Genomic DNA, 144179 nt, shown 5'->3' with positions numbered 1-144179 from the left:
CACAGAATTCATACAAAGCCAGAGATCTTGGGGTAGGTTCACAGACTGGGGGTGGCCATCCATCATCCTATAGTTCCACAGCAGCTAGGCTGTGGACCCCAAGATGGTGACCATGCACCTGCAAATCACCAGCTCTGGGGGAGAATGTCCAGAGCTCGGCAGGCGCCAGAGCCGGGGGCCCAGTGAGCAGCAGGGTCCACAGCAGCTCCTCAGCTAGAGGGCTGCTGATGAAGAAAAAGAAAAAAAAAACACTCTATAATTCTGTGATCCTTCACGGCCCTTTGCCTTTGCGTGGTTCTGCCCCTTTCCTTTTAATTGCTGCGTCCCTGTGGGGATCCCCTAGAGTCTAAGCTCATTCCCGCTGATGTCTCCTGTCCACAGAGTTCATACAAAGCCACAGCTCCTGGCGTGGGTTCACGGACTATAGAAGGGAGCTTCCCAGGGAACCGCTACACCCTATGGTTCCACAGCGCCTAAGCTGTGGGTCCCAAGATGGCAACCGCATGCCCACTCACAGCCGGCGCTGTGGGAGAATGTCCAGAGCTCGGCAGGCGCCAGAGCTGGGGGCTCAGCAAGGACCAAAGCCCACGGCAGCTCCCCGGCTAGAGGGCCACAGAAGGAAAATAAAATAAAATCTATAATTTCGCGATCATGGTCCCTCGCCTTAGCGCAGTTCCACACCTTTCCCTTTAAGCATTGTGTCACCGCAGAAAACCCCGAGAGTCTAAGCTCTTTCCCGCTTATGTCACCTGTCCTCAGAGCTCCACGTCTTCTGCAGTGATTCTGCACCGACTTCAGTCAGATCCCTGATTGAGTGGGTGTGGAGGTCAGTGGGGAGAAGAAGCCGCTTTGCTGTGAGGCTGAACCCGCCTCATTCATTGGTGAGGCAGGTACAGCCATCCGGCACTCTGCTGTCTATTTTCTGTCCCACACTATCCAAATTATCTCTGTCTGATTTCCCAAACGCCTGTTTTTTCTTGTTCTCTGTGTCTCACGGTGATTCTCCATGGGTTCACACGCCATTCTTGCTGGGGAGTGATCCTCTAGCATAGTGGCAGGTTGAGATCCATGCCTTCCTCTCTGGGAGCATGAATCCAGGTCACCTCCACTCTGCCATCTTCCCCCTTCCTAATGATTTCTTTTTGGGGCTACTTTTCTCTGTGATCTTTCATGTTTCCTGTGTTCTTTCTCTAGTTCTTTCTAATCAGGCTATTTGGTCAAGCACTGGGAGTACTAGCACTGGTGTGTGTCCCTCTCTACAAGTCCCCAAGGGACATTTCTTGACAGTGCTAGGAATAGACATGTTGGTCTTGTATTTCCTTGGAGGTATCTTAGCAAGTTGGATTACTTCTGACCTGTTGTCTTTACCTCTTGCCAATGGAAATTATTTGAGTTTGGTCCCCCAGCTTCAGCTCTCAGGTGGTGGATGGCACTTCTGTGTATGACTCCACTTCCTCTAATAGCTTGACATGAAGGGCATTGTGTTAAGCTTCATGTTTCCCTCTCTGGTTTTGGTTGTAGTTTGCTTGGAGGAGTAAGTTATCGAGGTAATCTGATGCCTCTGTCTTAATCTCTGGTCCCTTGCATGGGGGAGTACCAATGCTCTAATCTTTAGGATTGGTTTTGCCACTTCTGAGGGCTACTTGGACCCTAGTCCCCATTAAGTTGTCACTAAGAGTAAGACAGATGGCAGCTTATGCCTGCAAAACTGGATGTGTATGCTTCTATGATTATTTGATCTGCCTCTATGGGATCTATTAATAGGTTATTGAGAGCTCTTTCACCATGATTGGGAGGCTGTTCCTGATGGGATGTGTCAATTGGGGTAGTTGATGTGGTCGCTGGCCAGGATTTTCATTTCCTGTTCGCAAACCCCACTGTTGGCAGCTGCCCAGGTGCTGAAAGCAAACCTTAGAGTAATGTTAATAGATGACTGAAGCCGGTACAGAGGGCCAAATCAAGGGGTGTCAATTATTGTTCAGTGCCAAGGTCCTGTAAATTCATACCAGTTGCACAGGGAAAGCTGCTTTTTTGAGTTCTTCCCACCTCCAAGGGTGGAGCCCGCCATGCCTGGCACAAAAGTCACTGGGCTAGTGGAGGGGTGTTGCCTGAGACCACCAAGCACCCCAGCATGTGGGGATCCCATAAATGATGTCTTTACACCACTGGGGATGTAGCAGTGGGGGGAAGCTCTCAAGATTTGCCCACTGACACAGACCTGGCTAGTTGAATCAACAGGTCGCAGATCCATGCCACCTGCACAGAGAAAGCAGCTATTCTGTTTCTCCCCACTTCCAAGGGTAGAACCTGCTGCACTCAGGGTGAGTTCCGACGCTAGGGTGGAGTACTCCCCCAAACCATGGCTCATGATGGTGTCTCCGGTTTGTGGACCCCAAAAGTATTGCCTCACCACCCACAAGAGCTAGAGCTGAGGGTAACCTCTGAGGATTTCACAGATGCAAGTTTAGCAGGCTAAATCAACAGGATGGACACTATCCCTTGGGCATCACAATTCCACAATCTCATGATTGTCCAGCAAAGTGTCTTTCTCTTTCTGCTCTTCCCTGAGTCCACCTAATCATCAGCAGTTTCCAGGGGCAGAGCCTCCTTTTCATGGCTCATTTTCTTTGTTCTAGCCCTGCTGACCACCAGAGGTGAGGTGGCTGTACGAAACTCCCTTGTGCAGTTGTGGGAAGTGATCACTTAGACCATTTCCTCCACTACCAAGTGCAGGCCTAGCACAGAGCTCTCAGGAGTTCAAACTGTTTCCTGATATTGTTGCCTCTCCATAGAGCCCACCATCCCATGCCACAACTTTCCACTGACTTCAGTTGTGTCCTTGTCTGAGTGGATGTGGAGGTCAGTGGAGGATCCAGGTGTTCTCCCATGGGTCAGATCCTACTGCACTCACTGGCCAGTTGAGCATGGCTTTCCCCTGCTCTATTCTCTACTGTTTAGGTCACACTTTCCAAGACTGTGCAATAGTATCTCCTATTCACTTATTTTTCCACAGCATTGTATGTTCCACACTGTTTCTCTGCACTGTCACAAGGCTGCTCTTTGGTGGTGGGGGAAGTGATTGACTCATATGTCGTCATCAAGTTCTTCATCTCCCTCTCTGGAAGGAGAGACCTAGGAGGTGACTTCTAATCTGCCATTGCAATCCTCTTTAATTTATCAACATCACTTTTCACAGATTTAGAAAAAATAATTATACACTTTGTATGGAATCAGAGAAGACACCATATAGCAAAACCAACTTTAAGCAATAAAAACAAAATGGGAGGTATTAATTTGCCAGACTCAAACTATGCTACAAGGCTGTGGCTCTTAAAACTGCCTGGTATTGGCACAAGGGCAGGGACACAGACCAGTGTAACAGAACAGAAAATCCAAATATAAAACCATCCTTATATAGCCATCTAATCTTTGACAAAATAGACAAAAACATACTCTGGGGAAAAGAACCTCTATTCAATAAATGGCGCTGGGAAAACTGGATCGCCACATGTAGAAGAGTGAAACATCACCCACAGATTTCACCTCTCACAAAAATTAAATCACAGTGGATAACAGATTTAAACCTTAAATGGGAAACGATTAGAATTCTAGAAGAAAATATAGGAAAGACACTTACAGACATTGGTCTAGGCAAAGAATTTACGAAGAAAACACCTAAGGCAATTACAGCAACAATGAAAATAAACAAATGGGACCTGATTAAATTAAAAAGCTTCTGTACAGCCAAAGAAACAGTCACAAAATTAAACAGACAGCCTACCAAATGGGAAAAAATTTTCGCATACTACACATAAGATAAAGGACTGATAACAAGAATACTTTTTTTTTTAAAAATTTCAGCTCTTCATGGGGGTACAAAAGCTCAGGTTATATGCATTGTCAATGTCCCGCCCATCCCCCTGAATCAGGGCCTCAAGCGTCTGGCACTCACCATGTAGTGATACCTCCATCCCTTCCCCCCCCCCACCTCCCCGAGTCAGAAACTTTAAGCATGACCACTCCCCAGACGGTGTGCAATGCACTCAACATGTAGGCATACACCAAACCCCTTCCCCCACCCCGTCTCAGTCTGATATACAATTGGTATTGTTCCCTAATGTGCATTAAGGTGATATCAGGGAAACCAATTATCTGGTGAGTACATGTGATGCTTGTTTTTCCATTCCTTGGATACTTAATATAATGGGTTCCAACACTATCCAGGAGAACCAAAGAGATGTCGTATCACCGTTATTTCTTATAGCTGAGTAAGACTCCATGGTATACATATACCACAGTTTACTAATCCATTCGTGAATTGATGGGCACTAGGGTTGTTTCCACATCTTTGCAATTGTGACTTGTGCTGCTATAAACATTCAGGTACAGGGGTCTTCTTATAGAAAGGACTTTTGTTCTTCTGGGTATATGCCCAATAATGGAATTGCTGGATCACATGGTAGGTCTACTTGAATCTGTTTCAGGTATCTCCATAATCCTTTCCACAGGGGTTGCACTTGTTTAGAGTTCCACCAGCAGTATATGAGTGTTCCTGTCTCTCTGCACCCATGCCAACACGTGTTGTTTTGGGATTTTTTGATAAAGGCCATTCTCACCAGAGTTAAGTAGTATCTCATTGTGGTTTTGATTTGCATTTCCCTGATGATTAGACATGTTGAGCATTTTTTCATATGTTTGTTAGCCATTCTTATATCTTCTTTTAAAAAATTTCTATTCATGTCATTTGCCCACTGTTTGATAGGATTGCTTGATTTTTTCGTGCTGATTTTTCTGAGTTCTAAATAGATTCTTATTATCAGTCTTTTATCTGATGCGTAGTATGTGAAAATTTTTTCCCATTTTGTAGGCTGTCTGTTTATTTTTGTGACTGTTTCTTTGGCTGTGCAGAAGCTCTTTAATTTAATCAGGTCCCATTCGTTTATTTTTATTGTTGCTGTGATTTCCTTAGGGGTTTTCCTCTTAAATTCTTTGCCTAGACCAATGTCTATAAGAGTCTTTCCCACATTTTCTTCTAGAATTCTAATCGTTTCCCATTTAAGGTTTATTTATTTATTTTTTTTTTCTTGAGACAGAGTCTCACTTAGTTGCCCGGGCTAGAGTGAGTGCCGTGGCATCAGCCTAGCTCACAGCAACCTCAGACTCCTGGGCTTAAGCGATCCTACTGCCTCAGCCTCCCGAGTAGCTGGGACTACAGGCATGAGCCACCATGCCCGGCTAATTTTTTTTGTATATATATTTTTAGTTGGCCAGATAATTTCTTTCTATTTTTAGTAGAGACGGGGTCTCACTCTTGCTCAGGCTGGTCTCGAACTCCTGACCTCGAGCGATCCACCCGCCTCGGCCTCCCAGAGCTAGGATTACAGGCGTGAGCCACCGCGCCCGGCCCCATTTAAGGTTTAAATCTATTATCCACCATGATTTGATTTTTGTGAGAGGTGAAATCTGTGGGTCCTGTTTCAGTCTTCTACATGTGGCTATCCAATTTTCCCAGCACCATTTATTGAATAGAGATTCTTGTCCCCAGAGAATGTTTTTGTCTATTTGTCAAAGATTAGATGGCTATATGAGAATGGTTTTATATTTGGGTTTTCTGTTCTGTTCCACTGGTCTGTGTCCCTGCCCTTGTGCCAATACCAGGAAGTTTTAAGAACCACAGCCTTGTAGTATAGTTTGAAGTCTGGCAAATTCATACCTCCCATTTTGTTTTTATTGCTTAAAATTGCTTTTGCTATACGAGGTTTTCTCTGATTCCATACGAAGTGTATAATTATTTTTTCTCAATCTGTGAAAAATGATGTTAGTAATTTAATTGGAATTGCATGGAATCTATAAATTACTTTGGGTAGTATAAACATTTTAACAATGTTGATACTTCCAATCTACGAGCTTGGCATGGTTTTCCACCTATTTACGTGTTGTGCAACTTCCTTCCTTAATGTTTCATAGTTCTCTCTATAGAGGTCCTTTACCTCTTTAGTTAAATATATGCCTAGATATTTCATTTTCTTTGTTGCTATTTTGAAGGGTATTGAGTCCTTAATTTGGTTCTCTGATTGAATGTTATTGTCATGTATGAATGCCTCTGATTTGTGTGTATTGATTTCGTAATCCGAGACTTTACTGAATTCATTAATTAATTCCAGGATTCTCTTGGTTGAGTCCTTGGAGTTTTCCAGATATAACATCATATCATCAGTGAAGAGTGAGAGTTTGATCTCTTCTGTCCCTATCAAGAAATGAAATTGAAAAACCAATAAAAAACCTTCCCAAAAAGAAAAGCCCTGGTCCACATGGGTTTACACTCGAATTTTACCACACATACAAAGATGAACTGGTGCCCATCCTACATAAACTATTCTCCAGTACCGAGAAGGATGGAATTCTCCCCAACACATTTTACCAAGCCAATATAATATTGATACCAAAACCAGGAAAGGATGCAACAAAAAATGAATACTACAGACCAACTTCTCTCATGAACATAGATGCAAAAATTCTCAATAGAATCCTAGCAAATTGTATCCAAGCACTTATTAAAGAAATAATTCATCAGGACCAAGTAGCCTTCATCCCAGAGATGCAGGGGTGGTTCAACATACGAAAATCTATAAATGTAATTCACCACATAAATAGAAGCAAAAATAAAGACCATATGATCCTCTCAATAGATGCACAAAAAGCGTTTGACAAAATTCAACAGCCTTTTATGATAAGAACGCTTAACAAAATAGGCATAAATGGGACCTACCTACAAATGATACAAGCCACATATGACAAACCGACAGCCAACATCATATTGAATGGGGAAAAATTGAAAGCATTCCCACTCAGAACTGGAACCAGATAAGGCTGCCCACTGTCCCCATTACTTTTCAACATAGTATTGGAAGTCCTTGCAAAAGCTATCAGGCAAGAGAGCAGAATCAAGAATCTATTTAGAATTCAGGAAAATCAGGAAGAAAAAAATCAACCAACCCTATCGAAATGTGGGCAAATGACATGAATAGAAATTTTTCCAAAGAAGATATAAAAATGGCTAAGAAACATATGAAAAAATGCTCAACATCCCTAATCATCAGGGAAATTAAATCAAAACCACAATGAGATACCACTTAACTCTGGTGAGAATGGCCTTTATATCTCCCTGTAGAGTTCTTTTATGTCCTCAGTTAAACACATTCCTAGGTATTTTACTTTCTGTGTTGCTATTATGAAGGGTACTGAGTCTTTGATTTTGTTCTCAGTTTGACTGTTGTTTGTGTATAGGAATGCTATTGATTGGTGTACATTTATTTTGTAACCTGAGACTTTGCTGAATTTATTTATCCATTCCAATAGTCTCATGGCAGAATCTTTTGGGTTTTCTAGATATAAGATCATATCGTCAACAAAAGAAGATAGTTTGACCTCTTCTACTCCCATTTGGATGTTCTTGATTTCTTTCTCTTGTCTGATTGCTCTAGCTAGGACGTACAGCACACCATTAAACAGAATCAGTGATAAAGGGCAACCTTGTCTGGTTCTAGTTCTAAGTGGTGAAGCTTTTAATTTTTCTCCATTCAGTATGATGTTGGCTATGGGTTTGTCATTATGGCTTCCCTCATAATAAGATAAGTCCCCATCTATGCCTATTCTGTTAAGTGTTCTTATCATAAAAGGGTGTTGAATTTTGTCAAATGCTTTTTCTGCATCTATTGAGAGGATCATATGGTTTGTTTTTTTTTTTTTTTGCTTCTATTTCTGTGGTGAATTACACTTATAGATTTGTGTATATTGAACCATCCCTGCTCTCTGGGATGAAGCACACTTGGTTGTGATAAATTATTTTTTTTTTGATAAGTACCTCAATTTGGTTTGCTAGGATTTTGTGGATAATTTTTGTAATTATATTCATAAGAGATATTGGTCTGAAGTTTTCTTTTCTTGTTTCTTCCTTTCCTGGTTTTGGTATCAGTGTTATGTTGGCTTCATAAAATGTTTTGGGGAGCATTTCTTCCTTCTCAAGTTTGTGGAATGATTTCTGTAGGTTAGGCACCAGTTCTTTGTAGGTCTGGGAAAATTCGGGTGTGAAACCATCTGGTGTGGGACGTTTCTTTTTAGGAAGGTTTTTTTAATTGCTGCTTCAATTTCAGTACTTGATATTGTTCTGTTCAGGAATTCTATTTCTTCCTGGTTAAGCCTAGAGAGGCTGTGTGTTTCTAAGAATTTGCTCATTTCCTCCACATTTTGCAGTTTATGGGCGTGGAGGATTTTACACTATTCATAGATGATATTTTGTATTTCCATGGCATCACTTTTAATTTCTCCTTTCTCATTTCTGATGGAGCTTACTAGAGTTTTTTTTTTTTTTCTTTTTTTACCCAAGTCAAGACGGATTATTCAGCCTTGGCAGTTTTAAAAAGCAGAAAGAACAGAGTAATATAAGAAATGTGAAATGACTTTACAGACTCTAAGTAGCTTAAAATTTTCTACAATGTATACAGATTAAAACATCACACTGTACCATCACGTTTATACACAAATATTATTTTTTGAAAACATGAATATTTAAGTAAATACATTAAAACCTTTCATGTAACAATTTAAGTGAGCAAAATAAATTATTTAAATTGTAAAAGAGAGAAAAATGAGGAAAATTGCCACACACAAAAGAATAATATTTTTTATTTCACCTTATCATGATGGGAGTATAAAAGTTAGGCCACATACACTGCCCATGTCCCGTCCATCCCCCCGAGACAGAACTTGAAGCATGTCCGTTCCTCAGAGAGTGCACATTGCACTCATTATGTACTTGTAACCCCATGCCCTCCCCCCTTCCCTAACCCCCCTAGTGAGAACACTCAAGGGAGACCATTCCTCAGATGGTGCACAACACACTCATCAAGTAGGTATACACGCATCCCCTCTCCCCACCCCCACCTCAGTCTGAAACCCAATTGATGTTATTCCCAATTGTGCACTTAGGTGATGATCAGGGAAACGTATTTGCTGCTGAGTATATCTGGTGCTTATTTCTCCATTCTTGGGATACTTCACTTAATAGAACGGGTTCCAACTCTATCAAAGAGAACAAAAGGGAATCCATATCACTGTTATTTCTTACAGCTGAGTAATATTCCATGGTATACATATACCACAATTTACTAATCCACTCAAGAATTGATGGGCATTTGAGTTGTTTGCACATCTTTGCAATCGTGAATTGTGCTGCTATAAACATTCGGGTACAGGTGTCTTTGTTATAGAATGACTTAGAATGACTTTTCTTCTTCAGGGTAGATGCCAATAATGGAATTGCTGGATCGAATGGTAGGTCTACTTGAATCTGTTTAAGGTATCTCCATAATGCTTTCCACAGGGGTTGCACTACTTTGCAGTCTGGCCAGCAGTGTATGAGTGTTGCTGTCTCTCTGCATCCACGCCAACATTTATAATTTTGGGACTTTTTCATAAAGGCCATTTTCACTGGAGTTAAGTGATATCTCATTGTGGTTTTGATTTGCATTTCCCTGATAATTAGGGATGTTGAGCATTTTTTCATATGTTTGTTAGCCATTCTTCTGTCTTCTTTCGAAAAATTTCTATTCATGTCATTTGCCCACTTTTTGATAGGGATGTTTGATTTTTTCTTACTAATTTTCTTGAGTTCTAAATAGATCCTTGTTATCAGTCCTTTATCTGCGGTGTAGTATGCAAAATCTTTCCCATTCTGTAGGTTGACTGTTTATTCTCATGACTGTTTCATTGGCTGTACAGAAGCTTTTAAATTTGATCAGGTCCCATTCATTTATTTTTGATGTTGCTGTGATTGCCTTAGGGATATTCTTCATATATTCTTTGCCTAGGCCAATGTCTGTAAGAGTCTTTCCTACATTCTCTCCTAGAATTCTAATAGTTTCCCACTTAAGGTTTAAGTCTGTTATCCATTGTGATTCGATTTTTGTGAGAGGTGAAACCTGTAGGTCCTGTTTCAGTCTTCTACATATGGCTATCCAATTTTTGCAGCACCATTTATTGAATAAGGATTTTTTTCCCCAGAGTATGATTTTGTCTGTTTTGGCAAAGATTAGATGGCTATATGAGGATGGTTTTATATTTGGATTTTCTATTCTGCCCGACTGATCTGTGTCCCTGCACTTGTGCCAATACCAGGCAGTTTTAATAATCACAGCCTTGTAATATAGTTTCAAGTCTGGCAGATTAATACCTCCAATTTTTTTTTCATTGTTTAAGATTGCTTTTGCTAAATGGGGTCTTCTCTGCTTCCATACAAAGCGTAAAATTATTCTTTCTATATCTGTGAAAAATGATGTTGATAATTTAATAGGGATCGCATTGAATCTGTAGATCACTTTGGGCAGTATAGACATTTTAACAATGTTGATTCTTCCAATCCATGAGCATGGTATGGTTTTTCTCATATATGGCTTGTATCATTTTTAGATAGGCCTCATCTACGCCTTTTTTGTTAAGCATTCTTATCATAAAAGGATGTTGAATTTTGTCAAATGGTTTTTCTGCATCTATTGAGAGGATCATATGATCTTTATTTTTGCTTCTATTAATGTGGTGAATTACATTTATAATTTGCATATGTTAAATCATCCCTGCATCTCTGGGATGAAGCCCACTTGGTCGTGATGGATTATTTTTTTGATAAGCACTTGGATTCAATTTGCTAGGATTTTATTGAGAATTTTTGCATCTATATTCATAAGGAATATTGGTCTGTAGTTTTCTTTTTTTGTTGCATCCTTTCCTGGTTTTGGTACCAAAATTATGTTGGCTTGGTAAAATGTGTTGTGGAGAATCCCATCCTTCTCGTTATTGGAGAATAGTTTATTTAGGATGGACACCAGTTCTTTGTAGGTATGGTAAAATTCAGGTGTGAACCCATCTAGTCCAGGGCTTTTTTGGGGGGAAGGTTTTTTATTTTGTTTTGATTTCAGATCTAGATATCGGTCTATTCAGGAATTCTATTTCTTCCTGGTTGAGTCTGGGAAGGCTGTGTGTTTCTAAAAATTTTTCCATTTCCTCCTCATTTTCCAATTTGTGTGCATAAAGATTTTTGTAATATTCGTAGATGATATAATGTATTTCTGTGGCATCAGTTGTGATTTCTCCTTTTATGTTCCTGTCGAGGTTATTAGAGATTTTTTTCTGCTCTTGATTATTCTAGCCAGAGGTGTGTCTATTTTGTTTATCTTTTCAAAGAACAAACTTTTTGTTTTATTAATTTCCCTTATGGTTTTTTTATAGTTCTTTTCATTTAGTTCTGATTTGATCTTAATAATGTCTGACTTTCTGCTGGGTTTGGGGCCGGTCTGTTCTTCTTTCTACAGCTCTTTGAGTCTATACATTAAGTTGTTTATTTGCAAGTTTTCTATCTTTTTTATATAGGCATTTATAGAAATGAATTTTCCTCTCACAACTGCTTTAGCTGTGGCCCACAGATTTTGACAACTTTTTTCTTTTTTTTTTTTTTTGAGACAGAGTGTCACTTTGTTGCCCAAGCTAGAGTGAGTGCCGTGGCATCAGCCTAGCTCACAGCAACCTCAGACTCCTGGGCTTAAGCTATCCTACTGCCTCAGCCTCCCTAGTAGCTGGGACTACAGGCATGAGCCACCATGCCCGGCTAATTTTTTTGTATAAATATTTTTTAGTTGGCCAGATAATTTCTTTCTATTTTTAGTAGAGACGGGGTCTCACTCTTGCTCAGGCTGGTCTCGAACTCCTGACCTTGAGCGATCCACCCCCCTCGGCCTCCCAGAGCTAGGATTAGAGGCGTGAGCCACCACACCCGGCTGACAACTTTTTTCTTGTTTGTCATTTAATTCAAAGAATCTTTGGATTTCTGTCTTGATTTTTTCATTTATAAAATAATCATTCAGGAGAAGGTTGTTTAAATTCCATGACTTTGAGTAGGAGTTAGAATTCGTGTTAGGGTTAATTTCTACCTTTATTCCTCTGTGATCTGATGCATGGTATAATTTCTATTTTTTTAAATTTTTTAAGACATGCTTTATGTTCTAGGATATGGTCAATCTTAAAGTATGTCCCATGAGCTGATGAGAAGAATGTATATTCAGTGGATTTTGGGTAGAATGTCCTGTAGATGTCAGTCAGGCCCATTTGCTCGAAACTCTATTTAACTCCATTATTTCTTTGTGTATTTTTTATTTGGAGGATCTGTCCTGTACTGTCAGTGGTGTGTTAAAATCTCCGACTACTAAACTGTTGTTATCTATCGTCTGCTTCAGGTGAAGTAGTGTTTGCTTTATGAATCTGAGCGCACCTAATTTGGGTGCATATATATTAAGTATAGGTATATCTTCTTGTAGAATTGTGCCTTTCACCAGTATATAGTAATCATCTTTGTCTTTTATTACTTTTGTTTGTTTAAAAACTAAGTTATTACAAATTAAAAGTGCCACGCCAGCTTTCCTTCGAGTAACATTTGTTTGAAATATTGACATCCACCCTTTTATTTTCAGTCTAAATGCATCTTTACTGGTTAGATGAGTTTCCTGAAGACAGCAGTTACTTGGTTTGTGTTTGTTTATGCATTGGGCCAGTCTACATCTGTTGAGTGGGGAATGCAAGGCATTCACATTTATTGAGAGAACTGATAAGTTGGACAGAGTTCTGTTCATCTTGTTGGGTAGAACTTCATTGCTATGTTTTCTCTCTTGAGGAATTGTGGTAGGTGGGATTTGATCTTTCGCTCTTGAGTAGTTTAACATTTGTGGGTCTTTCTTGTGCTGGTCTATGTGTAACTCTGTTTTGAGTACTTCTTGGATGGCTGGTCTTGTCTTGGTGAATTCCCTATGTCCTTGTTTATCTGTGAATGTCTTAATTTCTCCTTCATGTAGAATACTTAGCTTAGCTGGGTACAAGATTCTAGGCTGGGCATTATTCTGTTTCAGAAGAGTGAGAATGGGGCCCCAACTTCTTCTTGCTTGTAAGGTTTCAGCTGAGAAATCTGGCGTAATTCTAATGGGCCTTCCTTTGTACGTTACTTGTTTCTTTTTCCTTACAGCTCGAAGAAGGGTCTCTTTAGTGGATATTTTGGTCAGTCTGATGACTATGTGACGTGGTGTTTTCCTATTTGCTATGAATCTCCCAGGGGTTCTTTGAGCTTCTTGAACCTGTATATAGAGAGTGTTAGCAAAGCCTGGGAAATTTTTCCCTATTATGTCTTCAAATACCTTATCCAATCATTGCTTATTATCTTCTTCAACCTCAGGAATGCCCATAACTCTCTTGTTAGGCTTCTTCACATGAGCCCACATTTCTTGTAGACTCTGATCTTTCTCTTATTTCTTTGCTCTATCTCTGTGACTGACTTATTTAATTGGAAAGTGTTATCTTCAATCTCTGAGATTCTTTCTTCTGTTTGATCTACCCTGTGCTTGAGAATTTTCACTGTGTTTTGTAGCTCCCTGAATAAATTGTTCATTTCCAAGAGTTCAGTTTGATTTTTCTTCAATATTTCAGTTTCTTTGGTGAATTTTTCTTCCAAATCCTGGATTTTTGTGTGTGTGTGGTTTCTTTGTGTTGGTTATCCATTTTTCTTGTATTTTATTCAGCTTGTTTATAAACCATAATTGAAATTCTTCCTGTGATATGTTGGTATTTTGAATCTGGTTTGTGTTAATTGATAGAGGGCTTGTATTCCTCTTTGAGGGCGAGATTTCTGTTTGATTCTTTATACTCCCCATGTTCCTTTGCTGAGCCTTTCTCATGTTTATCAATCATTAGATCTCTTCTTATAGCTTTAGTCTGGATAGTAGCACACCTTGTACTTTGTTCTTAGGCTGTGAAGGAATTTAGGTATGTTGCTTCCTTTGTCAGTAGGGGAAGGCTGTTTTGTATTGTTTAGAGTTTTTTCTACATCAGTTGGTGGGCTGCTCCTGATGGGTCCAACCCCAGAGGATTGGTTTGACCTAAGACCGGTTTGATGAGTTAAATCACTATGTTGTGAACTTTCAGTTAGTAGCCAAGATTCACACTAGTTTTAGGCAAAAATTCTCTCTCTCTTTTTTTGTGGGGTGGGCTCTTCCTCTGGAGGGAAGATTTCTGCCTCTTTCTGCAGGAAAGACACTGGCTAGGGGGAGAAGGCAGTGTCCTCGCTTGCCCAGTGCCCCAGCTGCTGCAGCTCTCTCGGGCAAAGGTCTGTCCTGCCCCGATGTCTCCAAGGTCCAGGCTCCACACTCTCATGACTGGGGATGCACTCAGTGTTCACACGAGGGTGGGGCTCCTAGAGAGGGTCCACGGACTAGGGGTGGGAGCCGCCCAGGGAGCTTCCTGGTACCCTATGACTCTGCAGTGCCTAGGCTGTAGATCCCAAGATGGCGACTGCCTGCCCACAGATTGCCAGCACTGGGGGTAAATGTTCAGGGTCTGGCAGGCACCAGAGCCAGCACCTGGCAAGCTAAGGAGCCCACAGTAGCTCCCTGGCTAGAGAGCCACTGAAAGAAAGCTGTAATTTGGTGTCTCCTTGCTGCCTTTTGCCTTAGTGCCAATCCGTCCCTCTCCCCCCAAGTGCCTTCCCAGCACAGAGCCCCTAGAGTCCAAGCTGTTTCCCATTAATGTCTCCTGTCCAGAGTTCATACAAAGCCAGAGCTCTTAGCATGGGTTCACGGACTTGGGGAGGGAGCCCCCCAGGAAGCCACCCGGGACCCTATAACTCTGCAATGGCTAGGCTGTGGACCCCAAGATGGCGACTGCCCACCTACAGATAGCTGGCACTGTGGGTGAATGTTCAGGGTCTGGCAGGCACCAGAGCCAGGGACCTGCGAGCTCAGGAACCCACAGTAGCTCCCCGGCTAGAGGGCTGCCAAAAGAAAGCTGTAATTCAACATCTCCTTGCTGCCTTTCATCTTAGTGCTGATCCATCTCTCCCCTGCCATGCGCCATCCTGGCGTAGAACTCCTGCAGTCCAAGCCATTTCCAGTTAATGTCTCCTCTCCACAGAGCCCCATGTCTCCCGTGGTGATTCTGTACTGACTTCAGGCAGATCCCTAATTGAGTGTGTATGGAGGTCAGTGGGGAAAACAAGCCACTTTCCTGTGGGGCTGAACCCACCTAACTCACTGGTGAGGTGGGTACAGCTGTCCTGCACTACGCTTTCTGTTGTTCATCCCTCACTCTCAAGATTTTTGTGATCTTATTTCCCATTCCCTTCAGTCTTTACTTGCTCTCTGTGTCCCATGCTGATTCTTTGTGAACTCACACTGTTGTACATGTGGGGAAGCAATCCTCTAGAATTGTGGGAGGCCAAGATTCATGGCTTCCTCTCCAGGAGCACGAATCCAAGAGGTCACCTCTACTCCCCACCACAAGATCAGCTAGAGTTTTTTCTTTTATGCTTCTCATTAATCTAGCAAGAGGCATGTCAATTTTGTTTATTTTTTCAAAGAACCAACTTTTTGTTTTATTCATCCACAGAGTTTTTTATTATCAATTTCATTTAGTTCTGCTCTGATATCTGTTATTTCTTTTCTTCTGCTGGGTTTCAGATAAGTTTGCTCATCCTTCTCCATTTCTTTGAGATGAGTCATTAGATTTTTTACTTGTTATGTTTCTGTCTTTTGGGTGTAGGCATTTATGGACATAAATTTTCCTCTCAGAACTGTTTTAGCTATGTCCCACAGATTTTTATAACTTGTATCTCCTTTGTTATTTAGTTCAAAGATTCTCTTGGTTTCCAAACTGATACCCATATGAGGAAGAGTGAAACATGATCTGTACCTTTCACTTCTCACAAAAATCAACTCATGGTGGATAACCAACTTAAACCTAAGGTGCAAAACTCTAATAATTCTAGATGAAAATATTGGAAAAAGTCTTATAGACATTGGGCTAGGCAAAGAATTTATGAAGATGATTCCAAAGGCAATCATAGCAACATAAATGGGACCTGATCAAATTAAAAAGCTTCTGCACAGGCAAGGACACTATCATGAGAGCAAATGGACAACCTAAAGAATGGGAGAAAACATTTCAATGTTACACATCACATGAAGAGCTGATAACTCGAATCTGTACAGAACTCCAGAAAATCAGCAAGAAAAGAATCAAAACAGCCCTATCAAAACGTGGGCAAGGGATATGAACAGAAATTTTTCAAAAGAAGATAGAATAATGGCTAACAAATATATGAAAAAATGCTCCACATCTCTAATCATCAGGGAAATGCAAATCAAAAACAACAATGAGATATCACTTACCTCCAGTGGAAATGGCCTTTTTCAAAAATTTCCAAAACAGTAAATATTGGCATGGATGTGGAGAAACAGGAACATTCCTACACTGCTGGTGTGACTGCAAACTAGTGCAACCTCTATGAAAGGAAATATGGAGAAACCTCAAAGAGCTACAAGTAAAACTATCATTTGATCCAGTAACCCGATTACTCAGCCTTTACCCAAAAGAACAAAAGACATTCTATAAAAAGAACATCTGCACTAGAATGTATATAGCAGCACAATTCACAATTCCAAAGATGTAGAGACAACCCAATGGCCCATCAATACATGAGTGGATTAATAAAATGTGGCATACGTGTACCATAGAGTTCTATTCATCCACAAAAAACAATGATGATAAAGGAACTCTTCTATTTTGGGGGTAGAGCTGGAACTCATACTACTAAGTGAATTATCCCAAGTGTGGAAAAACAAGCACCACATGTACTCACCATCAAATTGGTATTAACTGATCACAACTTAAGTGCATTTATAATAATAACATTCATCGGGTGTCAGGCAGATGGGAGGGGGAAAAGGGGATGGGTACATACACACCTAAATGGGTGTGAGGTCCCCCGTCTGGGGGATGGACACACTTGAAGCTCAAGTGGGGCATAAACAATACACATAACCTCAACATTTTTAAGCCTGTAATACGCTGAAATTAAAAAAGTTTTAAAAATGAAACAAAGAAAAAGAAAGAAAGAATGAAAAAGAAAGAAATGAAGAATTATCTTATTTAAGGTAAATGTATGGACAAATGTAAAATTTCTGTTATTGTAATTACACTTTAGTTTTCTGCATGATGTTAGTAATACAATAAAAATTATTATTTTAAAAGCTATATGTCCTCTAGGCTGCACTGACATCAGGCCCCAAAGCCCTGTCCCAAAGAACCCAGCACTATCACCAGGTTCTCCAGCTCCATCCCTGAGATTTCAGAACTGCTTCAAGGCCCCATGGTCCCACCACAGAGTGCCCTCCCAAGGCTACCTCACTGCCAACAGCCCAGTGCTCCTTGTTCTGAGGCTCTGTAGATCATCAGTCCACAAAGACCCACTTCCAAAGTTCCCACCATCCACCTAATGACAAGCACCATCCTGTTCAAACACTCTATCAGGGACCCCTTAACCCTAAGCTTCCATTGCACCTTGACCTGATTGGAGTGAATGTCTGCAGCCTAGAGACTCATGACTACTGCCTAGATAGCCTTAACCAGCTACCACTGTTCACATTCATGGGGAGACAGAGGCAGAGCAATCCACTGCAATGCCAACCTCTCTAGGTTCTCATCCAGTCCCCAATCTGAACTTCCAACAGTGTCAAGAGGAACAACCCACCATTCTGCACAATAATTATCTGGCACTAGCTTGGACTGTAACAATCACAGAGGAACAAGATAATACAGAACAGCTGCATCACAGGCTCTCATTGTATCTGCCGCCACCCCTCACTGCTTCAACCTTCCAGAGTAGGTCAAAATAGTACTACCTGGAGACCTCTCCTTCTTCTCACTAAGTAGGAAAGTTTTCAGCACAGAAGAACAACAATGCTACAAACCTATCTATCCTCGGCTAAGAGAAGAGCTTTCATATGAGGAAAAACAGCAAAAGAACTCTGAGAACATGAAAAAAACAAGCTAGTTTGACACTACAATGACTCCAACCAAAAGAAAATTATAAAAATCTTAGATATGGAATTCAGAATATGGATGGCAAATGAGATGAATGGAATTCAATGGAAAGTTGAAAACCAGTGGAAAGAAAAAAAATCAGAATGTTAATGAAAAAAAGTCAATAAATATATAGACAACATAAGAAAGGATAAAGAAAGGAAACCATTCCCACTCAGAACCAGAATCAGACAAGTTTGCCCACTATCTCCACTTGTATTCAACATAGTGCTGGAAGTCCTCGCGAGAGCAATTAGACAACAGAGGGGTATTAAGGGCATCCAAATGGAAACAGATAAGATCAAACTCTCACTCTTTGCCAATGATATGATATTATATCTAGAAAACCCCAAGGAATCAAACAAGAGACTTCTACAATTGATAAATTAATCCAGTTAAGTCTCAGGATACAAAATCAATACACAAAAATCACACACATTCATATATGCCAATAAAAGTCAAGCCAAATTTCAAATAAAAAATGCAATACCTTTTACAATAGCCTCAAAGAAAACTAAATATCTACAAATATATTTAATGAAAGATGTGAGAGACATATGCAGGGAAAACTATGAGACACTAAGAAAAGAAATTATAGAAGATGTAAACAGATGGAAAAATCTACCTTGCTCATGGATTGGTAGAATCAATGCCATTAAAATGATACTACCTAAAGTGATCTACAGAATTAATGCAATCTCTATTAAAGTACCATCATCATTCTTTATACATCTAGAAAAAATAATTCTAATCTTTGTATGGAACAAGAGAAGACCTTGTATAACCAAAGCTTTTTTTCCATGTCTTAAAGCAATCTTAAGTAAAAAGAACAAACTGGGAGGTATCAGTCTACCAGACTTCAAGTTGTACTACAAGGCTATGATAACTAAAACAGCATGGTAGTGGCACAAGAATAGGGACATAGACCTTTGGAGCAGGAAGGAGAATCTGGAGATGAACCCATCTGCATATGGTATCTAATCTTTGACAACGCAGACACAAATATACACTGGGTAAAAGAATCTCTTTTCAAAAATGGTGCTGGGAAAACTGGATACTTACATGCAGAAGATTGAAACTGGATCTCCACCTCACACCTCTCACAAAAATCAAGTCAAAATGGATAGCAGACTTAAACCTAAGGCATGAAACCTTAAGAATTCTAGAAGCAGATGTTGGGAAGACCCTTTCTGACATCAGCCTAGGCAAAGAATTTTTGAAGAAGACCCCAAAGCAATCACCACAGAAACAAAAATAAATAAATTGTATCTGATCAAATTAAAAATCTTTTGCACAGCCAAAGAAACTATCATTAGAGAAATAGCCTACAGAATGGGAGAAAATATTTTCTCTCTACTCATCCGATAAAGGGCTGATAAAAATAATCCATGTAGAACTTTAAAAAAATCAACAAGAAAAAAACAAACAATCCCATCAATAAATTGGCAAAGAAAATGAACAGAAACTTTTCAAAAGAAGACAGTATAATGGTCAGAAAACATGTAAAAAATTGCCCAACATCTCTAATTATTAGAAAAATACAAATCAAAACCACAATGAGATATCACCTAACCCCAGTGAGATTGGCCTCTATCAAAAAATATCCCAAAACAACAAATGTTGTCAAGGATGTAGAGAGATGGAAAGACTCTTACACTGTTGGTGGGACTGTAAATTAGTACAACTTCTGTGGAAAAGAATTTGGAGATATCTCAAAGAGCTGGGAGTGGAAATACCTTTTGATCCAGCAATAGCACTGTTGGGCATCTACCCAAATGAACAAAAGACATTCTATATAAAGACATCTACACCCAAATATTTGTGGCAGCACAATTCATTATGGCAAGGATGTGGAAACTACCCAAGTGCCCATCAATTCATGAGTGGATTACTAACATTTGGTATATGTATACAATGAAAGGTTATTCCATTATAAGAAATGACAAAGATCTAGCACTTCTTATATTTTCCTGAATAGGGCTTGAGTCCATTATCCACAGTGAAGTATCACAAGATCAGAAGAATAGCATACATATATACTCGCCATGAAATTGGTACTAACTGATCAACACTGTGGTGCTCACATTGTAGTAATGTTCTCCAGGGATTAGGAAGTTGGGGGAACAAACTCACAACTAAGGGTCACAAACATGGTGAGCATTGTAGAGGGGAAGGACATGCCTCTAAACCTCACTTGGGTGAGGAAAAGACATAAAATGTAACCAGAAGATATTTGCACTTCAGTGTTTGTTGCAGCATTATTCACAATGGCTAAAATGTGGAATCAGCTTAAGTGTTTATCAAGGAACAAATGGATAAAAAAGATGTGGTGTACGTATACAATTAGAATATTATTTAGCCATAAAAAGAAGGAAATTTTGTCATTTGCAGAAACATGGATAGATCCTGAGGACATTATTTTAAGTGAAATAAACTAGGCACAAAAAGACAAGTATTGCATTTTCACACTCATATATGGGACCCAAAATAAAAATTGATCTCAAGGAGGTAGTGAACAGAATGGTGGCTACTAGAGATTGGTAAGTGTGGTGGGAAGGGATAATTAAGAGATGTTGGTGAAAGGTAATTCTGTTAAATAGAATGAAAAAGTTCTAGTGTTCAGTAGTGCAACAGGGCAACTATAGTTATTGATAATTTATTACATTTCAGAATAGCTTGAAGTTTTCAAATGTTCCCAACATAAAGCAATGATAAATGTCTCAGGTGAATCATGTCCCAATTACCCTGATTTGATCATTATATGTTATAAGCTTGTATCAAAATATAAAATATTGCACTAATATGTGCAATTGTTATGTATCAATAAAAATAAAATAAATAAGAAAGAATATAATAGCACTTAAAGAAATGATAAAGTCATTTGGTCAATTTCAAAACAGCCTAAATCTTCAGAAATAGGCTAAACCAACCAGAAGAAACAATCTCAGAGCTTGAAGATAAGACTCTTGAATAAACTCAGTCAAAGATATAGAAAAAAAGATAAAAACGAATGAACAATCACTCAGAAAAATATGGGACAATGTGAATTGAACCAATATGCAAATTATAAGTATCCCTGAGGGAGAAGAAAGAGCTAAATGAATGAAAAAGCTATTTGAGAAAATTATAAATGTAAACTTTCCTTGCATCACCAGAAATTCAGATATTTGGATACAAGATGGTTATCAAATGCCAGGAAGATTCATAGCAAACAGGACATCTCCAAGACACATAGTAATCAACTTGGCCAAAATGAAAATGAAGAAGAAAATTCTACAGGCAGCAAGATGAAAGCAACGCCTAACCTACAAAGGAAAATCCATCAGGCTAACATCAAACTACTCAGTGGAGACCTTAAAAGCCAGAAGGGATTGGGGCACAGTTTTAGTCTTTATAAACAGAACAACTGTCTGACAAGAATTTTGTGTCCTGCAAAACTAAGTTTCATATGTTATGGAAAAATAGACTTTTCCAGGCAAGCTTTGAGCTTTAAATTTTGTGTGGTTTTTACACCAGTTTCTATTGTGCTGTTCCATGTTGCTCAAAGCTAATATAAAACAATAGCACAAAAGGGGGAAAAAAACAATATGTCATGCAACAGCATGAGCAGAAGAGTATCCCATGTGTCAATACTAACACTAATGTGAATAGTCTTAATGATCCACTTAAAAGGCATGGTCTGACTGAATTGATGAAAAAACACAGTCCTACTATATGCTGCCTCCAAGAAACACTTCTAACTGACAAGGACTCAAATAGACTCAAGGTAAATGAATGGAAAGAATATTTTATGCAAATGGAAACCAAAAGCAAGCTGGTGTAGCCATTCTCACATCAGATAAAATCAACTTTAAATCACCAATGGTAAAAAAAAAAAAAAAAAAGGAAAGTAAAAAAATGCAGCCTGCCAAGTCACCACTGCCAAAGAAAGAAGTAAAAAGCGCAGGCAGCTGCCTACACATAGATCACTAGTACCTGAAGCAGCATTGTGAATTCATGGAGAAACAATGTGAGACACTCAGGATTGGGAACAAAGGTGACAAGGTGGAACATATGACAGGATCAGAGAACACAATAGTAACAATAGGAGAATAGAGCATGGAAGTGCTGTCCTCACCCTGCTGGCACAGTGGGTACTTAAGAGTAGGACAGCTCCTACCACCCCATAGACCTTCTACCTGCTCAAATAAGGATCTGTCTGGAGTCTGGGCAAAGCCATTGCACTAGACAACAGGTGGTATGGGGATCAGGCAACAACTAAAGCCACCCTGAATTCTTGATTGCATCACACCAAGTCTACACTGAGCTGGGGTGAAGAGGACTGACTTGTGGCTTCCTTCAGCCATACCGTAAAACTTGAAGACAGGGACTTTGCCCCTAGAGCACAGCAGGACCTGGCCATAAGAACTGACCAGGGAGCAGAAGACTCAGAACTGAGAGGTTTTCGATGATCATTCAGCAACTCTTAGGTGGGCCAGGGAGAGCTATGATCTCTGCACATCTGACATGGCATCCATGGGATTCGTGTGCTTAAGAAGCAGCCTGTGGATTGCATTGCCCTGAATTTGCCTTCCAGGGCCCAGTCGCCTCCTGTCTTCCTGGCCCTGACCCCACTCTTGAAGCTGGTTCAGTCTTCCATCTGCATTCTGGTTCAGGGGCCCTGCTCAGAGGCTTTGCTTCCAGTTTCACCCCAGTTCTGACTCAGAGGATCTTATGCTGGGGCACATTAAGTCCTTTCTGAGAGGTCTTCGACAAACACTTAGGAAGGTCCTTGGTGGGATATAGAGATAGTACTCACTATCAAATTTGTTTCACTGATCAACATCTAACAACACATATAGGAATAACATTATTCCAGTGTTGAGCAGACAGGGGGATGGGTGTATACATACATAATGACTGTGATGCTCATCATCTGGAGGATGGACATTCTTGAAGCTCTGCCTTGGAGGGGTGAGGCAAGGGTGATATACATAACCTAAACTTTTGTAGCCCTGTAATATGCTGAAATAAAAGAATCTGGAGAATTCTATGGTTGCTGCACCACTGGAACAAAATTCAGCCTGCTAACTTAGCATTAGTGGGACACTGGCCCTGGAGCAGCCTGCTGCTTGCTCATTCTGGCTCTCACCTCTAGGCCCCAACTGCCTACTGCCTGCTTGTCTCTGACTCCACTCTACAGGTCAAATCAACCTGCAAACTATACAACCCCACTTTTGGGTCAGAGGCCCTGCTCAAAGTTCTGGGCATGGCTCCTCTCAACTCCCAGCCCTGAGACTCTCACACTGGAGCCAGAGGCTCTGCCCATGTGACTCCAGAACTCCTGCCAGGACCAAGACACCGTCCCCAAATATCCAGTGGTACACCTGGATCTCAAGATCCCACCCAGAGTTTCCATCAACAAAGCATGGCTGTAAGAGTTGTTCCAAAGTCCAATGTCTCTGCAGAGGCAACCCATTCCCCTAGTCTTAAGCCACCAGCACACTGTGAACCACTTTGAGCAAATGCCCACAACCTGGGAACCCACTTTGGATAAGAACTGTAGCTGCTGTTACCTCTGTGGGGAGACCCTGGGTAGAACAATCCCCAGAATGCTAGCTTCAGTGATGAGTGTGTTGCCTAGCTCCCAACTTGAATATTCTAAAAATATCTGGAGAGTTCCCAGCAAGAAGCAGGAGTCTTCCAAACCAATTAAACCAGAATTCAGAAAAGAGAGATCAAATGGAAAAAACAGCAAAAGACCCCAGACAACATGAATAATGAAAACAGATCAACACACCCAAGGAATCAGAAAAGAGTTACGGCAGTGAATGCCAACTACAAGGGAAACCTTTATAAGACATAAATTGAAATCAGAATATGAATGACAAATAAAGTAAATGGAATTGAACAAAAAGTTGAAAACCAACAGAAAGCTCAAAAAATATTTCAGAAAATTAGTGAAAAAGTCACTAAAGAGCTTGAAAAATTAGGAAGGATAAAATAGAACTTAAAGAAAGTAAAGAGTCCTTCAAGGATTTTCAAAACACAACAGAAAGCATCAGCAACAGATTAAACAAAGGAGAAGGAAGAATCCCAGGGATCAAAGAGCCTTTCTCAAACTAACCCAATCATTAAAGAAAAAGAGAAGAGAATAACTGCTGAGAGTAGAAAAAGATGGTGGAGTGGAGGCAACCTTCTGGATTCCTGCTCCCAGAGTGGAAGGCATAAATCTTGACCTGCTACACATAAGTGGATCACTCCCCTGCAAGAACAGCATTGTGAATCCATGGAGAATCAGCATGAGACACAAAAGGCAAAAAAAAAGAAAAAGTGAATGGGAGATAAGAGCACAAAAATCTGGAGAGTGCAAGACAAACAATGGAGTACAGCATGGATGGCTGTGCCCGCTTCACCAGCGAGTGAGGTGGGATCAGTCCCACAAGAGAACATCTTGCTTCCCCACTGGCCTCCACACACACTCAGAAGGGATCTTCCTGAAGTAGGTGCAAAATCACTGTGAGAGATGTGGGGCTCTGTGGAGAGGAGACATTAGTGGGAAGCATCTTGAACTCCCAAGCTCTGTGCCAGGACTGCACTTGGCAGGGGAGTAACTGCTCTGGGCTACTGCTGGAGGCAGTTAGGAGATAGGTAAATTGCCTCTACCACTCACCGGGTCCAGGTTGATGGAGGTGAAAACTAATCAGGGGACTCTAACCTGGAACCGCTGGGGGCTATTAGGTCTGTTCAGCATGAATCAGAGAGAGAGAGAGAGAGAGCTCCTGCTGAACAGCCATGAGACTTTGGGAAGGAAACCTAAAAGAGACAAGGGGCCATCCTGATTACACAACACCCTGATCTAGCACCTGCCAAAACCTGAACAATCACCCCCAATGCTGATGATCTGCAGGAGAGTAGTCACCATTTTGGGGGCCCACACCTAGCCACTGCAGTGCGATAGGGTACTGGGCAGCTCCCCTCCCCCACCCCGTGGACTCTTGCTACGAGCTCTGCCGTTACGTGACCTATGGCCAAGAGTCCCATTTTGATGTGTGAACTCTGAGTGCTCCCCCTGTGGTGAGAGATCAGTGCACAGGCCTTGCAGGCATTGGGGTAGAGCAGACCATTGTATGCAGATCTGCAGCTGCTGCGGTGCTGGGCGAAGAGCACCACCCCCTCCCCCTAGCCAGCATGTTTCACATGAAAACTGGTAGACACCACCTCAGGAGAGGGAGAGACAAGAAAAAGCCACTTTCTCTCTGCAACCGGTGTGAATCTTGGCTGCAGATCAAAAGTCCTCAGTGCAGTGACTTACTCCTCAAACCAGGTTTAGCTCAAATCAATACTCTGGGGCTGGACCCATGAAGAGCAGCCCCCCAATTCTGGTAGAAGAACCCTGAACAACACAAAAGTGGCTCCCCCTAGTGACAAAGGAACCAATACACCTAGGTTGTTATGAAGCCTAGGAACAGAACACAAGGTGTATTACTTTCCACACAAAAGCTGAAAGGAAGGAAGCAATCATTAAGGCAGATGGGAAGGACTCAGAGAAAGAACTCTGGAATTAAAAAAAAAAAAAAAACGCACACACACAACCCCAAAGAGGAACACCAGCTCTCTAGCAACAGACATTAAAACAATTCAGAACACTAAAATGTCACAAGAAGAATTTCAAACATGGATTGTGGAAAGCCTCAAGAACAGGGTAGATCAAACAGAAGAAAGAATCCCAGAGATCTAAGATAACACCTTCCAATTAATTAAATCGGTCACTGAGATAGAGCAAAGAACTAAGAGAAAAGACCAGAGTCTGCAAGAAATGTGGGTGCATGTGAAGAAGCCTAACAAGAGAGTTATGGGCATTCCTGAGGGTGAAGAAGATAAATGAAAGGGTTGGATAAGCTGTTTGAAGATATAATTGAAGAAATTTACCCAGTCCTTGCTAAAACACTAGATATACTGGTTCAAGAACCTCAAAGAACCCCTGGGGATTCAATGCAAATACGAAGACACCACATCATGTAGTCATCAAACTGACCAAAATATCCACTAAGAGGCCCTTCTTCAACCTGTAAGGAGAAAGAAACAAGTAACATACAAAGAAAAGTCCATCCAATTAACACAACATTTCTCAACTGAAACCTTATAAGCAAGAAGAGACTGGGGCAGAATTCTCATTCTTCCAAAACAGAATAATGCCCAGCCTAGAAGAAGTACCCAGCTAAGCTAAGTTTTTTATATAAAGGAGAAATTAAGACATTCTCAGATTAAAAAAAAAAAAAAACTGAAGGAATTCACCAAGACAAAGCCAGCCCTCCAAGAAGTACTCAAAACAGAGTTGCACATGTACCAGCACAAGAAAGACCCATGAATGTAAAGCTACTCAAGAGCTAATGATCAAAGGCCAGATACTGCAATGGCTCAGGAGAGAAAACATAGCAATGAAGTTCTACCCAACAGGATGAACAGAAATCTGCCCTACCTATCAGTTCTCTCAATAAATGTGAATGGCTTGAATTCCCCACTAATGAGACATACACTGGCCCAATCAATAAAAAAAATACAAGCCAAAAATCTCTTGTTTTCAGGAAAACCATCTAACCTGAAAGGATGCATTTAGACTGAAAACAAAAGGGTGGAAATCAATGTGTCAAGCAAACAGAAGCCAAAAGAAGGTGGGTGTGGTGGTTTTAATCTCAGATAACTTAGTTTTTAAACCAACAAAAGTAATGAAAGAGGCTGGGTGCGGTGACTCACGCCTCTAATCCTAGCACTCTGGGAGGCCAAGGCGGGTGGATTGCTTGAGCTCAGGAGTTTGAGACCAACCTGAGCAAGAGTGAGACCCCATCTCTACTAAAAATAGAAAGAAATTATCTGGCCAACAAAAAAATATATATAGAAAAAATTAGCCAGGCATGGTGGCGCATACCTGCAGTCCCAGCTACTCGGGAGGCTGAGGTAGTAGGATCGCTTAAGCCCAGGAGTTTGAGGTTGCTGTGAGCTAGGCTGATGCCACGGCACTCATTCTAGCCCAGGCAACAAAAAAAAAAAAAAAAAAGTAATGAAAGAGAAATATGATCACTATATACTGGTGAAGGGTATAGTTCAACTAGAAGACATAATTATACTTAATATATATGAACCCAACTTAGGTGCACTCAGATTCATAAGGCAAACCCTTCTCATCTAACCCAAATGATAAACAGCAACACTATAATAGCAGAAGACTTTAACACCCCACTGACAACACAGGACAGATGCTCCAAACAGAAAATAAACAAAGAAATAATGGACTTAAACAGAGTGCTAGAACAAATGGACCTGACTGACATTTATAGGACATTATATCCAAAATCCACTGAATATAGATTCTTCTCATCAGCTCAAGGACATTCTTTAAGATAAGCCATATCCTAGGACACAAAGTATGACTTAAAAAATTTAAAAAATAGAAATTATACCACACATGTTCTCAAATTACAACAGAATAAAAGTAGAAATTAACCCTAACAGAAATTCTCATTCCTACTCAAAATCATGGAAGCTAAACAACCTTCTCCTGAATGATTATTTCATAAATGAAGAAATCAAGATGGAAATCAAAAGATTCTTTGAACTAAGTGACAAAGGAGACACAAGTTATCAAAATCTGTGGGACACAGCTAAACCAGTCCTGAGAGCAAAATTTATTTTCATAAATGCCTATAAAAGGGCAGAAAATTTATAAATAGACAGGCTAATCAATACAGTCAAAGAGCTGGAGAAAGAAGAACAGGCTAACCCCAAACCCAGCAGAAGGGGAGAAATTAATGAGATCAAATCGGAACCAAATGAAGTGGACAACAGGAAAACTCTATGGGTGATTAATAAAACAAAAAGTTGGTAGTTTGAAAAGACAAAACACTGCCACACCTTTGGCTAGACTAACGAAGAGCAGAAAAGAAAAATCTCTAATAACCTCCATCAAAAACATTAAGGAGAAATTACAGGTGATGCCCCAGAGATACAAGATTTTATCTATGAATTCTACAAAAAACTTTATGCACACAAACTGGAAAATGTGGAGGAAATGAACAAATTCCTAAAAACATACAACCTCCCTAGGCTCAACTAGGAAAAAATACAATTCCTGAACAGACCAATATCAAGAACTTAAATCAAAACAGCAATAAAAAACGTTCCCAAAAAGGAAAACCCCAGACCAGATGCTTTCACACCTGTACTATACCACACCTACAAAGAAAAACTGATGCCTATCCTACAAAAGTTATTCCATAACATGAAGAATTATGGAATCTTCCTGAACACATTTTAAGAAGCCAACATTTCTCTGATACCAAAACCAAGATGCAGGGAGTTAGCTATGCTCCCTGCAAAGAGGTTTTTTTCTTTCTTCAGATCAGGTCTCTAAGTTGACCATGCCAGTTTGCAGGGAGTTAGCTACACTCCACACAAAGAGGTTTTTTCTTCCAATCAGGTCTCTCAGGCACGGGTCATTACAAAGGATGAAAAAATAGTAGGAAATGGAAATAACAATAATAAAATAATGATAATAATACACAGAGCCAAAGATATAGTTTATAAAGTAAAGGTTTATGAAAATAGATAAAAGGAGGGTATGCGAATGGATATATTTCTTCCTGCCAAAAATATATCAAAGAATGAAACTCCACACAGGTATTATATAGGGTAGGTGCAGGCTCCTGTTGCCGAGGGCAACAGGATTTACATACTAACAGGCAGTTTGCTTTAGGGTCAAAGTCTTCTAAAAGGCTACTACAGATCCTTTAATTAACTCTAACTAGGGGAACAATGAGTTATAAAATCTTCTTGGGGCAAACTTCTAAGTTTTATGATAAGGCTATTACTTTAGCAAAAAACAGAGACATCTTGGCTACAGTGATTGTGTTCTTGGAGACAGAGATGATTTCAGAAGTCAACATGGGCTGTGCTTTGTGTTAATTACTTTAACTGCATGGTTCCATCTGGGCCCGGCTTGGCCATTAGCATATTTCTCTGATCGGCTCTCATCTCCAGGGGTCTTTGTCAGCTCCGGCAACCCATGGCTCTAGGAAGAGCCCTGTCTTGTCTTTCAAAACAGGTGAGAACCATAGGCCCAATTTACAGCTGTCTCTTTGAAGTGCAGCTATTACTGACCAACAAGATGCCCTCCTGAGACGAGGCAGCTTTTGAACTAACACATTTCTTTCTTCTTTAAAGCAAAGCCTTATTTGACTTCTGAAATCAAATCTTATTTCCAGAAATACAGGGGGCATTTCTGTAACTCAGTATTCTTAGGCTCAACACCAAGAAAGGATGCAACAACAGCAACAAAAAACTACAGACAAATATTCCCTATGAAAATAGATGCAAAAATTCTCAATAAAATCCTAGCAAATCGAATCCAGGCACTTATCAAGAAAATATTCTATCACAACGAAGTGCACTTCAACCCAGAGATGCAGGAATGGTTCAACATATGAAAATATACAAATGTGATTCACCTCATAAATAGAAACAAAAACAAAGACCATATGATCCTCTCAATAGATGCAGAAAAAGCATGTTGCAAAACTCAACACTCTTTTATGATAAGAACACTTAACAAAATAGTCAAAGACGGGATCTACCTAAAAACGATACAAGCCATATATGACAAACCCACAGCCAACATCATACTGAATGGGGAAAAATTGAAACCATTCCCACTCAGAACTGGAACCAGACAAGGCTGCCCACTGTCCCCGTTACTGTTCAACAAGGAATTGGAAGTCCTTGCAAGAGCTATCAGGCAAGAGAGCAGAATCAAGGGAGTCCAAATAGGGAAAGAAGAGATCAAACTCTCACTCTTTGCTGATGATATGATGTTATATCTGGAAAACCCCAAGTATTCAACCAATAGACTCCTGGAATTGATCAATGAATTCAGTAAAGTCTCAGGACACAAAATCAATACACACAAATCAGAAGCATTCATATATGCCAATAACAGTCAAATGGAGAACCAAATTAAGGACTCAATATCCTTCAAAATAGCAACAAAGAAAATAAAATACCTAGGAATATATTTAACTAAGGAGCTAAAGGACCTCTATAGGGAGAACTACGAAACACTGAGGAAGAAAATTGCAGAGCGTGTAAGTAGGTGGAAAAACCATACCATGCTCATGGATCAGAAGAATCAACATTGTTAAAATGTCTATACTAACAAAAGTGATCTATAGATTCAATGCAATCCCTATTAAATTACAAACATCATTTTTCACAGATTTAGAAAAATAATTTTATGCTTTGTATGGAACTAGAGGAGACGCCACTTAGCAAAAGCAATTTTCAGCAATAAAAAATGGGAGGTATTAATCTGCCAGACTTGAAACTATACTACAAGGCTGTGGTTATGAAAACTGCTTGATATTGGCACAAGTGCAGGGACACAGACCAGTGGAACAGAACAGAAAATCCAACTATACAACTGTTCATACAGCCATCTAATCTTTGACAAAGCAGATAAAAACATACCCAGGGGAAAAGAATCCTTACTCAATAAACGGTGCTGGGAAAACTGGATAGCCACATGTAAAAGACTGAATCAGGACCCACAGCTTTCACCTCTCACAAAAATCAAATCACAGTGGATAACAGACTTAAACCTTAGGTGAGAAACTATTAGAATCTAGAACAGAATGTAGGAAAGACTCTTAAAGACATTGGCCTAGGCAAAGAATTTATGAAGAAGACCCCTAAGGCAATCACAGCAACAAGAAAAATAAATAAATGGGACCTGATCAAATTAAAAAGCTTCTGCACAGCCAAAGAAACTGTCATGAGAGTAAACAGAAAACCTACAGAATGAGGAAAATTTTCCTCATACTACAAATCAGATAAAGAAGTCATAATAAGAATCTATATAGAACTCAGGAAAATCAGTAAGAAAAAAAATCAAACAACCCTATCAAAAAGTGGGCAAAGGACATGAATAGAAATTTTTCAAAAGAAGACAGAAGAATGGCAACCAACATATGAAAAAATGCTCAACATCTCTAATCATCAGGGAAATGTAAATCAAAACCACAATGAGATATCATTTAACTCCAATGAGAATGACCTTTATCATAAAGTCCCAAAATAATAAATGTTGGCATGGGTACGGAGAGACAGGAACACTCATACACTGCTGGTGGGACTGCAAACTAGTGCAACCCCTGTGGAAAGCAATATGGAGATACCTTAAACAGATTCAAGTAGACCTACCATTTGATCCAGCAATCCCATTATGGGCATCTACCCAGAAGAACAAAAGTCATTCTATAAAAAAGACACCTGCACTGGAAAGTTTATAGCAGCACAATTCACAATTGCAAAGATGTGGAAACAACCCAAATGCCCATCAGCTGATGAGTGGATTAGTAAAATGTGGTATATGTATACCATGGAGTATTATTCAGCTATAAGAAATAACGGTGATATACAATCTCTTTTGTTCTCCTGGAGAGAGTTGGAACCCACTCTATTAAGTGAAATATCCCAAGAATAGAAAAACAAGCACCACATGTACTCACCAGCAAATTGGTTTCCCTGATCATCACCTAAGTGCACATTTGGGAATAACACCAATTGGGTATCAGAGAAAGGTGGGGGATGGGAGAAGGGGATAAGTGTATACCTACATGATGAGTGCGATGCGCACTGTCTGGGGAATGCACACGCTTGAAGCTCTGACTCAGGGGCATGGGAGGCATGGGCAATATGTATAACCTGAATTTTTGTACTCCCATAATAAGCTAAAATTTAAAAAAAAAACTACTTTTGCATTTAAGTAAAAACAGATAAGGCTTTGATTTGTGTACCAATGAAATAAGTTTTAAAGTGATAATGGGCTCTAGATCAGCAGTTCCCAACCTTTTTGGCACCAGGAATGGGTTTCATGGAGGCCAATTTTTCCACTGATGGGTGGGTAATTGGAGGCGGAGCTGAGGTAGTTATGTGAGCCATGGGGAGTGGCTCTAAATACAGATGAAGTTTCACTTGCTCAATTGCCCACCGTTCACCTGCTGCTACATGGCTCTCCCCTACTTCCTAAGTTTCATAGAAGACAATTTTTCCATGGAAGGGGCAAAGGGGAGCAGTATGGGGAGGCAGAGCTCTGCGGCCCAGTTCCTAACAGGCCACACACCAGTACCAGTCCGTGGCCTGGGGGTTGGGGACTTGGATACCACAGCTCTAGAGTATGATCATTGAAGCAGTATGGAGTGGATTTTTTTAGAAACTAGGCCAGTGGGTCAGCTGGGCTACAATTCCAGTCGTGGGTGGACTCCTGCCCATACCTGGGCTCCACGGCAGAGATGACTGACCTCTGGGCTCAAGCCTGGGCATCTGCATGTTGATATACTTCTCTTGTGCAGAGTTGAAAACTGCCACATGTACCTGTCATGGTGCTAAAGCATTTAATTTTTTTTATATTGTACTCTCTTGTGATAAAGGCAAAAGGAAAGACCAGACACACACATCCGCCCAGTTAGGGCATTTTGATGTGTTCTCACGGTTATGGTATCGTGTCGTCAGCTGGTTTGTACTGGCAGTGCACAGAATTTGGATTTTTCAAAAATGTTTTGTGGCAATTGAAAAACTAAACTCCTAGGAATAGCATTGAGAGGACAACATTATTCTTTGTTAATAATAGTGCCTGCCTCCCAGCATGAGGTGGTTACTGAGGAGTAAATGAGCAAACGTACTCATTGCTGAGAATGGTGCCTGGAGTGTGGTGAGTTGGAGCTATCCTTTACAAGCCAGAGAAAAAGGAACTTTGTAGAACATTTTCTTGGGTCACAGAAGGCTTTTTGTCACCTTGTGCTCTTGGGTTTTACGTTATTAAAACTTCACATTCATGAATTTTATTCTTCTAATCCAGTCTTTATCAGAGACAAACTGAACTTCAAGATAGAAGTGAATCTTCAAATATGGACAAGCTTCCTTTTAAGGATAATGAGGAATTTGAATCTTTTGAATGTAAGTTCAACTATAAGTACTAGTTTTTATAAGTTGAAAACGTAGAAAGCTTAGTTTTGGTGAAACATACCCATTGGTATAAAAAGCAAAGCAGTTACAAATTGGGACATTTTTATTTTGTGACATGACTATAAATACAGATATATCACCTCATTTTTCTATTGTGAAGATTTTCAGGGGTGTATCTGAGTTCCCTCTTTAACAATTTCAGTTATTGAACTAATAATAATTTTAGATTAATAATTTCAGAGTTAGAGCTAAGCCCATAAATGAATTCTTAATTTATCAGATTTAAAATAAGTGATCTTCCTTAATTTATTTTTTTCCTTTTTATGGAACACAAAGATGTTATTTTTGTTTAAATTCTACTGAATCTGTTGATTGCCTCAGATTTAGAAAACTGTTCTTAGTGAAAGGATGAGGTGAAAGAATATTAAGAGTCCAGACACTGTGGCTTAGCCTTAGCCTGAGTCACTTTGTAGCCCACTTTATAAGAATAGAATAGGGATGGAGAGCTGATCATCTCTAAGGCTCTTTCCAGCTTGAAAACTCTGCATGTTCTTTTTATAACCTATTGTTTAGCCTTGTAAACTTCATCTCCAGATCTGAAACTGTGATATTTTGAACAGTTAAATGAGAGGGCCTAGTAAACTTTGTGAAGTGTTTTAAACTTGTCAGTTAAATCATTGATATTTAAATAGAATTCACACAATTATCAGCAAACCAAATGAATTCTTCCCTGTCACTGGATTGGTTTTCCTGTTGAGTAATGAATACAATTTTGTTAACAGATTTAATTCTTTCAAGTATAAGAAAGTTCACTTTGAGGGCCAGGCACAGTGGCTCATGCCTGTAATCCTAGCACTTTGGGAGGCCGAGGCGGGAGGATTGCTTGAAGCCAGGAGTCTGAGACCAGCATGAGCAAGTGTGAGACCCCATCTCTACAAAAAAAAAAAAATAAGCCGGACGTGGTGGCGCATGCCTGCAGTACCACCTACATGGGAGGCTGAGGCAGGAGGATCACTTGAGCCCAGGAGTTTGAGGTTGCTGTGAGCTGTGATGAGGCCACTACACTCTAGCCCCGGGCAAAAGAGCAAGACCCTATCTCAGGGAGAGAGGGAAAAAAATAAAAACACTTGAGAAGCGAATCTGTTGGCACGGGGTTATGTTGTGAGCATCTTAGAATCCTGTGAAGGAAGGGTGTGCCCAGCTGCTTTGGCTGCAGTCCCCGTGCTCTACCGTCATCACCCCCACCCTGCCCTGCCCTCCTCTTGCTGTTATTATTGAGGCCTCACGGGACAATTGTTTGTGCCCGTGCAGATCCAGGGAATGTGCCAAGGCAGTTTGAAGTGGCTGGGCTTCATCCTGCTGGTGATATGCCTCATGTGGACGCTGCCGCAGCTGCTGTGCCCACCAGACCCATCTCGGATCACAGCCCCAGTAAGTCTGTCTTTTTGTTAACTAACGGTCAGCATGGCCACATACCGAACACCCGTCTGCGTGCTCTGTAAATTATTTCATGAATCATTAGAGGACTTTCTGTAGGTGTGGATTTTTCAAAGTCTTGGGTTTGGGGTGTTATCATTGTTAATGACATTTCTGAAGTGACTCCCAATACGAACATGTACAGACAGTACTGAGGAGACGACTGTGAAGGAACGGCTTCTCGTTTAGTCTTCCCGGGCCAGTTGCTTTTTAAAAAATTTTTTCTTTAACTGTTCAGAGTCTGGCAGAGAAATTATGCTTTTCCCTAAGACTCTTCTGCAAAAGCCATTCCATGAGAGCCTTGTCATCTTGGGAAATCATGGTTAAAAATTGAAATAATGAATAACTCCCATTATATATCTTTAATGTGATTGTAATATTTTAATACTATTTCTTTTTCGAACTACTTGCTTTTTTTTTTTTTTTGGTCCCCCTGCCTCCACCTACATGCTTCCTTTATGTCTTAAATTAGGACAGAAAAACCTTGTATTTCAATCTTCGGAAAAGCTGACAACGTTGTTAACTTATCACTGGAGGAAAACTGGTCCTCAGACTTTTCTTGTCTGGCCACTTTCTCTTTCCTCCAGATCAGCCACTTCCCCCGCTGGGGGCGGAGGGAGAGGGGAGAGAGCTCTGGGGAGATTTGTGCTTCCTTGCAGGGTTCGGCCCATGGCCAGGTACTTTTCTTCTTGGACCAAAGTGTTTCATCCTCAAATTTGAAAGGCAATGTCTCAAGTAAAGCTATCTCTTAGTCCCTCCCAACATTAGGGAAACATCCCCAAAACACATCCAGAGTCTCTTGTTAGCAATTTCTTGGTTTAAGTCATGGTACTCAGGAATATGAAAAATTACTGAAGTAAGCAAGAGGTTTTTGAGAGGGTTGATTTTGCGGATTCCAGAGTAAATCTGCTTTGGAAAGTGCTCACTGAGTGAGACTTAATCTAGAGCCTTCTCTCTGCTGGATACTTTCCTAGGGGCTGAGCATATAGCAGTGAACTAAGCCTCTACCTTCCTGGAGCTTCTAGAGGGGGAGTCACATGTTTAGCAAGCTCTCCCAGCTGGGAGGTGCTACGACAGCTGAGTAGGAGCTGTGGCTGCAGGTCAACAGTATCTGATAGGCAGCCATTTGGCACAGACCTGAGTGAATCAGGGAATAAAAACAACAGGATAGGATAAGGGAAATCAACTCAGTACCCAGGTGTTCTGTCTCTGAGATGGAATGTAGATTATAATAATGGCTTTTCAAATAATTATTAAGCGACATGGTTAATATTTTGGTTATTGAGAAATTCTCTTATATTCATCATTTCACCTGTTCATCTGGGCAGAGAGGAAAATGGAAAAAGGCTGAAACTTAGTGTCTCTGAGGTGCTCAGTGGACATGCTTCTTTTCTTTGCTGTCATGTCCAAAGGTTTCGGTATGCCACCCTGCAGCTACAAAATACACCTTACCAGAGAAGTAGCTCTTTTTCTTTTTTTTAAATTGGCACCTAAACAACACTCCTATTTTGAGATTGCTATTTTAGATAAGAAAACAATGTTATTTAGGAGTAACCCTTCTTTTGCAAGGAGGAAGTTGCATTTCTGCCTGTGGAAGTGATTAACTGCCTCCTCTGGTATTTTAATTTCATGAGAGAGAGAGAGAGAGAGAGAGAGAGAGAGAGAGAGAAAAGACTGTGTTACTTCTCTCCTATTAGTAAAACTAACTCAGTTCCTCCTGATGCCTTTAGAACAGCGCACAACAAAAAGGTTCAAAGTCCTCTTGTGAAACTGTGAATTTTTCTGCTTATTAGCATTGCTTGAGTAAAAAAAGAAAAATGTAGGTTATGGGTCAGAGCTAGAAGAGAAAGGTCAACATAATTGTCTGTGGGATTGAGATTTAATTAAACCTTTGAGGTATAGGAACCTGTACCAAAAGCTAGAGGAAACAGTCAAGTAATTAAAACATAGGCCTTGCCCGGAAGGAATAGAAGTGGAAGAAACAGGTACATGTGGTTTCTGATAAAGCAAGTAAGGTGCTAGAGTAGTTGTCACTTCAGGAATAAGGAGGAACTCACAGAGGACATGGCATTTCAGTTGGGTCTCGAATAGCATTTTGGGGCCCTGTGGGAGGAAGGGAGTACCGCAGGCTGAGAAGACAATGAAGGCAAAGACACAGAGCAAGGACAGTAAAGTTGTGGTTGGGTCCCAGTGGGTGGCTTGGTACAGATAGAGTATTTCCAGCATGAAGTTAGTGGTGATGTAGGAAATCAATGTGGAAAGAAAAGGGCAGATTGTCAGAGCCCAGAGCAGAGACCTTGCACAGCAAATCCACATCTTCCCCTCAGGGAATGCCTGGTGCCAATGAGGACAGGTTGCTGGAAGGCAGAGATTGAGGGCAGGGAGGGCCTTGCCTTGGATAGTCTGTAGTCCAGGGAGATGGTGAGAAGGACCCTTGCTGCAACTGCAGGAGCGCAGCGCAAACCTGCAAGCCACGGTGACAAGTGCAGGAGCATAGAAACAGCATGTCAAGGCCCGAACCATCGCTGCGGGGATGAGGGTGGGCCATGGGGTTTCCAGGCGCTTATGGCAGGGAACTGCCAGCAATGTGGATGTGAGGCTAGGGGGAGAGAGCAGGAGTACAGGAAAAGATGTGGGAAGGATCTGTCTGTATAGAGGCCGCCATCAGCCCGAAGGAAGTGGGGAATGAATGAATGGCCAGATAGCTGGAGCGACCAGGGGAGGGCGGTAGCATGCGTCTGTTCAGGGTGAGAGAGACGTGAGCATTTTTATGGGAGTAAAAAAGTTCTGAAACTGCTGTGTACAGAAATAGGACTGACAGCTCAGTTAGGGTCCTAAGGATGGGGAAGGGATCGTAATCAGAGGGAGGGACAGAAATACAGGGTTTTCCTTGGTGAGGAGGGAAGAGGAGAGGGGTGAAGAGGAAGAGAAAATATGACATGGAGTCAGCCGTGGTAAGGATGACTTGTGTTCGTCTCAGTCAAGTGAAAGGTGGGGTGTGGTGCAAGGAGTGGGGTCGGGGCTTGCAGTCAATGGAAATGGAACAGCGACGTGAAGCAGGTCGATGGAGTCATCCCAAAACCGAGCAGGGTCTTGGGTGTTGGCAAGGGCTCCTGCAAACTGGTCATGCCTTCGTTTGAACAATCTGATGCTGGAAGCTACTCACTCTTTGTTTTCTGTCTTATTAGGTGTAGATCAGAAACAAATTGAAGAACAAAAGGAAGAAGATAAAATATGGGAACAGCAAGTAAAAGAGCGAAGGCAGAGAGAAGAAAGAAGGCAGATTGACCAACAAGAAGTTTTAGAAAGGGAACGAAGAGAACTGGAAAAACTGGATCAGGAAAGGGTAATGCGTACAACTCAACTCTGTACTAGTTTCTCCATCATACACCGGAAGTACCTTGAGCTCAGGGAGGGGAGTCAGCAGTGTCTGAAGTCGGAGGAGTGACAAGTGACTTAAAAGGCATCCTTGTCCTCCTTGTCTTCCACGAAGTGAGAAAGGCTGCATAGAATGTATACCTTATGAGTTTCACAGTAAAGGATAGTTTTTGAAACCACTATTCATGTATTCTTATATGAGCCTTAAAATAAGCCCATAAAGGAGGTAGACTGTACTATGCTTTCCTGCAGAACTTTGCTTTGGTAACGGGGTTTAAAGAGGCAGCTCCCAATGTCAGCTAGCTGGGACGACTAGAAAAACCTAAGGGGGCAGGGGGTGGCAGCCAAGTTCACTGTTGCTTCTAGGGGCACAAAATGGCCTTTCTCCTTCTAATTCTCTTCTTGCTTTCTGTGTCCTGATTCAGGTCCTAGACAGATGGATTACTCTGCCCACTTAACAGTACTGCTAAGGGTTGCTTAAATTAATCTTCCATATGAACGTTCCTTGGACTCCTGGTTAATTTGGGTCTAAAGCACAGGACACTCTAGGCAAATTAATCCCTTCCTTCATTGAAATAACATGTCTGTCTCCCTTTGGTAGCAGTGACTTCAATTTTAAACACACACACATGCACGCGTGCTGTCCAGTTACTTTCCGGACAGCGCTCATATATATAGTTCTCTGGAATGCAGGCTCTACTTAAAGGATCAAGATTATATTGTGCATTTCATAAATACTTTAAAGTTTTAAAAATGTATTTGTGTTTTTCCTATTTTGGTGCCCATCTATTTTATAGAGAATGATTGAAGAATCATTGAAGATTGAAATGGAAAAAGAAATAAGTATTCAAGAAACAAAAGACACATCTGTTCCCGAGGAGGGCACTTTAGAGAAATACATGAAAATCATCCAGCAGGGGCAAGACCAGGAGTTGGCAGATGAGGTGCTGATGCCACGGACAGGGCAGTCTGTGGGTGGGGACACCCAAGGCTTTTGTGGGTTTTTTTTAACATCTCGGGACAGGAGTCTGTCTTCTCCACTAAGGACAAAGAGGTTAAAAGCATACAAAATCCAAAGTTCAAATGGAACCTCAAGTCTTTTAAATACATTATGCTCCTGACAAAATGTCATACTTTTTGCTTAGGTGAAAGACTTAAGAGATTTTGATTTGTCAAAGTTTATAAAGGTTGGGATTCTTGTTCTTACTGTTTTAAGAACAAGAAATAATATCTCAGTACTAATGCATTTATTATGATAGATCTTTTATTAAGTCTGAAGTATTATAGGTATTGAAAATGCATGCTATATAGTTTTATTTTGATTTGCTTGCTAAATTTCATGTTTAAAAGTCATTCTTTTTTAGACTCTTAAATAACATATATTTCAAAAACAGTTCTTAGAGAAACCAAGGTGTTTCATAAAATTAATGTATGTCTAATTTCAAATTTCTTCTTTCACCCCTTTGTATAAGGGCTCAAAACAGATGGTTGGAGAAGGCTCCCTAGTGGACACGCTGCCACCTAGTGAAAAAGGAGAAAGGTATGGTTTCTCTGAACACTGTGTTATATATGTGCACCATTACTGCTCATTTTGTCAGCCAAGGGAGACGGTCAGGTATTTTAGGTTGCCTGTAAGAAATTGCTGAATCAGTCAAAATGACTGACTTAAAAAAAAAAAATCACTTGTTTTTGAACTTGTGAAATTGGTCCTGATACAAATTGTAAACAAGGGCAGAAACCCCACAGGGAAGGAGTGAGAACAGTATGAAGATCCCAAAAAAACTTGACGTGAATTTTTAAATTTTTTATATTTTTAATTTTTGTCTTCCCTAATTTAGTTCCACACACTTATCTCCTGAAGGCCCAGAAGAGTCGTGGTAATTGTTTGCCGTGCGGATTCTTACGTACAATGAGAAGTCACACAACATTGAGTCCTTTCTAAGTATTTCTCTGAAATCAGACAAAATTCTCAATAAAAAGTTTGTGTAATCCAATTTGATTTTTCTGTAATTATATTTGGTACTGTAGTATATGAACCAAGAATAATCTTAGTCAAGTGAAACCCCTTCTCTAGCCATAGAATTTCTCATTCATTACACGAAAATGAACTGGGGTTTTTTTCCTTCTTTATTTTTGTCTTAAATTTTTAAGTGAGTATAACCTCTCTTATCAGTCAACTACAGGCCCAGATTTTGGAGGTTTAAGCTGTGTTCCTCCCTCTCTAGAGTTGGGCTACCACCTGTAAAATAGGAAGCCATCTTCTCTAATGCTCTCTTGTTTTCTCTCTGAACTTATTTTCCATTCTAGGCACCAGAAATAGTACGATAATCACTTCTGGTCTTTACTTTTGACATCTGCTATGGTTTGAATGTGTATGTCCCTCCCAAATTCATGTTAGAACTTAAACCCCAGGGTGATAGTATTAAGAGGTGGGGCCTTTAGGAGGTGATTAAGTCATGGGGGTGGAGCCCTCATGAATGGGATTACCAACTTTATAAAAAGGCTCATGGGAACTAGCCAGGCCCTTTTTTGCCTTTCCACCATTTGAGGACACAGCAACAAGGCAACATTTTGGAAGCAGACACCAACCTGCCAGCACCTTGAACTTGTCAGCCTCCAGAACTGTAAGAAACACATTTCTGTTCTGTATAAATTACCCACTCTAAGGTATTTTGTTATAGCAGCAGGAACAGACTGAGAGAACATCTTTATTGTAGAATCTTTGGTCCTCAGTGAATGGACTTAAAGTGTTTGTTGATTTGAAAATGAATAGGCCCCTCCCCTATAAGTTTGACTTCATTTTCATCTCAAAAGTCAAATTTTACAAGGTATAATTGGAAAAATCTCTCCTGTCTAGAGGGTCCTATGTTTTGTGGCAGGATTATGGTCGATAATTAAGATATTGCTTGTGATCTAACCATTATTTAGTTTACTCAGTTGACTCATGTGACTTAATTGCACAAAAAGCTATTTAAACAAGATACTAAGTAGTGTGACAAATAGCACACTAATTGGGCTCCTGATTGTTCTCCTGCCATGAGTGAATGAAGGTTGGTGATCCAGAGTCAGCTCCACATTTAGAAATGTCAGTGTGTCAATAATGACAAAGGCTAGTCCTAAGAAAGGTCAGATGTAGAAAATCCAAATGTATAATCATGTTGACAGATAAGTAGTTTAAATAGATTATAAAATGAAATCCTAAGTAACAAATTTAGTTCTGCTCTAGAGAATAACTGTTAGAACTAGATTTTTTTTTTAGTATTCCTGAATAAATCTTTCAATAGACTGTTATGCCTTGCGTTTAAAAAACAGCAAACGGTACCTGGACCCTTATTAAGGCTCCCCATTGTTTCTGCTTTGTCCAAGCTTAAGCCTTGTGTTAATCCCATAGGTCGACGGCTTTATTTGTTGAAGCTAGTCAGAAAAATTCTTTTCAGAGAACTGTATAAAGTGCTAGTGGCACTTTATGTCAAATACAGCCCTGTTTGTTATAATATTTTCTCAAATTGCTCTCGCTGAAAGATTTTTGTCAGAAATAAGTAGCAGTCTCACAGACTTGATGTCCATACAAATGTGAAATCTTGATTATGCATATTATTTAAAATTGACACCGTACTGAGGACAAAGAAAGATAGGATTTATGTATGGTAAAAAAGGCAAGTGAATGAAGCTATAATTTTATTTAATTACTCTTAGTACATCCACAACTATTTCTACCTAAATAGATATTTAAAATAAACATACACAGGTATTAACTATTATCTACAAATATTTATTGTAACACTTGAATAGAACTACAGGAAGCCCTTGGCACTGATAGAAAATATTGATTCACTGTTAGGTTACAAAAATTTATACATAGCAAAATTTAATGCTCTTTACATAAAAAATATTAGACTACTTAAACAAAACTTTTGAAAATTCCTGGTAATAGCTACCAGAATTAGAAAAGTAAAATTAGGCTTTAGACACTGCCTTTTCTAGAACACTGGACTCTGACAGCACCTCCACTGCTGGAAGGAATAGTTAAGTCTGTCATGCAACAGGAAAACAAAACACTAAGCTATTTCAGAACAACTGTTCTACACAGACGAGAGCTTCTCCCAATTAAAAAAAGAAATCCAAATAGGCATTTTTAGGCATTAACCAAAAAAAAAAAAAAAATCCAAGTGAAATATACTTGCTGTTCAATTTTAACAGCATCTTGATAAAGGTATGTTTCCTTTCTTTTGAATACATTTCTGCACATGTATATGTTTTAAAATCCAGGAAACAGCCAAACCACAAGTTAACTCTTAACATGAATATACATAGTTAACCCTATAGTAAGCAGCCCCTTTGAAAAGCACTGATGCACCCAACAGTTATATGGATCATTTATTTCATAAAGAACAACACAAAGTTTACCATCACTAATACCCAGTACCTATAGTCACTTAATGTTCTGGAACACAATGATGTAGAAGGCAAGTTTCTTTTGAAAATGGCTTAAACTCAAGCAGTTTTCTTGCTGAACATCAAACTTTATTAGTCCAGGAAACAGACTTAGATAAGAAAAAATGAAATAAATACCAACCCTAATTTAAATTACCTAAGTATTCAAGTCTATAAAAGTAGGAGGCTAGAGGTCTGTGGTCAGCTTGTAATTAGATTTTAGATAGTTGGTATGAAACTGTAAACTCACTATCCAGACCACTTAAATGGTTTAGAATGGTGGTCATTTTAATAAGGTAACACTTCCTAATTAAGAAAAACATGGAACAAATTCTGTGAAGGATTGTTGGGTCTGTGGTTATAAATTCTTAGAAATTTAAAGCAAATACTCATTAAGGCAGAGCCGACATTTCCCAAGAATGATAACAACTGGATCAGTATCATTTTGTTAAAATGAAATCTGTGATAATTTGATTCTTGAAAGCTCATCAATGAGTCAGAATCCAGCTTCTTCAGTAGTAGGGTAAGCAGAATTGCTATAGCTCATTTTAGCATTATTGAAAAATTTCTGATTGGCTCAGGAAATTAATGGGTCCTGGACTTGGGGCAGAGCTAATTTAAAAAGTCAGTTGTAAGAATCACATTACCTTTGAGCCAAAGTTTAATAAATGTCAGCTTCCAGAAATAGAACGTCACACCAATTCCATTTTATTTCCTCCATAGATAACATTTGAGGACACATGTCATATGTGAGTTTATGGTCACATCCTTTGTCCCTATGAAAAAGTAAGAAGTATTCCACTGCTTTTCGTGATAAAATTGCTCTAGCAGTAAGTGTGAACGTGCCACAAATTTCAAAAGAATAAACAATCATTTTGTCAAAGTGTTGCCTTTTAAAATGGCTAACATGAAACCTCCAATATTTGTTCTAAAGAAAAAAGATTTACCCACTGGAAGGTTTTCCTAGCGATACATCCCAGCAGCTTGAAACAGTGAAGTGTTTACATGTCTACGTTAGTTTGTTTGGTGGGATACACATCTGTACTGCAGAGCAGCTGTCTGATGATTTGTCAGAGCTGTGAATGCGTCGGCCGAAACACTCTGGCAAACATTTATGTGTAAGAATTGAGTTGTTCTTTTGACCGAGACTGGATATCTTGCAGTTCCTGTTCCTCCTTTGCTTTGATATCTTGGTAAGCCTGCATTTTGCTCGCATCCTTTAAGTAAGCCCAGTTAGAAGACAGTATCATGAGGAAGTGGATCTGGAAGAGAAGGGTGAGCATGATGGCTAGTGAGCATGTGAGAAGGCAAAGCGAGGTGCTAGTCAGATTAGACAGACTTGACTTTAAAGGGGGCGGGGTTATTCTGTATTAATACTTGTTCTGCTAGCAGAGCTATCAGATACTGAAAGCATACTCTAATTGGTTTCGCATTAAAAGGCTGAAGAAAAGTTAGTATACAATGAACTGGAAAAAAATGGCCAAAGGTATTGTTAAGAAAAAGCAAAAATGAAATATAAGAGGGTGCTTTTTTACCATTCTGATAGTAATTTTAAAGACTAATGCAGGGCAGAAACACACGTATTTGTTTTAAGTGTATCGCAAAGATCTTTTCTACCTGTGGATAAAAATCAATTCCCCCAAAGGCCTAGAAGTGTGAATAATGTTTATTTTGAGTAATTAAAAAACTACATATTTAACATGGAAAAAATTAAATGAATGTCAAAACCAAAATTAAGAACTATAGGCAAAGCATGCAGTCTCTGTGTTAACAAACTCTTAGTAGAGAAACTACATTTTTCATTTTGTAAATACCAGTATTTCATTTCACAAAAAGTAAAAATCCTTATTATCATTCTTTACAGTTGATGTGGCAAACATTTCTTTCCTGTTTATTTTCCTCATTTCTCCTGCAAAGTAAATCTACATCTCAAGTTCTTATAGTTCATACTTCCTTCTCAACATATTTGAGACCTTCAGATCCAGCCTAGTTTCTCTTCCTGTTAAAATCTTATGTGCAGTTTGAGAACTAGCTATGAGGAAACAGTTATTACTCAACAAAACACAACAATTTAAAGTTACCAGTTTTGTGGGCTCTACAGGAATGATTGTGTTTGCAAAAAAAAAAAAAAAAAAAACTCACATGTAAATTCTTTTTATCAGAGAAAACAACTGGGTGACTTTTTTCTTCAAAGCCAAATTTTTTCTGGCTTATTTGAGGGGCATTTGGTAGTTTTACCATGTGATCAGAAAAAAAATGTTTTAAATCAAATTTAGAACATATTTGTAACATTTTCCAGAAAGGATCTGACAAAACAAAATCCAGATTAAACTGGTTCTCTTCCATTTCATCAACACTTGTTTTTGTTTTCATCATTAAAATTAGTTATCAAACAAATAGTGGGAAATGTGGGTATTCCAAAGTGTTAATACTTCATTTAGAGATACTGCTCAAAGTTTAAGTTCAAGAAAATTATTTTTCAAAGGATGCTCACCAATGTCAGTAAATAACTGAATCCTTTTCAAAATGTGGAAATAGCCAGATCTCATTATTTTGTAATTCATGTACAGTAAGTCATCTTATTAATCTACCATGCAAAATGAGTTTACTACATAAAGCTATTTACAAGTTACTGTAACAGAACTGCAGAAACCTAGACTCTGCTTTAGTCTGGAGTGTCAGTGATATTTCACGCTACAGATCATAGCTCTCTAAAGCTCCTTATTGGCCTTATGCAATTTAGAATTTAGTGCAGCAATCTTCCCGACTCTTAAACTTCAAAACCGCATAGTTATATGTAGTAGCCATCATGTAGATCAGCTGGTGGAAGAGAACAAAACAGGACAGTAAGATACAGGCAGTGAGGCCGATGCCATGACACTTCTAAACTTAGGTGGGCATGGTGCCCGCGCTCCTAGCCTAAGGTGCTTCTTTTTCCCCCCTTATAATCACAACAGAAGATTTTCATATCTGGCACACACAAACGTTTTCTCATAGTCCTTTGAAAAAAGGTACTGAGGGCAGAACAAAGGACTTGGACATGTTTTAAGAACAACAGGGAGCTGGGTCAGCAGCATGAGAGGGATGAAGCTAAATGCTCATTTCCCCTTCACCTTCCCCAGCTGCCTCTCAGCAGCAGTTAGTCCTTGTCCTGCGTCTATTGCTCAGCCAGGAGCACAGGTCACCACCGTGACTCCCCGGGTTTCTTTCATGGGCTGGTAATGGGAAGGAATGACTTAACGGGTAAACTGGGAATGACTCCTTTTTCGAGCAGCTGAGATTTTCCCCTTGCTCTACCAATCTTAGTTGGTTTTCTTCAAAGCATAAACCAAACCCTCCAAAAATCACATATATACATATATATATATACACACACACACACACACACACACACACACACACACACACAAGTGTGTATCGATGTTTGTCATTCACAGATTCCATTTTTGAGAATTTGCCTAATTGCTAAAATGTATTTGTAATCCCCAAATTGATATTTGAGGTACCTTCAGTTATTAGGGAACGCGCACAAAGCGGTGAAAGAGCTGTCACCCAGTGCACACATTCCCAACCGAGGTCGAACGTGACGACACTCCACTACCTTGTTTCCGCTCGCAGACTGTAAACAGGTGTCCTTCTCAAAGTATATTTAGGGCCAAGTTTTTCACATTTTTATGATTTTTATCGGTGATTCTGCTGCTTAAAGTGGTTCCCAAACGTAGTGCTGCAGTACCATCTAGTGTCCCTAACACAGGAAGGCTTCGATGTGCCTTACTAGAGAAAATGTGTTACAATAAGCTCTGTTCAGGTATGAGTGATAGTGCTGTTGTCCGTAATTCAGTATTAATGAATCAACTGTATATGAAATAAGGTGTCTTTACACAGAAACACACGTAAAACAAGGTTATATATTGGTAGGCTGATGAAAATGATGTGACCAGAGGCTCACAGGAACCCTACCCTTGTATTTCCCCTAAGAGCGATGGTTCAGTATTCACTAATTCAGTGTTTGAGGAGACTTTATAGAACATAACTACTATGTATGATGAGATCAACTATATACACACTCATGTACGTATATGTGTGTATTTCCATTTGGAAGTTAAGATTTCTTGGCAAAGAAATGGGTAATGCCTCACATGAGCCTATGTCCATGTCTAAAGTCATGAAGCTAAGTGCTAAATGCAGCAAGGCAATATGTTAGGTGTAGTCAACAGGTGTTGGTACCCTTGCCTCTTTCCAGAGTCCAAATTGCATCACCTACAATTGGTGCCAAGGCAGCCAACTAGTACTTCCTGCAAACTAGACATGTGGTCAGTTTCCACAGGTGCCAGTTACGAAGATTGACTGCCAGCATCGTTGGCTTTGGTAGGCTGGTAAAAACTGGAAGGGAAATCTGTCATTTAGGGGCTGGAGGGAGGGGCTAGACTAGGGTGGTCCTGGGGCCGTTACTCACCAGAGCAATCACGGTGGCGCCAGCTCCCGCACAGGCCACGATGAACAGGTGATAGGACATGTAGAACTAGGAAAGAACAGGGCACCGACGTAAGCATTTGATGTGGGATGAAATGGCCCACACCATTCTGGGGTGCGGCTTCATCTTTCTCCTTGCAGCTGTTCCCTGCAAGGTTGAATGCAGGCCTGCGCTGCCTTCAAGCTCTGGCTGCGCATGGGAATCACCTGGGGAGCTTTAAAAACTTTCTGATGCCCAGGCTGCCAGCCCCAGACCAATTAAATCCGAATGCTGGGGGCTGGGTCTCACCCATCAGGATGCTGCAATGCTCCCTTGAGGACTGCAACGTGCAGCCAAGGTTGGGAGCCCCTGCTTTGAGACATTCCCTGTTATGGATCTACAAGTTGACAAGCCAGATCGGGTGAGGGCTGATTATTTCTGTAACTCAAAAGCACATTAGGATGTTCTTAAATATGCAAACTTCTACCAGTGCATTTAAGAATTTTGCCTTATCAACAGTTAGCCAATGACTGAAGAATATTCTAGGCCTGAGACAGTTTAAAACCAAAGTGTTAAGATATACTGCCAATTAAGAATCAATGAGAGATAGAGAAATAATAGCAAGTCATTCTGGAAATATAAATGATTGAATATGGCATCATCTGTTAAAAATTTGGTATATACACAAATTCAGTGGAATCTTTTCCATGAAAATTAACTTACATTTGTTCCGTGACAAGTGTTATACTTTGAAAAACTTTCTAAAGGGGAAAGAGAAGAATCTAGGTATATTTTCAGATTTACAGGTTTGGGATCATTCCTAAATTATTGCCCAAAGGAAAAGTTCTCCAACTCCTAAGGATCCTCACAGAATGGGTTGGAACATATGAAGTGGCTATTTTTGTAGGTCAAAACTGGCTGAATACTGATGGTTACATACAGTTCAATCTTAAAGAGTCTACAAAAAAGAGCTTTCCTTAACAGCATTTTAACCATCTCTCTTGCTCTTTCTAGCCGCCTAATATACACAAGGTGACCATGTGAGCCCGCTGAACCGTGCCAGGTTTACCTCATTGGTGTTGCAGATGTTCTCTAGAGCGGAGCCACATATTTTTCCTGGGAAAGCATTCCAAGGAATGATACCTGTAAAATGAACCCCAAGGGAACGTTAGTGCAAACTACAGTGCCTCGGGTTCTTATCAGACCCCACCACTTTGGATGACGGTAACAGTGTAATTGTAGGCTTTGTTCTTCACCAACAGTTGATGTAGCTGCTGTGCACACCACATGCATTTTGGAATAGTAAGCCCCATTTGGACAGTAGGGCAAGAGCAAAGTCAACTAGTTTTTAAGAGATTTAAACAGTCATATTTTTTCCCCTATAAATTATGCTTTCTTCAGTGAAGTTGATATTTGGAAAAATTGATTTTTCCAAGGTAAGCTTTCCCTACAGTGCATTTATTAACTGTAGTTAGACAACCACAGGATGACCCCCTCATAAAGCATTTTATCATGCTGAAGTCAAATACCAGAGGCGAGGTCAAGCACAGTCTTTAGATTCTCTCTCACTGTAACCCTGAGTCCCCTCTGCAGTGACAACTGTCCATTAGGCTACTGTTCTTCTTCCCCTTTGACGTGTAGGTTTGTGCTTAAATATTAAACACAGCTCAGTTTACACTTCTCTTAGGAGGTAAGGAAAGAGTATTTAAAAAAAAAAAAAAGAAAGAAAGAAAAAGTCCTTATTCTCTCTTGAGACGGGCCAAGAGTAAATCTTTATGCCTCAGAAGAATGGGAAATGACCAGTCCCCAAATCGTCAGTGAAACCAGTGAATTTGAGAATAACTAGTTGGGCAAATACAGAGGATATAAAAAGATGTTTACAGATTACCAAAATTTTGTGGCAAAAATACTTATTTTTAAAGAAGAGAGGAACAATACACATTTAGATACTCATTTACGAATACTTTAAAAACCAACTTTAGGCTCTGTTTTCAAATCTGTCATAAAGAACAGTGTTGTTGAGCCTTGGTCTTTGAGAGGAGAGATTAGCCTGATGGGCAGTGTTAGGCAAGTTTCATATTATGTTGTAAGATAAGATGTTGAGAATAAGCCACGTGAGAAAAACGAGAAGCAAAAATGAAATAATTATCTTTCTCCAGAAAAGCTCTAGAAGAACAGGTATTTCCCCTTTGATTCTAATGAAATCTCTTCTTCCCCCCTGGTTGTTTCTGCCAAGAACAGATTTTCTACCATTCTAGCTGGAAGTAGTAATTAGACGTCTTCCTTAGGATGCTGCCTTCTAAGTTGAGCCCCAAATTAACTGACAGGAGAAGGCAATGGCCCCTTCTGTGGCTTGTCACAATAAACCAACCTCGGTTCCCTATTGTGAAGATCCCATTCATTAGGAAAATATGTTTGAACTAGTTTCCAGAAGCCAACGATGGCTTTTATAGAGTACATTCTAATGACTTGAAAATACGTCTGGATTTTATGTTACAGTTTTCAGTACAGATGAAGTTTAAGCAAGTGATCACTTAAAAGACTTGATTTGAAGAGCTGGATATACAAATTAGTCGAATTTTAGTGTGTTCAATATTATTTTAGATGGAAAGCTGGATGTTATAAAACTGAAAAGAAATTAAAGAAAAAATAGATAATCTTTTTATTGTGGATATCCAGAAGTCTTTGATTGAACTGAATTATGAAGTAGTTTCACATTAATAAAAAGCATCTTTTGTTACATATTTAACTGTAAAATGTCACAAAATGTTGATTGACTTTTTCAAGGAAGTAAAACCCTCAGTGATGTTTCCATCCAGAAAACAGCATATTGAGGGAGAGAGTATGAATTATTCCAACAGAAGAGATCACATATGGAACAGATCACATTAAACACCCATGTAATAATTAAGATCCAAACGAATGCATGAGAGGATAAAGAATTAAAGGGGGGTTAAAAGGAAGTACCGTATTGTCGGATATCCACACAGATCTGCTCCACACCCGTGGTCCCGTTGGTCTGCGGTGACTTGATGACTTCACAAGTTGACCATATGTTGTAGAACATAAACACGGGCACCGCCGAGAAACCAAACACGCCCAGCCAGGCCACTCCAAGCACGTAGGTGAGGAAAACGAACTAGGCCGAAACAAGAGGAAGTAGAATTAGCACTGAAACGGGCAGGAACATCCCGAGAGGAAGGCCTAACGGGCCTGCGGGATGCCTTTGGACCTCTCAGCTGTGGCAGCCAGAAAGGAAAGGCTCGGCCTGGGGGAGCAGGGGAAGCGAGAGCTGGCCACGCTCCCCAGAGCTAGAGGATCCAGAATGTGAGTGCCTGAAGCTGCTTCAGGGCCTTTCTCAGGTCCCTCCTTTAACTCACAAGGCCACGAGACCCCAAGAAGTGATTTCACTCATGCAAGGTCACAGAGCTATGGTTAGTGACAGGGCCTCCCACGAGACGCTCTTTCTAAACATCAGTTCTGAAAACTCACCATCCTACTTAACATGGGATAATCTCAGGGTGCTTTCATAGGCCACTGAATTATAACTTCATAGGAATTCCTCAAAAATTATCTTTTTTTTTTTTTTATGTAACAGAGGGCTGGTAGAATAGCAGTTGCTATGGGAAGCCTCTCTCAAAAAGAACTTTGCTAGTTTCCTGATCCAGTGAAATTACTAAAAGCATCAGATCCTTGAACCTTTATCAAAAGTTTCAAATAGTCATGAGCACAAGCTTAATGCACAGTGACTCTGATAAAATTCTCGTTTTCCTCTAGTTTTCATTGGTCTCTCAGATTCACAGCAGCTTTGCAAGCAGAGCAATGGCTTAGGGAAAAAGCTACCTGACGTTCACCCACACGTTGCCACCGGCGATTCCAGCAAGAACATAATCCTAGCACTTGACTTTCTGCATAACCTTCTGCCTTGCCGACCAATTTCAGAAGGCTTTGAAAGGCTGCCTCAAAGACGTTGTGGGATTTCTGTTCTCAAGTGTACCCACAGAGCAAGTGGGCAAGGATTTGGAGTTCTCCTAATTTGGCTTTTATTTTTTTTTTTGGCTGATGATGGAGACCCGGACTCCTCTTAAGTTTGCACATGGCAGCAGCTACCTGGGCGGTGGGAGGCCGCCTCTTGATGGTCACCCCAGGAAACTGCAGACACAAGGCACTTCCTTTTATTTCAAGGAACATTTGCATTTCTAAAAATATTCAAAGCAGATTTCAGCAGTGTCACCTCCCCCCTTCCTCCCCAGTGCTTATGATCCAGCTGCTCCAGGCTAGGGTTTCTTTTTTTCCCTTCAAAAGAAAACTTTACCTTCTTTCTAATACCACCACAATGACCTGAGCGGGAAGGGGCTGGCGGTTCTTGGCTTTGGTGAGCCTTCCCTCCCTGGGAGGCCAGTACCCCCCAGAGAGACCCCCCTAGGGCCAGCCCTGTCTTGGTGGCCTCCAGCATTACAGCGGCTCCTGGGCACAACCTCCCACAAAGGGCAGAGGACTGGAAGGCTGCTGGTGGGCAGAGCGCATCTGCCTTCACCTCACACAACTTTCTGTCCTGAGCCCTGCCCTGTCACCTGTGTCGTCCTAACACCCTCCAGGGCAGGTCAGCATTGTGATCCCTTGAGCAGATGGAGGAAACCAGAGCACCCGAGGCACCAGTGCCCAGGGACTCGGCACACAAATCCTTACAACAGATCTTTCTCAAACAAAATCTGACACACTTAAGAGCTAAAAGCAGGCTGTGCTGGGCGGGCTGTGGGCAGCAGGCTTCCTCCATGAGAACAGTGGTGTCCCTGGCTCTGGGTGAAGTGCCACTGGCTCAAGTACAAGCTCTTGGCACTCTCCACCTACTGTATTCAGACAAATGCTGGAAGGATCCAAAGACCTTAAACATCAGGCAATTGCTGACTTAATGCTGTTCCCTGGCAGAACCCATACCCCTTTATTTCTGAAATCTGATGGGTAGAAGTGAGGGGGAAAGCTGTCATTTAAAAGCCACCAGGAGGCTTTTGTGGAAGGTTCCCACTTTCTGTGGCTCTTTTCCTTCTGCTCCCCATTTTTCCAGCTGTCTCCTCCCCACCAAAAGTAACCATTCCCCTGACTTGTACAGTCTCTTCCTTGTATTTTTTTAAATAACAGCTTTACTGAAATACGGTTTATTCCTGAGAGTTTTAAAAGTCATTCACTCTGTTGTTCTATGAACTTAGCCTCAAAAAGCCCATGTGAAACCCCAAATCCTGACATTGGGGATTGAGAATTAAATCATTCAGCAACTGAAAGGTGGGTTTCATCCTAGTAGGTAGTTTCTTTAGGAACATGGTTTTCTGAAATATCACCCAGTGACGCTATCTGTGGCGACTGTTATCTGTCTGTGGGAGGGGTGCGCGTGCCTGTTCTTACTCAAGCATCTATGCACAGGAGATTAGGCAAACAGAGATCCGGAAGGGGCCCACCAGACAGCCTAAGCCCAGCTGGACCCCTCGGGAATCCTGCAAATGGTGTCATTCCAGAAGAACCTAAAGCTTGTCACGTTCTGCTGGCCTGCTCTCTGTGGGTGCTGCTTCTCCTGAAAGGAGCGGACGTGGCGTGGGATGGCAGAGACGAGAGTTGGGCCCTCTGCTGACGTGACAGCAACAGGGCCTGTGGACTCCAACAGGAGTGGTGTCCACATGGCAATCCCCTTCTCGCAGCCCCACTGCCCTCAGAAAGACCCTGACATCCGTGGCCTGGTCTTAGTTGTGCTATGGGGGACTAAGGACTGGCTGAGCCCCTGGTGGAGGACAGTGGTACAGGAAAGAGCAGTGGCCTGAGGCGCAGCAGTGGCAGAGGTGGCGCAAGACAGCAGGAGGCAGCGCTGGCTGAGGGGCAGGGCCACCTGCAGAGATTCCTGGGGAAGAGAGCCCGGCCCAGGCACCCCTTGCCCCCGGCTTTCAGGGCATGGGCTCAGATGACTGTGAAGTGGGCATGACAGGAGGAGCGACACACAGATGAGACCTGAGGTTATGTCAAATTATCTGGACTGTTTGGGGTATCTCCTTGGCCACTTCCTCCCTCCTTGAGCTCCATCCAAGACACTACCCTCCTCTCTGGCCACCACTGTCCCTCGGTTCCCCGTGAAGGCCCCTTTTCCTTGGCCTGCCCAGGAGGTGCTGGTGCACCCCGCGGCTCTCCCTCTCCACACAGCTTGTCAGCGTGAACTGGCTCGTGCCCATCACTCTTGCTCAGACAATTCCAGCCACCCCAGCCCCAAGCGTCCACGTGATGCTATGGATAACCCCACGTGGCACTCCACAGTCACATCAATGTCGTCCCGCTGAATCCACCCTCCTCATCCTCTCTCCCCCTCTCCACAGCCTCCCCGGCATGTCGCCCAGGCCAGAGACTTGGCGCTCAGCCCTCCTCCCACCCTGACGCCTACACACCCAGCTCAGAGCCCACCCCCGCCAGTGTCGGGACCTGTCCCTGTCCTCCACCCCGCTGCCATGCCCACCTCCCATCTGCACCATCACTCGCCACAAGCTGACCTTCCCCTCTCAGATCCATCCTCCACACTACTCCCACATGGAGACGTCGCTGCTCGTCTTTGTCGATTTTATTCCCAGCCTGGCATCCAGGGCCTTTCCAGATCTGGTCCCCTGGCCCCCTTCCAAGCAGCGTCATTTCGAACCGGCCTCACCCGGCCCTTCCCTCCCAGCCGGGGCACATGGCTGGCTCCCTGGAGCCCCCTCTTTTCTGGGCCTCCCTGCCCTGCTTATGCTGCTTCCTCTTCCCCAGGCCTCCTGCGAGCAGTTTCCTCCACTCCATGCCAGGAAGCCCTCCCTGAGCGCACGTGCAACTGCAGGCCATGTGCGTTTCTCCAGGGCACAGCCCGGCATTTAGCCAAGGACATGGAAGCCAAGGGCCGGCCATGCAAGCAGCAGGGAGAGCGAGCATGAGCACAGTCTCCCCCAGGCCCCAAGGGTTCCTCCTGGGACCAGCAGCTGCCAGTGGCACATCTGCCCAAGGTAGGGTCACACTTTCCTTGAGACACTTAAGGCCTTGTGCTTAATGTTATTCTGATAAAACCCCTACAGACCCCTTCATACGCAGGCTCTGGTCACTGGGTCACAGAGAATTCCACGACAATCCACATGCCTCCCTGAGGAGGAGTTTTCTGACCAGTGGGCTCTCCTGGTGCTTTAAGCCAGACCCCGAGTCCTCTCCTCGCCAGAGTAGAAAGCTCAGCCAGCGCCCAGCGAGCCTGGGCCCCTGCTGCGCCGTGCGTGTTTTCCCTGGGAGAGGCCAACAGCCTTCATCAGCGAGCCTGGGGCTTCTCTTGATGCCCAAGTTGTTTTCTTTGCACCTGACCATCTTTCAAATGCTAGACCAATGCAGCCAGCTGCCTCTGAGACATTTCCATTTCAATGTGCTGTCATAAACTCAATTTATAAACTCAGATTCAACCATGGAGTTTCCTTTTGTGATGCAGCAATTTTTAACCCTGGCTTTTAATCAGCCATTTTTAAGATGTGTTACCTTCTAGACCAGAGGCCAGCAACGTTGTCTAACTATAAAGGGCCAGCTAGCAAACGGTTTAGACTTTGCGGGCCACATGTTGCAACTACTCAACTCTGCTTCATGTTTTGTAGCATGAAAGCTGCCATAGACAGCATGCAAAAGAATGGGTATGGCTGTATGCCAATAAAACTTTATGATCCTCAAAACTTGAATTTTATATAATTTTCATGTGTCATGAAATACTATTCATTTGTTTTTTTCCAACCACTTAAAAATATAAAAACCATTCTTACCACTTGAGCTGTACAAAATCATGTAGTAGGCCAAATTTGGCCCATAGGCCGTAGTTTGCTAACCACCATCTTAAGACTATGAGGTCCTTAAAGAAGGAGCCTGTGTTTTAATCTTTGCACCTCTATCGGCTAGCAGAGTCCAGCTAGGTACTTGGTACAGTAGGGTGCTGGTATAATATTGACAGGACTGCAACTATTTCTCATAGTACATTACATGTATGTTTTTATGGCCGTGATCTATATTTTAAAGATAAACAAAGGGGAGCACTGACACAATGTGAAAGTTATCTATAGTAGGAACTTGCCATCTGAAAAATCTTCAGTACCCTTACTACCTGTACACTGATAAGGGAAACCTTTAAGTCTACCAGCCATACATTTTATTATCAATATCATGTTAAAGGTATCCACAGTCCTAACTCTGAATTGGTAAGACCAATACTTGTGTCCCGGAGCTGCTGTCTACTCTCAAAGAGCTGCTAGTTCTTACCCGATACAAGGAAATACACAAGGGCTTGGCTCTGTTTATCAGACGATCAGTTACCGGAGGTTCGCACTCACCATTCCACTGATGCAGCAGCCTCAGGCGGTTGTCTTAAACTCACCATGCAGTTCTTTCACTGCACTGGTGGTGTAAAAGCCTTCTGCCAACAGAATGATCCCATACAAGAAGAAAAAGGATGCAATTCCATAGATGACATACTGCATCAGTTGTATCCTATGAAAAGAAGAGATCCTGAACTGTTCGATTCACCGTGCGGTGGCAACTACGTTTTTGGACTCTGGAGAGAGGACTTGAGGAGGACGTTCTTTGTGATGGCATCGCCCACCCCACGGATGGCTTAGGTGGGCGTCCTGGACAGACATCCCTGCCCAACCCCCAGCAATCTGGGCCTCTCTTCCAAGGTGGCCCCGCGGTTGCAGTTGAGATGGACAACCTTCCCAGGCAAGGGAGAAATTTCCTTTGGTCAGGGGCAGGGCCTAGTTGTAATCTTTTAATACTTACCCAAGTCCTGTGCGGTGAGGGTTAGAATCTTCATTTTGCATGTAAGTAAACACAGGCATCAGGGAGTTATGCTACTCATCCGAGGATACACAGTTAGTGGCAGAGCAAGCATTTGAACCCTGCTCCAATGGACACCATGTTCTTTCCGCCATATCAGAATGCCTCCCAGACAGCCAGGCCTCATGCTTCATTTATTCTGATAAAACCCCTAAGTAAGCACTCAGGGCTTCTTTGAGGAGTAACTTGGGCAGCTGCTCTTTGCATTCAGGGTCCCAACACACAAGTGATAGTAGGTCAAGCAGGTTTAGGGTACAGAAAGTTAATTCACAACTAAATTTGTCCTACAAAAGCTGACAAAGACCCAGATGACTGGTCCTCAGTCTGTGTCCATTGGAATCACCTGGGAAGCGCTAGGAACTACTGGTGGTACCAGGATCCCTTCCCCAGAGATGACGACTTAATTGGTCTGGGGTTAGGCCTGGGGAGTTTTAAAGCTCCTCAGAAACTTGAGAGCCAGGGATTGAGATCACTAGCTAATTAACTCAGTACACCTTTCCCAGGGTCCGTCCTGGGGTCAGTTCTTCTTTGCATAGTTGGCACTCACTGAGTTCGTTTGTCCTGCTCCATCCCTCCTTATAACCTCCCGCATCTCCTCTGCTCATTCCTTTTTTGGATGTCATGCATGAATGGACAAAAAAGAATAACATTCCCTAAGGACTCTTCCAACACGATTCCATTACTATTCTGTAAAAATTCATCCATGCCTTTTTCAGTCTGGTGGAAAAGTTTCTCACAATCACAAGACACCTAAACACTGTGAAACTTTGGGATTCAAGGAAAGAAAAAGATTTCTTCTGCTGGAAGAGTTAACATTAAAATGCTGCTCTTATAGACTTTTTGAGTTGGGGTCAGTCTTCAACAGGGCTCCTATCATTCCAGGGATGGTCATTTCCTGGGAGAAAGCTGGTAGTGTCTGTTACTGGGGGACAAGGCTAACTCTCTCTGGTGAGACAGATGATCAGCATCACCAGCTACCACCTTGTCACAGTCCCCATGTCCACAGCTACCATGTGCGGGATGTCCTATGTGTGCACCTTGCCATTCCCAGGTGAAATCCCACCCCAAGGCCCAAACACCCACCATATTCGTGGTCCTTTCTTTTTTCCTTCTCTCATGGACCTTTTTCCATCTGTATATAGTGAGCTTTCATTAAAAGCCGCAGTTTTCTACCAGGAAGGCACACTGTAGTCTTTCTGAAAAGGTCATGAGGTGGATGCATCTGAAATACATTTTTTAAGGGAAGCAGATACTTACACTTCACTCAGCAAGGCGTGGTCACTGGTGTTGGTGGAGAAGTGTTGCTCAAGAATCGCCAGGGTGCCCGCGAGAGCCACATGCCCACAGCCGCAGAACAAGGCGACTCCAGAGAAGCAGAGGATGGTGGCCACCAGGGAGGCATAGGGGACTCCTCCCAGACACTTGATGCAACACTCGAAGCAGCCTAGACCCAAAAGAGAGAAAATGCAGCCGTTATGGGCAAGACTACCTTCTGGTCTTCATGAATACCACATATTAGCAGAGAAGGTTCTACTTTTCCCTATCATGCTCTATGGTAACACTTCAACATCCCAGGGGCCAGTAGGGTAGTAACCAGGGTCTCACATTCTGTGGTGAGGACCCTGAGGCTCCAAGAGGGAATGTAACTTAATCTGCTTAAAGTATGGAAGGGTAGTGATTGGCAGAGCAGTGACCTAACAAATAATCATGGAGTATGTCACAATTCTAGAGCAAGACTGGCAGTCGGGGGACCCCTGGCTAAAGTGATAAGAAGTAACACTCATTCCACTAACAAAGTCAGAAGAGCACAGGAAGCTGCAGCTCCATGAAGAAAAGCAATAGGTTTTCTCCAACCTCCACCTTCTGAGGTTTCAAGTACATCTACTGCCACAGCAGCCAATGACTTTCCCCGAGCCCTTGACCTCCCGGGCAACTGGAAGAGTCTAATACAGTAAGTATGCTGTCTCCAGGTTTGGAAAAATATCAATCTGATCATTTTGGAAAGGTCATGGGTATTTTGATCTCTAATTCAGTGAAGTACAAAGTCACCAAGATCCACTCAAGTGGGTCCACTCAAGTTTCATTTAAGTCAATATCCAAATTACCTCAACTTTTTAATAAAAATGCCAGCCCAGGCAGTACAAGCAGTTCATACACAGTCCTCCTCCTCCTCCTCCCCCTCCCCCCCACCCCAGCTTCCATCTGCCCCCTTCCCTTGATGTTCAGAGTCAGAACCCACAGCTGGTGCGTGAGATTTAAGTAGTTGAGGGGAAAAGGAACAGAAAGGGGTGGGGGGGAAGACAAAATGAGCATCTATGAGGTGGAATGAAGGAGAAAGAACCATAAGTCACTCTTAATCTTGAAAAGATTTGATTTTATTCATTTTTTAAAATAAGCTTTTACTTGGGATGTCCATAAAGACCTCCCCAATGGGCAGAACCAGGTGACATTTTCGGTTCAGAGACATTCTTGCTTCAGTAAAGCAGTGCTGGCCTCAGGATAATGTCAGTACCTCTCCTGACCTCCCATCCCAGTTTATATTATCCAGACCCTTAAGTAAATGGCTCATCGGGGAAATTGAACTTTAACTGCATTATGGTGTTTAAAAGCAATCAAGACCAGTCCATTACTTCAGGGCAAGCACATTAAGCCAGCTAAATTCTTTCCCCCAAATGATCTTCATAGTAGTCAGGGACTGACAACCCAGCATAAAACACCAGAGGTGAACTTTTCCACTTTGATGAGCATCCCACTGAACACTAGCATTTGCTTAAACCTACCACGGAAAGTGACTATGAACCCTCATTACCAGATCTCTCCGTAGTTCATGGGAAAATAAAAAATGTGAGCGCTTCATAAGAAAGCTGTGCTTCTTTGTATTTCAAAAGATGACTAGCTGTTTTCAGGAAGACCAACCTCCCTGAAACGGGCTGATAAACTACATAAAATGGGAATCCAGTGCTTAATAGGGTTCAAGTTCACTAGCAATTCAGTCCCGTAATCTCTCAAACACTTGAGATTTGTGAACAGGGATGTTAGAGCCCAATCTTATTTTCTCATATGACTTTCTGGGGACTGACGTGAGAGGAATGCAACTAGAAGTCCTAATTCTCTGCAGGTTCCCAAACCAAGAGAAACCAAAATCCTTGGCTTTGATGTTGTCCGATTATATAAAGAGAAAGCAGACCTGGTTGTGTTGGATCATTCATGCTCTCCTTCCATTCTCAGTCTCTGTGACAATGTTAAGAACAAGATGTCGCGCCGCACTCGCCTGCAAGGACGACGCAACAAACTGGAGTTCTTCCAACAGCAGTTTAATGAGGCATCTAGTCTAGTTACATGGCGAGAGACCCCGAACAGGAAGGACAGTGGGCTTATATACCATTGCAGGTAGTCGTGGCAGGAAGTGATTGGTAGAGGGCCCTGACAAGGCTCCCAGCAATGATTCTATTGGCTATGTGCTCACCCGTAATCAGAGACCGCTCCCAACAGCTCCCCCTTTTGTTTTGCAACACAAGCTTTGGGGACTCCAACCTCAAGGTCCGGATCCAGGGGGTGGAGTCCCTGAAGCAGGTGCAAAGGCCACCGTCTCCCGTGCAATGAGCAGAGACTCTGGGAGGTGCAACGGCTGGTAAGGGGGTGACACACCACAATCTGGTGCAATGGGGAAACCCCTCAGAGTGCATGGGCCATGTCACGCTGTGCGAGAGGGGAGGCGGTCTTGACCTTCGGAGCGTAACATTTGTAGCCAGATGCCAGGGGATTGACCACACTCGAGGGCGGCTAGGGCTTGGGTAACCACCACTCGGTCCCTGCGGCGCTGTGCACGAACGCGCAGGAACCCCCAGATCACGAAACCTGCTCCCAGGATCCCCATGAACCCTAGGGACCCCAGGCCAGCCCAGTCCCGAAGTCCTCGGACTATTGACTGAAATGTAGGAAAGAGACCATTGGTCACTGTCAAGTCCAGGCGTGTGGAGTTAATGTGGGTGATCTCCAATTGCAACTGCCGGGTCAAGGCGGTAAATTAACTAGACCAGTGTCCTGTCAACATAGCAGATAATTGACGAGACTTGTTGGCCGCAGCGGAAGCATTATCAAACGGTACCGCGGTAATGCATAGTCCTGTGAAACGCCATTCGCAGCCCAGCTGTGCCAGCTGCCATAAGGCATCTATTTGCTCCTGGACCAAGTCCACACATTGGTTCAGTATCATGATACCACCCTTCAGATGCGCGTTGACGGCGGATTGTGTGTCCAGAGCTGTAGCCACAGATGCCGATAGGTTGTTCAGCGTCTGTGCTGTCTGAACAGAGCCTACCGCTGCAGCCGTAGCGGCTGCCAGTGCGGCAGTCACTGCCAATGTGGAAATTACAGCTGCAGTAACGCCAAAATCTCTTCGCTGTCGGAAAAGGGTCAAGAAGCTAGGAGCCTCCACCGGCCAAGGAATATGCCGAGGCATACGGGCAACAATTGCCATGGACTGGCTGGAGGCATTCCAGCAACGGACATAGGAGCAGTTTGCCGTGGAGCAATTGAGAACACCAGGACCAGAGGAAGTAGCAGTGATCCAGATAAAAGGGGGCCAGAGGCAAACAGGTGTGGAGGGGAAAGACAGATTACGCTGCTGAATAGCGTGGACCGACGTCTCAAATGTTGAGGAGGAGTTCCATGTAAGATTGGCAAGGCCCAAAGAGGCATTAGTAGCGAACAGCCGGGGGAAGATCTGGGCATCATGGGTCACCGGCATCGGTCTCGGGAACACCAACAGGATGGCCCAGCGCCAGTCCGTCGTCACCGATGCGGCCAGCAGCAGAAAGATCAGGAGCAGCAGCATCCCCGGCAGCGGACGCCCCATCTGCATCCTCCACATCCGCCAACCGCTGCACTCGCCGCGTTAAGCGTGCCGGGACCCACACTGGATCAGGAGTGTCCTGCGGGAAAACACAGACAGCTCCCCTGGACCGGCTCACAACCGGATCCGGGCCTTTCCATTTGTTAAGCAGGACATCCTTCCACAAGACCTGCTCTGATAAAGGGAAACCGGGGTTGGCGTGGCGGTCCGCAGCAGAGCGCCCCTGATCATCCAGCAAAAGAAAATTTAAAGTGAACAAGGTGAGAGAGAGCACAGGCTTAGGGGTACGTAAGCCCAAAGGGCTCGTCCCCGTCTCCCCCTTTTGTTTTTTGAGATAGGCCTTTAAGGTGCCATGGGCACGCTCTATGATACCCTGGGCCTGGGGGTCGTAGGGAAGGCCCGTGCGGTGCTCCACGCCTAGGCGTGTGCAGAATTGACGAAAAGCTTGTGAGGTATAGGCAGGGCCATTGTCAGTTTTGATAACCTGAGGTTTACCCCAGGCAGCCCAAGCCTCTAAGCAGTGGGTGATGACATGACTTACCTTTTCACCTGTCAAGGGAGTGGCATGAATTATGCCAGAGCAGGTATCAACAGAAACATGGACATAAGAAAGAGTGCCAAAGGAGGAGTAATGAGTGACGTCCATTTGCCACAAGTGGAGTGGCCAAAGACCACGAGGATTGACACCTACATGAGGTGCTGGACGAAAAGGTGCACAGGCCACGCACTGCAGCACAATATCGCGTGCGGCTGCCCGCGAGAGGCCAAATTTGAGACGTAACGTCAGTGAAGGAGTATGGTATAGAGAATGAAACTGGCGAGCTGCCTCCAATGAAGAGCCAACCCAATAAGCGTGAGTGGCATGATCCGCCAGGGCATTGCCGCGCGCCATGGGGCCCGGCAAAAGGGAATGGGCCCGAATGTGCGTTATAAAAAATGGGGACCGGCGCGAATGGATGGCAGCACGGATAGCACAGAATAAGGAGAACACCGTGCTGCGAGAGTTAAGAGAATGGGCTGTTTCCAAGTGACGGACAGCCTGAACAACATAAGCAGAATCAGAGATTATATTAAGGGGCTCTGGCACGGTTTGGAGAACCAATTCAACGATAGCACATTCAACGTGCTGGGGAGAAGAGTAAGCGAAGCGGGCCGTAAACACCTGATCATTGATTACATAGCTACCGGTGCCTGTGGATGACCCGTCAGTATAAACAATGGTAGCCCCAATTAGAGGCTCAGGGGAAGTCAGATGAGGAAAGATAAGCTGATTGCGAAGTGCAAACTGAAGAAGGGGATGTTTAGGGTAATGGTTATCTATGTCTCCTGGGAAGATACAACAGAGTACTGCCCAAGAATTTAAGGAAGAGCAAAGGACTTGAGTCTGGGACTTGGTGTATGGGCAATGAATAACTGTAGGGTAAATACCGAAGTGGGAAAGGGACAACGAAAGCCCAGATAAGGCCAAATCCGCAACCTGCGTAGGATAATGTTCTATAGCATGCCGCGGAGAAGCATGTGAATGAATCCACAGCAAAGGCCCGTCCTGCCAGAGTACTGCCGTGGGCGCCACGGGAGAGGGCAAGAGGCACAAGGAAAAGGGGCGGTCCGGTTGGATGCGGACCAACTGAGCTTGCTGAAGAGCTTCCTCGACCTTAGCAAGAGCCTGCCGAGCCTCAAAGGTGAACGAACGGGGGGACAGTATATCAGGGTCACCCTCCAATATTTGAAACAAGTCACTTCGGAAGTGTCCTTAGCGGCGAGGATGGCAGCCGCCAAGCCCGCATTGGTGGGAGGGCCTCCAATTTCTCTGCAAGCTTTTAACCATGCACTGAGGCCCTTTCCCTTCCAAGGGGCAATAGCATGACGACACTCTCTCGTGCACTGCTCGAAAACCAACTGTTCCACTAATGGCATAGCCGAGTCGGCATCGCCGAAAATCCTTGCAGCGCATTCCACCATCCGAGCCACAAAGTCAGAAAACGGTTCTGCAGGGCCTTGGATGACCTTGGTTAAATTACCTGCAACTTCCCCGCGATTAGGCAGTTGTTGCCAGGCTCTTATAGCCAATTGATTAATCTGGCCATAGACCTGAATGGGAAAATTAAGCTGATTATTCTGCCAGCGACCCTGTCCTAAGAGCATATCGGCATCCCAGGCAGGCTGGCCCTGTTGCGCGTTCTGCCGAGCTTGATTAATACAGGCTTCTTGATATATGGATTTCCAATCTAAATATTGCCCCATGGATAGACAGGCCCGCGCGGTACAGCCCAATCACTGGGGGTCATGGCATGCGCACTTAGCCGTTCCAGTAGGCCACGGGTGTAAGCGGCATTGCACCCATAAGCCTTGACAGCTTCAACCAAAGCTTTTAGTTGCTTGTAATCTAGGTGTTCGTGAAAGCGATGTTGATTAGCGTCCTCAAAGACGGGGAAAGCAAACTCCCTCTGTATCTTCTTTCTAGCTCGGGGAGGCACAAACGAGGTTCCGCCCTCCATATTTAGAGGGGCGGATCCCGCAATGGGAAAAGGAGGGGCAGTAGCGTACGGGGGCGGGCGATTACGCTCCGCCTCATATCTAGCCGCCGCCTCCTCCAGCTCCGCCTTCTCCTGCGGAGACAGCACCTCCTCCGCCTCGCGAGAACGCGAACGGGAAGAAGAGCGAGACGATGAAGAAGAACAGGAAGAAGAAGGACGAGAGGAAGAAGAGGAAGAAGAGGAAGCCGACATGTGGAGGGAGGCCATTTTGAGAGCCACCTCCTCCATGTCCCTTTCAGGCGGCGGGCGTCCCCGCCGTTCCTGTTAACCTGCGGACTTACGTTTCCTTTCCGGCCTTTTCCTCGGCCGCCCCGGCCGAGCCGGACCCACTTTGCCTCTCTCAGACATACTATCTTGATAATCACTGAGTACTTGCTGACCTTCCCGGACCGGACCGCTGCAACGGTCGTCCTCTAAACAGGAGCGCACCAGTGCCCACACAGGGAGAACACACTCCCAAAGGGGACCAGACTCTCGGGCACGGCGAAGGTCCTGCTCTAGCTTACTCCAACTCGGAATCGTTAAAGACCCCGAGTGGAGAAACCATGGGGCCACCCGGTCCACGTCCTGCACAAAATGGCGCAGGACACGGTCAGGGATAACTAGGAGAGTTCCCCATGGGGTAGGTCACAAGCACCCAGTGCCGGCATCAGAAGAGGGCAGGGGTCCAAAATAAAGCCGCCCCAGCTGCTGTGGTTCTGAACTCACCTCCAAAGAGGTCGTCTCCACCGGTGCGAGAAGTTCCCGGGTTTCGGCACCACTTGTCGCGCCGCACTCGCCTGCAAGGACGACGCAACAAACTGGAGTTCTTCCAACAGCAGTTTAATGAGGCATCTAGTCTAGTTACATGGCGAGAGACCCCGAACAGGAAGGACAGTGGGCTTATATACCATTGCAGGTAGTCGTGGCGGGAAGTGATTGGTAGAGGGCCCTGACAAGGCTCCCAGCAATGATTCTATTGGCTATGTGCTCACCCGTAATCAGAGACCGCTCCCAACAACAAGACAGCTTTCCTGGCTGACGAAGTTTTATGTCTTGTCCTTATTGAACAGAGATGTGTAGCCTTGGGACTGTGCGGTTCAATATAGTGGCTATATAAATTATTTAAAATTAGATAAAATGAAAAATTCAGGGTGTCAGTTGCACTAACCGCATTTCATATTGCTCAACAGCCACATGTACTAGTGGCTACCATATTGGACAGCGTGGATATGGGACATTTCATCATCACACAACACTGCTTTGGAAGATATATTTTGACTCACCAGGTATTTGATTTTCTATAATGGATTACTTTGAGTTTCATTAATTCAGTACTTTTTGAAGACCTACTGGCACCAAGCACAGTGCTTGGCACTGGGGATACAAATATAATATGAAGTGAGACACTTTTTTTGCCTTCAAGATAAATCAAATACTGCAGGCAGACAAGTAACACAACTATTCTAGTACAGCATGATGAGGCTGAAGATCCAGACCTCCAGAGAGCCAGTAGATGGAGGGTGGAAAGGGAGGGAGCAGAAGGACAGAAGGGAGCATGATTCACACTGGAGAGGGGTCAGGAAAGGCTTTCTATAGAAAGGCCTAGTATGCAGAAGACTTCAACGGTGGACATGGTGACATTAATATGTAACCTGACAAAATGCTTATTCATTTCTGAATATTTTTGGTATATATACTTTTACCAAACCCACATCCTTTCTCATCATTTGGAGTTAGGGTTAGGTGTTATGGTGTAGTGTACTCACTCGCCCGTTAATGACAGAACTCATCCTTCCAAATCCACAGTTGCCACTTCAAACGATCTTTCATCCAAAGGGTTAGAGCATTGAAAAGAAAGAGCACAACTGCTCCCAGGCTCAAAAAGACAAGTGGGGTTAGAAAAATGATGCTGTCCAGTCCTAAATTCAACACTAGATCAAGGTAAAGTTTCCCTCCAATTTATATCCCTCAAGGACTCCATATACTCCATGCTGCGGATGCAGTTTTCTAATAGCAGAGAAAACCAGGGATTCAAGAATTTAGGGGATCACCTTGACAAATTGTACTCTTTCAGCAGATACCAATGCTCTTACATTTGTAGATGATTTTATTTGTGGCTGTAGGAACCCTGGCTCCTTCAGAACCAAAATCACCATATTAGTCATCTTTGTTCCCCTCACACAGATAAAACTCTTACAGATCCTGCCAGCCAATGTGACTAGAAGCTTGTGACATATGGCATGAGGAAAATATATAGGAAGTAATACAGCTGGATGTAGAGCTTATCCTAAAGCTTGGCTGACCAGTTATCATCAGGGTAAAAACTGCATGTGTGGTGGATAGCCAATCATCTATAAATGGATCACTCCCCACTGTACCTTCTGTGTCAGTCTAGAAGCCACCTCTCACCAGTGTTCAAGATATCTTTAAATACGGGGCAGTTTGATTACATAGCACATACTCATCCCAAAGGAACCAAAAGTGCTGCACAAAGTTAGTAAGAAAAAGGTAAATATGTTTTCTAAAGTGGATATCAATGCTATCAGTGCCTTCACATAAACAGCATTTCTAACTTGAAATCCATATAGATGTGTATGTGGCAGAGGCCATGATGGTGACGTGTCCAGGCCTGCTTCATGGCTGTGCGATCTACGTAGTCACACAGGGCCCTGGGCTTGGTTTAATGCTCTGCTATTGCCATCCTGAAATTCTTAATCATTTATGAACAAAGATGCCATCATTTTCATTTTATACCAGGCTGCAAATTATGTCACTGGTCTTGGACATATATATGTGGGAGGGGGTCTTTTCCCCTTCACATGTGCACAGCAGCATTCTGTTTTATTTCCTAACGTTACATACAAACACAGCCTAGAAAGGTAGACATGGCCTCGTCTACCATGTTGTTCTGAGTGCAAAACCCATCAAACTCTGTATCAAGGAACTAGACATGTCCACAGGTGAACTGATGACTTCCCCTTCACTCTGAAAGGGAGTAGGAGTTACCCCACCGTAGTATCCATCACAGAGTCAATGCTCAAAGCTCTCCTAAACCACAGGTTGGCAAACTATGGCCTGTATTTTTGCAAATAAAGTTTTATTGGAACACAGCCACACCTATTCATTTACAAACTGTCTGTGTCTTTTGTCCTACAAGGATAGAGTTGAGCAGCTGTAATAGACTACATGGCTTGACAAGCCGGATATATTTACTTCAATAACTCTTTACAGAAAACATTTGCAGACCCATATCTGGAAGCACTGGCTGGTGCTCAAGAGTGTGGTCCCTGGACCAGCGGCATCAGCATCATGTAGGAACATATTAAAAATGCAAATTTTAGCCTCCCCTCCACCCCAGAACAACTGAATCAGAAACTCTGGGGGTGGACCCAGTAATCTGTGTTTTAAGAGGTCTGTTGTTGGGTGCTTCTCATGTATGGTCAAATTTGAGAACTACCGTCCTAAAGAATCATGCAAGCTCTTTACTATGTCAGCTCCATCTGTTTTCTTTCACTGCCAGCCAAACCGCACTACAGTAAAAATCTAACTCATAAAACCATTCCCGGCTTCTGGCCAAGATGGAGGAACAGAAACCGGATTTACCCTCCTGTCTGAAATAAACGTAGGCAAAATATATGAAACGATGAACTTCAAGATATTAGACATCAGGCTACGAAGAACTATCCATGGCTAATGAGTTAATTATTAAATACTCAACAGAACCAAAGAACCAAAGTAAGATGATTTGTGATTCACTAAGAAGACTGTCAGCGTAGGTTCATTTGAAGGCACAGCTCAGCCCTCAAACAAAAGAAAACCTTCCCTGTAACCTGGCTGTTCCCATCATCTCTGGTGTTGGCATCTCTCAGAGGTCTGTGCAGTTGACGTTGTCAGAGAAGCAGAGTCGCGGGTGAGGGTGTCAGCCCTGGCAGGGGTGGGAACAGCCAGGTTACAGGGAAGGTTTGAAGTTTGGAGCTTGTGAGAAATGCGGAATCTTGGGCACCACACCAGACCAGCTGAATCAGAATTCGAGTTTTAACAACCCCCCAGCGCGATGTGTGTGCACATGAAAGTTTGAGAAGCCCACTTTTAGCCACTAGTCTCATCTTCCCAGTCTTAGATGTGGCATCCTGAGTTCCCTGTGACATGCCTGCTTTCATGTTAAATGGTGTGTGGTGCTTTCTCCGTAGGACATGGCCCACTAGGTTTGGCCATAACACTCTAGCCACTTGCAAATCAAATGGCAAGTTCCAGGGGCCGCAGTGAAGAAAAACGAAATGTTCCAAGTCGTCCAGCTGTCCTGAAAAGGGTGCAACTAGAGTGCCTTTTTTCTAAGCCAAGCAAGTACTGTTAGCCTTGGAATTTTTTGCCTCAAGGATGCTTCAGTGCAATGCCATGCTGTAGACAGGGCCTGAGTAGACAGGTGTATAGTCACCTGAGAGAGCAGACTTTCAAACACCCCTCCCCCACCGCCCCCACGGGGCTGGGAGTGCCTACAAAGGAGGTGGATCTGTGGGGTTCAGGCTGTCCCCAGTAGTCATAGGCAAGCTGGAGTTTGTAAATGTGGGGGTCGTGCCAAGTACCAGCAGAGCCCCACGCTGTAAAAGTTTATGCTAGCTAAGGAAGACCAGTGCTTTTCCTGGACACTCCTATAAATCCACAGACTGAATTTTCCCAAACTTCAAACCAGCAATGACAACGCTGGTTAACATGAACCAGAAAAAACACGGGAAGATTTTTTTTGGACTGATCTACTCATGCAAAAAAATCAATGTCAGGCTTTCTAGCACATTTTACTAGTAATTCTCAATACCTCTCACCAAACCCCCGAAACCTCTGTTGGACTAATGTCGTAAGCCTTCACCTCGCTGGGCTCTGGCTAAAAAGAATTTTAGGTTTTGATTCACACAAAAACTCCAGGGTGTATTGGCCTAAGACAGTTTAAATATACACCACATAGTAGGGAGAAAAAAAAATACACATCAATGCTTCTAAACTCTCAATGGCTATTTTGTCTCCAAATAGAACCCTAGAACCTTTTGTGCGGAACAACCGAATAAAACACCTTTTGTCCTCAGGCTTGTGGATGGCCGTTGCCATGGCTGTGAGTTCATAATGGCCAAGTGATTGGCCCAAGTTGTCTGTGATCTTGGCTGCAGATTTAATGCTAGCTCAGAGGGGCGGCCAACAGGAACAAGGACTTGGATTCTTCCCCAGGGAATGAATGTCTCATACACACTACCCACAAACACATGTACACCACACACACACAGCCCCCCGGCCCCATCCCCACCCCACGTACCGCTCTACACAGGGCTTTCCTTGCTACATTACTGATTCCTAATGAATCACAAAATTAAAAAGGCGCAGGAACCAAGCTTCACAACTTTCAAACAACAGGAAAATGGAGGCAGATAGAATCCTGCTTAAGAGAAGCAGAAGCGAATGTCAGCGACAGAAGCCTCCCAGATTCTGAGCTGGCTAAGTAGCAGTTCTCAACAGGGGGTGATTGTGCCCCTCAGGGGACATGTGGCAATATCTGGAGATACTTTGAGTTGTCACAGCTGGGGGATTAGATGCTTCCAGCATCTAGTGAGTAGAGGCCAGAGATGCTGCTAAACATCCCATGGTGCACAAGACAATCCCCCACAACAAAAAGTTATCTGTTCCCAGATGTCAATAGTATCAAGGTGGAAAATCCCTGAGATAGCATAAGCAAAAAATGTATACATTGTTTAGACCAGCGGTTCTCAACCAGGGCAATTTGGCCTGCCAGGGACATTTGGCAATGTCTGGAGACATTTTTGGCCACACAACTGAGAGGTTGGTACTGCAATGTGGTAGAGAGAAGCCAGGGAAGCTGCAAAATATCCTACAATGCACAGGACAACCGCCCCCAACAAAGAATGATCACACTCAAAATGTCAATAGTGCCAAGGTGAGAAACCCTGCTGTAAGGTTACAATGTACAATATTCCAGTCTCAGATATCTGGTGACACTGCCAAGCTCTAAAATTTTAAAGAAATCCTTTAAAAAATTAATTTTTTAAAAAAAATTATAGAACAGAAGTTCTCAATTTTTTCCTGTACATAAGAATCATCTGGGGAGTATCTAAAAATCCTAATGCTTCACCCCACACCAATTACATCAGAATGTCCAGGGGTGGGACTCAGGAATTAGAAAGTTTTGTCTTATTTTTTTTTTTTTTTAAGTTCCCCAGTTGATTCCAGTAAGCACTCAAGTTTGAGAACCAACGTTCTAACGCAGGGGTCAGCAAACTGTGGCCCACAGGCCAAATCCGTCTCTCCGTGTGGCCTGTAGACTCGGAATGATTTTGACATTTCTGGAAAACTCATGAAATACATTTTGTGACATCTGAGAAGTATATGAAATTCAAATTTTTGTGTCAGTAAAGTTTTATTGGCACACAGCCACGCTCATACATTCACATCTGGGCTATGGCTACTTTCAAGCCACACATGCAGTATTGAATAGTTGCCACAGATATTTACCATCAGGCCCTTTACAGGAAAGGCTCATTGTAGACCCCTTGAAGGGCAGTTGTTCTCAGACTTTAACATGCATATCAATCCCCTGGGGATCCTGTTAAAATGCAGATTTTTGTATAGGCAGGTCTGCTTTGGCCACCAGCCCCAGTCTGAGCCAGAAGTGGGTTCTCAAAGATGGTCTGTGCAGCCCTGGGAGACCCTTTCAGGAGGTCTGCAAAGTCAGAACTCTTTTTATAACAGAGTCAAGATGTTATTTACTTTTTTCACCGCGTTGACATTTGCACAGTGAAACTGCTGATGCCTTAGCGCGAATCGGGCGGTGGCAGCACAGTGTACTGAGCGGCAGCACATTCTTCACCACCACACACTTGCAGGGAAAGAAATAAAAAGCCAGTTTCACTTAAAAAGGTCCTTGATGCAGTAAAAAAATCATTAACTGTATTAAATCTCAACCCCTAAGTATATGTCTTTTGAACATTTTGCGATGAAATGGGAGGAAGGAAAGGCCTTCTGCTGCACACCAACACGCGCCGGTGGAAGAAGAGCTCTTGCGTGATTGAGTTATGAGCCATACTAGCACTTTTTTTTTTTTTTTTTTTTTTTTTTTTTGTGGAACACCATTTTTTCCTTGGAAGAATGCCTGATGAGCTATAGTTTTTCAGACTTGGGTATTTGGCAGAAATTTTCTCAAAAATGAACCAAGTGAGCAGCCTGTCACTTCAAAGAAAACAACTGATAGTATCTGTTGCCAATCAACTTGGAAAACTTGTACCTGCCATAGTGAGACTGACAGCTTCCCAATCTTAGACTTCTCGATGAAATCAGTGGTGATATTAACAAGTGGGATTTTTTGATATGGTTTAATGAAATGTGTCAATATTTGAAAGATGTGCATAACTCAGAGGACCAATATTTTCTACATGACTAATATGTAATGTTACAAAATCATTCTTGAATATGAGAGCCAATCAAAGTGTGAGACAGAGCAATGAATTTTAACAGAACAGAATATGAAAAGATTGATATAGTTTCAGATTCCACATTACAAGTAGCCTGTAAGAAATCATCACGTACTGAATTTTGGTGTAGTGTCAAGAATTCTATAATTATCTGAGAAGGCCGTTAAAATACTCCTCCCTTCTCCCACTACATACCTGTAATAGATTAAGTTTTCTTCATATACTTCAACCAAGGAAAGATACTCCAAGATGCCTCTGAATGAATGCAGATGTGAGAATCTAGCTGTCTAATATTAAGCCAGATATTAAAGAGATTTGCAAAAATATAAAACAGTACTACTCTTCTCACTAAAGTATTATTTTGTTTTGGAAAATAGTTATCTTTCCTAAACACTATTTAGGTTGACATATAATGGGTTTATTATTTTTAATAAATAAGTTTATTATTAAATGATAAATTTCTCAGTTATAATTTCTAATGTAGAAAACATTTATAGGTATAACCCACAGCAAAAGCTTTCTGGGGTCCTCAATTGTTTTTAAGACTTTTTAACATCCAAGGCCGGGCGCGGTGTCTCCCGCCTGTAATCTTAGCACTCTGGGAGGCTGAGGCAGGCGGATTGTTTGAGCTCAGGAGTTCGAGACCAGCCTGAGCAAGAGCGAGACCCCGTCTCTACTAAAAATAGAAAGAAATTATATGGACAACTAAAAATATATATAGAAAAAATTAGCCGGGCATGGTGGCACATGCCTGTAGTCCCAGCTACTCGGGAGGCTGAGGCAGGAGGATTGCTTGAGTCCAGGAGTTTGAGGTTGCTGTGAGCTAGGATGATGCCACAGCACTCACTCTAGCCCAGGCAACAGAGTGAGACTCTGCCTGGGAAAAAAAAAAAAAAAACGATAACAACAACAACAACAACAACAACAAAACACCCAAAAGTCTGTGAACCACTAATACAGTGCATTAAGAAGATATCATGAAGTCAATTCACAGGGGACTCCCTATTGAACAGCAAAGTGCAAGATCACTTAAATGATAGGTTGCTTCTCAGTTCTCTCTTGACTTTCTTACAGTCCTAGACATAAAAGTTCAACTATGCAATGCTAAGAATGCAGAACCTATTTCTAATGATAGAAATGAAATTGCTTTTCGGGAGATCCTTTTAAAAGCTTGTCCTAAAATCTATTTAATAAGGGATTTTCATTTTTGTGGTACACCGTGAAAGTCTTAAAATAGATTGGCCTCCGACATTTGCAATATGGCATGAGCAGAAGATAAATGATTATATAAAAGATGCACTTACATGGCTGGGAATAAACAGATTCAAGAAACAGATACTTGTTAGTCTCTGCCTTTGCCTTTTGTGGGAAATGGCTTTGGTTTTCCCACAGGCCACGTGTGTGCTCTTAGCCTGGGGAAGTGGCGGGGCAAGGAATGGAGGGGGTCAATGGGGAGTAGGGGAAGCTCACACTAAGTCCAGACAACACAGATTTTAAGAGCAGGGAGATCTGGAGAATACACCAGAAATTTGAGAACTGGAACTATCTGTAGTATTGCACTTTCGCAGCACTGAGCTTCCTTGGCCATCTGGAAGCAGACAGCACCTCTGCTTTCCTGGATTCCATTCAATTCAGTGAGTGTCTGTGGAATGGCTGCCACACGTGTGAGGCACCGTGCTGAGGGCCGCAGGTGTGCCCTCCTGGCTTTGATCCTTGGGGTGTGTGAGGGAGCGGTAAGACACAGACACGTAAATATCCCTAAAGTGGAATAAAGAGAGAGGTGACACAGGGACACGGGAAGTGAGGTAGGGGCAGGTCTCCTCAGTCAGCGTGGGTTGCCAAGGAAAGGGTTTACGGATGGTAGGAGGTGGACAGGCCTTGAAGAACAGAAGGTTTCCCATGAAAAGCACGAGGGAAGGAGAGCAGGACCAACATGGTACGGGGGATGTGGGGAGATCCGGGAGGTGGCTGAGTTTATCAAGGATGCCAGGGCTGTGACGGGAGAAGCCAGAGAGGCAGGTTTCCCCGTCCACCTGAGGGAGGCATCCAAGCCAGCCTGCAGCCTCCACGCTGTCATTTTGTGGGGACAGAGGGAAGGCTTGTGAGCAGGCGAGTGATGTGATCCGAGATGTGCTTGCAAGAGATGAACGTGCCACCAGTGCGTAGGCAGGATCGGAGTGGGTGCGAACTTAACTCTTCAGCCGTAGGTGGTAGCAGAATGAGTCTTTCTGAGTTTTATTCCAGGGGGGCCGGGGGCCTTCAATGGAAGCAGGAAGGATAAGAATCGCACAAAACCATGGAGCTATTAATCAATCAATGTCACACAACATTTTCTAGGATGAGAGAATTTATGTGAACAAATCTTCATAAGGGCCCTTCTAGAAAATGCAAACTAATCCAGAGAGATGGGTTTGGGTGGGGATTACCAAGGGGCCTCAGGAACTGCAGGGAGTGACGGCCACATCGCCACCCTGCCGTGGTGCTGTTCTCACGAGCACGCTCGTTCGTCAAGACTTACCACATAGACACTTTGAAGAGATGCAGTGTGTGCATGTTGATTATACTTCAAGAAAGTTTTTTGATTTGTTAAATTTGTTAAATTTGATTTTCAGACAAGACCCTAGTAGTCTAAAAGGGTTGTGAAGCCATTTGGGAAACTAAGGATTAGTGGTGAAAGGCAGGACCCACCTTGACCTGGTTGGGTGGGCTGGGGGACACATCCTGCCATTTCAGCTGCCTGCACTGGGTGACAGAAGCCCTCCGGCAGCAAGGCAGGGCAGAGGCATCCTCTGCACTGAGGGCTGAAGACCTCTACTAAGAAAGGTCAGGCCATGATGAAAACATACCTGTTCCTCTAAGCACAGCAACACACTTACATGACCCATGTATGTGTCTATGCACATAGGGTGTTCAGAGGACATGCTTATATGTACGCATGCATGTGTGTGGTGTGTGGGGTATATGTTGCATAAATATGTATCTATAGGTTTAAATGTATTTATGTGCTTGTGTCTTTTAAAAGCACATGCTTCTCTTTAGAAAGCACTGATAAATAGATTGTACATAATATTCCAGGCTGATCAAGCTGTCTGTGCCTGCAATAAGCTTAACATCTGGGACACAGCCACTCCATTTGAGTGTCTGCTACTTCACTTAGAGAGCCACTTTCTTGACTCAAAGTGTAGGTCTAGCCCAGGGCTTCTCAACTCTTGGCACTGTTGGCACGGATCATTCTTTGCTGGCAGAGGGGGCTGTCGTGTGCATGGGAGCAGCATCCCTGGCCTCTCCCCACAAGATGCCTGTAGCACATCCTTAGTTGTGCACATCCTGAGCATATGCCCTGAAAGGCAAAAACTCCCCTGATTGGGAAACGCTGGTCCAGTGCAGTGGTTCTCAACCTTGGCTTGCACGTGGGATTACCAGGAGACCTTTCAAGAATGCTGATGCCTGGGCCTCAGCCCCAAGATTCTGAAGGACTCGGTCTGGATGTGGCCTCAGGATTTTAAAAAGACCCCCTTCCTCCAGGGGTTCTACTGTGAAGCCCAGGCTGAGAACTTCGTACTGGAGAAAATTCATTCATTCAACAAAGTTAACCCTCTTTATGTGCTTTTTCCTAATTTAGAGTCACATGCAGATAATCCTAAAGACCTCGACTGGCCAGTCCAGTCTTAATTTACTTGAATACTTATTGAGGAGCTGTGCAACTTGCAGAGCGCAAGGTCTTAACCAGCCTGGCCCTGGAGACCAGCCATGTACACAATGGACACTAAAACTGTACAATGTCATATAAAGCCACATGTGTCCCGGGTGCTAAAAATAAAGTGATCAACGTTCAACACTATGAGTGAGTGCCATCATGGTCCCAGGCACTCAGCCAGGCCAAAGCACAGAGTAAGGCACGAGGACTTCTGCTCACAGAGAGCTTAGAGTCTAATGCCTCACGAGGGTCTATTCTAGGACTAGGATATGGCAAAAAGCAGTGGGATGTCACTTCCCTGATTAGGTTTCAAAAGGCCATGACTTCTGTCCTGCTAGCATTGTCTCTCTGGCTAACATGCTCTCTTACCTGCTCACTTGCTCTTTCTGATGAAGCCAGCTGCTTTGTCATGAAGTAGCTATGGAGGGCCCACGTGGCAAGGAATCAAGGGAGGTTTCGAGTCAACAGTCCATAAGGAACTGAGGTCCTGAGTCCAATCAGCCCCGAGCAACCAAGTCCTGCTGACAACCACGTCAATGAGTTTGGAAACGGATCCCTCCCCAGTCAGGCCTTCAGATGAGACTGCAGCCTCAGCCAACACTTTCACTGCAACCTCATTAGAGATCCCGAGATGGCCAGTCTGAGCCCAGACTCCTGACCTACAGAACTGAGATAACATAGGGTGGTGTTTTTCTAGTCACTAAATTTGGAAGAATTTGTTATGCAACAATTGATAACTAACACACCACCTCAGCTCTACAATAGAATGTTTTTGCATTTGTTTTTATATACAAAGATGCACTGACAATATAAAAACATCACGTTAAGAGGAGTTTGCTTCAAATTCAATAGTACTGTTGGCCAAAGATGTGGGCATTTGGCTAGAAGTGTCTTGATAATAAACACGTATACAGGTTGCCTTTGACTTTCAAGTCTGTGTTGTTTGGAAAGGTATCTTGAACTGAAATCACATTTTACCAAAGACGCAATGAGCAGCTATTTTCTTAACCAAGGTTATGATCCTCTATATATATAGCTGTGGTGGTCAAAATTCAGCGTGCATCCGAATTGCCGGGGGGGCTTATTCAAATGGGCCAAATTCCTGGGACCCATGCCAGAGAAGGTGGGTGAAGCCTGGGAATATGAATGTTTTAAACAGAGACAGAGTCTCGCTATGTTGCCCTGGCTGGACTCAAACTCCTGGGCTCAGGCGATCCTCACACCTTAATCTCCCAAGTGAGTAGCGGGGACTATAGGCGTGTGCCACTGTGCCTGGCTGGAATCTAAATTTTTCTGATTCTGGGCACTGGAGCCTCATACTTGTCAAAAAAAAAAAAAAGAAAGAAAAGGAAAAAAATCACTTAACACATTGACTGGCACCTTAGAAAAATATTTTTTGTCCTTGGCACCGTGGTGTTTTATTATGAAAATAGAATAAAAACTTCAAAAAAAAATGATCCTTTCTAATTTAATGAAAAATTTAATGAAAACTGAAATTTATGGACTTCTAGTCATTTAATTCATGTTTCCAGAATTAATTTGTCAATATCAATTGTAAAAAAATAAGCACATCAAGTAAGATTTTCACGACCCAACTGCAGGGTTTTGCTTCACGAGGCCCGGGGCTCAAAACTAGCATGAGTTAAATACAACTCACATGGCAGTTAAGGTGTTAAAGACATGACCCCCAATACTACATTTAATGAAACATAAATGACCTTTTATATATCACAGAAACTAAAACTTGCTAAAGTACGCTGAAGAGAACACTAGATGAAAGTAGCTCATGTCATCCATTTAACAGGACTTGGTTTATTGTAGGAACTCAGAGAAGGACCTGGAAGAGGCCAGAGGGGGTGAGCTTCCAGAAGGAACCAAGGGATCCTCTGAAGAAGGGCTGAGTCTTAGTTAAAAGCCCGTGAGCAGGATTCCCCATAGCCCACAGGGAGCAAGGCTTCTGCAGCCTAGAGGGCAGAGGGGGGAGGGATGTTTGATGGAGAAGATTTTAGGAAAGTGAGTGACTAACAAAGTTTTTAGGTGTTACCTAACATAATAGATATAATTGCAAAGTATAAAAAAAAAAATCGCAGTGTGCCAAAATGCAATACTCTAGGTCAGGGGTTGGCAATTGTTTTCTGTAAAGGGCCAGATAAGTAAATACATTTGGTTTTGCAGGGTGTATGGTTGCAGCTTCTCAACTCTGCTGTTGGAGCATGAAACCGGCCACAGACAAACAAATGGGCATGGCTGCTTCCAATAAGACTTTATTCACAGAAACACAGTGGGTGGCATGACCAGCCTGATTGATCTAAGTCAAGTCCTCACAGGAATCTCCATTTATTACCCCTGGCAAAACAACACATGAACGTAAACAAGGTTGTTTCAAGACATGGAAAGGCCTGTTTCAATCCCATTATCTCACCTGCCAGCCTGACATTTTATCCCCAGAGTTATTCCTCGTGATGAAAGCACAGTCTGTGGAAATTTCCAGATAAAATGCAAGCATGATGATCTTTAGAGAAAACCTCATCCCATCTAAGTGACTGACAACCAGAGCATTCCGCTCAGTACCGAAGCCAGTTTATATAAGATTTTCATAGACAGGGAAACACTCTGGGTGTGTGTGGCTCATTTGACAGTGAGCCCAGGCACCCAAAAGGACATAGCCTGGGGAGGTGGGAAAGACCCAAGGAGACAACTTCACCTACTTTAGAGGAACTCTCCAGGTATATTTAAAGGTGTCAAAAGATTTCAAAAAAATATTAATTTTAAAGGACTCTAACTGAAAACATACAATGCAAGGGGCATATTAAAGGCAGCAAAGACCAGATGTCACTGCTTCTAGAAGACTGAGAAGTACTCAGTCTGGAATAATCCAAGTGGGTGTCCCTGAAAGCAGATGTCGTGCCTGCCAGCAAGCTCTAGATTAGCACTCAATACTGACCGGTCTGCTTTGTCTGCCTACTCTCAGACAGGGAGCAGACCTGAGACCGAAGACACAGGACGTCACTGTTATGTAATCAAGTGCTAATCATACACTAACATAGCAGATAAAAAAATTCAACGTTTGTAAACAATCAAGAACTTCTTTATATGTATATATCATGGTTGACATAGTCGTCTTTGGGAAATAAGCTATAAGACAGTTAAGTGCTATAATATGGCGCATTTTCGTGAAAACCGCAGGTGATTTGAAAATGAAATCATTGGTACACAGCAGAAAACAAAATGCGAAGAGCTTTAAAAAAACCGCAGGAACTTTACAGCATGAACCGGAGCTACAAGCCGCATACACCCGTGTTCACCATATACCTCCATTTAACCGGAAACACCCTGACTAACTGGAAGCCACGGGACAGACCGACAGCTTCCTGTGGCTCAGGCCGTATGAGCCGAGAAAGCTCCTGCAACCAGACTCTGGGAACAGAAGGCACCGCCATCACACCCTGCACTTGACCAGCCCAGCAGTTACGGCCAGCACCCTACCAGAGACAGCACGTGCAGAAAGTTGAAGGGTTTCCCCCCTTTACATACATTTCAAGTGTTCTTGGAAAAAACCTCAAACTTGGTGGCATTACAACCTTAGGTTAGGGAAGAGTGACATTGAAGAAAAATGACAAAAATCCAGTAGCATTTCCCAGGACTCGCATACCCACAGGTGTCCCTTTACAAAGTGGATCCATGAGACAAGTCCCAGCCTCAGCCCTAGCAGGACCCAGGGGACAAACGCTATAGTTCCCAGGGCCCGCTTGAGGTTGCACCTGGGCAGATGCACAGACGGGAACAGTGCCACCTGAGCCCCAGCAGTGCTTGTCCTCTCCTCTCAGTCCTCCACCCTCCATGGCTGCTCAGAGATCTATTCCCAGAAATGCAAATCGCAACACTTGAGCTTCCTGCGAAACACCAACATTCCTCCAGGCTCTCTGCCATAGTCCACATGTGAGGAGGGTGTTCTTCGGACTGCTGGCATTCTCTATGGCCATCTTAACCCAAGCGTCAGAGCAGTTTGGAGCTTGGAGGAGGGAAATTGGTGATTGGTAAAGTAGGTGGTTATTCTACTCTTTCCTTGAGAGATTGAATCATGAAATAGAGATTTATCAGTGTACAAATGGTCATTCTTGGTCCATTAGTGTGTAGCCTATATTAATTAACAGCATCTGGCATGTCATTGGATTACATTCAAGAGGGAGATGAGAGACATTTGAGAATTTCTCAAGCTCCCATCAACTACTTTGTCCTCTGCCCATCTCCTTGCCACAAAGAAACAAACCTTTCCCACCTTCACTGCCCTTCCCCAACCCCTTACATCGACGAGGAGGTAAGAGAATCAAAGGTCGCTGCCCTTCAAACCAACAAGGACTCAGCACAGTATTGACTCCCCTGGTAACACGCTTATACGTTCCTCTCTGTAAACAGAGAGGCAAAGAAAAAAGAATGACTACCTTCAGCAATTCTCTGGCTTTTCCAAAGATAAAGATTTTTAGATCTCTTGAGGGTAAATTCACTTCTTCAGTTCCTTCCTGTCTTCTCTCTTTTTGCTGAGACTATGCTCTGAAGCCTGTGTAACACAATCTACAGCAGCCTGGAAATATTCCCTACCCATCAAGCACAATACTCCATCGAATGTGGATTTAGCATTCACCATTCTTAGTTGCACTACTTGCCACATCTCAAACGTTTGTCTCAGGCCTAGGACCCCAAGGTGGCACTGAGGCCATCCTTCCTTTGATCTCTTGTAGACCTAGAGAAGATGTACACGCTACCTACCCAAAGAAGCTAAACAATGAAAAGAAAAAAGAAATATGGTGAAAGAGTTACTGTCCCAGTCCTAAAAATGTAATTCTCCTGGGAAGTTACAGCAAAAAAAAAGAAAAAACCCAAAACCCCACATAAAAGTCAAGGTAAGGCCAGGTGTGGTGGCTCATGCCTGTAATCCTAGCACTCTGGGAGGCCGAGACGGGCAGATTGTTTGAGCTCAGGAACTCGAGATCAGCCTGACCAAGAGCAAGACCCCATCTCTACTAAAAATAGAAAGAAATTATATGGACAACTAAAAAAAAATATAAAAGTTAGCTGGGCATGGTGGTGCATGCTTGTAGTCCCAGCTACTAGGGAGGCTGAGGCAGGAGGATCGCTTGAGCCCAGGAGTTTGAGGTTGCTGTGAGCTAGGCTGACGCCACAGCACTCTAGCCCAGGCAACAGAGTGAGACTGTCTCAAAAAATAAAAGAAAAGAAAGAAAGAAAGGCCAAGGTAAAGGACTCTGGAACCACCTCAGCCTTCCCAAAGGGGAGAAACTGCCTTCTTCCTGCAGCTTCCTTATTCCCCACCATGGCAACTGACTGGGTGGGAGAAGGAGAGGCATTTCCCTTTAGCAAAGATTTCTTTGTCAGCCTGTATCAAAACCTCTCTTCTCCCCGCGGAAAGAAGCTGAGAACTTGGGAGTGGGGTGGGGTGGGAGGAAGACAGGAGTGCCATATGGAATTCCCTATTTTTTCCCTCACACCGTCTGGTTGGGGATCTAAGTACAGCATGGGAACTGCATTAAATTAGGAGCCAACAAAACCTCCGAGCAACTGGGAAGGTGATGACATGGCTGAATTAGGTCCCTTCAGTCTACAGCCTGCTCCAGCCACAAATGGTCCCCAAGTTTTGTGCCACGGCAGCATTTTTCTTCTGATGCTTGCAGTCAATGCACACAGAAGGTTAAAACTATGTGTAGGTAGAGACATTTTAGGATCTGGGTTGAAAGATAGTTCTTTAAATCCAGTTCAGTGATTTTGGTTTTTTCTCCCTCTTAGGTGAGGACCTGCTAGTTTGTGGAATCCCCCCTTGCAGTATAGTATCCCCAGCAACCTGATACTGTTAGAGTTCCACAGCCTTTTATCACACCCTTCCAGAATTCCAAAAACCTCAAAACTGAGGATTTTTTTTTTCTTTCTAACTCCTCTGGCAGCAAGACCTGTTCTGACTTCACTTTCCTGGGTGCCAAAACCTACCCAAATGGACAAGGGGCTGTTTATATCTGACTTGGGCTCTCCAAAAAGATTGATGGGTTGCATTTGCAGGAGCACCCAGACCTTGCTGGTGGTATGGTGCAGTATACGGTGTATGCACTGTTACCTTTCAAAAATCCAAATCCTTTGGAATTCTGGAAGAAATTTGCTTCAGAAAAGAAATGGAAGCATTGTATTTTTTTTCTCAGCTGCCACTTCTGCTTAGAATACCCATAATTCCAGTGTCTGGTTATAGAATCAAAAGCAAACAAGTCTTTTTTTTTTTTTTTTAATTTTTTGAGCTAGAGTCCCACTCTGTTGCCTAGCCTAGAGTGCCGTGGCACCAGCCTAGCTCAAAGCAACCTCAAATTTCTGGGCTAAAGCGATCCTCCTGCCTCAGCCTCCCGAGTAGCTGGGACTACAGGCATGCGCCACCATGCCTGTCTAATTTTTTCTATCTATTTTTAGTTGTCCATATAATTTCTTTCTGTTTTTAGTAGAGACGGGGTCTTGTTCCTGCTCAGGCTGGTCTCGAACTCCTGAGCTCAAACAGTCCGTCCGCCTCGGCCTCCCAGAGTGCTAGGATTACAGGCGTGAGCCACCATGCCCAGCCCAAAAGCATGCAAGTCTTATTCTAATGCTTTTATGGGGAACTGCTCGACAAGTGGAGAAAACGCTTCAAGAGTAATTGACAGAGGTTTCTTTTCCCCCTAATAAGATATTAGTTTTACTAATACTCTTTACCACACAGTTTAATAAACTAAAATCCAGGAAAGACTAAATTTTTTCTGGGTTTCCAACTGGCCTGGTGTCATCCAACACTTACTAAAACGCAGACCGTCCTCCCTCAAGTAGTACTTACGGATAACTTGGGGGGTTTCTCATCACGTTAACAAATACCTTCCCCCGCCCTTGAATTGTGCACATCTAAAGGTTTTGTTGGGGGAGCTTTTTAAAAAAACACCTTTATTGAGATACAATTTATATATCGTAAATTGTATCACCTGTTTTAAGTGTACAATTCAATGGTTTTGAGTAAATTTAGAGTGATCACCACCACAATCTAATTTTAGAACATTTTCATCACCTCATAGAAGCTCCCTTGTGCCCATCTGCAGTCACTCCCACCTCCCGCTCCCACCAGCCTCTGGCAACCACTAATCTACTTTCTGTCTCTATGGACTTGCCAATTCTAAAAATTTAATATAAAAGGAATCATACAACATTTGGTCTTTTGTGTCCAGCTTCTTTTACTTAGCATAACGTTTTTGAGGTTTGGCTGTGCTGTAGCATACAGCAGTACCTCACTGCTTTTTATTGCTGACTAGTATTCCACTGTATGGATGGATCGTGTCTAAGGGCAGGTTTTTATCAGGATTCCAGAACCCCCCATAGTCTTTACAGGAGCTGTGAGAATGGATGCCTGATGTCACCCCATGTCCACCCTTTTCTAACCAGCAAGTGATAGCTACATGTTGGATGAAGGAATGCAGAACCCAAGATGGAGAACTAAATCCAAAGTCAGATTTCATATTCATCAATGTGACACCACAATTTAGATTTTAAAGGAAAAAGAAAAAGTTTTATTAAATTAATTATAGATTTTATGACTTTGTAATTTAATGGGTATCTTACATTGCATCTCAAGATTGCTCTTTCTGGAGCTGTACGTGCTACACGTACTCCTGAAAAAGTAAGCCACCATTTGGCAGAAATGATGTTATGGGTTGATGCAAAATGGGAGCGATACTTTAAGCCTGTTGTTGTGTTGATCTGACCCACCACAAGCCTTTCTTGTCCACGGCTCATGTAGTTTGAATTACAGTTCCACACTGACAGACTCACAGAGCTTCGGCTGAGCTGAGCATTAAGACACGTGCAGACTTTGGGGATGTGTGAGGGTGGATGCTCACGTTGCTCAGCATTCTCCCCTGCCTGGGTCCCCAAATCTCATCCAGGCCCAGCGCCTAGGGCTCTGAGGGGCCAGCGTTCCTCACCAGCAAGGATAATGGAAACTGGACCCCATGGACCTACCTGACAGGAATTGGGGACACAGTTACACGATCCTAATTCACAGGCTTTGATTTTTCTTTCTCAAAAGCAATGATTGATGTTAGGGCAGGCTGGTGCGAGCAGTGGGGCTGGGAAGACATTTGGGGACACTTGTTGGACTCAGAGCCAAAGCTCCTCAAGGGAGGGCCCTGGCCCAGTTCTTGGCCCCCTAGGGGACATGTGGGGAACCCCTACCCCCATCATCAGTTCAGACACTGTAAATTTCATGGTTATCCCAAAGGCATATCTCACTGTACACTGCTTCCTTTGAGAAGAGGAGGTTAGAGTGAGGACAGAGGGAAAAGAAAGCAGAGAAAGATGGGGTGGAATGGGGAGGGGGAGAGAAAAAGGAAGTTGATTATAAATCTTTAAAGGGCCAATTCCACTCAAGCCTGTGTGAACAAATTAATGCATTAAGCAAAACATAAAATATGACCAAACTGAAATAGCCATTACAAGTAATATCGCAGGTAACAATTGACTTGCTATTAGAATTCACCCTGAGACTGTATTTACCTGGACTGCTCAAGGGGCTAGCCCTGCCTCCCAGGGTTGCCACAAGATGCTACTGGTGGTTCTTTGAGCCTGGGTACATCCAGTGATAACTGCCATTTCCATTTAATCTCCGTTGTTCACTGCCAATTACAGGTGGCAAAGAATCAGTGTTTCCACCTCCAGGAAAGATTCTACATCAGTATTTTTATTTATTCTTTTGCCATATACTAAAAGGAAATCAGGAGATTATTTTTTAACTAGTTTTTTGTTGTGTAACTAGTAGTTTTATTTTGTTTTGTTTTTTAACTCATTGTTTATTTGTTTTTTAAGAGACTTAGTCTCATTCTGTTAACCAAGGCTGGAGGCCAGTGGCATTATCACAGGCTCACTGAAGCCTCAAATTCCTGATCTAGAGTGATTCTCCCACCCAGGGCTTCCAAAATGCTGGGATTATAGGTATGTGCCACCATGCCCTACCCAGATAAGTTGTCCCAAAATATGCTATTGAAATGCAAAACTTTAGTATCAGCTTATGCAATCAAAAAGAGAAAGTAAAAATTGAGTTACTTTGCTTATTTTTAAATTGAAATTTCCTTTAACCACAAAAAAATTATCATTTCTTTCTTTATTTTCTCCATCTTTTTCACTTCCTTTACCCCTAGAATGGTCATTCTCAGTAGCTACAATTCCACAATGAAAAGTTGGCTTCTTATAATACTATTTTTCTTTCCATTTTATTTTCAGGCCAAGAGTCCAATATAATTATTGCCAACTGCTTAAGAAAAGGTGAATACAGACGAAGAGGAAAATGGTGGAGTAGAGGTAACCTCCTGGCTCTCTGCTCCCAGAGAAGGAGGTGAAGAACTCGGATGGCTACACATGAGTGGATCACTCCCCTTCAAGAACAGTTTTGTGAAATTGCAGAGAAACAGCATGGAACACACAACACACACACACACACACACACACACACACACACACACACAAACAGGTGACTGGGAGATCTCAAAGTCTAGAGAGTGTGAGATAAACAATACAGAATACAGCCTGGGACAGCAGCTCCTGCCTGACCAATGAGTGCAGAGGGATCCGACCCACAGAAGAATGTCCCTCTCCTCCACTGACCTCCACACGCACTCAGACAGAAATGTGCCTGAAGTCGATGCAAAATTATGGCACAAGATGCCAGGCTTTGTGGAGAGAGGACAATAGCAGGAAACATCTTGAACTCCCCAGGGCTCTATGGTGGTACTGGAGGGAGAGGGGTGGGACTAGTCTCAGGGATCACTTCTCATGACCCCACAAGGGAGTTACCAGACAAGCACCTCACCTCTGGAAGTCAGTGGGGCTAGAACAGAGGAGGTGAACACTGAAAAGGGGGCTCTACCCCGGGAAACCACTGATGATTGACCCTGCTTGGGGGGAGTCAGAAAGAGCAAGACTTTTTGCCGGACCGGCCTAAGATTGAAGTACTGTGACACACAAGACACAGTAGGCCTCTTGTTGATTCAGCTCACTGAACTGGCATCTGCCAACCCCTGAGCACTCACCCCTAGTGTGGGTGGCCACCGTTTTGGGGGTACACAACTCTGATGCTGCAATACAGTCAGGTTTCAGGCAACAACCCTCCCCTAGCCCAGCGACTTTTCTTCTGGGTGGGGCAAGCTCTGCCCTTGGAGGTGGGGAGAAGTGAGAAAAGCCACTTGCTCTGTGGGGCTGGTGTGAATCCATGGGACATCTGTGACCTGTTGATTTGCCTAGCCAGGCCTGTGTCAGTGGGCAAACTTGAGCACTTCCCACCAATACTAATTCTCCAGTGTGGGACACCCCCATCAGTGGGATCCCCCAGAGCCTGGGGCGCTCAGTGATTGGGCAACATCCCTCCCCTAGCCCAGTGACTTTCACATCGGACATGGCAGTCTCTGCCCTTGGATGTCCAGGAAGTGAGAAACACCAGTTTCCCTATGCGACTGGCATGAATCTGTGGGGCCTTGGCCAGATCAATAGTTGACAGACCAGTGACTAGGCCTGTCAGACAGACTTAGGTCATCTCATAAGATCATAAGTCTGGGGCCTGCTCTCCACATCCCTATGGCTGCCAACAGCGGGGTTTGTGGACAGAGAAGGAAAATCCTGGTCAGAGATCTTAGCAACTCCACCAATTGGCCCCTCCCATCAGGAGCAGCCTTCCAAGTGTGGTGGAAGAGCCCTGAATAAGATACTAGCAGCTCCCCCTAGTGGCAGATCAAGCAACCATAGAAACACAGACATCCAGGCTGGTAGGCAGCAGCCACAATCTGCCTTGCTCCTATCACCACTTTAAAGGGGAATAGGGTCCAAGTAACCCTTGGGAGTGGCGAGATCCTTTCTAAAGATCAGGGCATTAGTATTCCTCACCCAAGGACTAGAGACCAACACATCAGATTACCCCTATAACTGGCTCCTCCACTCAATCTACAGCCAACAACAGAGAGGGTGACAACAGCTTAACACAGTGCCCTCTATCTCGAGCTATTAGAGGGCAGTGCAGTTACACACACAGGTGCAATTCGCAATGTGGGAGTTTAAGCTGGGGGACCAAACCTGCTAGTCTCCACTGGCAAAAGGTGAAGACAGTAGGTCAAAGGTAATTCAACTTGCCAAAATACTTCTAAGGCAATACAAGACCAGCAAGCCTCTTCCCAGCACTGTCAAGGAACATCCCTTGGGGGATTGAAGTTAAGGGCACAAGCCAGTCCTAGCACTCCCAGTTCTTGACCAAGTAACCTGATGAGAAAGAACCAGAGAAAGAACACAGGGAATGTGAAAGAGCAGACAGAAAAGTCACCCCCAAAATAAACCATGAGACCCTCAAAATTTGACACTAATTTAAATGAAATGGTTAAAACAATGGAGGAAGAATTCCAAATATGGATTTTAAGGAAACTCAGTGAAATTGAACAGAAAATAGAAAACCAAGAACAATACAGGAAATGAATGAAAAATTCTCTAAAGAGATTAATACATTATGAAAGAACCAGACAGAAATCCTGGAAATGAAAGAGGCATTCAAGAAACTTCAACACAGTAGAAAGCCTTAAGGATAGAACGGATCACACAGAGGAGAGAATCTCAGAGCTTGAAGATAAGCGTACGTGTTAAACAAATAAGATGAAGAAACAGAACACAGAAGCAAGAGACAAGAACAGAACATACAACAAATATGGGATTATGTAAAGAAACCAAACATAAGAATCATTGGTATCCCTGAGAGAGAAGAACATAGACAAGGGCTGGAAAAACTATTTCTTGGAATAATGGAGGAAAATATGCATGGCCTCACCAGAAACTGAGATATTCAGACACAAGAAGTAGAAAGAACTCCTGGGAGACCCAACGTGAACAGGCAATCACCATGTCACATAATTATCAGACTGGCCAAAGTAAACATGAAAGGCCAAATCATCTGCACAGTAAGATGAAAACAACTGGTAACCCACAAAGGAAAACTTATCAAACTAACATCAGACTTCTCAACTGAAACTGTACAAGCCAGAAGAGACTGAGGACCCATCCTCAATATTCTAAAACAAAATAATGGCCGAGCTAGAATTCTTTACCTGGCAAAACTGAGCTTCATCTATGAGGGAGAAATAAAGACTGTCCCAGAGAAGCAGTCACTAATGGAATTTCTAAAGATCAGACCAGGTCTGCAGGAAGCACTCAGACCTGCATTATACAGTGAACAGTTCAACAGACACTCCCCAGAGTTAAAAAAAAAACTCAGGAGTTGAAGACCAAAAACTAGATCCACAATGACTTGAGAGGTAAAACAAGACAAGAACCTACCCGATAATATGAACAGATATCTGCCCCAAATATCAATTCTCTCAATAAACGTGGATGGCTTGAATTGTCCTCTGAAGAGACATAGACTGGCTAAAAAATTATAAGCCAAGTATACATGCCAAGATGCATGTCTCCAGGAAATGCATCTAACTTACAAACATACTTTCAGACCCAAAGTCAAGGGTTGGAAAACAAACATCCAAGCAAATGGAAGCCAAAAGAGAGTGGGAATAGCGATTCTGATTTCAGATAACATGAATTTTGAAATAGCAAAAGTTAAGAGAGACAAAGACAGTCACTATATAATGGTGGAGGGAAAAATCCAACAAGAAGACTTAACAATTCTTTATCTATGCACCCAACACAGGAGTACCCAGATATATAAAGCAAACCTTGTATGAACTAAATAGCATGATAAACAGTAATACCATAGTAGCATGGGATTTCAACACACCACTGTCTGAATTGGACAGACCCTCCAAACAAGAAAAAAGCAAAGAAATAATGGACTTAAACAGAGCTCTAGAACAAATGGGTCTAACAGACATCTACAGAACATCTCACCCAAATAAAGCAGAATATACATTCTTCTCATCAGCTCATGGAACTTTCTTCAAAACTGATCACATCCTAGGCCACAAATCAGACCTCAATGAACTTAAAATAATAGAAATTGTACCATGCATCTTCTCAGACCATAGTGGCATAAAACTACAGATCAATTCCCACAGAAACACTCACCGCCTCACAAAGTCATGGAAATTAAACAATCTATTGCTAAGTAGATTGCTGAATGACTACTGGGTCAAGGAGGAGATTCAGATGGAAATCAAAAAATTCTTTGAATTAAATGATAATGGTGACACAAGTTATCAAAATCCGTGGGATACAGCAAAAGCATCCCTGAGAGGAAAACTAATAGCATTAAATGTTCACATCCAAACGACAGAAAGCTCACAAATCAACAAACTAATAAACCATTTCAAGGAACTGGAAAAGGAAGAACAAATTAATTCTAAACCTAGCAGAAAAAACAAATAGATCAGAGGAGAAGTAAATGAAATTGAGAACCAAAGAACTATACAGAAGATCAATAAAACAAAAAGTTGGTTTTTTGAAAAGATAGCCCTCTTGCTAGAGTGACAAGAACTAGAAAGGAAAGGATCTAATAAATTCAATCAGAAATGAAAAAAGAGAAGTCACTACAGACATCTTGGAAATACAAAATGTTATCTTTGAATACTATAAAAATCTATATACCCAAAAACTATAAAATATGGAGGAAATGGACAAATTCTTGGAAACACAACCTCCCTAAGCTCAATCAGGAGGCAATGGAATTCCTGAACAGACCAATATCAAGTGCAGAAATTCAAGCAGCAAAAAAAAAATCTTCCAACAAATAAAAAGCCCCAGACCAGATGGGTTCACAGCCGAATTTCACAAAACCTACATAGAAGAACGCATACCTATACTGCAGAAATTATTCCAGAACATTGAGAAGGATGGTATCCTCCCCAGCTCATTCTACATAGCCATTAACACCTCGATACCAAAGCCAGTAAGGACACAACAAAAAAAGAAAACTACAGACCAGTATTCCTCATGAATATAGATGAAAAAATCCTGAACAAAATCTTAGCAAATCAAATCCTGCAGCACATCAGAAAAATAATTCATCATGACCAGGTGGGCTTTACCTCAGAGATGCAAGGCTGGTTCAACACACACAAATCTAAAAATGCAATTCATCACATAAATAAAAGGAATACCAAAGACCACATGATTCTCTCAATAGATGCAGAAAAAGCATTTGACAAAATCCAGCACAACTTTATGATAAAAACTCTTAACAGGCATAGATGGGACATTCCTTAAAAGTATTAAGGCCATATATGACAAACCCACAGCCAATATCATACTGAATGGGGAAAAACTGAAAGCATTCTCACTTAGAACAGGAACTAGACAAGTTTGGCCAATATCTCCATTTCTATTCTTCACAGTGCTGAAAGTCCTTGCTAGTGCAATCAGACAAAAGAGGGGAATTAAAGGTGCCCAAATGTCAGCAGAAGAGATCAAACTCTCACTCTTTGCTGACGATATGCTATTTATCTACAAAAACCCAAGGATTCAACCAAGAGATTCTTGGCATTAATAAACTAATTCAGTAAAGTCTCAGGATACAAAATTAATGCATGCAAATCAGTGGCATTCACATACACCAACACCAGTCAAGCTGAAAATCAAATCAAACACTTATCAATAGCATCAAAGAAAATTAAATATTTAGAAATATATTTAATGAAGGAGGTGAGAGATATTTGTAGGGAGAACTATCAAACACTGAGAAAAGAAATTGTAGGAAATATAAACAGATGGAAATCCCTACCAAGCTCATAGATTGTTAGATTCAATATTGTTAAAATGTCCATTCTACCTAAAGTGATCTACAGAAATAATGCAATCCCTATAAAAATTCTGCTATCATTCTTTACAGATTTAGGAAAAATAATTCCATGCTTCATCTGGAAACAGAGAAGACCTTGTATAGCCAAAGTAATCTTCAGTAAAAAGAACAGTTTGGGAGGTATCAGTCTGCCAGACTTCAATTTTTACTACAAGGCTATAGTAACCAAAACAGCATGATAATGGCAGAAGAACATAGATATAGACCTTTGCAGTAGGGCAGAGATCCCAGATATAAAACCACCCTCATATTGTCATCTAATCTTTGACAAAACAGACAAAAGTATACATCGGGGAAAAGAATCTCTATCCAATAAGTGCTGCTGAGAAAACTGGATATCCACATGCAGAAGACTGAAACAATCCCCACCTCTCAACTCTCACAAAAATCAACTCACGATGGATGACAGAGTTAAACCTAAGATGTGAAACTTTAAGAATTCTTTCTTAAATATAGAAAGTTACTTGTTCTGAAGAAGAAAATGGTAAGGGTAACTATGGAACAATTCCAGTTTACCATTAGTTCCAGTAAGGAAAAGTTTACATCATGGGGAAACTGGCTATTTCATATGTTCTCAGGTATATTAAGACTATTAAATCATTTTATTAATTTACTATACAAAAAACACAGAAATAGGGTGCTGCTGGTTGGATGTTTGATTCCTCCAAATTTGCTGAAATTTGATACCCAATGTTGGAGGTGGGGTCCTAATTGGAGGTGTTGGGTCATGGGGGCAGATGCCTTATATTCATAAGGCTTGGTGCTGTCTTGCTGATCATGAGATATACTCATCCACAATCATTTGTGGCTAATGTTTTATGCTTGTATGCCTTAATAACATTGGGGAGCAAACTGGAAAACTATAAAGAAGATACTTGTGTGAGTTTTCACTGGGCAGCTAACATACGAACTTATTCATCTAAATGCTAATTAGCAGACAAGTCACCCTCCAGATCAACATTTATGGTGGGTCACATAATGGTCACAACTCTGCTGCTGCAGATCAGGAAAAATAAATTCTCCCTGGAATGTATTCTTATTCAAGAATTTTTTTTTTTATTCTTATTTCAGCATATTGTGGAGGTACAAAAATTTGGGTTACATATATTGCCCTTCCCTCCCCCCCACCCCCGGGTCAGAGCTTCAAACTTGTCCATCCCCTAGACAGTGTGCATCACACTCATTATGTGTATATATACCCATCCCCTCCCCCACCCACATCTGCTGAACACCCCATCAATGTTATTCCTAAATGTGCTCTTAGGTGATGATCAGTGAAACCAATTTGATGGTGAGAATGTTTTATGCATGTGACACTAGCCTTCAGTATCTACGTGTTTTTGAATTGTTTAACAGTTAGTGCTCATAAATTTTGGTCATTTTAAAAGTTCCTCCAAGAATGATCTTGCTACTAATTTTGTCTCTAAAGCCATAGCTAATAAGTTTTCATACAGGTTGTCAGGGATGTAGGGGCAGCCTGTAGATTTATTAAATAATATTTAATTGGAATAAAATAATAACATTCTATAGACTAAACGATTGTGAAATACACAATTGTACAGTAAGGAAGTATATAGATTTAATTCCTATCACTTGCTTTTGGAAAGAAAAATAAAAGATATATTTCTTCTACAAAGAGCAAAATGTTTTAAGGAAATCAAAATGGTTTTGTCTGACACTGGCAAACATTATATTAAGAAAAACAAAAATTATGTACTGAACACAATCATCCATGTTAAGAAAAAGTTCTGTAAACCATAAGCTTCTTCAGAACAATATTATTACGTTATTATATCATGCAAAAATAAAATCAATTTATTTTCTAATTGTCATATTAGAATATTCCCAAGATATTCTCTTACTGTTATTTGGCAATTTATGTAGATTTTTTTTTAAAGTAAACACACAAGAAAAGCCAGGGGGGTTGTTTTGCAATAAGAGAGAGGTGAGTTTGATGCAGGAATTAAACTAAACCACCAATTTACATGAAATCACTTTGTTTAGGATAAAATGTTAATAAACAAGCAGACTCTACCCCAGCATAGTAAGTTAAATTACACAAAATGTTTATGTTTTTAGGTTTAAAATGATCAAGTGTTAACAATCATATGACTCAATCTACATATTCACATGTAAAATGAAATTGTGCCTATACCCTGGAGAATTACTATGGTTAGGGACTGTCAGTGGACACAAAGACTGTAAGAAATAATCCTAGCATGACGGTTTGCTGTTGGAACCACTGTGGTAATAGAATGTGTTTTTGTGCATTTATGACAGTGCCTTTAACTTTGAGTGAAGGAGATCAATCACCATGCAGTGAGATACCATTAACCCAACAGTTAATGATTCTGTGGGTCATCAAACTCAAGATCAGTCATTATTTAGGGAAAAGATTAATTTCAGTTTCTATTTTCTGCCATTTTCTTACTGCAAAAACACTTATTCCTCCAAAAGGCCATTCTGCATATCAAGATTGTGATTTGTTCCCTTTAAAGAGCAGGACCTTTATCAATTTTCCTTCCCCCAGTCTCCAAGTCATAATTAGCAGAAGTCCCCATCAACACTAGGTGACAGAACTGATGTTTCCTTTCTGAAGCTGCAACTGGAAATGACTATTAAATGTCGTAGCCAGGGCCTGATACATGGACAGAGAAAATCATGTTAGAGTAAGAACATTAAGAATGTCCAAATCACTACAGCATTAGCAGAACTAAAGCATCATCAATATGCATGCCCTCCAGTTCCTCCCTAGCATTAGCAAAAAACAACACATTCCATGTCCCTGGAATATAACGTGCAGAACACAGGACCCAAATTATGATTAATTATCTTAATAAAAAAAAAGACAGTTTGCCAATCCATCTGCCCAAGGCAACAAACTATGGACAATCCCTCTATGAAATATCCTGTTCGGTAGGAAGATTTGGAACAGAAAGGAAGAGAGGCTGCTCTATTAATTTAACATCAGCCACAGGGAAAAACAATCCTGAAAACAAGACTGTGCCATAAGGATTGTCTCACTATTTTAAAAGAGAGACAAAACTGGGCTAACCCTTTTTAACCACCCCCCAGTGAAAAGCTTTAAACAGGCTATCATTGTTAGAGTGCTGGGTACCTTTTCTCTCGTGGCTTTGTTCAGTATTTTCCTCAGCTGCAGTTTCCATGGCTGGCTTCACACCATCCACCAAAAATGCCTTTCCCCCTGCTCCCGGCAACACATGCTTTTTTTTTTTTCCTCTTGTTCCTTTTCTTTTGGACTCCCCTCCGTCTCCTATTCATACCTGTCTGATTGAGAGGCTCTGTTCTGCGCTACAGTAGATCACAGTCCCTTCCAAGATGCAAAAGTCTTGGCAATGTCAATTTCACTCTGTCTACTGGTCCATAAAGACAGCTGCCAGGGAGCAGGCAGCCATACGTCACCGAGGATCCCAGTTATAAAACAGCCATTCTGTGCCTGATTGCACCTCCAGTCTCAATGCGGCTCCGGGGCGAAGGACCTGCTCTCCCCACGGGCTCTTCCTCCTTGCTGTCTTTCTTAAGATATTTCTCTTTTTCCTATCCCCTCTTTCTGTCTCTCTCTCTCCTTCCCTATTCCCCTCTCTCTCTCTCTGTACCTCACTCTCTATCTAATTCCTTACTGCTACCTGCACTCAAGGAGTGCTAATTAATTCTCCTAGGAAAGAACAGATTTGTGACTCAGAGAAGAGGACAACAGAGAGGAAAAAAAAGAGCTTCCTCACATCACATGATCTAGTTGGTCAGCCACAATATGTTGTTTCTCAGGAGAATGTACATCTTTAGATAGAATGATGCTTTTTGTTCCTACCTGTCTCCTTTATGGTGCATCACAGTTGTATTTCATTTACTCCATGAGCCTGGCAAAGCATATTCAAAAAATTTTCCTAGAGTACTATTTTAGTTGCTTTCTTATACTTCTGTGTTTCATGAAATAATTCATAGAAAGGAAAGAGAAACTTAAAAATATACATTAGATATTAGATGTGGATAGCTCTTAATATGCCTTTGTCCTTTAAAGAGTGCCAAAAAATACATGAGGGGAAAACCCATGGATTTAACAATAACAGTGTATGAATTCAATATTAGAATCCAGTCCCTGTAGCTAATACGTGATAAAAAAAATTTAGCTCAAGCCTAATTTATAAAAAAAGGCATCCCTCCTTATTTAAAAAGAAGTGTAATACACAAAAGTTAAATGAATTAAAATAAAATCTTAAGCCCCCCATTTGACTGAGTGAACCCCCTCTTGGACCCAGAAAAACCCTAAAGCTGAGTTGCTAGCCATGACAGGTGTCAATGGAAAAGAATGCAAACTCTGTAAAATAATTTAAACAGGTTTATTCTGAGTTAAATTTGACGGTCATGACCCAGAGCCACACCCAGGAAGCCTTGAGCAAGTGGACTTTCTGTGGCTGAGTTACAGTTTGGTTTTATACATTTCAGGGAGACAGGGGTTACAAGTAGAGTCATAAATCAATGCATGGAAAGTGGACATTGGTTTGGCCCGAAAAGGTGGGACATCTTGAAGCTGGGGCTTACAGGTTATAGGTGGGTTTAAAGACTCTTTGACTTGTAATTGGTTAAAAACACAAAGCTTTTATCTAAAGGCTAGGAATGTTTTAGAGACAAACTACTGCACATATATTTGTTGTATAAATTGAGGACCTACGGTTTATATTATATAGCCTTAGGCCTATTAATGAGTTACAAAGGATGTCTTCAAGAAGGGAGGGGGCATGATGAGGCACGTCTGACCTCTCTCCTTGTGGCAGGCAATTCAGTATTAAGATATCCCCTTGGCCAGGACAGGGATCCATTCAGTCAGCCAGTCGGGGGTGAGCCTTAAGATTTTATTTTAGTTCACACAGGGGAGATCAGACATACCTTGTCATGTCCCCTCCCTTCATGGACATGTCCTTTGTAACAGTAAGATACCAAATCATTATGAGGCCTAAGATTACGTAAGACAAAAGTTAAACCACACCTGCAGGTCATCAATTTACTCAATATGTCACTTCAGTTTCAGTAAATGTCCAGTGTCTTAGTTAACTGACTTCCTTATCAAAGCACTCCAAGCCTTTACACACATCTTTATTTCTTTAACCAATTACATATCAAATAATCTTTAAAGCCATTTCTAATCTGTAATTTCCCTTCTCCAGACGTTCTGCCTTTTCAGACCAACCCAATATATACCCTCCATGTATTCACTTAGGGTCTTACATTTAGTTCCTGTCTCCATAAATGTATAAAACCAAAATGTAACCCAGCTACCATGCGCACATCTTCTCCGGGCCTATTGAGGCCTTGTGCTACAGGCCAGTCACACACATTCAGCTCAAAATAAACCTCTTTAAATTATTTTATAGAGTTTGGGTTTTTTTCGTTAACACTTATATCTAGCTGACATTTTCTTGCTAGCTGACATTTTCTTGCCTTCGTATTATTAAAGTCAAAATAAAGTGGTTTTTCTTTTGGGGGTTGTTATTTCTGTATGGAGTTTCATTCATTAGAACCCCTTAAAGTCAAATGGATTTTTCAAGAATATTCTAAACATCTAGCATAAAAGCTATTGTGCTGTAATAATTTTGTTTGCCGGTTTTATAATTCTTCTTGCATATCTAAATACTATGGGGCTAACAATCTCAACCCATCCAAACATATAAGTCTTCAACATGTTTATAAGCCACAAGCTTCCAAACTTCATTAATTTCTGCAGAATTATTTAAACATTTGTCTGACTCACTTACCTTCATGTCTCTATAAAAATTATAGAAACTCAAGTTAAATAGAAAGTAACCGTGCATAACCATAAAATGAAGGTTTCCCTGATTGTGAATCAGTCTTCCAGTTGGCTCTGCTGATCGCTCTTTCTTGAAAGCAAATATAGAAACAAATTGGAGACCACTCTTTCCTAAAGAATTCACTCAGGTTTACAGGGTTTGTAACACTTGAAAAAATATATGGTATAAGAATATGAATCAAAATCTTTTAGCAACCTGATTTTTTTAATGCATTACTTTTAGATAATCCACAAAGCTTTCTTGTAACAGAGGTAAAGTTCTGAAAAGAGGGAAGGAAATGTTATTTGAGTTGTCTCTTTAAAATCCCCCGCCCTTTTTGGGAATTAAAACCTACATTCCTTCCTAAGGCCAGTAATCAAAGGGGCAGAAAAATGTTGTTTGCTATTTGTTTTCTAGTATCTGAAACCACAGGAGATGGCCCAGCAGAATTGTCACAAGATATTAGTGAACACAGATGAGGTCAAAAGTCAGAAGCCACAACATGTGATACTGGTCACATAGACCCGAGCCTAACTGTGGAAAACCTCCGTTTAAAAAGCCCTGTTTTCCTGCTTACAGGCAGGATGGTGGTCTTTAAGATGCTAGTCCATTGCCCTCCTGATTTGGTGGCAACTTAATAAATGATTCTTTCCTTTTCCTGAAACCATTTTTCCTTGTTCTTTGTTCTCACTAATTTGGCCTCGGAGACAAATACCAAACTTTTGGTAACATTCCTACACTCAATACCTCTGGCCCTGTTAAACCAGAAAAGATTCTGAAAGTGATTTAGGTGAATTTCAATATTTTCATTTAATTTTGCTTCTCTCTTTTCACTTTATCATCCTAGAATACCATGCCCATAATCACAGTCTCAGCCAATATCATAGTCTTACAGCAAGTGGGCTAGTAAGAATGAGGAGCTTATTCTGATTGTAAGCAGCTCTATGAAAAAATTCCAGTGACCCCTTTAAATTGGAGAATATAAAAAAATTGTTTTGCATCAAAGAACAGCAGCAAGAAACTGAAAAGACAATTTATAGACTAAAAGAATGTCACACAAATCATATACCTAATAAAGACATAGTATCTGTCATATTTAAAGATTTACTACAGTTCAACAATAAAAAGACAATCCAGTTTAAATGTGGGCAAAGAACTTCAATGGATACTTCTCCAAAGATGATAAACAAATAGCTAACAGGCACATGAAAAGATTCTCAGCATCTTTAGATACATACATACAAAACCATGAGATACCACTTTCACATTGGAATGACTGTAATAAAAAATATGGAAAATAACATGTCCTGGTAAGGATGTAGAAAAATTGAAACTCTTTTTTTTTTTTGAGACAAGAGTGTTGCTTTGTTGCCCGGGCTAGAGTGAGTGCCGTGGCGTCAGCCTAGCTCACAGCAACCTCAGACTCCTTGGCTTAAGCAATCCTACTGCCTCAGCCTCCTGGGTAGCTGGGACTACAGGCATGTGCCACCATGCCCGGCTAATTTTTGCTATATATATTTTAGTTGGCCAGATAATTTCTTTCTATTTTCTTTTTAGTAGAGATGGGGTCTCGCTCTTGCTCAAGCTGGTCTCGAACTCCTGACCTTGAGCTATCCACCCGCCTCAGCCTCCCAGAGTGCTAGGATTATAGGCGTGAGCCACCGCACCCGGCCTTGAAACTCTTATACATTAGTGGTGGGAATGCAAAATGGTGTGGCTGCTTTAAACAAAACACTTGGATGGGTTTCTTTGTTTTGTTTTGTTTTGAGAGAGGGTCTTGCTCTTTCACCCTGATTAGGGTGCAGTGGTGTCATCATTGATCACTGCAACCTCAAACTCCTGGGTTCAAACAATTTTCTTGCCTCAGCCTCCTGAGTAGCTTGGAGGTTAGATGCACCACCATGGCTGGCTAATTTGCATATTTTTGGTAGAGATGGGGGTCTCACTCTTGCTCAGATTGGTCTCAAACTCATGACCTTAAATGATCCTCCCACCTTGGCCTCCCAGAGTGCTAGGATTACAGGCATGAGACACTGTGCCTGGCCTGTTTTATGTTTTTTTTAAAAAGCCAAACACAGAATTAACAAATTGCACAGCCATACCCAAAAGAACTGAAAACAAGTATTCAAGAAAACAATTTGTATATAAATGCTTATAGTAAAACTATTCATAGTAGCCAAAAGGTGAAAACAATTGAAATGTCCATCAATATGCAAATGATAAATATAATATAGTATGTCTATGCACTAGAATATTATTCTAACATTAAAAGGTATAGTACTAATACATGCTACAACACTGATGAACCTTGTATGCTAAGTAAAAGAAACCATACACAAAAGGTTTACATGTTATGATTCCATTTATATCGGTTACCCAGAATAGGCAAATTCATATATAGAAAGTACATATGTAGTTGTCAGGAGATACCAGGTGGGATAAGGAAGATGGAGAATAACTGTTGAATTGGCATGGAGTTTTGTTTTGAGGTGATTAAAACATTCTGTAACTATGTAGCTGGTGATAGGTAAACACAATGTGAATGTGGTAAATGTCATTAATGGTAAATATTATATGTTTATTTTACCACAATAGAAAAAAAGACAGTAAAAATTGTTTTCATTTGAGGAATTAATGAAATTAATTGGAGTAGAGAGATATGAAAACAGTTAGCCATTATTGACAAAATTTGACCTATTTCCTTGTGGAGGAACTTTCACTTGTCCCTGAAGCTGCATCAGAAGAAAGAGGACAAGTGGTTTGAGGAGCAGGAAGAAGTTTATTAATTTACCAGCAAAGGAGGAGATTGGCTGATTCCCATCTTAAAGTACCAACATCCTGCCTCTGAGCGGAAGTACAGAGCTTTTAAAGGGGTAGTTTTCAGCTTCAGGCTACTGCTGTTCATAGTTTATGGTTCTGATTCATCCCATCTTCAGCTAAGACAATCTTGTCACCTTCAGCTGAACAATGCCTTTGATCCATCTCTTTTGACACAAAGAAGGAAGGACATCCCCTGCCCCTCCCAACCACTGTCCTGAAGCAGGGATGCAGATTTTCGTTCCCAAAAGAGTGGGGGAGGTTTTAGAGAGACAGAAAACACTTTTACTTTTTTTCAGGCCATTCCCTCTGTTACATATTCCCCACTGTCAATTTCACTCTTCTACTATGGGAGGAGGGAAGATGTAGTTACTGAGCTGCTTTCTGCTGAATTGGGGAGTTATTTTAGATGGAAGTTTTGCACACTTTTCCATCCTCTTAAACATATTTTAGATTTCTTAAAGGCTGGCCCATCCACTGGCATTTTGTTGGCTCTTCTTCCCTGGGGCACCTCTTTACCCTGGCATGTTGGACCCAAGCTTCTACACCTGACTACTTCAAGAAAGTGTCAGTTGTTGAAGCACTTCATGGGGTCCTCCCACCTTTCTGTCAGTTGTTGTCTTAGTCCCTGTTCTTTCCAGACTTTAAGCAACACCTGGTCTCCTGGTTTAAGGGGGTGGAGGGTGCCTCCAGCTGAGGAAAGGACCTAAAAGAGGCAACTCACATATAGTGGTTAGTATCTCACTTATTTGCTTAACATTTTGCTTTACTCTGCTTTCTTCACTTATGCTTATGCTAACCATACCTACCTCAGGGTGCCAGGAAGGGTCTCCCATAAGCTATGTAATAGAGGCTCAACGTAAGCCTGCTTCTAGGGGCTACACTTATCAGGAGGAGGGTGAGCGGCAATACCTTATCCCACTTCAGGGGGGTTTCCTGCATTAATTCTGCTATAATCATCTTTAAACTATGATTCAGATTCTCCATTTTTCCCACAGACTGAGGTCTCCAGGATGTGTGCAATTTCCATTCTAGATTCAGGACTTTACTTACTTATTGAGTTACTTCTGATATAAAGGATGGTCCACTATCACTCTATATGGAGGAAGGGAGTCCATACCTTGCGATATGTTCCTTCAGAAGGACTTGGGTGACTTCAGGCACTTTTTCTGTTCAGGGGGGATATGCCTCTACCCATCCTAAGAAGGCATATAAGCAAGCATTTAAAGTTTCCCATCATCTTAGCATCTGAGTAAAATCAATTTGCCAATCATTGAAAGGGTGGACCCCTACATGTTGGCTGTCCTGTGTAACAGGTTGTTTTTCTGTTTAGGGGTTGTTTTGAGCACCATAGAAGGCAGCTCTGAGTTATTTGTTGTATAGTTTGTTGTAGCTGGAGTTCTCTTAAATAAGTCCCACCAAATCCACCAAGGCATTATGCCTGTAATGTGTGCATTCATGTAGGTACTTTGTAGGGGGCCAAACTACACCACTATAGTGGTGTTCATATTGATCTAACTCCAACTGGGGTATCAAAGCTCCCAGGAATAGATCATGTTTAGTGGACTTTAGTGGCCCTGTCTACAGCCTGATTCCCTTTTGCAGCATAAGTGCCCTCCTCCTGATGACCAGGATGGTGCATACTGGCCACCTGCTTGGGCTCAGCCACAGCCTGTATCAGGGACAAAGAGGCCATCCTTGCACAATATTGTCCAGCTGCTTTGACAAATATGTCACTGGATGTGTGATGTTTCCCAGCATCTGCACTAGGGCTCCAAGGCTCATTCCTTGTTTCTCATGAACAGAAAATTTAAATTCTTTCTGCAAGTCAGGTAGCCCCAAAGCAGGGCAGTCATAAGATTCTGCTTTAGTCTCTCAAAGGCATTTTGACAGTCAGTGGTCCAAATCAAGGGTTCCATATCTGCCCCTTTCAGGGCCTCATATGAGGGCTTTGCTATTAGTCCAAAGTTTGAGATCCAGACACAACAAAACCCTGCCTTTCCTAGGAAGCCATGCAGTTGCCTTTGTTTCTGGGCACTTTAAGATTCAAGATGACTTACTTTCTGTCTGACATGAGGCTGCAGGTTCCATTATTAATTTGGAATCCCAAATAAGTAAGCTTTTGTTTACAAAGCTGTGCCTTCTTGGGTGACACCTCATAGTCACATGAGGCTAGAAGACTTAGCACAGCCACTGTGTTTGCAAGACAATGATCATAGTCAGAGCTGGCTATAAGTAAGTCATCTATATATTATAACAGGACCCCCTTGATCAAATTACAGATTTCACAAGATTTTTGCTAAGCTCTCACTAAACAAGGTAGGAGAGTTTTTAAAACTCTGAGGCAACACAATCCAGCAGTACTATGATGTCCTCCTAGTCTCAGGATCCTGCCACTCAAATACAAAAAGGAGTTGGGTCTCCTTCTCCACAGAAAGGCAAAAACAAGCAAACAAACAAACAAACAAAAACACCTTTTAAATCCAGTACCAAATACCATCCGCAGTTACCTAGTACTGTTGTCAAAAGAGTATATGCGTTTTGCACCACAGAGTTTATGTCTTGTCCATTATCATTAATAGCACGTAGATCCTGCAGGAACCTATACTAACTGGTGTGAGGCTTCTTAATGGGTAAAATTGTTGTATTACAGGGGGACCAAGAGGAATGGATTCAATCTATGCTCCAGAAATCAGTTCAATATAGGTTGAATTCCTTTCAGTGCTTCTTTTTTAAGGAGGGTGTTTTTTTCTATGAGGCTATGAGGCCACTTCTTTTAACTAAACAGTAATCAGTATTGCTGCTGTTGCCTGTCCTTGGGTCCTGTTAGCCTGCATGGCCACACTCACTTTTTGGTAGACCACAGAGGGAACAGAATTTGCTTCTTGTTTGTCTGTGAGTAGACACTGAAACCAGAGAACATTTTCAGGTGCGATCTGTAGGTACAGCTATTGTTTGTCTCTGGAGAAAAGGTTATTTGGACATTTGACTTGTATAACAAATGTCAGTCTAGGAGAGGTACTGGACTGTCTGGCATGTATAAGAAACTGTGTCTCAGTTTTTGTTCTCCCAGTTAGTACTAAAGAGTTTCCAGCATGGGTCATTGCTGGCTCTGACCAGTTACCCCAATAACTGTCACCATGTTCTCACTATAGGGGTTAGTTTAGAGTTCAGGACAGAAAATGTAGTTCCGGTATCAATTTAAAAACCCACTAATCAAGTCTCCACTGTCAATTTTACTTGATGGTCCTGTGGTGATATTTAGATTGGAGCCTTTAGTGATGCATGCAGCCCCAAGTCTCCTCATTCATCATCTGAGTCCCAGACTCAAAAGACCATTGCTCCCCTGGGGCTTTCTTGTCACCTGTAGCCTTTTGCAACTTTGGGCAGTGCTCTTCCCCATGTCCTACCCCTTTACAAAAAAAAAGCACACCATGCCTCACCCTAGGTGGCCTTTCCCATCCTTTGTTTTTGACTGTCTCAAAGGCCCCTTCCTTGGTGCAGCTCACCGAACATGCACAAGTTTCAGTTTCTGTTCTTCCTGGGTGTTATACACTTTCCAGTCAGGGTCAACCAGCTGGAAAGGACTTGTGCCACCTGCTCCATCCACACACATGTGAGTACCTTTCTCCTTATATCTGCATTGCTCTGCCCCTGTAAAATCCATATTAACCATGTTCATGTTTTCAGGGGCTTCTGGATCTGCATCTGTATATTTCCATGTGCCTGATAGATGTGTTCCAAAAATTCAGAGAGATCCTCATTAACATTTTGCTGCAAGCTTTGGACCTTGTTTAAACTCCTCTGTTTGTACACAGCCCCTCCAGAGTCCTACCAGTGTGCACTTTTGGTAATGATTCATTCTTACACTGCCTGCCTCAGTATTAGGATCCCAGCCTGGTTCTGCCATTGGGATGGCAGCACTGGGGTCTAGGGTTTGATTAGGGTCTTCACCTTGGAGACACTGTGCCTCCTCCTTGGCTTTGTCCCCATCACTAGTCTACACTCATCTGCAGTAAGTAGTATAATCAGTAAGGTCTGTACGTTCACTCAAGATGGACAGTGTGTGGCAAAGATGGTTGTAAACAACTTCATCATTCTCTGGGGATTCTCTCTATAAGTTGGGTTTGAGTTTTTCCAATTCTGTAAGTCCTAGGTGGAAAAGAGGCCATATATCCAGTAATAACCTACTAGCTCTCCCTGCGCATTCAAGCCTCCTTTGTGGTACTTCCACAATGGAAATGGCCCTCTGGCCAAATTGAGTTCCCTGCTGGGTCTTGGAGGAGAAGACCATTCCCATTTCTGAGTCATAACCCAGGTGGCATAGGACTGAGGAATTGGTCCCAGACTTGCTGTCCTTGACCATGGGCCCTTTTATCAGTGGTACAGGGTACAGGGTGGGGAGATAGCAAAGGATGAGGTTTGGTGAATTTCACATTGAAAGGGTTCATGGGGTTTAATCTGACTAATCCCTCCTCAATTCTGTAATCCAGAGTCTGGCTTCCCTCCCCAACTATGGGTAGAGTTCTCCTTTGTACGATTAACTTTGTCCCAGGCCTTTCATCCTCTTTATTACGCAGCTGCAAAAACAACTATGCATATGGAATCTCATCCCATTTACCTGAACTTTGACACAACAATTCCAGTTGTAAGATAGTATAATAATTTAAGGTTCCATTCATGGCCACTTCTCACACTCCAGCATGTGCAGTGGCCAGGTGGTATTACAATAATATGTCATTCTTTCTTCAGACATAGATTTGTGGTTACAGGTTGACAATTCAGCCAAAATTCCTCCCAAGGGATTTTCAGATGGAACAGAAATGGAGCCTTTTATGTTAGGACAAAACTCACAAACACAAACAATATAGGGAATTCACAACATTAAAACATCTAGAATGCTAAGGCCTATCAATCAAATGGACACAAAAAGGGAATAAGCAGCACCCCAAATGGTGCCTCCAGTGCCCCAAATGGCACCTCTCAACAAATTCCCTTCCACAGGTTTGGAAGGTTCAAAACCCTCCCCAAATGGATGACCTAATTGCACCATTCCCTGGGAACCCCACATGAGTTCTAAAACTAAACCAGGCCCTAGTTCCACTCAACTTCATGAGTTCCATCCCAAATTGTGCTTCAAAACAAATGCCCCACAGTTCCAAATGAATGTCCTGCCACAGGGCTGAAAAGTTCAACTTTCTCCCCCGAATGGATAGAATTAAGTGTCTCCGTGTGTACACTGGGGAACTTACTCAATAAAATATCTGAGGCTGTCCTGATGTTTCTAGATCTGTCTCCTTCTCCCCAAAAAGGTTCAAGGACTAAGAGTTTTGTCTGACTTCAGGGAGAGAAAGGCAGAAGCTCCCCCAGGGTTAAACAGGCTCCACCAGCTACTAGAGGAGTTCTGAATAGACGGCGCATTCCCAATGGAGCCCACAGCCTTTTTCTAGCCACAGCCACAGTCTCATGGTGCCATTTCATGGAGGTGCTTATGGGCCCACACAAGGACACCAAATTGTGTTACCAAAGGCTCTGCACTTGTCCCAGAGGCTACATCAGAAGAAAGAGGGCAAGTGCTTTGAGGAGAAGGAAAGAGAAGTTTACTAATTTGCAGTCAAATGAGGAGGTTGGTAGACTCCTGTCCTAAAGGACCAATGTCATCCATCTGAGCCAGAATACAGAGCTTTTAAAGGTGAGGTTTTCAGCTTCAGGGTATTGCTGTTTAACTGTAATTGATGGTTTTGATTCATCTCGTCTTTTGCTAAGGCAATCTCTTGACCTCCACCAGGATACTTCCATTGAACCCCCCTTCCGACCACTGCCCTTCGGCAGAGATCCAGGTTTTGTTTTCCAAAAGGAGTGATGGAGGTTTTAAAGAGATTGAAAACGTTTTTACCCTTTTCTGGCCATTCCCCCTGTTATAAGGAAACCCCAGAAAAAACCTTCCATTCCTTAAAACTGAGTTCCTGGTCATGAAGGGGAGGCCAGACACACTTCATTATACCCTCTCCCTTTTGAAATTTGGACTAATTCAAATGAGACTCAAGGCCAGAAAAGACAAAGGTTAAGTCCCACGTTCAGGTCATCAATATTCGTGACAGGTCACTTTAATTCAGTATGTTGTGTCTTGTTCTATGATTAACAGACTTTCTCACTCTAAAACACTCCTTTCTACTGAATCAAATCCTTTAAACAAAACTTTATTTCTTTATTCAATTACAAATTTAAAGAATCTCTGAATCCACCTATAACCTATAAGCCCCTGCTTCAAGATGTCCTACATTTTTTGGTCAAACCAGTGTACACATTCCATGTATCAATTTATGATTTTACCTGCCATTCCTATCTCCTGAAAATGTATAAATCAAACTGTAACCTGACTGGCTCAGGTACAGTTTCTCAGGAACTCTTGAGATTGTGAAGCTCTGGGCCAAGGTTATCCATATTCAGCTAAGAATAAACCTTGTTAAATTATTTTCCAGAATTTGGATTTTTTCCCATTAACATTCCTAACATAGAGATAAATTTTGCCTCCTCTAGAGTTTCCTATTACAGAAAGACTAAAAATAGTCAGGACTATTAGTAAACATGTTCTGTGCCACATTTAAAGTTGCATTATGAGATATTTTATGCTTCTAAAAATTATTATTTATACTTTGCCAATTTACAGGTTGCTATTGTGACAGTTCATAATTCCTTCCATACTAGCATTCACTAGAAATGAAGGTCACTAAGGATTAAGAATTCTAATTAATATGCATAACTAAAATTACCAGAAATAATAAGAAAGACAATTCTATATGCAAATATACAGGTAAAATAAAATATACTTTTGATATGGGAAGCTATAAGGAAAGACAATGTGTTGTGTTTTGTTAAGGGAAAAGAGAATAATTTTTGTCCTAAAGTAGAATGACTGGTCATTCCAAAATGAGAAAGAGAAAAAATATAGAATAAAAACTGAATAGATTATAAAAAAGTTGTAAAAGGTTTATGGAAGATAAATCTTGGGAAAGAAATTTTATAATATATGTGATCAAGCTGGCTAAAATTAGGATGAAATCATTTATAAGCTTTTTCTAAAAATTAAGCATTATTATATTACTAGAAAAAGTATACTAATGCAAAACTAATCAATATCAATTAGAACCAAATTTAATCAAATACCAAGGAAATGCTTTTGCAGATGTTCATGCCAAGTCAGTACTCTGAAATTCTTAAGATATACAATTTGAATAAACTCCACAAGGTGGACACAACTCAAATTACCTACTATAACCAATTGAATGAATAGTACTAGAGAACCTGAGTTGGAGAAATGAAAGTGGTATTTAGAGGATGTGAATTCAATGTTAAGGACGGATTCTTGGAGTCCAATGGCTGTCTGGTTCTTCCTAAATTCTTAAGCCTTCCATTATTCAAAGCTCTGCACTCCATGACTCATCATGGATAAACAAAATGTTCCAAATTATAAAAATATGCAGGATGTTTTGGCCCATGCCTATAATCCCAGCACCTTGGCAGGCTGAGGCTGAGACAGGAGGATCACTTGAGGCCAGGATTTCAAGACTAGCCTGAGCAATATAATGAGACCTTGTCTCTACAAAAAAACGTTAAAAAATTTCAGGAGCATGGTAGCATGCTCCTGTTTTCCCAACTACTCAGGAGGCTGAAGCAAGAGGATTATTTGAGCCCAGGAGTTTGAGGTTGCACTGAGCTATGACTGCACCACTGCACTCCAGCCTGGGTGATAGAGTGTGACACTCTCTCTGAAAAATACATTAATATACACATGTATATGTACGTGTATAAATATCAGAGGGGGCAACTGCTCTAACAGTGTTAAAATGTTTTATAACCAATGTTTGGTTTGTCAGACTCATAATCTTGGAAAAACAATCAAGACTTCAGGTGGTACATTTTCAACACCTAATGGACCATTTGAACATCTTTCAGATTGATTTCATTCAATTGTCATCCTCATTTGAGGGTATCAGTATCTTCTTGTAGTAGTTTGTATATGTTTTGGTTGGAGAGAAGTTTCCTGTATAGGAAAGCTGATGCTATGACTGCAATAAAGAAGTTACCAGAAAATGTGTTTCCTTTATGCAGTATTCCTGGAGAAAACTCCATGGATGAAGAAACTCATTTCACTAGGCAAGTTATAAAACAGTAAAAGAAAGTATTACAAACACAATGGCATCAGGCAAAGCTAACTGATTTGACTGGATTGTCTTTGTCATGGTATTACTGATTCATGGCAATCAGATTCACTCTCACTGGAAAACACAGATTGACTCCTTATGAAATAGTTACTAGAAGGACTATATCCATAATAATAGAACCCCATTTATCTCACATTCTTATGAACTCTGACATGACTCAATATTGCAGGGCTTTAATGCATTATGTCAAACTATATTTGCACCAGGTAAAACAAGTCCTTATTGATTAAACAGATCTTTCATAATCTAGAACCTAGAGATTGGGGTCTTTGGGAAATGAAATCAAAGAAAGACTGCCTCTGAACCCTGTTGGAAGAAACAAGTTCTCTGCAGCAAAACTTTAGGGCCTCAAGTCTTGAGTCTACATCTCTCAACTCAAAAGGACCCCTCCAGAATCCATTAGAGACCTCAAAATAAAACCAGCGTGGTCTGTCTTCACAAGCAGATAACATCCTACACATGGACAGCTTTCCTAAGATCATGGATCAAGACTTCTCTCCTCTGTCATCATGAAAACGTTTTCTCTTTTTCTCTTTTCCCTGTGTTCTTTTTTGTTGTTGTTTTTACATGGCAAGATAATGTGATAATTAAGATTTCATAATTGGTAGCTACCACAGGGAACTTAACTGAATGTTCAATATGTCCTGTTAAACCTAAATCCATAAATGACTTTTGTGATCTTCTAGTTCACCCTTGAACAAATTTCACTGGTATTGGAGGTGTGAGTATTTAACCAAATTGCACAACTTGGCATTTCTATTGAGTTAGAACTTTTAGATTTACATATTTAGATTCCTTATTTAAATATAACACTAGGAAAAACCTATATGAGAGTTTTGCACAAAAATTATGCCAGAAATGGAATAAGAAAGCCAAAGGAAAAGACAGTTTTACAGTTTATAGACAAACTTACAAGTCTAATCCCTTAATTGAGAGTAGCCTCCAACTATGCAATGATTCAGCCATGAAGCCTTGAAAAAGCATTACCAGTTCTTCCCTATTGGTGACCCCTAAGGCAGCACAAGGAGTCCCAAAGGGAATGGTCTGTTGTGTCCCTCCAGGATTTATTTTTATCTATGAGGAATTTAATAATCAAACACGTGTATGGGTAGCTGCAAGTCCCAGTAAATGAAAATTAAGGGGTCATGTCAATTAGGGATTCTAATGGAACCATTATTTCTCCATAATCAATTAGAAACTGAATATTGCCTATACCTATTAATTCTCACTATAAAATAAAAAGGATTTTGTCAGGCAGCATAAATTCTTTTAAATGGGCATCTTTTGATAGAATTCTCTTCCCTGGCTTGACATAAATATAAATAAGGTTATTATTAGAAATTTGTCACAACTGTAGCTGCCTCTACTGCAAAAGCTAAAGTTGCTCAGCAAACTTTTAAAAATTCTCCTATTAAGGTTGTCTTAGATAAAGGATTGCTTTGGTCTCCCTGTTGGGTGAATAGGGGGAGTGTGTGCAATGGCTAACAAATCCTGTTGCACTTTGATAGATACATCTGGTTTGTAGAAACTTAGTTGTAAGAAAACAAAGGTACTTGGTTAAATCAAGTAGATACCTCTTCTGGCTCATTTTTATTTGTTTATTTGACTGTAATTTTTTAGATTTATTTTAGCTTCTATTAAGGAGTATACTTCAGTCTCTCGGTATTATTATCCTGACAGACATCACAATATCCTCTCAGGAGTCTTAAATGCTCATATACAGCCATCTTTTATAAGTCAAATGGTCCCATTACAGTTAGAACAACAAAATCATAAAGAGGATGTAAAGAAGCAAACAACTGACTTAATATCTTAAATTCTGAATTGCATTCTGAAACCAAGTGAGTCCATTATGATAGTGACAGAAAGCAGTGCAATGCTCAAAGTTTTAGTCAATCTTTCAAAAGTGAGAGGCTGACCGAAAGGGAAGACTTACTAGTGTAGGGTTTCTGGATGGTCGGCGCCAGAGAAAGAAAGATGACAGAGGTGAAAGTGTTAAGAGGCTTTATTGGAGTGCTCCCAGGTCCCCGGGGGAAACCAGGGAATCAGGAGGAGAAAACCAGGGACTCAGCAAGTCGCAGTCCTCCGGGACAGAGGCAAGGGTTTTTATATGCGGTGAGGGGGATAAGTGGAGGGGGCTTGCTTCATAGGTGCTTGTTCAAGTGGATTACTAAGTTCTCCGTAAGCAGGATGTCCCTGGGGCTGCAACAGGATGTCTCCAGGTTGGGTAGACAGCGTGGGCCTTGGGTGAGCTGCCAGTCACAGGATGTGGCTGGGGCTTGGTGGGGCCAGGTGCTTGTTCAAGCAGAAAAGTGGAGCTGACACACTGCTTAGACAGAGGGGTTGTAGCAGGGGAGGGGGCTACACGGCCCCCCACCAACCTTACAATTAGATTAACAAATTTGGTCTGAGATTGCCTACACAGTGAACTACAACCTAACTTCACATGTAAACAACCTGAAACCTAATTTAGGAGTATAATATACAATTGACCGGTTAGTCCGGGTGCAGTGGTGTTTACAACTAATTGATCACAACCAGTTACAGATTCATTTGTTCCTTCTCCACTCCCACTGCTTCACTTGACCAGCCTTAAAAAAAAAAAAAAAATACAACTGACTTTTAGCCAATCACATATAGCCAAATTTCAGCCAATCATAGGCAGCCAACTCATCACACCATGCCCAAACAAAACAGATGCCTAGTGTAGCCAATTAAGTGATTTCTCTGCTTTGCTTCTGTGTCTGGCCTACAAAAGCTACTGCTCACACTGCAAGGTCGTTCTCTGAACCTCTATTGGTTCTGAGTGCTGTCTGATTCATAAATCATTCTTTGCCCAAATAAACTCTGCTAAATTTAACATTCCTAAATTTTTCTTTTAACAGACATTAACCCCTTATCAGATATATGGTTTTCAAATATATTTTTCTAATTCCATAGAATACCTTTTCATTTTGTTGACTGGTGTGCAGAAACTTTTTAATTTTATGTAGTCATACTTGTTTATTTTTGCTTTTGTTGTCTGAGCTTTTGATGCTACATCCAAAAATCATTGCATGGTCAATATCAAAGAGCATTTCCCCTATTCATCATTTAATACCTGCGTGCATATGGATATGTGACTTACTTTATAGAGGTGGATGAATGAAAACTCTAGCTTCTAGCTAGGGAAGTTTGTGAATGCAAATAACTTCCCACTTTTATAGTAGAAAGGGTATCATATTGATGTTTAGCTTTTCAGAGTTTTCATCAAGGGAAGCAAAGATACAATGTTTAATTCTTTAAAAAAAAAACCACAACATTAGACATCATTGCAATGAAATTATCTTGCATTTTTTTCACACCTAAATTATAGTACCATCAGTTCTACTAACTGCTAACTACAAACCTAGAATTCAGTTAACATTCATTTTTCTAGCTTCAAACAATAGTATAAATTCACTTTCATGAAAAAAATACAAATTTCCTCCAGTCCGTTATAAGAAATTTCAATTTGGAAGCACTTTTGCAGGTCTTAATGGCAGTTTTATAATCTAAGTAATTTCCTTTAGTTATAAAATTGACACATTCAGAAAACAAACTGGAATAAAATGTGCCCATAAAAAATTAAATCAATGAACTTTGCTGTGTAGAAATCATTTACTTAGAACAGGAAAGAAAACATGATTCTACCCTTGCTGAACATAGGATTCCATATCCAATACTGATATCTCATTGTCATTTAGCCAGAAATTCTGGCTAAATTTTCCCCATAAAAATCAAAGTTTAATACTTAAAAACTTAGCTATATACCTAGTTATCTGGTGAAAGCAATCATCAAATAAGCTGAAGACTTGACAAAAATATAGTAAGTACAATCTGTAGTGTATTAAATCACATCAAGCCATGGCCTTAAAGGCACATGTTTGTAGATAACACTTCAGTCACAGTCTTGGCATAATAAAATTGTCACTGCCATTTCAAAAACCAATTTTTCTGTTCTTCGCTATGCTTCATCAAGGAGGTGGAAGCCCACACCTCCACCCAATTGCAAAACTCCCCTACCCTGGTACATATCTTCCTTTTAAGCACACAGCTTTCTTCAGGAGTCTGGCGGAGTCCCTGGTAGAATGTGGCTGTCTGGTGAAGATGACAAGAGGCAGTGCCTGGGGCCTGGGCAGAGCATACCCGTGAGAACCCTCTCAACTCCGGACAGCCCACAGATCCGAGGGGCTTCATGGGTGACTGGAGCTGCCACCCTATTCATCCCCTTTCTCCCTGCACAATAACAAACCGCAGAACTCTCATAATGTCGCCTTCTCCTCTCATTATCGCCATTCATATATCAGCTATGACAGGACTAAAAAAGACTCTGATGCGAAATGTGCTGTGAATTAGCATATTCCACTCCCCTGCACAATAGAGGCTTTTAAGCTTCTGCTTTTTAAAAGCAAGGGTTGGGGGCAGTGTGGGGCAAGCAAGGCTGCTGTTAGCAACAGTGTCTGAAATTCAAGGATTTGCCTCCCTCAAAGCTGCTTGTCTGTTTTTCAATTTTCTTAAAGCAAGCCTCCTCTCAACTGGTTAAAAATTTATTAGAAATCATTTATTGAATCACTGTAATAAACACTGTCTTTCTTGTCATTAAATTGCAACTAAAGTCTTTGGTTAGCACACATACCTACAAACCCTGAACCCTTCCAACCAATGCTGCTATGGAAGAATTGACAATTAAAGAAATCCAGTTATTGTAAACAGTTATTAAGAGGTATTCTTCATAGGGGACACCTCTTCCATGCTTATTTATGTTTCCCATCTCCAACAATAAAAAGGGGGAATAAAAGAGTGAAAAGCAACATGGACACTTTGATTGCCCTGAGACCATGGGATGCGGGCAATGACTTCGGTTCACCTTTCTCAAAGGCTGTGCCTGTCACCTTTGTCTTTACTAAAGGAAAGTTCCAAAACTGCAACAGGCTCAGGCTAGCAAACCACACTGGAACATTTGAAAAGTGAGAAAAAAAAAAAAAAATACATCAATCTAGTAAGTCTCTAAGAGGCTGGCAAAAGAAATGATTTGTGTTCCATGCCACTAAATATTAATTCTCCAAAGGATTGCACCTCAATTCAAGGGGGCAGAAATTAAGATTTACCTGGCTCATGATGAATTCTTTGAAAGGGCACTGAGCCCTTTAATGGCAACTCAAAACCACCAAGGACACTCAAAATGGCACCTTCCCTTCACACAAGCTCCAGTTCCTTAATTATCACCCAGGCTCATTGGTTTACAAGGCTCCTGAGACAAGGCCAGGGAGATTCAGTGTCAGGGCTCTCCTAAGGGCCAAGATGGAGCCAGGCACCAGGTGGGGCTAAGCTTGGCTCTGGAAGGCCCAGGCATTCCTGCCTTCCCCCTGCCCTAAGAAAGGAGGAGGAGGAGAAGGAGGAAGGGACTGAATGTGACAGCGAAGGGTCATGTGCTTTGCATCCTACCAACGCCCCAGCAGAGCTGTCATAGCCTCCTGCCTATACTGGATGCCTAGACATTGTCTCCCTTCCCCAGGCCAGGTGCTCAGCTCTGCCTGCCACCACACTGGGACCAACATCCATCTTTGTAGAACCAAGTCTCCAATTACTGATTCTGGCTCAGCCATTATCTTTCTTTGTTTTCTCTAATATATTCTCAAACCTTAGGTTCCAACCTCCGTCTTGCTTTCTCATCTACAGCACACACCCAGGCCCTCTTTCCCTGTTAATTGATGTTTCACTGGCCTGGATCATCTCTCAGTGTGGGCCTCTCCTAATTCCAGGTCTTCTAGGAAATAAAGCCCATATTAAAAACTAACACTCAAAACAATGACTTTATTGTACCCAATTTGATCTTGGAGCCAACTGAATCCCACTGAAAAATGACGACAAGCTTTTCTCTGGATACTGTCATGCTAATTCTAAAGTTCTTCTTGAAAAGCAATGGAACTAAAATAGCCAAAATCATTCTGGTAGGGAAAAAAAACAAATTCAAAGGATTGACACTACCTAATTTTGCTATAAAGCTATTATAAAGGCTTTGTGGTATTGGCAAAGAAAAAACAAACAGGTGAATAAATTAAAAACAGAATAGAGATTCTAGATGTTGTAAAAAGAAAATAAAAAAATCTCAAGGTCCCTCCCCCAACTCCTTATGCAAAACAACAATTTGCATGTTTTCAGAATAGGCCACATGGATTACTTAATCAGGAAATTTCCTTCTGACCTCCCATAAACAAGGACATGTAAATTGTAACTATGTCTAGGATCTCAAACTAAACTCTGTTCAATTGCACACTATAATGAGTTATAAATTTATCTTTACAAGTAAAAGAACAGAGACAGGACAAAATCAATCATTCTTTCACCTACCGAGGGACATCTACATTATTGATGCTTACTTTACTCTCTTTTTTCCTACTGACGTTCCCCTTATTTAAGGTGCAGTGTAGATTTCCTGGGCCTCACAAGAATGTGATAATTTTGCTTCACGCCTAGGCACCCTCTGCTTTTTACCTTCTTTCTATATGCCCTTAAATATTAAAGCTTCCAAATTCCCCTTCTGAAAAACAGCCACCAGGTCTGTCTGTAGTTCGTGTTTGTTCTAGGTGCACCCTCAACTTTGGCTTAATAAACCTCCATTGCTTGATTGAGATTTCTGCCTCACTTTAACTGGGTTTGGGATAACGAACTGTCAGTTACTGCTTTAGGTACTGCTTTGGACATTGCTTTGGGCATTGTTGTAGCATTACCTAACTGAATTGGGAAGTGTCTACACACAGTTTCAAACTGACTTGATCAAAATCGGTTAGAGGCAGGACAAGTTAATAAACATTCTTCCTCCTATTTAGCCTATAATTAAGCTGTTGCTTAAATAGAAGGATAGAAGAACCAGGGGACCAGTTCTCTTCTGCAGGAAGAACTTTTTTCTGTTCTGTCTGTGGATTAGATTTTCTATAGTTTCTGAATAAATCTTTCACTTTATACTGTTGGCTTGCTCCTGAGTTCTTTCTTGCATGAAGCCAAGAACCCACGTGGACTTCAAGTGGCTCCCAGCACTGGGGTCACTTTTCTGTGTCAGGCTGACAATGTTAACCACACAAATATAGTCAACTGACTTTGATCAAGTTATAAGACAATTGCGTGAAGACAGTATAATCTTTTTAACAAATGGACCTGAAACCACTAAGCCTCTATATTCAAAATCATTAACTTAATCACATATTTCACATCTCAAACAAAAACTCAAAATGAATCTCAAAACTAAATATAAAATATTAAATTACATAACTTCTAGAAGAAAACATAAAACGAAATTTTCATGACCATTGGGTTTGATGATGAATTTTTAAATTTTTAAAATTTTTTTAATCACTAATTTTGTTTTCTTATTTGTACAGATTTCAGGAGTATAAGTGCAGTTTTGTCACAGGAATATATTGCATAGTGATGAAGTCTAGGCTTTTGTTGTAGTCATCACCTGAATATTGCACATTGCACTCGTTAAGTATATTCTCATCTTTCAACCCTCCCACCTTCTTCTCACTTTTCCAAGTTTCCCATGTCTGTTATACCACACTTTTTGTCCACATTTACACATTATTTAGCTCCCACTTATAAGAGAACATGTGGTATTTAACTTTTCTGTTTCTGAGTTATTTCACTTAAGCTAATGGCCATTGCTGCAAAATACATGATTTCATTTCTTTATGTGGCTGAATAATATTCTACTGTGTATATATATCACATTTTATTTATCCAATCTTACATTAAGTCACACTTAGATTGATTCCATATCTTAGCTATTGTGAATAGTGTTGAGATAAACATGTAAGTGCAGTTATCCTTTTGATATGATGACTTATTTTCCTATGGATAGATACCTAGTAGTGGGATTGCTAGATCAAACAGTACTTCTACTTTTAGTTATTTGAGGAATCTCCATACTCCTTTCCATGGAGTTTTTACTAATTTCCATTCCCATCAATAGTGTATAAGTGTTCCCTTTTCTCCACATCCTTGCCAGCCTCTGTTATTTTTCAAGTTTTTTTTTAACAGCCATTCTGACTAATGTAAGACAGTATCTCATCTTGGTTTTAATTTGAATTTCTCTGATGCTTAGTGATATGAAATATTTTTCTACTGGTTTGTTGGCCATTTGCATGTGTTTTTTTGAAAGATGTCTGTTCATGTCCTTTGCCCACTTTTTAATGGGGTTACTTGGTTTTTGTTGTTGTTGAGTTGAATTCCTTGTAGGTTCTGGATATTAGTCCTTTGTCAGATGCACAGTTTACAAATATTTTCTCCCATTCAGCAGGTTTTCTGTCCACTCTGTTGATTATTTCATTAGTAGTAAAGGTGATGATGAATGTTGAGACACAACATGAAAGAATGATCCATGGATTTAAAAAATTTCCAAGATGAACCCTATCAAAATGGTAGCTTAATAAGTCATATATAATAATTTGTTTAAAAGTTTTAGACATACGCTTTATTTGCCTAAGGAATTTTTGTGAAATACCTTATTCCTGACAAGGCCACAGAAGAGTTGGAATACTTTCCTTCAGGGAATACCTGGCTGAGCATTGTACGACCCAAACCTCCAGACTCAGTGTTGATACCCTTCCCCTGTGACCCGTGTTGCCAGGTGGCCACCTATAGCCACCTGAGTTTCCCCATATGGAGAAACTATAGTCCCACTTCTCTCTCACTTCAGTGTGTTATGCTAGCAGTTTACACATGATCTCCCTATCTCCCTAAAGGTTATGGAAAGGCTGTCACCATGACTGAAATTTCCCGGTATCTCCATCTCTTCACTTGTTGCCTGGTGCATAGTAGGGGCACAATAAATATATTTTACAAAACACTGACAAACATTGAGATGACATTTGTTAGGCTCCTACTTGGAGTCAAACACTGCCCCAAACAGTTGCTCAAATAAGAAAGAATTCTACCTATCCCAGCCTTTCTTCCTTAGTTTTAGCTATACCACCTATTCTCCCTGCAATCCATCTGTGAATGTTTAAAAGGCTTCTCTTTCACAAAGTCACCCTTTCTAATACATTCAAGTGATTCTTGGTCCAAAATCCTCAATTTTAAATTTTAGGCCAGGATTTCTAAGTTGCAATGCCTTGCTTATAATGGTAAATGTATACATATGTATGTGATGTATGAAAATGCATATAACTGTATAGCCACATGCACATGTGTACATACAAACATATAGGGAAAAAAGATGGGGGTTACTGATGGGAATATGAAAGCTGAATTTAGCTTGGAATATTTTACATTTAGAGTGATATGTAACATTGAAGTGATAGTATATTTATGTGTATTTATAAATGAAAGCATGTGTATGTATCAATATCTACAGAGATACAGACAAATACAGAGCACATAAATATATTCAGATATCTAAGTACATGTGATCAACATATGCATACATACATGTATATATATACACATACACACATATATTTATACATAAACATACTTTCACTTAAATGTTTCACATCCTTCTAAACTCAATCTGCTAAATTAAACTCGTCTTCCCAATCCCCATCAGATGTCTCCCTCATCCTTCCCAAGGCTCTCCTTCCCACTGAAAGAATCAAAGTCCCCTGGCTCCCTAAAGTTTCACCAAGCTGTAGGGAGCAAAGGCCCTTGCCTCGTAAATATTTGCTGAAAAAATCACTGACAAGAGGCAGATTGATTACTAGGAGGAAAAAGATACAAATTTATTTAACTTGAATACACAGGAATCCTCAGAATGAAGATTCAACTCCCCAACAGAGTTTAGAAACTTATATGCCTTTCTCATAAAGTAAGTTATTGGACAGGGGAGGAAAGAGAAATTCTGTTCTGGGGCAATAAAGGATTACTAGGTAGGATGACTATATGGGTAACAAAGATTAACTGGTAAATACTTCCCCTTGGAATTTGAAGGAGTCTCAGAGATAGGACATTATCTTCTTAAAGAGTCATGCAGGTGTGGTAACATTCCTGGTCTTACAGGGAGGGGAAGAAAAGAACAGCAGTTCTCCCAGGTGGGTTTGGGTCTAAGCAAGTTAAAGAAAGTTGACTTTTGGGGTAGTGTCAGTGGTGGAAGTGGGGAGGTAAAAGAGACTTTGTGATTTGCTGAGTCAGTCCACCATGTCAAAATACTATATTTTAGGGTAAAATATATTCGTAATTTATTTCACCATCAAGGCATTACTCATCTTCCAGCATCTTCATTTCCAAACTTCAGAATTCCAGCTCTGCCATTGGCCAGCTATGTCACTATGCAAAGTTATCTAAGTTCTACCCCTCTTAACATCTATGTAATGGTCCTAATACTATAATCCCACATCACCACATACTCTATACACTGTACACATTCTCTCACTATAAAATACATATTTGTTAGCTATGACTTCCCCACATTCAATTAGTCACCAAATAAATGTGTATGTGGTGGGGTTGTTTATCAGGAGGTCAAATCCATCCTTGCCCCTTTCCTCAACATTGCACAGCCTCAGGCTTGGGTAGTGGCAACAACTATCTAGCTGCTTTCCTACCTCTTCATTCTCTCATCTCAAATCTCAGGCCAAGGCTTATATATCCAAAACTAGCCGTTTCATGGAGCTCCTTCCCAATCTACCCATGGAATCCCTGACCGCTAGATGGAGCTGGCTCTCACCACCCTTCATGGATCATCCTGGTCTCTGCCAAGTCAAAAGCCATGTTCATCCACCATGCTCCTCTCAGCTAGCCCCATGTACCACCTTGCCTCTGTTTCTTGGACCAGTTTATTTCTCACTCTTCCTCCGTTCCCATTTGTTCTAATACTCTTCTGTTTCATTTCAAGGCACAACTCAAAAGCTACAGCTTGTGGGAGACTTTCTGGTTGAATTCTCACCACATCTTAGGTTTCTCTTCCAGTATATTACCACGCAATAACATTTTTCTCCAAAGCATCCATGTGTTTGTCTTATATTCCAAAAAGACTTTCATCTCTGATGGGACAGAAACCTATATATGTTGTGTGGTATCATGCCATAGCAAGTAGCTTAGGTTTAGAAAAATATAGTCACATTCAGTGAGAACTCACTGACTTTTCACAAAACCTAATTACTACAACATTTGCAATGCTTATTCCCTTTGGCTTTTAAAATTAGTATATAATTTTTTCTATCTTAAATAAAGATGGACCATGGAGTGCCATTTCTTTAAAGAAATTGGTATGTAAATATTGCTTTTTACTATGAAGCAAAAACCTGGCAAAGTACATTATTAAGTATAAATTTACATATCTAATATACTACATTGGTAAGATAAGACAGAGACCTAGTTGGTTTTAGTTTCCCACCTATGTCTTGTAAAGCCAGTAAGTGGCTCTATGAACAAATTTCAATAACCCCTACATGTTCTTTGTATTTTCTTTATAATCCTCTTCCTTAACTAACTACTTGACCTTTTGAATTGTTTCCTAGAAATTGCTAATTTTCTGTAAGGAGCAGAGATTCTGAAGGCCCTTGGGCAGACCTCTTGCCACCAAGATTAGCCTCTTATTAGGTATAAGGCATCTCTGCCCCAAGGCACATCGCCCCTCCTTTAAAAGCTCATGGTATCCCTTAGTCAGAGAGATGGATTTGAGGCAGCATCTCCCATTCTCTTGACAAGATGTCTGTCATGTTAAAAATTCCTTTCTTCCTTGGCAATCTTTATGGTCTCAATAATTGGATTCATAAGCAAACAGACATAGACCAAAACCTCCTTGCAGTTTTGACAACAAACCTAGGGATTAAAAATGACCGGAATGCTGAACAGGAGATTTTTTTATTCCATCTTCCAGCAATAAATGTTTTATTGACTTAATTAAATAACTATTTCTATAGTCAAAAATATCTATTCAAACATATCAGCCTTAGGCACACAATGGAAATCATTAGAAATAAATATTTCCCTAATTAAAATATGACTCACTGACAGAATACATAATAATATACTGTTACAATTTACTGTACATATTTCTTCCATGGGTTAAAATTTATAGTTTAGCTAATCCTTTAATGAATTTTAGTATATTCACAGAGTTGTGAAGTCAATACCACAATCAGTGGTATTGATTATTTTCATCCCATCAAAAAGAAATTCTATATCCATTAGCAATTACTCTCTATTTTCTCTAGGCAATCACTAATCTACTTTTTGTCTCTACAGATTTTCTTATTCTAGACATTTAAAATAAAAAGAATCATAAATGTGGACTGCTGTGAGTAGTTCCTTTTACTCAGCATAATGTTTTCAGGGTTCATCCATGTTGTAACATGTATCAAAACTTTATTCTTTTTTTGCTGGAAAAAAATTCTGTGTTATGGATATATCACAATGTATTTATCTACCCATCATTTGATAGTCACTTGGGTTGTTCCCACATTTTAGTTAGTACAACAAATTCCACTACAAATATTCATGTGTAAGTTTTGGGATAGATATAAAATTTCATTTCTTCAGATCTATATGTATAGATATTACATATATATATAAAATATATTCTTCCCACTCCCATAAGCTGTTTTAGCAGAATCCAAGCCCCCATTCTCTTTGTAACCTCAAGAGGTTATATTAATATAAGCTTCTGGACCCTCTTGAAATATTGGGCAATTGCTTTGTGATTTTCTCTGTACACATGGTAAATAAATTTGTAAGCCTTTTCTATTATTAATATGCTTTATAGTGAGTTGATTTTTTTAGCCCACCTTTAGGGTAATGAAGGCCTTGGTCTTCAACTCTATTTTAAATGACTAGTCAATATCGGTTGGTCATTCTGAGAGCACCAAATATTATCTTTATATAATGGCAACCTAAGCTTTCCTATTTCTGTTTTTCAAATTAGTGGCTTATTTCTGACAGTTAATGTTTCCATTTGAATCTTCTTTTACTGTGAGTATAGGAATAATTAACTTAGTTAATATTGCCTTTTTAGTGATCAGCTAAAGTATAACCATTAGATTTTTGGGCCTTTGCTCTGTTAATGACTTTTATATATATATACACATACATTTTTATTGCTCTTTATATAGTAGCAAAGCATCCATAAGTTATGTATGTGTTATCCAACCTTTTAGAATTTTGTTGAGGTTTGAAAACTCTTTGTTTACAAAGAGTGCTGAATTTGTGGACCTCCTCAAAGTACATTTACTATCACTATACTATAAATGGTTACTTTCTTACTTATCCAAGCTGACAAATTTGGGTGAGGGTGATTATTTTATCTTATGAGTTTTAATTTCTAGGAACTTAAATTTAGGGGAGTGTACTACATTTTAAGGGTGAAATAATTTTAAGACACTAAAATTTAAGGGTGAATGTAATATCATTATTAAAGATTAACAAATAAAATATGTCAGGAAAGTCAAGGACATTGCTACCAAAATTATTTAATAAATTATTTAAGAATATGCTGAAGCACTGACAGATATAATTTGGTGGCAAAAGGAACCTCTACTAATCTGGGAAAAATAATTTAGTTATATTATGTGAAAGACTCATTTATTTACTCTTTTGGGACATTATATAGGTAACAATGTTTAATAAAGGAATTATTAATCTATATTTGCATATGTTTAGGCATACAAATAGGTATAATTTAAAGATTCTGAAACCATCGATATTAAAGTAATATAGAGTCATATGGTAAGAACCATGGTAGAAGTCTGGATTCTATAGAAGTATAGGCATAGCTTGCCTTTCTGTCATTACTTCCTGCTTAGGAATCATGTATCTGTGATCTGTACTTCCCTAATCACTCCTGTAAATAACATCACTAAATTCTAAGACTGGTCTTATTTTCCAGACTCTGCATTCCAGTGGACTCACTCAATCCAACAGGACCCGTGGCTATACTTAGGGACTGACCCAACAGGTCTTGCAACCCTCTATCTGAGAAATGACTTAGCTAGCATAAGAAGGTAATCTCTGCTTCCTCACCCTATGGGTTGGTTCGTCTCCACAAAATCAGTAGACCCAATTTCCTAGACTTTTGTTTGCCAAACTATCTTTAAAAACCTTCACCCAAAAATTTTCAGAGAGAAGGATTTGAGAAACTTCTCCTTTCTCCTTACTCTGTCCCTTGCAAAATTTGGCTTCCTTTTGAGCAGCAGGCAATACCCAGTTGAGCAGCGACACTTTTAACTATATCTTTAAATAAAGTAAATTTATTTGTATACTATTAAAGACAAGACAATACATGTCATATTAAATTTATCATTTAGATAAATTGTAACAACTTTTGAAATATATAAAAAAATCACACCTGTAATTGTTGTTGCCCAACAAGGTTCATTGCCTCCTGCCAAAGAGAAAGCCAATACACTGAGACAGCAGGGTTTACAACAGAGAAAGAGTTTATTTTACACAGTGCTACGTGAAGAGATAGGACAAATTTCTCAGTCCACCTCCCCCAGAATTTGGGAGACAAGGTTTTTAAGGATAGTTTGGTAGGCAAGGGATTAGGTGATTAAGTTCATTAATTGGGGCAAAATTATAGGGATGTAGAAATCACCTTGTGTTGCTCCAGTGCCTGGGGTCACAATTCCAGGTGAGTCAGTTTCTTGGTCTGGGCCACTGGTCTGAGTGGGTTAGTCAGTCCACTGGAATATGGGGCCTGGAAGATATCTTAAAACTACATTTAAGTTATGAAAAGGTGATGTTATTGATGGAGGAAGTTAAAAATCTTTGTGGACACCAACTATGTGGCTCAGGTGTGACAATTATAAAGAAGCAAATAGGGGGATAGTGGCTAATTATTATCATTATCTATAGCTAGTCCTTTACCACAGTTCTTACCTTGCACCCCATTATTGATTTGTGATTTCATTATCCTATACATAAACCTGTGTTTCTCTGCAATTACTATCCCTGGTATAATTAACTGTCTATATAAGTTACTATCTTTATTTAAAGTAAACAGGGTTTTTTTTCATAAAAACTTGAGAGAAAGTTAAAGAGTAAAAAGTTCAAAGTTATCCAGCTATATATTTTTATTAGCATTTATCTACAAGATTTTAAGAGTGCAAGAAGACATCAGATTTACTGATGAGGAACTAAGGGGCAAAAAAGAGTGTAATAAAAAATAAATATGTATGCGTTATTTTAAAAAAATGCTTGTAAATTTTGTTTATAGATGTCAGATATTGACATTTTAAGAAATAAATAAAAAATAATTTTTATTTAAAATAAATATTTAGAAAAATCTAATTCAGCTCTGACTGATGCTCGTAAGTGTTATGGTCTGAGATTCAAGAAATGACCACCTAAAGACCGAATTGAGCCAAATAAGGTGGCACAGAGTGCAGCAGTGAGCCTTTGAAACAGAAAGTTTTTATATTGTAAGTTTGTGGGTGGACAATTACTAAGACAGAGCAAGCACGTGTACAAAAAGCTTTGAAGAAGCATGATACCATTTTCTTATCTTTGGTGTAACCGGATCTGGGCAGTTTGGGCTCTGCCACGCAAAACATGAGTGTCATAATAGCTTCATGCAAAATGTGGGGGCTGTAATCATCTTACGTAGAACATGGGTGTTGTAGTCACTTAGGAATTTCTGTGTTGGGGGTAGCAAGCAGGAGCAAGCAGGTTTACAGAAGCAGAATGGCAGATTACTGATTTTTCAGCACAAAACTGAGACTGTAACATTCCCCACAGGTTTTTAGGAGGAATCAAATCATTGATTCTTTGGTATTAACATCACAGACACGTTGATAGTGGGTTTGGAGGACCATAAGTTTGGCAGCTTGAACTCTTTGTTTAACATAAGAAATTAGGCTGTTTATGATGCAGGGGCCAAGGAGCAGTGTCCGCAGAACGGGAATAACTGGTTTTGTTACGGCTGACAAAAGTGTTGTATTCTACAGGGATTAGGAATGCTAGAGATGACAAGTGCTTTTAAACTTATCCCCCTTTTTTCAGTGTTTATAGTACTGTTAAATATATCAATATATATTATCAAAATGATTTTATAAACAATCTATTTTAACCTTTTTCTGGCTATCTGCACCACCCTGCCCTTTACATAAATGTTTTAAGTAAACAAGGTGTTTAGCTTATGTCTAAGGATTTATCTTTTAAGTACACAGTGGAATTTTGTGTTTAAAGGGCAGTCTTTTCTGCCAGCCTAAGAAGAGCAGGGGGAGGGGGGAGGCCATTCAGAGATATGTCTTTAGAGGCAGCAGAGGGGTGGGGAGCTTGGACAGGCTTTAGCCCAGCCTTTGTTAAGGCTCTCCAGGTCTGTCTAATTATGACAGTGTCATTTATTGTCTTTGTAAGCACCTAAGTATAGTTTATAGGCTAGTGGGGGGTGCCATCTGCTGGATTAAAACAGATAACTAGGAGGAACCAGAGGAGTCTTTGGAAAGTCTTATCTTTAGTGGGTCCTCGGTGGGTCGGGTGATCCATTTCTCGGGGAGTTGATCTGGGTTGCCTTCTTGATCCACATGTGGTGGATCCAATGACACTTTCTAGCAAACTTCAAGGCTGTTGGTGTAGTGAAGGTCACTGGAAGGGGTCCAGTCCATCTGGCCTCTGAGCTGGCAGACTGAAGTTGTTTTACCCAGACCAGGTCTCCAGGCTGTACCTGAAATAGAGCTTTCTCAGGAGTGGGGTTAGTCAACTGAACATGATTTTACATGGGGTTATGCCTTTAACATATGAAGTGTATCTGGTTTTTAGTAGGGCAAAGGGAAGGAGGCTTACCCAGTCTGTGCCAGTCTCTAGTTTTAATTTGTTTAATGTTTTTTAAAGTTTTCTTTATCCTTTTTTATCTGTCCTGAACTCTGAGGCCTATAAACACAGTGTAATTTAATAATTGAGTTGTTTGGGCAATGAACACTGGGCCATTGTCGGACTCCAGTGCAAGTGGGGGGCCAAACTGGGGAACAATTTCAGTCACTAACTTTTTGCAACTACCTGTGCTGTCTCTGATTTCATAGGAATAGTTTTTGCCCATCTAGAGAAAGTGTCAATGAGTATAAGCAAGTACTGAAATCTGTATTTGTCTGTTTTACTTTTGTAAAGTCCATTTTTCACTGTTCTCCTGGGGCTTGTCCCTTTAACCTGGTCCCAGGAGTAGGATTAGTCCGTTAGCCTTTTACCTGAATTGACTTGTGCACAGGCAAGACATCTCGTTGTTACCTGCTGGGCCATCTGATGTAGCTGAGGAATGTAATAGTCCTTCTGGAGAAGTTCGGTTAACTTGGTGCTGCCAAGGTAGGTGCTCTGACGTATTTTCTTGATTAGGTCTTCTCATAGATGTTCAGGGACTAAGACCCAATTGTCTGGGAGGATTTTTCCAACCTCCTGAATCACTTTTAGTCTTCAGGGCTTTTCTTAATTTAACTTTTTCTTTGGTGCAGTTTGTGGAGTTTGGCAGGAGCCGTTCTGGCAGAACAGGGAGAATTTGGAGAGGCTCCACTGGTTTTTGTGTGACTTTTCTGGCTGTTTCGTCACTGACAGCATTGTCTCTCATCACTGGGGAGGCAGTCCTCGCTCTTGGTAAAGTGCCCCATGTACATGTGCTATTGTAAAGGTTCTCCCCCATCTTAGGGCCTGGGTTGGGGCTATGAGTTCAGCCTTTTGGGCTGAGGTTTCATATCTGAGAGCCTGTCTCCAGATAACCCATCCTGCGGTTATGACAGCCACCCCTGCATACCTGACTCCTTCTGAGACGTAGCTGCTCCCATCTGTGTATAATTCTTCATTGGGGTCCGGCCACGGTGGATCAGTGAGGTCAGCTCTCAGGTTGGTAAGAGACTTAAGCATTTTGAGACAGTCATGGAGTGGCTCTGACAGCTCATTGTCTGGAAGCAGGGTGGCAGGGTTGAGGGAGGCTGTCTTTAAGAAGTGAATCCTGGGGGAAATCTAGCAACAGCACTTGGTACTCGGTTATATGTGAGTTGGAAAGCCAAACCTTTGGGGGGATGCTTTTTGGTAGAGCCTCCATTGAGTGGGGGAGTAATCATACACAAGTCCTGCCCCAAAATGAGCTTGGAGGCTTCCTTTGCCAAGATGGTGGTCACAGCAATGGCCTGCAAGCAGCCTGGCCAGCCAGATGCCACAAGGTTCAGCCTTTTAGACAGGTATGTAACCAGTCTGTTTCAGGGTCCTAGTTTTTGAGTTAGGACCCCTTTAGCTATCCCTTGGTTTTCAGCAACATATAACTGGAAAGGCTTGGTCAAATCAGGCAAGGCCAGTGCAGGGGCACTCACAAGTGCCTGTTTGAGGCTTTTGAGGGCTTTAGTCTCATTTTCAGTCCAGATCAGAGCATACCCCTTTTCCCCTATGCTAGCATATAGGGGTTTTGTTATTTCAGCAAACATGGGGACCCAGAGTCTGCAGTACCCCACTGCCCCCAGGAACTCTCATACTTGTCTCTTAGTTTGGGGCTCTGGGATCTTTAGGATAGCTTAATTTTACTGGTGGAGACAGTTTGTTTGCCTTTCTTTAGTTCGTACCCTAGGTGGGCTGTTGTCTGGGTACAAAGCTGAGCCTTTTTAGCTGGAACACGGTAGCCCAACTGAGCTAATTCTGTTAGCAGGTCCTCAGTAGCCCTTTTATATGTGGCTTGATCCTTGGTGGCTCTGGTGTCTGTCAGAAACTCTATAGGTTTGCCCCCCACATTCAGAGTTACCTTGGGCTCCTGGGGCCTTATCAGAATGGAGCCCCGGCCCCATCAGTCTGTGTCCTCCATGAGGACTGGCACAGGCTTCGCCATCTCTTTCTTTCTGTGAGGACATTTGTTTTTTCAGTGACCATGTTTTTTGCAGTAGGCACAATGGTCATGGCTTAGGCTAGTCTTCCTCCTTCTAGTATTCCCTCTGGTCTTTTGGGCCTCTTGCCTTTTTCAGTTTGTATTTTTTTTGTTTTACCATAGGAGATATGAGAATTTTGGCCATCTTTTAGACTGGGCAGTCTCAGGATCCTCTCTGTTGCTATAAATTTTCTAGGCAATTTCTATTAACTCAGACAGCAATTTTTCCTCAAATCCTTTTAATCTCTGTAACTTTCTCCTAATATCAGGGGCCGACTGAGTGGCAAAGTCAATATAGCCGCTGACTGTATGCCTCCTAGCAGAGTCTGGCGATACCGATCAAAAGCCTCCTTACCTCGTTCCTCATTTGGGTCCCACTCCAGGCTCATGGTGGGGAAGGCAAATGGAGTTTGCCTGTCAGGGCCAGGAATTGTCTACAGAGGACAAAACTCTTAGAATAGCCATGGGTAGAGATACAGTTGACAAAGTTGGTTAATTTTATGGCAGAACAACATAACATAATAACCATAATTATTACTGATAATATATGTGAAGATATATCAGTATTTTACAATTTAGAACATATATTAATAACATGTTTATACAAATATAATCCCAAGAAAGTTAACACCATTTCCTATTTGACAATGTTTCCGGTATAGTTTTAATATACCAAACAAGCCCAATATGTCTTTCTTAGACTTTCAGTGGTCTCAATAAAAAAGCTAGTTTGAGGTCAAAAAGACTGGAATTTTGATTTTGGAAAGTTTGTCAAATATCAGAGGCTTAAATTTCCTTTCATGGACCTTATCTCAACTTGCACAGACCACTCACAACATACTTAAAACTTTCTGTTTTGTCTTAACATTCATTTTAGAACAAAAGTTTACCATATAAGATTCCTTCTTATACAATATTATTCTCTGCTCTGTTTAACCTTTCTTACCAAAAATATGCTTCTATATTCATAGTCTTTCTACATCTCTTACTTTACAGGTTACTTCCTATCTTGTTTTTATTTTCCTTTTAAATCTATATTTTGGATCAACCTTTAAATAACCTCTGACTTAGACAAAATTTAACATCTAAGCGGACTACATTTGACACAAGACTGGGACTGGTCCATACTGGCCACAAAAGAACTATCTTTTGTGAGGCACAAGGACAAAGACAGACAGCACAAGCAGATAGACCAGAACAAACAGAAACACAATTGGCCAATATCACTCAAAAGAACTCCACAAAGACAGACAGTATCATTCTCAACCATGCTGTGCCTGGTGGGTGGCAGCGGAAGGGTGCGTTGGGCAGTCCTGGGGTTGGCCTTATTACCTTAGATCGAGACCCTATTTCACATTTTAGTCACACAGTTTCACACTTACAAATAATTAAGATGTAATCCAAGAGAGACACTGAAGCTTCAACAGGACCAACAACCCAAAAGAGCGGATGGTGACATATTAGACTGGCTCGGTACTAACCACTCAGAACCCAGAATACCAGGAAACCAGAACCAGAATTTCCACGAAGTAGCCCTGTTCTCACCCTTCTTGGGTGCCTTCCACTCTTTGGAAAAAGAAAACAGAAAACCAGAAATTTCAGCCACCTAAAAAAGATCTGAAGACCACACAAAGAGAAAGGCAGAGAGAGAGAGAGAGAGAGACACAGTTCTACCACCCCAGACAGCCTTAGGAAAAAGACAGGTAGGAAACTCACAATCATGGATCCCAATGATAAGTGCGCACAATTCTTTAAAGTTTGAAACTATAACCTAGGACCCAGATGATAGGTGAAACCAAAATGGAAATCGAAGCCGGGAGAAATGAAAGTAGTAATCCGAAAGAAAGTACCAGGAATCCAACTAGGACTTGCAAGTTCTAGGTGACGCCTCACGTCCAAGGACTCCCCTGAGGAAAAAGGGAAACTGAATCAGATTCAGGGATCTGACCAGGACTCAGAAAAAGGGAAACAGAATCAGATTCGAGAATCTGACCAGGGCTCAGGAAAAGGGAAACAGAATCAGATGCTGACAGTAAGTTCCAGGTGACATCTCACCTCTTGGAACCCACCTTAGGAGTGAAGCTGCATCCAGCTAATCTCCTGAGGTGCCAGACAATTCCAGAGCCAGAAACAGATCAGAAAAAAACTCACCGATGAACAGACCCAGAAGACTCATCCAGAAGAATTTGCAGTTTTGAAGGTGTCAGGGCTGGTGCATTATCAAGCCTCTGCCCGGGGCTGAGGAACGTCTCTCAGAGACCTTTCCCTAGGGAAGACAGTCGACTCTGCGCCTGGTCTCCAGGCACCAGTGGTCACCAGGTGCCCTATCTTAGGGTAGGATCTCGCTGGGGCCTCCAAATGTTATGATCTGAGATGTGAGAAATGACCACCTAAAGACCGAATTGAGCCAAATCAGGAATCTTTATTAGCTAGCCAGCAACTACTCTCTGCACCACCCAAAGGTGGCACAGAGTCCAGCAGTGAGCCTTTGAAACATAAAGTTTTTATATTGTGAGTTTGTGGGTGGACAATTACTAAGACAGCAAGCACGTGTACAAAAAGCCTTGAGCGTGATACCATTTTCTTATCTTTGGTGTAACCGGATCTGGGCAGTTTGGGCTCTGGGCTATATCTTGTTCACACAAAACATGAGTGTCGTAATAGCTTCATGCAAAATGTGGGGGCTGTAATCATCTTACGTAGAACATGGGTGTTGTAGTCACTTAGAAATTTCTGTGTTGGGGGTAGCAAGCAGGAGCAAGCAGGTTTACAGAAGCAGAATGGCAGATTACTGATTTTTCGGCACAAAACTCAGACTGTAACAATAAGATGTCAATAACTCTTAGTGTCTTAATTTACTGACATTAAAAATGCTTCAATCACACCTACTCTGAATGACAGTAAAAATCCTATTTAATAATTTCAATAATTTAATACATTCAGGATAATTTAAACAAATAATAGCAGAAATTCTAGCTGGATACAATAGAGTAATTACCAAGGTTTGACACTGAAGGAAATCAGACATTTTTCCCCAAAACATATTTCCTTGACATATTGCCACAAGTCCAGAGGACAGAAGTAATGCTGCAAAGCTATATTTTCTGGGGGAAATTTTGTATCTGTAGAGAATCTCCATTAATGCAACCAGGTGTTCTTTTATCTAATCTGGAAAGGTTAACTGAGAATCTGACACCTTTAATGCTCTGAAAAGAAACATTTGCCATCTATTCTCCCCCAGAGATCCCACACCTGAATTGTTTTCAGGAATATTCACTTGGATTCCCCAGAATTTCAGATCAGTTCTAGGGACTCTTAAAGTTAACACTCTCACTATTTATTTTAAGATTTACTACCCATCTTATTGTCCATTGTTCACTTAAGTACTGTGCTAAGGCTGTAAATGAGGGTTGTAATGTTCTCATCATGCAAACCTTAGGTCTGAAATCCAGTATCCATGAATATTTATAGATGACTACAAAATCGGCTTTGTTTCTGTTACCCTAGGCTCATGTCAACTATACCCCTTACCAACAAGAAGAAGCCAGAGCATCATCTGCCCTTTGCCTTCTCATTTGCCCACACCTCAGGAGTATGTTTGAACAAAAGTTCAAAAAGAGGAGATTGAAACTGGCATTACAAATTAACAGAGAGACGCAAGGCAAGAACTGTGGCAAGGGCCTAAACTTCAGGAGGGCACAGGCTTTACCGAAAATAATGATAATAATCAGCCACTGTCCCCCTGTTTGCTTCTCTATAATTGCCACTCTGGAGTTCCATAGTTGGTGGTCATAAGATTCTTAGCTTTCTGCATAGATAATATCACCTTTTTGAAACCGAGGGGTAGTTTCTGAGGTATCTTTCAGGTCCCACATTCCAGCAGGATGGCCGACCCACCCAGACCAGTGGCCATACCGAGGAACTGACCCAACTGGTCTTGAGATCCCCACTCAGGAACAGATTCAACACAAGATTTTGCCCTGATTGCCTAATCCTTTGCCCATCAAACTGTCTTTCAAAACCTTGTCTCTGAAATTTTTCAGAGGTGGATTTAAGGAATTCCTCCCATCTCCCCACTTAGTGCTCTGCGGAATTAAACCCTTTCTCTGCTGTAACACCTTGGGCCTCAGCGTATTGGCTTCTTCTTGGGCTGTGGGCAATGAACATGCGTGGGCAACAACAGCTCCACTTTTCTTCTGACCCCCTGCTTTAGGTTAATACCTTCTGCTTATATCTGCATGTAAGCCAGCTAATCACAGGAAAAATTTAGTTTTTAGTTCAACTCTAGAAGAAACATGATAATTGTCCCTTTTTCAAAATTAACTCCCATGGAAATAGAGTATGCACACAAATAATAATGCTACATTAAAGATTTATAGGAACATTATGACCTGACCTATTCATTCAAAGTTAAACGACCAAGCGCAAAGAAGTTTTAAAACTTCCTCAGATCGTCACTGATGTCCAGATGTCTGTGGGCCTAGGTTATCTTTTGCAACCTTCTCTTCATTTGCCCTTCCCTTAACCTTAAAAGAAGCCTAAAGTTCATGCTAGCTTAATATCCTCCTTTAGAACATTAGTTCCCCCTCTTCTCAGTTTTCTGGCTCTCTAAAGAAAAAGGTCACTTTCTCTGCCCAAACACCTTGTCTCTTGATGTATAGGTTGTCCTGCTGTCAGTGGTATGAGCTTGGGCTCAATAACATAAATAACAACACAAACTAGTAAAATACTCATTGTCTTGATATGAGGTGAGACCAAAAAAGCTTGAATTTATATTACTTCATTTAACTCAGATGGCTCCTAATATTTATCACAATGTTTATGTCTACAGTAGAAATCCTTAAGTCCTTTCAGCTCTTTCAGTATTTGTTTAGGATAAACTGCCAATTTCCATTTCACAGAATTTTTGTGTATATATATAAAATGGCCTTCTGTCCAACCTTTTCAAGAATCTATTCTAAAAACAAAGTGATTCTGACATACATAGAAAATAAGTCTTAATTCTCTGTGCAAGTATAAGCTGACAGTAAAAATTGTCTCCTTTCATTTTTTTTGTATTTATATTCAACTAAGTTATTCAGATTTCAACTTACCACTATTTATATATTTAGAAGTTAATTTTTATGATTTTGTGTAAATCTTTAGCATTCCACATTGTGATGGGATGCCTTAGCTTCTCAAAATGAAGAATAGCTATTTACTTTGATAGGAAACTTTTCATTAGCAGGTGGTGAATTTTCAGCTACATGTTCCATAAAGCATACACACACAGAGAACCTGATACATTCTCATATTAATAACATTCATGTAGTGTTTCTTATGTCATCCTCTAATTCCCCTAGCCCGTGGAGGTTATCATCCTCAGTTCTCTGAGGATTCTTGCTACACCACTAAAAGTCAGCATCTTAAGTGGTAGATTGTCCATCTTCAGGAGAATGTTTGGGAAGTACAATTCTAATTTTTTTTTGAGATAGAGTCTTGCTCTGTTGCCTGGGCTAAAGTGCGGTGGCATCACCCTAGCTCACAGCAACCTCAAACTCCTGGGCTTAAGTAATCCTCCTGCCTCAGCCTCCCAAGTAGCTGGGACTACAGGCATGCACCACCATGCCTGGCTAATTTTTTCTATATATTTTTAGTTGTCCAGATAATTTTTTTCTATTTTTTAGAAGAGACGAGGTCTTGCTCTTGCTCAGGCTGGTTTTGAACTCCTGGGCTCAAACGATCCACCCACCTCGGCCTCCCAGAGTGCTAGGATCACAGGCATGAGCGACCTTTCTTTTCTACAGAAAAGAAAAACAAAAATCCCACCCTCTACATTTTATTCCTCTTTCCTCATCATTTTCTACCTTTTCCTTTCTTTATATTTGGCTACCTTCCTGTAACTTCTTTCAAACCTTTTATTTTCAATTGAGCTCTATCTTTTCCTCCCTACATCTACTTCCTTTATGGAATTCTGAATTTCCATACATCTGTAGTATCTTCCAAACATTCCCCAGCATTTCTACACTCAACTGTGTAATATTTCTTATCAATGTTCTTGAACAATTTATTGAATATTTCCCAGATCTTCTTTCTACCAAAAAGAATACTCATTCAAAATTTCCTAGACACAAAAATGCTGTTTTACATTTCACTGTGAACTCACATTTCTTGTTCTCTTTTCCTGTACTGTGAAGTGTAACGAAACCTACTCTGAAAAATACTCACTCTTTTTACAAACTTTTCTCTAAGGCTAATTATCTTTCCTAGTTCTTATTGATGCTCTCAGGCAAAGGACAGTAGTGTGCTGGGCTGACAACTCATTGAGCTGTGGCTCGTTTTTTGGCCTCATCTAATGCATGTGGACAAGGGTGAGTACTTTCCATGAGTTACACTATGGACAAAGACAAGCAGATGATTTGGCTGTTCAGGCAATATGTCTATTTATATTGAGCTATTTCTTCCCAGCATTTGTCATGTGTCCTTATGTTAAATATGTAAACATGACACCATAATTCTCAAACCCCCTAATTAGTAATAATATTGAAAGAAATCAAAATACTGTACCCAAACTATGTGTCTTTAACATATTTTGAGGTGGCTGTTCAGAAGGTCTGCAAACAGAAATGGTGCTAAAAAGCTGTCTTTTGGGGGGGAAATTTACATGTATAGAGAATCTGCATTGACACAACATGCATCTAGGACAGATAAACTGAGTGTGACACTTTTAAAGGTTTGAAAGAAACATTTCCCATCGATTTTATCTGAAAATTGCTACCTGTGAAGTTTCATGTATATAACAAGAATGCCTGTGCTAGTCAGACCTCTTCGCTCCTTCTCATAAATTGTCTTGACATTAAAACCTGATTTACCACCACAAACTATTTTTGGCCACGCTTACATTCTTTTTGAAATCTCAAGGTGGTATAAAAGCTTCTTCACCCATTGGGGAGTTGGGTCTTCATTCTGAAGACTCCTGTACATACACATTCAATAAATTTGTGTGTCTTTTCTCCTATTAATCTGCCTCATGTCAGTAATTTTCTTCAGGGGGGTAAGGGGAACCTTACTGTTCATCCCTACAATATAAAGACTAAAACCTGGGAAACTGGGATGTTTAAGAAAGAGTCTCACCAATGATCATGTTACATTCTTCGGGGCAGCTTATAACTAATGACTGTTTCATCAGGGATTATAAGGACCCCTTGCCTCATCTCAGAAAAACTCTGCAGGGCATTCCTAGTTCTAGTCCCTAGTGGATCAAGTAAGCATGGTGGGGACTGTATAGTAGATCAATTTCTTACTCTACCCAATCCTGTTTCTTACAACACTCCATTGGTATTGATCCTGAAAGAACTACCAAATAAACTTTTCCATCTCAGATACTATTTCCTAAGAAAACTGGCCCTGTGTATCAGGTCAAAGAGTCTAGACTTTATTATACTGTACACATAATGGCAGTCATTAAAGGATTTTAGTCAGGGGCTAAGATACCAGATATTCATTTGTAACAAAGTCTATTATGCATAGATTATTATTTAGGCTATTAAGTATGAAATGTCTGATTTCCTTAAGTACTAAGTTTGACAGCTGATATCTCTGACATTTCACTTTGACACTTCTTGTTTTATGTTCATTGTGAAGGTACATCCTCAGTCTTTCAAACACACATTTTGGCTTGTGATTATCTTTCAAAGTTTTTTAAGAGCAATTTTTATGAAACCATGGACAAGTCAAAAATTTGTATTATTTTCTAATGAGTTTTGTTTAGGAACCAATGCAGTGCAGACAGCTCAAAATATCTACGAACTATTTGGGAAGGATGTGGCTAATGAATGCATAGTATTCCAATTGTTTGAGAAGTTCCATTTTGGTGATTTTAATCTTGAAAGTGAGCTCTGTGGGTGACCAGAGACCAAGGTGGATAATGATGAGCTGAAAGCTGTACTAGAAGCAAACCCATCTCAACCTACGTGTGAATTAGCAGCAAGGTTTGACATTACTATTCCAACAATATTGGACAATTGGAAATAAATTGGCAAGGTAAAGAAGCTGGATAGATGGGTTCCACATGAATAAAACAAGTGTCAAAAGAGAAATCATCTCGAAACTTTTCTGGTTTTGTTGTCATGACATAAAGGCAAATCATTTCTACATTGTATTGTTACGTGTGATGAAAAATGGATTCTTCTTGACAATGGCAAGTATGCAACAGAATGGTTGGATGAAGATAAAGTACCAAAACACAGTTCAAAACTGATTATTCATGAAAAAAAGCTAATGGTGTCTTGTGGGCAAGCACTGGTATTATCCATGACAGCTTCATGAAAACTGATTAATTTGATTACATCAATGTCTACTGCAACCAACTGGATGCAATGAAAAAATACTTATCATTAAGCAGCCAAGATTGATTAATAGAGACAGGACAATCCTCTTGCAAAACAATGCTGGACCACATGTTGAACATACAATGCTGCTCAAACTACAGAGGCTGGACTTGGAAACTGTTATCAGCAATATTCACCAGAACTTGCACCAACTGATCACCACTTCTTCCAGGCTTTGGAACACTTCTTGCAAGGAAAATATTCAATTATCAATGAGCTGTAGAAAACATCTCTGGCAATTTCATCGCCACTCACTCTCCAGGCTTCTTTGCTGCTGGCATAAAAAAGCTACTTGTTAAGATGGCAAAACTGTGTTGATAGTTTAGGTGCATATTTGATTAATTGTACTGCTTCTTGTTTGAGATATAACAAACTACACTTTTGACTCAAAATAGGATATTTTATGTTCAATTACATAAATATGTATGACACTGAATTAAATGAGAGTAAAACTGAATGAGGGAATATGACATCACATAATACAAACTAGAATGGTTGTAATAAACAGACAGTCACAAGTGTTGGTGAGGATATGAAGAAACTGGTTAGAAGGTAAAATGGGGCCAGATCCGGTGGCTCACGCCTGTAATCCTAGCACTCTGGGAGGCCGAGGCAGGTGGATCGCTTGAGCTCAGGAGTTCGAGACCAGCCTCAGCAAGAGTGAGACCCCATCTCTACTAAAAATAGAAAGAAATTATCTGGACAACTGAAAATACATATATAGAAAAATTAGCAGGGCATGGTGGCACATGCCTGTAGTCCCAGCTACTTGGGAGGCTGAGGCAAAAAGATTGCTTAAGCCCAGGAGTTTGAGGTTGCTGTGAGCTAGGGTGACACCACAGCACTCACTCTAGCCCAGGCAACAGAGCAAGACTCTGTCTCAAACAAAGAAAAAAAAGGTAAAATTGTACAGCCACTTTTTGAAGCAAACCGTTTCCTTGTTTCTACCAAAAGTTGACCATATTCCTAGAGTTACCACAGGCCCAGAAATTTCATTCCTAGGTATCTCCTAGAAAATTGAAAACATAGGTTCACACAAAAACTTATAAATGAATGTTCACAGCAGCACTATGTATAGTAATCCAGGTCAGAGTTGATAATGGCATAAACTAGGCAGAAGAGTAAATTGGAGAAAGTAGCATACTTCAAAAGAAGCTAAAAAGACTTCCATAAAGCCTTTTCATAAGTGGTGAGGGAAGTGGATATCCATCTACCATATTTGTAAGATTATATATAGTATCTGCGATAGGCATATTATTTAGATTATCAAAATGAAGCATCACAAACATATCAAAATGAGGGCTACACTCCTTAAAATCATCCATTCTTGCTTAAAAGTGCACTGCATGAGTGGAAAATGAATCTAACATAAACCAAGAGCAGTGGTCAGAATTTTTTAAACTTATTATTGTAAGTAGGAAGGGAGGGTCTTCAGACCCTATAAGAATTCAAGCAATTTGAATAATCAACCTGTTCTGCAACCTTTGCTTATGAGACTGTGGCCACTTTGTTGTCTAAAACTAACTCCTTATAGCCCCTGGCAGCCTATAGATGAACTCAAGTGAAGTCTCCTCATTACCACACTGAAATATCCACCCTTGGAGGAGCTATCACTTTATTACCACAACATGTGACGTGCGCAAGCATTACAAACTAACTGCAAGCACAAGCTTAAGGGAAACTGTGCTGCTACATGTGATGACGCCTTTTTCTTTCTCTACAACCAATAAACATCCCACATTACTTTCCTTCAGGGAGAGACTACTTTAGAGAATATTTTCAGGTTCTCTTCACTTGCTGCAAGTTATTAAAACTCTTATTGATCAAGACCCGAATCCTCATGGAGATTTGTTTGTTACCACAGAAACTAACCACAGTCTTTTCAATTAACATTATCAAACACTTTTCATATAAATATAGAATTTATTTCATGAAATCAAATATGTTATCTATAATGTAAGCAATAAGTAAATGACACTATGGGTACAGAGGCCGACAAATTTATTCTGTTAAAGGTTAGACAGGAGATATTTCAGGCTTGTGAACTGTATGGTTTCTGTTACAACTACACAAAAATGTTATAGTACAAAGGCAATATGTACTACAGGCAATAGTAAATGACTGTGTTCCCTCAACCCCTGCAAAAAACTTTACAAACTATGGCTGACTTGAAGTCCATAATTTGGCAACCCTTGGTACAGAGCAAATGAAAAAGTAAGTTCCAGGAATGTATAATTTTTTTTCTTTTCACTTGAAAAGGCTTGACTTTAATATGCCTCATCTATATAGCCTCCTCTAAGATCTTTTTTTCTTTTAATTAAAATTTATTTTTTGTATGTAATAGATTGACATAATTTTAAAAATCAAAACAATATAAGGAAGTACACATTGCAAATTCTTACTACTCCTACCTATTCTCTAACTTGCTCCCTAGAGGTCATCACTTTTAATAGTTATTTAGAGCATAAAAACACACATTTCCTACTTTTTCTTATGCAAAAAATAGCATACTAGATATGCTCCTCTGTACCTTGTTTTTTTATTTACTACACACAAGAATTTTTTATATATTAATGCACAACTTCCTCATCCTTTTTTCCAGTTGCACAGTAATTCCTAGAGTAGACTTCTCTTGAAGATTTAGCCAGGTCCCTACAGATAGACACTTGACTGGTTTCCAGTCTTTTGCCATTAAAAGTCATTGCTGGGGTAAGCATACAATGGAAAACTTTTATGTACATCATTTTGTACAGGTAGAATTGTAGCTATAGAACAAACTTCCAGAAGTGGAATTTCTCTTTCATATGAATTTATAGTTTTGATAGCAATTGACATGTCCTTGACAAATATGGTTCTATGTTTGAATTCCAACAAGGAGCACAAAGAACTATCTTCTAACCTTCTTTTTATAACGAAAAAAAGCTGAAAACTACTGTAAATATTCACTTAGTTACCTGCATCCCCAAGTTCAGAGATTTGACAGAAAGACTAATAGGACTCAGCATATAGTTGTACTGACAGCCAGTATTTACTACAGCAACTTAGTGATACACAGACAGACAGAGCATAAGGGGAAAAGACATTCATGGAGTCTGAAAGAACCTGGGTACTGTCGCAGGAATGTGTGCCTGGAATGTCAAAACTGTCTCCTAACAAAATTACTATTCCTTTCAAGCTGTTCCTTTTTAAAAATGACCCCATTCTTTCATTCTGAAGAACTACAAAAGTCCAAAAAAAAAAAAAAAAAACAAAACTGATGATGGTACTGGTTTCTAGATTTTCGTAAAAGAAAAACTGTACTAGCTCAGTGAGAAAGCAGAGTATATAGAATATAAGTCTTTGGTTTAGAACTAGGATTTAAATATACAAACTTCTAAACAGGAGATTTCTCTCAGTGGTGCATGTTTGTTACTGACTTTCTAAAAAGGCATACATTTTCCAACGTAATTGTAGTTGTTAAACTTAAAAATAAATTATAAGATCAATTCTTTAAGCTTAATAATAGATAACTAGTAGTTCTTTTCCCAATCTTCTAATAACCTTATGTTAAAGTTAACTTTTAATTGAAATATGATAGACATAAAGAACATATACACATAAGCAATATTCAGCTTGCTTCATTTTCAAAGTGGATATAACCATGCAACCAGAACCCAGATGGAAAAAACTGTCATTAGCATTGAGGAATCTCCCTAGTACATCTAGCACTTTCCTCCAAGTTAGCTATTATGCTGACTTTAAATACCAGGGATATGTTTGTCATTTTTTGACTGTTATATAAATGGAATCACATATGTCCCCTTTGTGAGGTTCACTTGTGTTGTTCACATTACAGAAGTTTATTTAGCCTCATTGCTGCATAGAAATTTATTGTATGCCATGCTTTATTTATCTCTTTTGCTGTTAGATTAGTAAATAGTGTTAGATTTTTTTTCAGCTTGGAGCTATTATGAGTAGTGCAGTATGCTCATTTACTAAATGGTAATTAAAATTTCTTAAGTTGATGAATAATGGATATTCAGTCGGGTACACAAATCATTTTACACACACACACACCTCTTACTTCTGAGTAGCAAAAACTCAAATCAGGATACAGAATACTTCCATCACTCAGAAGGCTCTCTCAGACACCTCCAATGTCAAAGCACTTGAAATAGATCAACCACTGCAATCCTGAAACCCACTGCATAATCTCCATTTATGTGCAGTGAACATAAATAGGTTCACAAGTTCTATTCCACGCTCTGTTTCTTGGTACTTTGCTGCAGGCTTACTAAGATCACTCTGAACCTCCATTTTATCATCCAAAAAATGAAGTAGGCCAGGCGCGGTGGCTCACACCTGTAATCCTAGCCCTTTGGGAGCCCGAGGCGGGTGGATTGCTTGAGGTCAGGAGTTTGAGACCAGCCTGAGACTCTGTCTCTACTAAAAATAGAAATTAAAATTACCTGGACAACTAAAAATATGTATAGAAAAAATTAGCCGGGCATGGTGGTGCATGCCTGTAGTCCCAGCTACTCAGGAGGCTGAGGCAGGAGGATCACTTAAGCCCAGGAGTTTGAGGTTGCTGTGAGCTAGGCTGATGCCACAGCACTCACTCTAGCCAGGACAACAAAGTGAGACTCTGTCTCAAAAAAAAAAAAAAAAGAAAGAAAGAAAGAAAATGGACTACACCGAGAATTTTCAAAGGGCAGTTGGAAAATTCTATCATGGAAAATCACTACTTTTGCAGCCAAGACTACTCTCCTAAACCTAAATTCTGCTTATTGCTGTTTTATCCTACAACTAACTCACTGAAAATGAAGGATATTTAATTTCCATTTCTCATTCATCAACTCTTCATTTCCTGGTTTATCATTATTAAAGACCCCTCAGCCTGCTTTTCTTCAGGCAGGTTGAGCAATTGTAGCTCTTTCATCTTTTCAATACTGGTTTTATTCTAAGCATTTGGGAAAAGGCTTTCAACATTTTCTAATTCTTTATATGCCCCCCAAAACTAAAAAAACACAACATGATTCAATATTTTTCACCAAATGTGCATAAAGAGTAGGAGCTTAGATATGAATACCTCTTGAGCAGCTTGGTATTCAAGTATAGGCTCCAGATCAGGAATATTGGTTACACTTAGGACTTCTACACAATTACAAATTCTCGCACTCCTCCCCAGATTGCCTAAAACAGAATTTAATACCTTTACTAACCTCGAGACGTTATTTCAATGCACACGTTTAGAAAGCGGAAAATGTTACATTTAAAAGTAAATATTAAGTAGAAATGGCATATTAATTTCCTAGTGGTGCTGTAATATATTACCATGATCCTACAGGAATATACAACTCAAATTTATTCTCCTACATTTCTGGAAACCAGAAGTCTGAAATCAATTTCACAAGACTAAAGTCAAGGTATCAGCAGGGCTGGCTCCTTCCGAAGGCTCTAAAGGAGAATAATTTCCTTGCCTTTTTCAGCTTCTAAAAGACACCTATTTTATTTCCCATGTCTGATGGCTCCTTTCTACATCTTCAAAGCCAAGAGTATATAGCATCTATAAATTTTTAATTTTCTCCTGCACTCTGCTTCCAGTTTTAAAATTCTTTCTCAGGCTATGAATCTTCAATCTCCTGCTGTTCTCTAATAAAAATGGTTATGATTACATGGGGCCTACGTGGGTAATCCAGGATAATCCCCCATCTAAAATTTATTAATTTAATCATCTCTGCAAAATCTCTTTTGACACAAAAGGTAACAGATTTCCCTGCTTCAGAAGTTCAGGGCATGATATTTTGCTTGGTCATTATTCATAATTCTGACTCACATACGTACAGGAAGAAACATAGGAAAGAATAAGGTGACAGTTATTAGCCAACATCACGTATCAATTATGATTTACATTGTACAACCACCACCGTTATCAAGTTCCAAAACAGTTTTATCACATGAAATAATACGTAATCGTTACACAATGACTTCCCATTCCTCTCTTTGCTCTCAGCTGTAACAACCATCTATCTATGTGCTTTCTGTCTTTATGGATTTAGCTATGCTGGATATTTCCTATAAAAGTGCTCACTCATATCACTGTGACCTTTTGTGTTAGACTTCTTTCCATGAGGCATGTTTTCAAAAATCACTGCACTGCAACATGTATTATAATTTATTTCTTTTTATGGCCACCCCTTTTTACAGACTCAGCAGTAATGGACAAGGGTTCCAATTTCTCTACACCCTCACCAAACTTATTTATCTATTTTCTTTTAATTATAGCCAACCTACTTGGTGTGTAATGGCATTTCATTGTGATTTTGATATGCATTTCCCTAATGACTAATGATTTTAAGCATCTTTTAATATGCATTTGTATATCTTCTTTGGAAAATAATGTCTATTTAAGTACTCTACCCATTTTTAACAGACTTCTTATTGTTGCCATTGAGCTATAGTACTTCATATTCTCTGAATATAAAACCCTTACTAGATATATGATTTTTAAATATTTTCTCATATTCTATAGATTATCTTTTCACTTTCCTCATAATGGTCTTGAAAGTGCAAAAGTTTTTAATTTTGAGTAAGTCAAATTTACCTACTTTTCTTTTGTTTCTCAAAGTTTTTGTGTCACATGTAAGAATCTGTTGCCAAATCCAGGGTCAGAAATGTCATCCACATGTTTTCTTCTAAAAGTTTCATGGTTTCACCTCTTATATTTAGGTCATAAACCCATTTTGTACTAATTTTTGTATGTAGTGGGGCCCCAATTTCATTTTTGTGTGTTTATGCAGTTGTTCCAGTACCATTTGTTGTTTCCATATATTGAGTGAACTTGGCACCCTTGTTGAAATCAGTTAGCCATGAATATGAGAGGTTTTTACTAGATTCCAAATTTTCTTCAGTAAGTCCATATGTCTATCTTATTACTGCACTATTTTAGGAAGTTTTGAAATAGAGAAGCATGGGTTCTCCAAATTTACTATTCTCTTTCAAAGTTGTTTTGGCCATCTGGATCCCTTGGAATTGTATGTAAGAGTCATGATTGACTTTTCTATATTTGCAAAAAAGATACTGGGATTTTGGGGGAAAATGGGCATGGAATTCATAGATAACTTTCAGAAATATTTCTATTTTAACAATATCAAGTCTTCTAATGTATGAAAATATGATATATATATTTATATCTTTAAAAACATTTTAAAAATGTTTTGTAGTTTTCAGTGTATATAAGTCTTTCTCCTCTTTGGTTAAATTTATTCTGATAGCCAGACATGGTTGTTCCTGCCTGTCGTCCCAGCTATGTGGCTGGCTGGGACAGGAGGATCTCTTGAGCCCAGGAGTTCTGGACTTTTAGTACACTTTGCTAAACCAATGAGTTACCTGAACTAAGTTTGGCATCAACATGGTGACCTACCAGGAGCAGGAGACCAGTAGGTTGCCTAAGGAGGGGAGAACCAGCCTAGGTTGAAAACAGAGTAGGTAAAAACTCCTATGTTGATTAGTAATGAGAACAAGCCTGTGAATAGCCACAGCACTCAAGCTTGGTAAATATATTTGGACTCTGTCTCTATTATAAAAGTAAAATCAATAAACAAATAATTAATTTAAAAGTTATTCTTATATATTTTATTTCTTGGATGCTACTAGAAATGGAATCATTTTCTTAATTTTATTTTCAATTGTCCATTGCTAGCTAGTACAACTGATTTCTGCATTATTCATCTTGTATTCTGCAATGTTTCTGATTCTTTATTAATTCTGGTCACTGTTTAAGTGAATTCTTTACGATTTTCTGTATAAGAAATCATGCCATCTGCAAATGGGAATAGTTTTATTTCCTCCTTTCCTATTTGAGTGGGTTTTTCCTTTTTCTTGCCTAATTTGTGTGGCAATAACTTCCAGTACAATGTTTAATAAAAGTGAGAAAGAGTGGGCATTCTTGTCTTGTTCCTGATCTCAGGGAGAAGGTATTTAATCTTTCAAAATTGAGAATGGTGTTAGCTGTGAATTTTTCATAGATTCCTTAATCAGGCTTAGAAAATGTCCATCTATTTCTAGCTTTTTAAAAGTGTTTTGGTCATGAAATGGTCATGGTTTTTTGTGTTTGTTTGTTTTTTTTTTTAAAGATTATTGTGTATTAAAAGAGATGATTGTGCAGTGTTTTTCAATTAACTCTATTAATGTTTTGCATTATGTTGAATTCATATGTTGAAACACTCTCATATTGCTAGGATAAACCCCACTTGGTCATGATAAATAATACTTTTAATAAGCTGTTGGATTTGGTTTGCTAGTAATTTGTTGAACAAATTTTATGTATAGTCATAGGGATATTGGTAATGTTTATTTCTTATGATATCTAACTTGGATAGTAGATAATGCTGACATCACAGAGTAAATCTGGAAGTGTGCTGTTCAGTATTTGGAAGAATTTGAAATATAAATTATTTTTAAATGCCTTTCTTTTGCAAAGGTTTTGATAACTAATTTAGTCTGTTTATTTGCTATAGGTCTATTCAGATTTCCTATTAATATTTCTTTTTGAGTAAATTTGGTTAATGTGTGTATTTTAACTAACTTTCCTTTTTATCTAAGTTATCTAATTTTTTGGCACACAACTATTCATAGAATACTTTTATATTACATTTTATTTCCTGAAGGTAGGTAATAATGTCCTTACCTACATTTCTGAGTTTAGTTGTTGCCATTATTTAGGCTCAAAAAATAGTTCTCAAAATGAAATCCTCAGTAGCAGCCTCAGAAGTAAAAGTTTCCTTCTGACTTTCTCCTATCCTCCTATGTCTCATTCCCATTCTCTCCCCTGGAAACTAGAATCCCACTTCTCCAAGGCTGGTCATAATAGACAGAACCGTTTTCCCTGAAAGCCAGCCATAAAGCCTAAAATTAGTCAATGTAAAACTGGTCATAAAGATAGACAACCTTGTCTGACTGTAGGTCATGAAACCCACATTCCAGAGAGGGTCTTGCCCCACACCCAGAAGGAAACAGACCAAGAAGAGTCTAGACAGACAGGTGTCCTGAGTTTCTCACTCAGTCTGTTAGCATTAGGTCATGCCCTTGAGAACTAAAAATAAAATCCCAACCTCCTTTCCAACTAAATGGACCCACACATGGCCAAGGGGACTCAAGAAAAACCTAAGTTCCAGGCCATGAAGGGAAGAGAGGTCACACATGGTTCATCATACACTCCTCTTTTTAGAGTTTGATACAATAATTGACTAGCATGATGTTAAAACAGAGATGATGAGACTGACAAAACAAAATCTTTGTGACAACATGGAATAAATTATTAATAGGACCTAAGTCCATGCAAGGCAAAGGTTAAGTCACACCTGTAGCTCATCAATTTGCTTAACTGATCAGCTGAGTCTGTATATTATGGCTTGTGTCTGCTTAACACACTTCCTTATCATGACTTAAAACATTCCAAACTTCCAAGCTTTGTTTCTTTAGCCAATTATAAATCAAAGAATCTCTGAACCCACCTATAACCTGTAAGCTCCCACTTCGAAATGCCCTAGCCTTTTGGGTCGAACCAATGAATAGCTACCATGTATTGATTTATGATTTTACCTGCAATTCCTGTCTCCCTCAGGCCTCAGGACCGCTTACTGAAGGCATCTTCGGTTTATGGATTCCCCAGACCATGGTGACACATATAGAATAAACCTCTTTAAATTTTTTATAAAGTTTGGTTTTTTATCTACTAATACTTTTGTCCATATTTTTATATGGCTGTTCATACTTTGTAAAAGCTAAGCATAAAAATAGACACTTTTTCCTGTATCTTTCGGTCTTCATTCTGAAGGCTTCCATGTAAACACATTACATAAATTTGTAAGCCTTCTTTCCTATTAATAAAGCTGCCCTATGTCAGTGATTTTCCAGCAAAACTTTGTCTTGCTCCTAAACCATTCTTTCTCATTTTTTAATCAATCTTGCTAAAGATTTGTCAATTTTGTTGATCTTTTCAAAGAACCAACTTTTTGTTTTATCAATTTTATTGGTTTTCTGTTCTCTAATTTTTAAAAAATCTCCTATCATCTTTATTATTTTCCTTCGTTTGTTGGCTTTAGATTTAATTTGGGTGTTAGGAAGTGACAGAATCCTCCAGCCGCTAACACCCGCCCCAGGCCAGGTTGGAGATTTTCGCTCTCCGAAGCTGAGGCTTTCACCCTAGCCGTGCGTTCCCCTGATTGCGCTGCAACCCGCTTGGCCCACCGTCTCCACCTGCGGCCCCGCGGCATTTCGATAGTTGGAAGGGGGGACAAAGAAGAGAGACCCACCCTGTGCCACATCCCGTCCCCCTCGTCTGCCACTTTTCTGGTTTCAAAGGTCATGGTTCCCAAATGAGCTCTCAGAAGACCCTAGGTCTGGGGAACGGGGTGTCTATTTCAGGTGAGTTTAAGGGGAGACTAGCACGACGGCAGGGCGGGACAGGATTGGACGGGGAGCTCAGGCGACTAGGAAAGCGTCTTGGGAAACAGGCAAGAAACTGCTCTGTACCAGCACCTAAAATAAAGCAGGAGCCCGGGACGCGCCGTCTGCTCTCTCGGCAACTCCTCCGGGGTGGGGACGCCCCCAGGTTAGGGCAGAGAGGCGCACCTGGGCTTTCGGGACATCTGTGTCGCTCCCCAGCACACCGTGTCCCACCACCCGCGCCCGTCCCCTCACCCTCCCGCTCAAGTCTTGGTGGACCGTAGAGGTAGCCCAAGAGGGGCCACCTGAGCAGGGCTGGGGCGGGACCCTCGGCCAGGGGCGCGCCCCTCCCCGGGAGGGGGGCTCGAGGCCGTGGCCGTGGCCGTGGCGCGGGGCCAGCGCGCTCGGTTACCCATGGCTGGAGACGGGCGGGAGGGGCGCGGGCTGCGGCCGCTCGGGCTCCCCGGGGACCGGCAGAGCCGGTGGCACAAGTTTGCAGGTCTGGCGGGCACGTGCGCCGGCCGGGCTCGGGCGGGCTGCGCTGGGCTGTGCAGGGCTGGCCGCTGGCTCCTCGCTCCCGGCCGGGGTGGGAGCGCCGCGCGGCTCCGCCTGCACTGGGGGCCGGCCGCGCCGAGAGGCGCCCAGGCTGCAGGATGAGCTCCTGGCTTTCTCCGGGATCCCCGAGCGAGGGCCGAGGGGCGCGGAAACCGGTGAAACGGAATGAGGTTCTATGATTGCAAAGGCTCCGCGACCCTCGTCCCCTGTTGAAAGCTGTTGTAGCTGGAGGGGGATTTGAGGTCATAACCAACACTCATTGTGTGTACGCAAAT

General features: G+C 41.1%; 2 protein-coding genes across 2 annotated transcripts; one reads left to right on the top strand and one right to left on the bottom strand.

Annotated features, from left to right (window-relative positions):
• Positions 1–32324: 32324 nt before the first annotated feature.
• On the top strand, positions 32325–39791 carry LOC123629045 (oral-facial-digital syndrome 1 protein-like). Its single transcript, XM_045538976.1, has 6 exons — positions 32325–32934; positions 34255–34374; positions 37608–37765; positions 38595–38741; positions 39270–39337; positions 39636–39791. The coding sequence occupies exons 1-6, from the start codon at positions 32886–32888 to the stop codon at positions 39676–39678; spliced, it is 585 nt and encodes a 194-aa protein (XP_045394932.1). The 5' UTR covers positions 32325–32885; the 3' UTR covers positions 39679–39791.
• A 1760-nt stretch (positions 39792–41551) lies between these two features.
• On the bottom strand, positions 41552–143917 carry LOC123629047 (neuronal membrane glycoprotein M6-b-like). Its single transcript, XM_045538977.1, is given in 7 exon segments — positions 41552–43493; positions 46688–46753; positions 47754–47827; positions 49652–49823; positions 55036–55192; positions 56795–56981; positions 143762–143917. Coding segments are annotated over 7 exon segments (810 nt in total). The 5' UTR covers positions 143766–143917; the 3' UTR covers positions 41552–43343.
• Between the last annotated feature and the right edge of the window lie 262 nt (positions 143918–144179).

Source organism: Lemur catta, chromosome Y (genome assembly GCF_020740605.2).
Source record: "Lemur catta isolate mLemCat1 chromosome Y, mLemCat1.pri, whole genome shotgun sequence".
Lineage (NCBI taxonomy): Eukaryota > Metazoa > Chordata > Mammalia > Primates > Lemuridae > Lemur > Lemur catta.
This window is presented reverse-complemented; position numbering and strand designations above follow the sequence as displayed.

Excerpts from the sequence above, each read along its gene's own strand:
- LOC123629045 (XM_045538976.1), top strand. The coding sequence starts at position 32,886 with ATGGACAAGCTTCCTTTTAAGGATAATGAGGAATTTGAATCTTTTGAA. Across the intron at positions 34,375-37,607 it reads CATCTCGGATCACAGCCCCA|GTGTAGATCAGAAACAAATT; the intron begins GTAAGTCTGTCT and ends CTGTCTTATTAG. Across the intron at positions 39,338-39,635 it reads CCTAGTGAAAAAGGAGAAAG|TTCCACACACTTATCTCCTG; the intron begins GTATGGTTTCTC and ends TCCCTAATTTAG.